The 143459-nt window shown below is 45.2% G+C and overlaps 1 protein-coding gene and 2 long non-coding RNA genes across 5 annotated transcripts; 2 read left to right on the top strand and 1 right to left on the bottom strand.

Annotated features, from left to right (window-relative positions):
* The first annotated feature begins 26420 nt into the window (after positions 1-26420).
* On the top strand, positions 26421-31361 carry LOC128805759 (uncharacterized). The gene is made up of 3 exons (XR_008436556.1): positions 26421-26685; positions 29350-29464; positions 31316-31361. It is a non-coding gene; the product is annotated as an uncharacterized LOC128805759 (long non-coding RNA).
* A 20248-nt stretch (positions 31362-51609) lies between these two features.
* BMP2 (bone morphogenetic protein 2) lies at positions 51610-86612 on the top strand. Of its 3 annotated transcripts, XR_008436553.1 has the most exons (7): positions 51610-52047; positions 52818-53176; positions 55448-55685; positions 59552-59703; positions 70610-70657; positions 70793-70862; positions 85981-86612. XR_008436553.1 is itself a non-coding variant. In XM_053974636.1 (3 exons), exons 2-3 carry the CDS (start codon positions 52825-52827, stop codon positions 56290-56292), a joined length of 1197 nt encoding a protein of 398 aa, XP_053830611.1. In that variant the 5' UTR covers positions 51610-52047; positions 52818-52824; the 3' UTR covers positions 56293-57462. The 3 variants fall into 3 exon arrangements, 1 of the variants encoding a protein (XP_053830611.1); XR_008436554.1 differs by lacking the exons at positions 70793-70862; positions 85981-86612 and adding an exon at positions 71077-71117; XM_053974636.1 differs by lacking the exons at positions 59552-59703; positions 70610-70657; positions 70793-70862; positions 85981-86612 and having other exon boundaries at positions 55448-57462.
* On the bottom strand, positions 57122-58383 carry LOC128805758 (uncharacterized). Its single transcript, XR_008436555.1, has 3 exons — positions 58271-58383; positions 58070-58181; positions 57122-57239 (listed from the first exon to the last, which is right to left on the bottom strand). It is a non-coding gene; the product is annotated as an uncharacterized LOC128805758 (long non-coding RNA).
* Positions 86613-143459: the final 56847 nt, after the last annotated feature.

The raw sequence follows: 143459 nt of genomic DNA, 5'->3' as shown, positions 1-143459 counted from the left end.
CTCTCACTGAAATGAGCAGGAGTTAAAGGCTAAATACCTTTGGGGATTTGGGCCTAAGTGGCTTACAGAAAGCCTGTGGCACAGCAGAGGCTCAGAGATTTTGATTCAGAGGCCAGTGCCTCCCATACGAAATCATTCTTCCTCTCTACATCTGGTAGCAGTTTGCATTCACATTTCCCAGCTCAGGCCATCAAAAATATGCCCATGCTTAGGACAGGAGGTGAAGAATAATTTAGGTAATTGAAACTACAGCAGGAATGTGGTTCTGTCAGAGGGCTGCCGCCTGACCTGGTATTTAACCAGACAAGTAGGTATTGGGGAAACGGCGTGTCAGCTCCCACCTTTCAGGTGCATGGAAGGCAGTCAGTTTCTCTGGAAGAAGGGCTATAAATAATTGAGCTTATGTGTCTGTTGAAAAGGAAGCCATATTGCTGGAAATGAAAGCAGGAGATGTGCCAAACACTTGCCTTGTTATCCACATGGCTGTTTATCAGTTATAACTAGAGCTGAGCCAGTAATTCTTAATGGGTAATTCATATGATGAATATCTCCCCCTTACACTACGTGTGAATGGTGTATGAACCAGCCATTACTTTCAAATATTTATTTACTAGTCACAATTATTTGTTTAATACTGTGAATAATTCATGGTTTGTGTAATGTTTTCAGGCAGTTCTCTGAAAGTAGCCAATACCCAGGCTATTTTCATTGGACAGGGAAGTAAATGTGGCCTTTTTATGATTACGCCAGTGTTAACTGAGGATAACTTGAAGTCAAAAGGCTGGATCCCTCACTGATGTAATTTGGCATAGCTCCATTTTTTTTTCCCATTGACTTCAAATGAGCAGTGTTAATTCACACCAACTTACTTAAAGGCCCTGAAAAGAAGAATTGTACGAAGGAAGAATGACTCCCATACCATATTGTCCCAGGACTGGCTAAATGTACTGCATTTTACAGTCATATCTTTTCATTAACATTCTCCTATGTATAAATTCAAAATTCACATTTAAAGATATAATTTTGTATTAATATCTCAGTTGCCTATTAGTGAGTAACTTCGCAGCGAATTATGCTTGTGTGATTGCACACACAAAGTGATGCTTTTTGCAGAAATAGTCCAAGTTCAGTTTTTATTTGCAGGGCAGTGGGGAAATTGTTTTGAGGACAAACCTGTGGCTTGTGTTGAGGTTAACCTGAAAAACTTCCTTGTTCAGTTTGCAGGAATTTTCAGTTCCAGTATTACTTTTACCATTACAAAATCTTCCCTTATATAAGTCTCACTGACGTCAGTGGAGCTTTGCCACTTGCATTTGCCTTATCAGATTTCCAATCCTTAAAGCTATTTTAGAAGACATTTTTAACCACCGCGTCTGTGGTCCCCAGCTAATGATGGCAAAAGTAGAGTGAGGGGTTGTGTTGGGTTGTGTCTCTCTGATTTTTGCACCAGTTGTCTGTGGTCTCCAAGGGGTGTCTGCCAGAACGATATGGAATACTTCGTGCCTTGTTTGTCTCCTGTATCTGTCCCTTTCTGTAACAGTTCCCTCCATTACAAAAGCAAATTATATGTAGTGATACCACAAGAGAACCAGGTTGGAATTAAAGGCTTGGTCCCTAAAAGCAGATTTGTAGGTAGTTTCTGTTTCCAAATTTCCAGAGCAGCACACCAGGCTTGCACTCAGCATTGCTGCAAATTTGCCAGCTAAATCTCTAAACACCTTTGTTTTTCTTTGACATTTCTTATCTAGCTGTACAGAAAAAATTCTAAATTTTGGCCACTCAGATTGTCACCATGATGTGGCCACAGTCTTGGCTGCAAGATCCTTGTGTTCACAGCAAAGAGATTGTTAACAGCACTTCACAGGGAAAACTCCTGTGCTTTTCTTTCTTTTTCATTCTTGCTCTTCACTATTTGCTCTCCACTGATGCTGTTGCTCCTAGAAATACAAAAGCATAAAGAAAAAAAGTCACATTTCAGAAAGATCTGTTGCTTTTCTTGCTGGAGTAGCACAACTAATTTGAGTGTTAAAGAATCTACTCAGACTAAATGTCCAGGTGCACGTCATTGCTCACTACATGTAATTTACTAATGAGTGGATCCAGACAAACAAACTGAGGATCCAGCATGCCCTCTGGCTGCCTATAAAAATGAGGAAAGATAATGAAGTGGTGTGAATCAGGGCCTTTCTGTAGCAGCGAGGCATGAAAAAACTGGAACACAATAGCTTTTGCAGTTAGGTACCAAACACAATCTCAACAGTTCTGTACCCAAGCACAAGGGCAAGTCCATTTCACAAACCTTGAAAAACATACACGGTTGGCTATTTAATATTTTTCATGTTCCAGGTTTCACGTTTCTGGATGTCTACATTGTGAAATTTGTCTGTGTTTGGGTTTTGGCCATGCAAAGGTAAGCGCAATTCTCAGAAAGGCACAGCTCTTGACCTTTCTTTAATTACAAGCAAATGCAGGGGTTGATGGATATTGCCATACTGTTGGTCTCTTCTGTTGAGTGAACATTAGTGAATGGCCTTCTGAGAAACAGTGGGGTCTTTGTAGCACAGCCTGCAGCTCACCAGGAACACACCTGACTATACCAAGCTCTTTTTAAGCAGAGCCCTGCACAGTGTCAAAGGAAAATGTTTTATTGTAAGTGTAGGGAAGAGCAGATGCATAGAAGAAAGGTCAAAGAAGAAGAGAACCAATTGACCAGCTAAAACAGAGCATCTTTGGGGATTCTTAGCAGAAAACCTTTTTGTCTTCCAGCCACTGTGATGGTGGAACCTTCAGTCAGAAAGGACTGCTGTGACCTGAAAGATATGGTACCTTTTTTGTCAAGTCCTTCCAGCCCGCTCAAAGGCAGTAGTTCTCGAGCCATGTACTGTCATTACAGCTGTGTCCTGGGCTATGATTCAGGGCTCAGCTCTGCAACCACTTGGTTTCCCATTTGTGTTTGTTCTTGTATGACTCCCTCTTCTGAGACACAGTCCTCAGAGTTGCAGGATTGTCAGATTGTCCCTGCTGGCACAGGCAGTCCAGGAGTCAGAGAACTCACCCAGGCCACACAGGGGAGCTGGCTGCCCACGTGGTGGTGCAACCACACTATGTGCCACTGGCTGGGGACACTGTCCACTCCTGTAGATCTGCAGCAGGGTCCTGGTATGTTGAGCTATTTCATCCCAACAGACATGTATGCCTGCCCCATATGGAGATGCCTCTAAGGGGGACATTGGCATTTTATTTGAGATAACATTGAGCTGCTGAAATGTCTCCCAGTGACCCCCCCTGAACTGCACATTTATGTTACAGAGCACTCATGGAGGACATCAACAGGATTCCTCTGGGATGGCTTCAGGGCTGCACCCAGCCTGGACCAGCTCTTGCTGGTTGCTTCTGCCATTAGGCTTCAGCTCTCCAAAGGAAAGCAGGGAATGGAAATGCCCTGTGTGGATGTCAGGTTCTTGGCACTGACTCTGTGTATCCATGTTCCTCTTGTTTTGCACCACTTGCTGTTACGGATCTGGTCAGACATGCTGCAAGACCCACCCAAGCACACTGGCCTTCCTTCCCTTCCCCAGGGCCGTGCTGTTCATTTCTGACATATATGTAACACTTTTGGAAAGTTTCCTTTGGTGAGACTCTCCATGCGCTTGCAGTGATTTCTTTATGCATACACCTTGGTGAATAGGGACTGTCAGGTCGGATAAGGCAGCTGTAAAGCTATGGGCTGTGTAAGGGGCAAAGGATGAATTTCCTTCTCTCCCCTTGTAGAGTATCTGATCACATCTCATGATAGTCCCCTTCCCATTAGTCGCACTCATATAATTACCAGCCCTTGCTCTTTCAGGCTGCCTCTGGAGTCTGGCACTGTTGAAGCATGTAGTGCTTCCCTATGGACCCTCTGGGGCAAAGATAGGAAGAAACACTGAAATTAAATGTAGGTGGGGTAGCAATGATAATTATGTTGGATCATAACTTCCACTGATATAATTAATGCCACCTAAGTTGTGGCTTGTGCAACTGCTCTGATTTATTGGTGATATCCACAGTTGGCAGAGTGATGTTTTTTGCAGAGAGGCCATGGCTCTGATACACAGAGTGATAGAAGGTGGATTTCATGAACATTGTGTGGTAAATCAGAAAGGTGCCTGTTCGTGATGCTCTTTAGAAGCACTGGAAACTGGGGACCCAGATAGGCTTAATCAAATAGCCTGTCTGGCCCAATTAACTCCCCTCCAGCCCAAATCCCTCACACTGCTCTTAAACCAGCGTTTTTCTACTGAATGTGACAGAACAAGCTCTAGGTGTTTCCAGCATTAAGTGACAGTAAAAGATGACTCTCACCTAAGTTCCAGTTTATGTATTTGTTTTATTGCTCAGGATGTGTCTGGATTTTACAGCTGAGTATGTAAGGAATTTAGTTACAAGTTGAAACCGCTTTATAATGCGTGGCTATAAAGATCAAAGGTTGCAAAACCAACCCTGGAGAGCCAGGTCCTGCTCTTCCAAGGCTCATCAATCATGACTTAGTTCTGGCCCATCTCACATGATCTTACATTGTGTACTGTCATTTGGACAAGAGTTTCTCTGTAGCATTGGACCAGAGACTTCAACAACTCTTAGGCTAAGTATTGTCATTGGTCCCTGACAGCATTTCCCTGCTTTTTATTTACCTGCTATCTCTTTTTCCTCCTCTGATTTTTTTCTTTCTCAAAGTTGATAATTTTAGGTATGTGTTTCTCCTAGTGGCACACTGGGAATTCTCAGTTATTCCAGCTGGAAAAAAATCAATATAAGATCAAGATAATGATCTTCCCTGGTTCCCTCTGGCTGTTTGCTGTAGACCATTACATTTGTACTTACTGAAGTTTGGTGGTGCTCTGCCAGCCCATGGAGCCAAAATAAGGCAGGAGAAACCAAAATAAAGGTTTTATCAGTGTGTCTGACCATAATCTCCTATCAGACAGGTCACTAAAGGAAGAGTGAACCAGACTTTCTGCACCACTGCTGTCAGTCTGTGCTGAGGCACTGGACAAGTCACATTAGTTTTGGTTTCCCATCTTTGCTTTTCTTTCAGTTGTGAACCCCTTAAGAAACGGCCAGTCCTTTACATATTGGGGTGCCCACAGTCTTAGGACACTCCTTTCACTGTAGTAGAAAAAATTATCTTTGTGCAATTCATCATCCCAACTTTGCCTGGGAAAACTAGAATGCTTATTGTAAGTTTTTCTATGAACGATTCCTTGGTGGGAGATATAGGAAGAACTGGTAGGCACTGGGATCACTGACAATTCTGGGTTTTAAATCTTCCTAAGTTAATTTATCCCTAAGATATGAATTCTGTCAAAAACATTTAAAAATTACTTTTGTCTCAAATAAAATGTATTGTGCTATCTGAACCAAAATATTTAATTTATTATTTTTTAAAACTGTTTAGCAGCTTCTTAGATGAAAAAAATTCAGAATTTCTCCAGTGATATCTCAATTAAATATTTCAATAAAAATGAGCATCTGTGTATTAGATCTAACAGTAAAACATAACAGCTGTTAACTTTGGGTTTTAGTTTTTCCTGCTTAGGTGATAGAGTTTGAGGAAGTCACTGGGATAAAATGTACTTTAGTATTTTTGAGACCTAAAAGTTTTCCCTACTTCTATTCCTGAATAAACTTTGTGGAACCCTAAGGAGTCAATTGAGTATATAGTCAGTTGTCATTTACAGGGTTAGAAATGAGAATCAATCTGAGTGTCTGTTCAAATAACTCCTTTGTTTCCCTTCTGAAATGGCTGTTTCTGCAGACCCAGCCCAGTTTTCTCACCCCATACTGCCCATTGCTCCCAAGGATTGCTGGGAAGAATAATGAGGAATGCAATTTGCTTGTTATTGTGGCTGTCAATGTCATGGCTGGAGGGTCAGAGTCCCATTTGACAGTGAAAAGCCAGATTTTAAGTGATTGCTGAGTCTAGGTATTTTTTTTTTTTTTTCTGTCTTGTCTTTGGATATGTGAGAAAAGCTTAAAGGATTGAACTTTAATTTTTGAAGGTGCCTGAGAAAAGAGTCTCAGGCACAACTGCTTCCTGTTCTACTTTGTGCCTTTGAGGGTGCAAGAAAGTTGCATCAAAAGGGAAAGCAGAAAAAAAACCCCAAACCAAAACAGGGAAGTTTTATTATCATTCTGAAGAAGCATTTTTATGCAAATGCATGTAACAGTTAAAATAAAGCTCATATTATGTTGCCTTTGACTTTTGTAACTGCTGGGGTGTGAGAGGATTCAAACTTTTCATGGCATGCCAAAAATATTTCTTAACATAAAGGTACTTTGCCTAGCTAATGTAATTATGTCCATTACTCACAGGGATTCTGTCTTGTCCTGGACTTTGTCTTATTCCCATATTTACTGCTAGGAGGAGATGGAGCCGGGGTTGATACCGACATTCTGGTGTTTCTTGCTGCTCCCCTCTGGAGAGCCTGCCAGAAGTTTCATGGGGAAGGAGGACAAGAATCTGGTTTGCTCGAGGGTTGAGAATGACAGGAGTTCCTGGCAGAGCTGGAGGTAGAGGAAGGATTTGGGTTGGTGGCTGCTGCAGACCTGAGGCAGAGGCTGGGTGAATCATGCTGGATGGATCACCTATGGGCCCATGAGTTGTATTTCCAGCTCAAGGATCCCTGGGGATGAACTGAGTCAACACTGACTTAGGCTGGGGGGTCTGCCTTGTGTAGGTTTGTGCAGGTCTTCAGGAATAAAGTCATGGCAGGGTCTGGAACTAGTGAGGGCATAAGCCTATGTTTGGCAGCACTGGGACCCTCTGCTTGGATTTTCACCTGAGGCCGTTTGGGATTCCAGTTTGAATTTGGCTGCTTGGCTGCTTTTGTTGAGGATTAGGTTGTGTAGCATTGGATGGAAATTTCAAAGACATGCAGCAAAAAGTCCTTTAACCTGCAAGAGGGCAAAGTTGTTTCTCCCCATTGGTGCCCATCACTTCTGTGGGAGCCATTTTTCCATCCTCTGGAGGCACAGCCTGGAAATTTGGGTCACACATCCCCCATGAGCACAGGACCACGCAGATGCACTGCTCCCTGTCTGCCTGGGCAGGGGTATAGGCAGCTGCAGAGACCCAGAGCCTTGAGTTGATTTGATCTGTACCTACCTCTGTAACTATGCCTGGCTTCCTCTGACCCAAATTACCTAACTCAGCTGGAATTTCCTTCCTCATATTCCTGCTCTTACATCTCTGCACTCACCTGCTGTATTTAACTGGCTGCAGCGGGGAGGTGGGGAAACCGTGCGCTAACGCCGAGCCCACCTTGCCCTTCTCCCCGCCTGGCTTGGAGACACACTGTGTAAATGGAATTTTTAACATCAAAAGTTTCAATTACAGCAGGAAATGTCAGGCCGACAGAGTGCGACTGTTCCAAGTTTCCCATAAGGAATACTCCCACCCCTACTATTTACCCATATGGAAAAAACAACCTCCGATGGTATTTTTTTAAGCTCTCAGGTAAACGGAGCTGAATGGTATCATCACATACATGGCAGGATTTCTGCAGGAGATGAGAAAGTGTAAATCATAGCATAGGGTCCAGAGCCTTTACAGTGCTTTTTTCATGGAAGAAAACCCTGGGATATGGGCTAAATGGGATGGGGGCTGTTCAAGAGACAGCTTAACCCCCAGCAAGTCAGCAGCCTCAGGGAAAGAGGAACAACATGGAAATGTTGCTCTTGGATCAGGAGATCCTATAGAAGGCAGCAAACATTATGCTCGAGAAGGTTGGTTATGGGAGAGCCTTCCAGGAGACACTGGGGGTCAGTGCACAGCAGAGCTGTGCACCTTCCAGAAGAGCCTGGCTCTGCATCCTTGGTGCCATCTTTTCTTTTAGAGGCTGAACAAGTCTAATTCTCTCAGCTGCTCCTTTGTCACTGTGAGCTCCAAGTCCTGATCACCTTGGTTGCTTTCTTCTTAATCCACCAAGAAAACATATCTGCAACATGTTTTGCAGGTCAGGAGACTCAGCTTTTATTGGAAGAAATGTAAGGCTTTTACTGTGGCCTCAGAGCTCTCCACTGGTGTTGATCTTGCTCCGTAGCACAGAAATACACTGCTGAGATGGGTGATACAGCCTCCTTACTCCCTGCACTCCTGCAGGGACTCCATCATTTGCCTCCAGCAGGAACAGGTCATGCTTTTAATGACAGCATTCAACCTGTGGGATCATCTTGGACATACTGGTTCCTGGAATCGCAACTGGGGCTTCCAAAAAAGCCTGGAGAGCTTCAGTGGTCAAATTAAATCAGTGAGTGTAGTAAGAAATTTGGCACTTAACTCACCTGGCTTTTCAGGATAATTCAGTATATCCCAAAAGCAGGCTCAGTCAGAGTATTGTCCAGCAGAAAAGTTATTGCTGTTGAGTGTTCAGAAGTGTTTAGGATTTCCAAATGGCTCACCAAACTGCTTCCCAATGGGAAGTGTCTGTCTTCGTGTGTGCTGAGTGCTCAGATTGCTACTCATCCAGAGGAGGGAGATTTTGTGGGAGGTGAGTTGGTAATCTCACATGAAACCACCTTGTGTTTCTCTGCAGGACAGCATAAATCAGCACAGTACAATGTGTCCTGCGGACATGGGGCTACAATGCTTCTCGTTAGGGCAAGTGGGAACACAAAAATTTAATTTTGTAGAAAATGGTGAGGTTTCAAATGTGCTTTTATTCAATAGGAAGATGAAATGTTTCTCGAAATGAAAATGAAATGGATGGAGAACATTTTAAAAAACAGCCTTTAGTTTGTTGGTTAAAGAATTCACCCAGGCAGAGGGACCTGAGCACTGAACTTGCTGCCCTTCATCAAAGAGAGCAGGAATTTTTCCCAACATCTTATGAGTGAGCCTGGGTGGTAGTGAAGAGAGCTCTGTCCTCAGGGGGACTCAGGGATTTTTGGGATGGGTTGCAACACTACTTGGGGAGATGAAAAGAGAGCAGAGTTACGTGTCAGGAAGCAGATCCATCCATGGGTTCATCCATGAGCACCATCCTTGGCAATTCAGCTCAGCTCTGGCCCACGTGACACCGGGACGACCCTCTAATGAATAGAGGAGCAGGAAGAAGGATGTGAATAGAGTGGGAGAAGGCATTCTCTAAAGTCTATCTCCAAATACAAGTTTAATAGATGTCAAGGGTGCTTGTTTGTCTTTTCTTTTTTGAAGAAGCTTATTAGCTATGGGAAAAAAATGTAGAGCTGTTCCCCATGATGTAAATCTGTAGAGGTTTAAATTGATGGGAGAAATTTTCAGCTTGTGTAAACAGACATGACTCTGTGGAGTCACAATTATTCTAGTTGAGGATACAGCCCATAATTTTTAATAGTTTTGTTCTTCCACAATGAGAAGGCAAGGAAATGGGGGATGTAATGGAGAAAATGAAGGAAAAAACACAGCATGGGATTTACAAATTCTTGGCCCTCACTTTTCTCAGCCTCTGCATGGAAAATATATGCATGTTACAGAGCACTTTGATGTGTGCCTTACAAATCTGGGCTCTTCTACCCTGGGAATGGCACATTCGTAGGGCACTGCTTTCCTGGTGGCAGCTGCCCTCGCTGGGAACAGGTGAGCCAAGTATTGCCAAGGGCAGCTGAACATACACCACCTGCTGATCACAGCGAGTTCATTCTGCTGGTCTGTAAATAAATATGCAAAGGGTCACAATTACTGTTCCTTTGGAGATATTAAAGTTTAGAAGCTGCCTCTAATGACTGATGTATAGTAGTAGAGCGTGATCTTTCCATGGAAAGTTGATGGCTCCTACGAGATACGCCTTACGTGGGTAAAATAAATAACATCTTTCTCTTAGGAGCTAGTGAAGGATGCTTGGTCATGCATTAGAACTGTGCAGCTTTCTAATTTCAGAGATCTGCTCGGTGAACCACTGAGCAGGACTGCAGGAGACCAGCAGAACTATTTGCAAAGATCCCTGTTGGGCTTGATGTCTCTCCCTGTAGGAACCTGACTGACCAGTTCTGTGCCAAGCCTTTGTGCTGGAGCAGCACCTCCTGTGCATGTGGTGGTCTTCATGCTCTTGTTGCTTTTGGAAGTGCAGGAACAGCAGCAGGTTCCCTGTCCTAGGTTCAGTCATAAAATGCAGCTCAGAACAAGGCACAACAGGAGGGCAGGAACTAAAGGATGCACACCAGGCCAACAGTGTGCAAAACAACTGCACTTTTCCTTTGTTGCAGCCACTCAGCATCTGAGCACTTACCTGGGATGGAATTTCTCGGGATGTAGGTGGACAGGGACAGCTGATGAGAAACTAAATGGCCTTTGCAGCTGCCTGGGAATGATACTGATCTCATCCTAAGGGAGGCATCTGCTGTAGGCCAGGGTGATTTTCTTCCCAGAAGTGCCTACTCACTCCATTAACTCTAGTGGGAGGTGAATGTGGCTGAGCAGGTGTAGATACCAGATTGTTGGGATTTGGGTTAGAAAAATACACCATCCTTTTCTGCAAGGCACATGGTGGTGAGGCTGGCTCCTAGGGAATAACAGCAGGTCAATGTGCGAAGGGTCAGTCAGACAAACCTGCCTGAAGGCCTCTGACTCCCCTCCAACCCAACAAGAAACAGAGGGGTGCCTTTAGAAAACTGGCCCTGAAATAATCAGTTATCTTTCACCAGCTGCCAAGCCAGGCAAGGTGTGACTTTGTTTCTAGGTTGTTTTTGGAGATAGTTGCGTTGGAAAAAACAAAGACAGCATTTTTTGTGGCAGGAAGTGGCCAGCACTGGACAACTTGTGAAAAATCCTGTTTTCTGAGCCTGGCCAAGCCCAATCTCTGCAGTGGAGGCAAACTCAGCAATGACATCAGTGATGATGTGCATTAGATGTTAGTAAAGCAACTGAGCACTTTGGATGGACTTGCCCTTGAAAAAGAATGTTCCCTTTCGATCTGATCCACAGATCCTTTGCCCTCGATGTGTGGGTCTGTGCACCTCGCTTCTTCCACACGCTGACATCAGTGGAAACTCCACACTGGGACAGGAGCAATACATGTGGTAATGAGATGCATCACAGAGATAAGGGCTCTGGACTAATTGTGGAGGAAAATTCCCCATCCTGCTCCTAGCCCACTGTTTAATTTTGTGTTACATAGCAGGAGAGGATGGTTCTGTGATTTATCCTCCTCTGAGATCACTGAGTTCTCTCTATGGCGATACTTGCCATACCAATATGAGTCATTTAGGGAGTTCAATTAGTAACTTATGAAACAAATTAGCGTGATATTAAAGGCCTGATACAGTGATGTACTTCTCAAGTGATCTGATGAAGGACTTGCAATGCAAACTATTGTATCTGATAATAATAAAGAAAACTCATTCATTCAAAAGAAAATATTCATATTCTGAGGTTACCATCCTCTGCCAGCAATGTGGCACTGGAGCAGGACTAACACTGCACAGTGCCAGTGAGCAAAGGAGAAGGGTTTTTTTATGGGAATGGCAATAGGTTGTAGGTTGCAATTAGGGATCTAGGAGTCAAGGTCAATCTTTCTGTGTACCTGTGAAATCCTGAACAAGTCTTACGGCTGTATCTGGACTGCAGCTGGGCCAGAGGATCCCAGAGCTCATCACTGCAACTGGATTGGCTTTAAATTCCAGATTTTGGGTGCCAGGTGCACTTATACCATCACACAAAGGAATGCCCATGTTGTTCAGTGGACATACCCTCTGCTCTTGGTGAACACTCCCACTAATAGCCCTCCTGAGCCTGAGTTTGGAGAGGGACAATGAATATACAGGAGGGGAGGAGAGAAGAGAGGTGCAGTTGATTCCCCAGTACATGTGGCCAAAGCTTTTCTTCCTCCAGGCTGCCTGACTTAGTTATGGGTGCAGTCTGGTGTGCATTCCAGTTGGAGACAGACCTCCAAAAAGGTCCTGTGCTCAGCTCTTCCTCAGTGCAATGTTGAGACTTAGGGCCCAAGCAGCAGCCAGGCTAGCAACCAGAAATATGGACAAAAGGCAGGTAAGTCACAGGGCTGGGCACACTTGAACTGGATCTCACTCACTACACAGTGATGTGGAAATAGCCTTGGATTATATTTTAAAACTATTTAGCCCTGACCCACATTGCAGTGAAGTCAATGTGATGTTGTCAGTGACTAAAATGGGCTCTGGAACAGGCCTGCAGTGTTGCCAGTGCCTTCAAATACTTCCTTCACCTGTAGGATGAAAGTCCTTCTCCCGAGTCAATGGGCCTCCTTACTTCTTCCTTCCCTCTCAGTTTCCATGGGCCCCTAGCATGGGAAACAGCCTTATTCATCTTTGTATTTCCATGTCTCTGAATCAGGCAGGTTCTGGGTATATTCCACATAGAAGCCTGTTATCTTTTCAAATGGCAAAAAAGAAGGGATTTTTCCATAGTCACATACTTTTTCCACAGAAATGTATTCATGAGAGTTAAACTTGCCCAAACTATGTTAATGTATGTGGTTGGCTTCTGTGCCAATTTTCATTGTGAATAAGACGCAAAATAAAAGGGCTCTTGTGTCTCTCTTTCCTCCTCCTTGAATCTCTCCTCTAATTTTTGAGTTCATAAGCCCATTTTGTATGTGAATCAGATCAGGAGAGGAAAGGCAGGGGGATTACTTTTCCTTTTAAACCGTGCCTTTGCTTTAAGCTACTGATAGACACATGGAAGTTATGACTGAAACAAGGGGTTGATACAATGGGGCTAGATCTTGTAGTCGGTGTAAATTGGGCTAACTCCATTTATCCTGAGCAAAACTTCCTGATTTACACCAAAGGGGGACACAGCTTTAGCTCTGTTCATTGCTGCCTTGTTATTCTAAGGCATTTTCATCTGGCAAGAGAAATGGTATCTCTTTTTAGTGCAGATGCTTAACTTGAGCTTGACCATCTCCTTCCAGAGTGTGCCTGGTGGGTCAGCACAGCGCATACAACACATGAGCTGAGTTCAGGCAGCTCTGTAGCCAGATGGCTATGAAACATTCATAATACAAGCTGTAGCTATTATGAGCCATTTCTCTTTGGTGCATGTCCTGACAAGCTGCTGTTATTAAGTTTCAGTGTATTTCTGTTAATGTTACCTACCTATTTTCATTCCTGTGTGCTGTCACACGGAGCTGGTTGGCGTGGTCTTGGGAACTGGGCTTCAAGGCTCCTCCCTGTGAAAGTTGCCAGCTCATTTATTTGTTTCTTTCCAGTGGTTCAAGCTGGTGTGTTATTCAGAAACTTCTGAAAGAGTGGGGTTGGGTAAACCGCTGATTCAGTTCGTTTGAAAGCACCCTTGAAGTTCTCCTCTACATCTTGCCCTCCTGTGGCACTGAAATAGGCTTGATGAGGCTAATTTGGAGCCCATTCCTGAGAAATCATCGATGCTGCTGTTGGAAAGGTCCCTCAACTTGAAGGTCCCTGTCCTCACTGGCAGAGCTGGGATACTTCTAGTTTGGGCCCTGGCTCTCCCTGGTTTCCTTTTTACATGGCAGTAGTCAAGTTGCATCCAAAAAAGTGTAATCTTGAGGTTGGCTTCAGATTTTAGTACACAGAGCTGGGTGAATGTTGCCTTCTGGTTTTTGCATTAGAGGCACTCAGCTCTTATTCACAGAGGATAAAAACTGACTTTAAGTCAGAGATGAGGTCCATAGGTATGAAAATTATTTTAGTGGAAAGTCACTGTGTGTAGTACTACTCACTATAAAATTGTAGGAGTTGGCCATTCTGGAGAAATCAGGCAACATCTGGTATTTGAAGGAATTGTTCACAATACCAGGACAGCCTGTTGCTCCGGTGCAGTGGAATATGTAGCAGGCAGATCTAAATTACAATTTGCAAATGTTTTGCTACAGTGGTGTGTGCAGGACCCTGACAGGGTGGATGAGGCAAAAATAAGGTCTCTGACAGATCTTGGTGTCTCATTTCAGCTGCTGCTTTCTGGGGAGGAAGAGAGAGGAGTGAATGCTCAGCAGTTGTTTTGTAATGGTAGCCTGAGAAATTTCCATCACAGTTCTGATATGTTTAGGTGGACCCATGTTCTCCTTTCCCAGCCTGTGAAGGGAGACAAAATGTCTGGCAGACAACAGATAAATTATTTCAGAAACTCTCTCCAAGTGCTTTTCACCATGGTGCTTGACTACCCAGTCCTGCAGACTTCCTTCCTTCCTTTGGCCTCGGCTCTAATCTCTGGTGTTCCCACCCTCCCCTGGTAGGGGGCCTTCTTTCCCATGTCTCATGGTGATACCAAGGTCAGCCAGGTGCTCATCTACAGAAATCAATGTCTTGGGCTCTGCTGCAGACCCTGAGCTGCACCAGGGAAGTGGCCTGGGAGACCTGCTCACCCATCCACCTCTGCACGTTCAGGAACTGTGGCAAGGGTTTGTTTACGGTGCGTTTCCCAGCTGCAAAGGGAGAAGGATTTCCTTTGCAGTTTTATGTAAATTATTGTGAAAATGGAGAGTAATAACACTCTCATTTTGAGAATTGTCATGAATGCTTGGTTTTGAGACCAATCATTCAGCTCCCGTTATCTCTAGGAATCAAGATGTTTATCTGTCTAAATGATTGCAGTATGTCTCAGGTATTTGAAGGTGGTTCTTCCTATTTGTGGGAAAAAAAAATTAAAATAATCAATCTTTGTTTCCCAAACTATCAAAAGCTTGTTAGCCTCCAGCAGATCTTTTTATTTGCAAGGAATAAAGCAGATATGTCCAGACCCTCAGCCAGTATGAATCAGTTTAATGCCCTTTGCCCATTATTTTTTCTCATGCAATATCTCTTAAGAGAGATTTAGGCAATGTTTAAGCATCCTCTTGTTTTCATGTGCCCAGTGTAAGGCTTAACAGAACTACAATTAGCCCTGGCTTTTGGAGGGTTTGCATCCGATGCCATCCAGGTCTCCGGGGCCTACAGATTGGAGGAGGAAGGATGTGACCCATTTGCCAAGCAAGACAATTTCTTTGAAGGGTCAGTGGAGAAATGTGAGCTCAAAAGGTGAATGAGAAGATGGTGGAGCTGACTTCAGGTGACCCCAGATGCCAACATCATGCATACATGTGCCCCTCAGGTCACTGCAAGGCTGGGGCATCTTTATCTGATGTTTAGGCAGAGCTTCATCTAAGGCAGTGGGTGCCCTGGAGGGCTGCTGAAGGTTTAAGACTTCCCAGTTTTCCAGTTGAATTGACTGGTGCTCTGGCCAAGTGGAATATGTCACCAAAAAAATCTGGTTGCCACATGAAATCAGATTTTTTTTTCCTCCCAAAATAAAGCCCACAAATTCTACTTGCAGGTGGTTAGATTGACTGGGGGACATAGAGTTGAAAATGAAAATGTTCATTGAGACAGAGACCCCTCTGCCCAGAGGGAAACCTGCCTGACTCAGTCCTGACCCTCTGGCAGCTCCCAGCCCCACAGAGTACCCCTGTGTGCCCCCCTGCCTAAAGGCCAGGGCAAATCCTCACGGACCCACAAGCAGTTTCCTTGTGGATGGAGCTATCAAATCAAAGCACGTTGACCCTTCTGGCCAAGAAGGTCAAGTTGCTGCAGTTTTCACCCACACTTCTTCCTTTTTTTATTTTAAGGGTGTGGTATATTTTGTAAGTTTTGTGTTTATCAAGAAGTTGATTGTGTAAATAAAATTGTGGCCTTGTGTGCCAAATAGCTGGGCTATGGTTTCCTGGAGGAGAGCCAAAGCAGTGTGTGGGAGCGTGCCAGTGTTGATACGTTCACTTTGCTGAGGAATACAGCATGTGTGGAGCATAGAGGGAGGACACTTCCAGCCTGGTGCTGCTTAACCCTTCCCTGGGCCCCCCTCTCCAAGCCTGCATTGGGCTTCCCCCAGCAGGGCTGCACAAACACTGGGAGCATTCACCATGGCTGAGGCTCTCCTGGAATTGCCTGGAACCTGGCCAGGTCAACAGGGACTTCGCAAGGCTCAGGATCCCACCCAGATTCCCCTCCCCTGGTGGGAGCCCGGTGTTTCCTTCAGCAAAGGCTCCAACACACAGACCTCAAAGGGGCCTCTGAGAGAGGCCAGGTCAGGCACGTGCCTGGGGATGACAGGGCAGGGAGAAGGGCCTTGGGCTAAATGAGAATCAACTCCCTGACTGTAATGACTTGATTCCCTATTTACTACTAAGTGCTATCCAGAGTTTATCCTATTTCTATCCTGCAGAGGCAGCCAGAAGTTTTCTCCAATGGCTGTTTAAATAGCAGCAGAATCACCAAACAGTTTCAGAGTATTTTCAGCAGGGGATGGTGCTTCATGACACTGAAGGCAATGGGAAGATTGCTAGGAGGCTTTGGGAACACCAGAATTATGCTCTGGTTGCTTCTTTTGTTACTTTTCCCCTACAAATCATGCAGTCCCTATCTCAGAGCAGCTCATATCTCCTTCCTCTCATCCTTAGGTCGTTACATTCTGGAAGTATTTAAAATAAATGAATGCAGAAAATGTAACTTCTTGTTTTCCTCCAAAAAGGAATTTGTGAGTCAACTCCTTCTGCAGACAAAGCAGAAGTCCCAAAGATGCAGGAAAGGACTTCATTTTGCCAAGCAGCAGGGAGTGGAGTTAGCTGTGTTACAGTGGGGAGGGGGTGGGGAGCCTCTGTGCACAGGGAATTCTTGCAACTCAGACTAAAATAGTGACTTCCATTATTTACCTACCTAAGCCGGAAACCTGCTTGCATTTCAGGCATTTATTGTAATTCCTCACATAGCTGGGGATGATAAGCCCTGCTAACTAGTCATTGCATGCTGCCTGAAAATGATAGTTAATGTACACTGGCTACCCATACAACCTTCTTCTTTAACCCTTTCAAACTTCCTTGCTTTGGGGGTTTGTGTTTTCTCAGATAATATTGCTGCTGATCAGCCTGGCCTCAACCCTCTGTCTTCATAAAATTCTTTTTAATGGAACACTTTGATCGCAGTCTAATCTATATGGGAGACTTCTCAGAGCAGTTCACACATCTAAGATACAGTGACAGTTATGTTTCAAATTTCAAAGGAATCAAAGGGAGCCATTTGGCCGACTTCCACTAAATGTCACCAAGACTTGGATGCATAACTCCTTGAGTAGGCTGGATACTGTGGCTTTAGCCTGTTAGTGATCCTGAGCTGTAGCCTGTTGCAGAAAAGGAATTCTTTTCTTTGTTCACTTTTTGGTGGCATCTAGGCCCAAATGCCAAGGTGGAAGGTGTCTCCTCTCAGGGGAGATACAGGGGAGGAAGCATCCACCCAAGGCTTGGAGTTTCAGCAGGGGAAGCTTACCTGTAATCCATCTGTGCCTGTGTAAGTTTCCATGTGTTCCTGCAGCCATCCTGCCTTACTGCTGCTCACGTCGATGTCCCAGGTGCAGGGGTGTGCTCGCTTGTCACCAGTGTCCCATGCCAGGGGTCTGTCCTGTTGGCAGTGTGCTAGGTTGTCCCCAGTGTCCCATACCAGGTGGACTGTCTCATTGGCAGTGAGCAGTGTGTGCTGCCCAGGTGCTGCACAGCACTGAGCCCTAGACCTGAGATCACCACTCAAGTGCCCAATGAAAACATCTCCTAATCTCAATTTGTGAGGGAAAGCAGAGGAAGAATTTGCAGCAGGGATCCTACCCACAGCTGTTTGTGGCAGGATGGGGCATCACATGATTCCCATCAGGACATGGTGTCAGGGATTTGGCAGCCTCAGAGATACAAAGTGCGTATTGATGTTTGGTACCAATGTTATATAAAAGCTGCTTGCACAAGCCCAGCAGCTGATTTAACAAGATGTGGGGAAAGACGCATCAATTTCCAAGGGCAGGATTTAGCCCTAACTGCAATATCTTCCCAGCCATGATACAATAACAATACTTAGCAGGCATATAGTTCTTAACATGATCAAAGTGATGTACAAGCAGCAACTAATTAATCCTCACAACACCCCTGTGAGGCAAGTATTACCATCCCATTTCACAGGTGGGGATGATGTGACTTTGGAAGGTCAAGTGACTTGTCCAGAGCTAAACAGTCTGCAATGGAGCTCATTAGCTCCTGGCTGACTGCCACTGCTCAATGTACTTGCCCAAACTATTATTGTATTTTATTATGCAAATCCCCATGGAAATTAGAAGCCCAAAGCAACCCACAGATCTAAACATGGATTTAAATGCTGGGTCCATTTTGTTTGAAATCAGTTCTGGAGGCCTTACAGTAATTTCACTGGATTTTGGATGTCAATCTCAAAAACCAGAAGAGACTGTCATGCCTGGAATTCTCCAAGGATAGCAGAGGTTGTGAAGATGTGTGTTCATGGCTGTCCAGCTTCACCATTGTTTGCAGAGGCTAGCAAATAGTGCCAACCTGGACAGGGTGTCACTAAGAGCAGTAAAACAACAAAGGAAGTCCAGCCTTGGTTCCTGCAGGTGTATTGCAAGCAGTGAATGGAGACTGCTCTGCCTAGTCCCTGCAAGATTCTTTGGTCACATGGTTAAAGCTGGCAGAAGGGACAGCCCAGGCAAGCCAGCCAGCTGTAGTCAACTGGGGTCTAATCTGAGGGATTTACACTGCTGGCAAGCTTTGCTCAAAGGCTGATGTTGTCCATGTAAACTGGCACTATTTGGATGATTCAGAACGTAAGCCAAGCCCTGTTTGGCTTGCACAACTGCAGTTCTTCCGGAAATTGCCAGGGAATTTGTGTGTGCAAGGACAGGAAAAAATATTCAGCATGTAACATTGGATCAGGACTGGTTCTTGGCTCCACATTTTATGGACCAACCAGTGTGGTGCTAGATTTCATGAGGGTGTCATCATGCCACTGAAAGTTATTTACACCAAGTCACCCTCCAGGAACTGGGCCACAACTTTTTCTTTCATGAATCTTGGCAGGGATCTCAAGGTTTACTAGAAGCTGAAGAGAGGATGTCTATGTGCAACGCCAAAACCAACTGAGATGTAAAGGTAACTGGGCCCTGTGCCACTGATCAGTGCGTGGCATGTCAGGCTTTGAAGGTGATGGGATGGGACTTTGCTGCTTTGCAGCTCCAATGGTTGCTGCTGGTTGCCTTTTGCACTCTGAACAGGTGTAAATGACTCCCCAGAGGCAAGGCACGGCAGAATCGGGGCCAGATCTTCAGCTGGTGTCAATCAGTACCTCAGCTTCAATGGGGCTGCATGAATTCGCCTTAGGAAAGGGTGTAATGTGGGAAACAGAGATAAAGGAACTTATGTTCTAGCACCCTATATCCTATATAATTGCTTCAATGAGAGCACAGCCCAGAACGGGTTTGCCAGATGCCGGGGTGGTGCAGAGTCCAACCTGTGTTTCACGGGCAGGTTCAAACACCCAAAGGGAGGCCGGCTCCAGCCAGGCCAGGCACAGCTGCCACTCGGTGGTACCAAGGCAGGGTAGGACGTGGCTATAGGACCTGGGCACAGAGCTCGTGTAGGAGGCCTTACCCCTGGCTGCTGGGCTGTGCTCGGCTGTGCCTCCATGTCTCCTCTGACCCACGGGAGCTGGAGTGAAGCCAGCGCAGGTCTGGGAGCTGGAGCAACAATCATACCTTTGTTTTGTGGGCAGATGAATAGAGAGATAATGGGGAGTAAATGGATGGCAGCCCCTTCCCCCCTCCAACATCAGTCCTATCACTCACCTCCTCCCCAGCACAACAAGGCCTCGGGACAGAGAAAGAGCACAAAGATTAAAACTAACCCGTTGCTTTGGAACTCCTCAGCGAAAGGGGTTGATAAGAGAGGGCTGAGATCAGGAATCAGATTTCAGGGGTAACAAATGAATAACCAGAAAACGGAAGGATGCCGAAAGGGTTATCAAAAGAGAGAGAGATGGTGAGCACGTCCCGACAGCTTCTCTTTCAAAAAAAAAGAAAGAGGAAAGGTGTTTCTCTTGTAGCAGCTACAGACACAAAGAGCTGTTCAGACCACTCTGCGCCTACCAAGACCTTGGAAAGACAGAAGCCTGTCCCAGAGCTCTAGTGGAGCTTTGCAAACTGTTAGTCAAGTACAGTTTCCATGCTGGCAGATTCCCGGGAGCTGTAAGCCCTCCTGTTTCGTGCTCTGGCTGGGAAGCAATCAGCACTGCAAAGATTTGGGAGTAGACAGGGCTCATGCAGCAGGCTCTGGCTCAGGCTGGACAATGTGGTTTCAATATAGGAGCTCTCCTCTCAAAGCCTCCATAAAGGCAGTCTGAATATAAAAGTCCATTTTCTTGCAGTGCAGAAGTCTTGGGCAGATTGTCCCCATCTCTGGAGAGGAGTATGATTCAGCCAAAGAGCCTTCACAGAAGCCCTACAAAAGTAAAGTTCACAGCTCTGCAGATGTCACAAAGTTGTCACAAAGTCACTGTGTGATCCAAGTCGTGTATTTCCCCTGCCAAGACATGGACTGTTCATATATTCAGAAATACAGTTGGAGAGAGGCATCAGGGAGCTTTTCCTCTTTTCTTGGGTGGTGAGGAATGGGATGTCACTTGCTGTCTTTCACCCCAGCGGAGATTGCAGAGGGACATTTAACTTGGAGGAGGAAGGCAGAGCTATGGCTGTTCCAGCAAGTGGACAATTAACAGGCTTCTGCCCATCAGCCAGAAGATCTGTGTGGAGCTCTGAAAGAGACTAAAAACAGGCAAGGAGGATCCTGGTGCCTTTTCCCTCCTACCTGGAGTGGTGTGAGCTGGGCTGATTTTGATTCTGTGTTTAAAAATAAAGGTAAGCCTAAGGAAAGGGAGGAGGAAAGAGCTGCCTTTGAGAATTTGTTTTGCCATTCCCAGCCGATGAGCCTGTCTACTCACTCACTTGGGCACATAGTAGTTAATATAAGATTCTCAATAATAATAGTTTGGGGGCCCTGAAAAGCCAGCAGGTGGGAGCCAGATAAACCAGCTGTGAAGGTAAACCTTGACAACTCCTCAGATGACCCCAGGCATCTCTGGCAGGGCTATGGCCTTGGAGTCCCGTCTACAGGTGTTCTTGGGGCCAGAGAGCTCCCTTGAGTTAGCACCAGACATCAGTGCCATCATCAGCCTCCAAGGGGGCTCTTTAGAACCCACCTGAGTGGTAGATAGGCTGTGATGGCAGGGGTTTCCTTCTTTGGAATTTCTGGATTTGAAGCCTGCATCAATCCCCTGGTTTTGCACCTTCAGTGTCTCTGGGCAGACCCCAAGGCTGGCTGGGGCCATTGCAATGTCAGGAGTTTTAAAGGCTATACTTGGGATCACAACACTTGGGGAAGAGTTGGAATATTTGACAATTTTCCTGGAACCTAGTCTGAAGAACCATTTTTAGGCCTGGTTTACAGTAAAAATTACCTTGATACAATTTTTTTTTGTTAGGAAAATGTTATTGGAGTTTTTTTTTTATCACTGGTTATACTGGGACAAGACCTCATGTGAATGAAGTTATTTTGGTGTCAAAGTGCTTTGTACCATACAGCTCTTCTTTCCAAGAAGAGCTGTAGTGTTTTACCTGTTCTAATATACTCTACAATGCTCTACCTTTTTATGTAGATGAGATGTTAATGGCAGAGACTTCATTGCAGCGTGGCGAGGGTGAGCAGAAAGGTAATTAGAGCCTTGCTTTTTATTGTCCTTATATAATGCTGCTGTGGATATTTTTCACCCCAGCTGTGGCTCCCAGCCTGCCCAGTCTTACCTTCCATTGTGGTGTGGATTTTGGATCCCACAGAATCAGGGATGTGTGGCAAGATACCACAGACTATCTGTTCTTTTTCTGCAGAGGGAGACCTCTGGCTGCAAATTTTGTCTGTGCATGAAGCCAGGGATACTCCTCAGTCTTCTAATCAGTTTTCTAGAGCCGAGACCCAAACAATGGATTCTTAGAACCATCAGATTTTCAAGGATACTTGAAATCTGAACTTTGATTTCTCCCCAAATCTTGTGAGCAGTATTTGCACTTATGGTAAATTAGATCTGTGTTATAGCATCAGAAATCACTCAATAAATTTAAACTGTCCTGTGCAAGCACCTGCCCCCTGCAGAACACAACCACAGTGAGTGTGACTCTTCTCTGGAAGAGCTGGAGGTCAGTGTGCTTCTCTTGGGCTCTGGGGTTTTGCTGGCTGGGTGGCTGTGCTTGGCTGAGCCTTGTGGGAGGGCTCAGCCATGTGGGAACCTTCCCTCAGCGTGATGGGTACTGTGTTCCTGGAAATCCCAAACTAACAGAGTCATTCCTCAACTCCTGTCAGGTGAGATTTCCAAGCAGGGAAATCAAGGGTAGAAAAAGGAACTACAACAGCATTTCTTTGGCTGTGTGTTATTCCTCCCCAGCAGTTCTTGACAAATTCTGCAAAATTACTTCATAAAACCTTTCCCTGAGGTGAGAGTATTCTTGCACCCTGGAGAAGCAGAAATCTCTGCAAGAGCTCAGTAGGCATTTCACACCTGATGGAGTACTAACAGAAATATTTAAGGAATATTAAAAAAACCCCAAACATTCTTTAGGGTTTCATCCCATGTCCAGCAAAGATACCATCAGGGGTCTTATACTTGAACAATCCTTACGATTGCACATTTAGATCTTCTGTGATTCCTCGGGGAGAAAAGAAGACATAATTGCACACATCCCATGAAGTAACTGGTAGGGCTATCAAACCGCTGTCTCACCACCTTTGGGATGCTGAGTCACAAATCCTTTTGTTGAAGGCCTGTAGAAGACCTGGCATGCTGGGACCTGTTAGCACCACAATGACAGGATTATTAGTATTACGCCTATTAACACCGCTACTGCTACTAATATGTTAATGAGTCTTATGTTAATAGATTAAGAATGAATTATGTACTGAGGTAATGTATGTTACACGTGATTTCCAGTGAAGGTCATTTGCAAATGTCATGTGTGCCTTGCTAAGGGTCTGTATTTCCCTGCTTAGGAACTCCAGAGCTAGAGAAACATTTGGCATTGCTCCTGTTTTCCTAGAAGTTTTTCACAGAGCTGCTGTTTGTAAAATGGTGCTGCTCATTTTACTCTTGTTTTTGTTAATGAAATAAGAAAGAACCCAATTCTGTATTTTTGAGGCCCACATTTTCCCATTAGTTTTGAAAGGAACTAGGAAGATAATGAGAAATACAGGGCCAGTCCTCAAATATGCTCTTTGAGATGGTGGGTGAGGGACAACAGAGCATTCCTCTTTCTGACTCTTGCAATTCCAGAGAAAATTCCCAGAGAAACTCCTTGAGCACAATAATATCCATATTGTACCCCCTGTAGCCTGGACAGTGTTCTTGCTGTGTAGAGGAATATTCCTCAGAGTAATCACAAGGATAATTGATTTATATTGCTGTTTTGAAATTTAATGCTCTGATTGGATTTTTGGAGGAACTGTGTTCCCTTCCAGGGGAAATTGGAGGGAGGGAAGGAGGGAAGGAGGGAAGGAAGGAGGGAAGGAAGGAGGGAAGGAAGGAAGGAAGGAAGGAAGGAAGGAAGGAAGGAAGGAAGGAAGGAAGGAAGGAAGGAAGGAAGGAAGGAAGGAAGGAAGGAAGGAAGGAAGGAAGGAAGGAAGGAAGGAAGGAAGGAAGGAAGGAAGGAAGGAAGGAAGGAAGGAAGGAAGGAAGGAAGGAAGGAAGGAAGGAAGGAAGGAAGGAAGGAAGGAAGGAAGGAAGGAAGGAAGGAAGAAAAAGAAAAAGAAAAAGAAAGAAGAAAGAAAGAAAGAAAGAAAGAAAGAAAGAAAGAAAGAAAGAAAGAAAGAAAGAAAGAAAGAAAGAAAGAAAGAAAGAAAGAAAGAAAGAAAGAAAGAAAGAAAGAAAGAAAGAAAGAAAGAAAGAAAGAAAGAAAGAAAGAAAGAAAGAAAGAAAGAAAGAAAGAAAGAAAGAAAGAAAGAAAGAAAGAAAGAAAGAAAGAAAGAAAGAAAGAAAGAAAGAAAGAAAGAAAGAAAGAAAGAAAGAAAGAAAGAAAGAAAGAAAGAAAGAAAGAAAGAAAGAAAGAAAGAAAGAAAAGAGAGAGAATGTCAGGTTGTGATAGTATTATGTTACCAATTGGATAAACTGACAAAACAGCCTACTGTGACTTGGGGAGTTTAATTTTGTACATTTTGGCAACTTCTTAAAGCAGAAAATGGGAGCAGTACTGTCAACAGGGCTTTTGATATTCCTCGGTGTTTATACTTGAGATGAAAGTGCATTCTGAATGAGGGTGGAAGGCAGCAGGCCAGATCCCAACTCTGGCGACAAGAGGTGATAAACACCATGGATCTGCCCCCCGTAACAGTGGAGAGGAAACACTTCTCCTGTTGCTCAGGATGCTGGGAGATTTCCATTTTTTCCCATTCTGCCTGCAAGACACAGGATCTGTAAAGGGATTTGTTTTTCCTGATTACTGCAATAACCCAGTGGACAGCCAAGTCACTGCTCTGGCACATGGAGAACCGGGTCATGTTCCTGCTCTTTCTGGGTCACTGTTCTGCAGAACTGCTCTGGCTGTTACCTGCAAATGTCCTTATATGCAGTGTGAAGTGACTCCTACGGGAAAGCAGCACTGAAGAATGGCCTCTTGCCTGGGGGTTAAGATATACCTTTTGGATTTAGGAGATCCAAGTTCAACTCCCTGATCTATATCAGGCCTTCAGAAGTGCATCTTCTGGCTGCCTGCTCTAGCCAGGTTTGTTTTGCCCAGAAGATTCCTCCTGGACCAGAGAAACCTTTTCCCAGTGGAAGTTTTGCTAAGCTAATGTGTGTAAGTAACCAGAAAAACATGTTGGAGGTGACAACAAGCTATCAAAACCAATTCTCTCAACAAATAAAGGTTCAGACATGTTTGCCAGCAAACCAAATCAGTCTGTGTGCCATTGTGTTCTTTTGCTGAGATTTCATGGAAGGAGCTATAAATTGTGGTTCTGATTAGCCAGCAAGAAAGGTATCTGTCAGGCAAGTTCTGCCACCCTTACTCATGTGCAGATTTCATTTCACTGGTTGTCTCAACAGTTGTGCTGGACCATCCCTGTCAGGCTGCTCTGCCCTGCTCCTCTCCGCCTCCAGCAGTGCTATTAAGGGAAGGAGGGAGTTGTGAATTCCCGCAGTCTTTGGTGAGGTACAACTTCCTTCCTTGCTCGCAGCTAATGAGAAAGGCTTCACCTCTTCTCCAGACCTTCTAGCCTGTTTATTTATAGAGGCCAGTATCCAGACACTATGGGGAATGCTGCAAACCAGACTTGGACCTGGGATGTAGCTGGTCCAGCTCAGCTGCACAGTAGAGTTTTTGTTGGGTGGAGGCATCTCAGTGTCCTGCTTGGGACATAATATCTCACCTCTAAATAAATGCTCTGCCCTGCAGGGAAAGGTGATTCTCAACAGAAGTGAGGCTGGTGGAACCAGGTTTATAAAAATATCTGAGCTGGGGAAGAAAATAACTGCTGTTTTCCAAGAAGATGCATTTTTCTATTTTAATTTTTTAAGGCTATGATAAAATTAATGTTGTCTATGATGTAAAGCTGAAGGGTTGACCAGAACTTCCCTTGTGGTCAAGCTCTTTTTTTGTTGATTGATTTTAAGTCCTCTAAATTTGTCAGGCTCACAAGTGCATGGTGACTTCAGTTATAAGAGAATGTTTGTGTCTTTAAGGAAAAATACAGCAATCCCTCCTCCTGCTTGCCCTTCTCAACCTTGCAAGGAAACCAGCACTTGACCAGAATATTTTTCCTCCCTTGGTGGAAAATGTTGATTAAAAAAAAAATCGCAGAAAAAAATAGCAATTAAAACCCCCAGACTCCTAAATCTCAAAAATCTTTAATGGGAAACTGCTGATTATAGAATAGCTGTATAGTTTTGGCTGAGAATACATATTGGCATTTTTTGGTAGACGTTCAAAACTCTAAGAGAAATGTCTTGAAAAAATCACTTTTCTATTGATAAAAAGAGACCTTTTATCAAACATTTCTATTCAAGTTGTTCTGCTGTTGAGCTGGTTGAGCAAACCATAGCTGTGTTACTGAAAGGCACATGGGGGGCTTTCCATACTCTTTTTTTTCATCCTGAGCCAGGAATTGTTTCAGTTGAGCTTTTTGGTCATTCTTCACACCAGAGCAGACACCAGAGTTTGGGCTGGGATCATCTGAGTGGTCAAGTTCAGTCTTGTCACACTGCACTGCTGCTGTCAGCCCCTCAGGGTCTGGCACTGAGAACTCTCTGCATTTTTGGGGCACATCTTTGCTTAGCTGGTTTTACTGGGGTTAAATTTCCTGCTCTTATTAATCCCTACTGGCATACATTGCTTTCCTGCTGACTCAAGTTTGTTCCAAAAGCAGTGTGCAAGTGTTGTGTGAGGAGGTACAAAACATGAAGTGACCAGGGCAGATGACCAGGTTATGGGAAGTTGGTGACAAGAGCAGCAGAGCTCAGCTGTACTCTGTGTAGTGAGGTCACAAAGGACTCACTCCTTGAAGAACACAGAATTACTCATCTTCCTTCAAAATCCATGCCTGCTCATGTAGCTGGCTTTTGAATGGAGAAACGTATGGACTCTGGATACATGAAGGGAATTCAGGGAGGAGAAAACAAGCAATATGAACATGGGAGAGATTTGCACGTGCATGTAAATCCTGCACTTGCTCCTGGGAATGCTGGCTGCTTTTCTAGTGCATATTCCCATGGTCCCCAGGATTTTCTGTGTTAAGAGTCTGATCCCTCTCCCCTCTGACTGGGTCTTGCTTCTGGCTGAAGATTGAGAGAATAGATGGATATTGGCAGTCTGCAAGAGAAGAGGTGGGGCCATGTTTTGATGTCATGTGAGTTCATTGACACCCTTTAGGATGTGGACTTCTCTGGTTTGTTTTCCCTCAAGGAAAACAGATACAGAGAAATTAGAGGAGCTCCGGTGTGTGATTGCACTGTCAGTCAGCAGCAGAATCAGCCATCTAGGTTGCCTGTGGGGGTATTTCCTCATGTTGGCTCAGTCTGGCTGTTGTTGAAGTCAGTTTTTCCAGTGATCTTTATTATGGGAGCTGAGGTTGGCCATTCCTCATCCACATCCAGTTGGCGAGGGGCACTCCTGTCAGGAGTGCAGCTCCAGAGTAAACTAGATGCTCACAAGGTAGTTTTCAGTGGCACTATGGAAAACAGGGAAGAGAAGGGAATGAGATTTATTTCCACAGACCTTTTTTTTAAAGGGTATTTTAGGGTATGGGTTCACCTCTCCTTGGGTCGCTTGCCAGCAGGTGGGAACTTTTTCAAGTTGTCCCTTTTCTGAGAAGAGCTGAATCGTCCGCCCTAAAGCATCCCTTCATGCAATTAAAACCAGCAGGACTGCTTCTCCAACACTGGGGCCTCCGATACTGGGAGGGGAAGCGGTGGCTCTTCTTTGAAGTCCCACCTACGTGAACATCAGTGGCAGGACTTCAAAGGGAAGCTGCTGTTTCCTGTTGGAGCTCAGCCCTGGTGCTCAGCGCTGCTAACAAAGCAGTCAGACTGGTTGCAAAGGCACTGATCCAGCAGAGAACTTAAGCACATGCTTAAGTCCCTCAGGACTTACCCGCGTGAACTGCTGGGTTGGGACTCACCTCCACTGGAGACTGGACTGATGGTCAGGGTTGTGTCTCCCAGGTTGGATTTGCAAGGGGAAGAGCGAGGTGAAGGAGCCTGTCACAAATGGGTGGATGGGTGGAACACTGGGCTCACCATTTGTTACCTTGGGGCAGCTGGGCAGTGGCAGGAGGGGGAAACACCACAGGCCATACTGTGGATCTTAGCAAACAACCCAGAGACAGACAGCAGGCCACTGTCAGCAAATGCTTGTAAATCATGGATTCAGAGCTAGCCCAAATCAGCATTGCTGAGTTCAGGTAAGAATGTGGCCCAATAATTAGAGTTGTAAAGGTGGCAGTCTGTTTGCAAGCAGGTAGGAAATGCTAAAGGCACAATCATTCATCCCCACCTTGTACTGGATAATATTTTATTTTCATGTAGTTCCTCTGCTGTCTGTGGAACTGCTTGCAGGCTAACAGATGGCAGCATGGAGATGTAATTTTATAACAAGCATTATTTAGGTAATTCATATAATTTGTACCAATTTATTCTCAGATTTTGTCCTGAGGCTACAGACATTGTGGCTGTAATCTGCAGCTGATACACAGGTACCACCCTGCTCTGGCCCTGTTCTCAGCATCACATCATCCCCTCTTTAGCAGTTCAGCATAAGAGCTTTTCCCTCATCACAACCTACATGGACCCTCATGGTTGCCTCATGTGTAGCAATTAAAAGATGTCTGGGATATATTCCATGCTGGGAGTGTGGATAGAAGCCTTTGGTGTCTGGGATATGTTCCATGCTGGAAGCGTGGATAGAAGCCTTTCACAATTGGAAAGGCTGCTCTTTTTTGCAGAACAGATGTATTGGATTTATTCCCACAGCCTACTGAACACAGTAGGCTGTGGGAATAAACAGGTCACGAAGCCTGTGAAACCTCAGTAGATTCCAGGTCCTGCTCCCTTATATTGTCCTGTTCCTAGGGTAGCACAGCCTGCCAAACCCGACTGTAGGCTGCAGTTTTCCTCCACCTTGCTCTTCTCCCTATAGGGGAACTCACTCCCTGGTTGTTAATCCCCTATCCCAACTGAGTGAATTGACAACACTGCATTTCATGGAGGTTATTCCCTGAGACAAACTAGAAGCATCTTCATTTGGATTATGAAATATCTGTGCCACCCATTTGGGATGTCATCAGCAGACATCTGCCCATTCGTCCATGTTCCCAGAAGAAACTTCCCATGTATCCTCACAGTGTGGATGTGCACTGAGTTGTTTTCAGTGCTGACTGAAGCAGCAAGGCTCAGCTCTGCTGAGCTGCTCATTGATGTGCCCACAGTCCTGTGGCACTGCCCAGATGAGGTAAGGCCCCCATGGCTCAGGTGCAGGATGCTACTACAGTACTAAGGTTACTGCATCATGATACCTCCTTGGCATGCTCCTCGTGGATCAAACACGGGTCTCCACTCTCTGGAAGTGCCCAAACACAGGGAACTGATGTGCCCTCCTTTGCGTGGGAGGTTGGATGGGGCAGTGGTTGATTCTGCTCACACCTGAGTGCTCTATGGGGGGCTTTGTTTCTGAAACTGAGTCTGGTCACTTCACCTAAGTGAAGAGCAAAGCTGGTGGCCTCAGAGACTTACAAAAGTTAAACCCCAGCATTCCTGCTTCTGGAAAATCCACAGGAAACAGCTGATATTACTTCTTGGGAAGGAAGCCTTATGTTGTGACTGAGGCATGGGACTCGAGCAAAAAACCTGTTTGCCACAGGTGTCTCAGGTGACCTTGCAAAGTTCACTTGGTCTCTTTTTCCTTTGGTCTCCCACCTGTAAATTAGGCTAATAACCCCTTTGCCCATGTGGCTGCTAGCCAGGTAAGGGTGTATCTCATTGCATGTTGTATAGGTACCAGATTTGCTCTTGAGCAGGATTCTCCTCCAAAAAGAAGAAATAATAACCAATTGAGACAGGATGGCTTTTTGGAAGGACTTCTTGCAAAGACTCCTTGGATTCAAAGAAGGTGCATTTTTTAATCTTCTTCATTTGTGTGGTTTCTACCCATGAGTTAGTACTAAAAGGGTTTTATCCGATTCAGGGTGTACATGCAAATATTTCTATTTGAATAATACTGGAGAATAAATTTAGAAATGTTTGAAGAGGGTATGAATGCCTCAATCTGCTAGGTGGAAAAATTGGTACTTCTTGTGGGTAACCCAACCTGTTTAAGTTGCTAAAAACATACCTGACTTAAAAAAAAAAAAGAGAGAAGAAGGAATCGCTGAAAAGAGAGCTTTTTTAAAAAACAACTCTCTTCAGATTTCTAGTTTAATATTTCAGTATGCAACAGTATTTTCATAACTGCAGCTTTTTTGGGTAGAGGTGGGGGAAATTAGAATATATTAAAGAACTCTGGAAACCACTTTCTATTTGTAAAACATGTTGTGTGTGTATCATAACACCTACAGTACTTGTAGCTCTGCCAGATTGTGCATCGACTGCCAGAATTATCCTTGCTAAATGACATTATACTACTTTTTGAGTATTGAAAACAAATATTTTGAGGGGCAGGAGCATTCTCATCCATAAAACCTTTGTCACACTTTCACTATTCAGTCATAGCCTTTTATTTGAAGGATGCTGCATTTTTCAGCTGCTTGCCATGAGTGGAAGGATAGGTTTGAGGAATGTTTTGCTCTCCAGTTGGTCTTTAGTGTGTATTTTTTGCAATCTAGCAGCCCCTAGGGGCTCTGGAGGAGATGAGGGCTTTGGGATAGTGGGCACCATACAGACATGTAGTGAAGGACAGTACTGGGAAAGAAAAGTTTGGTAGTGGTTTTCAGAAGCGCAGCCCCAGAGCAGCTCTTCTCACACTAGGTGGTTTTGGGAGGGATGGAAGATTGCCCAGATGAAGCAGGGAGTGAGGTCAGGCCTGGTGCAGCCATGGGGCACTGCAGGGGGCACTGCTGGCAGAGTGCCTGTGCCTGGTGCTGGAAATGACAGTGATGGGAGAGCTGCACTGCTGGCTGGCAGCTGTCACTGCTGCTGGATAGGTGATGCAGAGGCTGCAGGAGATGCAGGGATGCTGCTGATATCTGACTGGAGTTCCCAGTTAACCCAGTTACCCACACCTTGTGTGTTTTGAGGGTGGCACAGGGGTGCTTCCTTGCCAACATGAGATGAACCCTGACACATCCCTCTTGTAAAAACCTGCAGAAGAGGAGTGAGGAAGTAGAAAACCAGACTAGGGTCTCTGAGGTCTCCTTGTTCAGCCGCTGGAACAGCCTCCACTGGGCTTTTGGTGCTGCTTATGAAGCTAAGCTGCCTTAGACTGCTCTCACTCACTCCAGGGTTATGTCCCAGCCACAGCCTGGTGCATTCCTGTGCCAGAGCCCAGGAGGAGCAGGGAGCATTGCCTAATGCCCTTCTGTGCCCTGGTGGCATCAGCACATTGCAAGCTGCACTTGCCAAGCTCTAAAGTGGAGACATTTGCTGACATTTTATATTATGTTTCAGTGGCACTCCTGTGTTTGTTTGGCATAAAAGCCACGATTAAAATGCAAGCTAATTAGTAGCTACTTACTAATATCTCCTTGATTTTTAATCATAATAGACAGATGCAATCAGTTTTCAAAGTATAAAGAGGAGTAGTGTCCTGCTAAAAACTGTAGCATGCTTTAATCCACAGCTGAGCAGTTTGCTGTGACTGGATAGACCTGTTTGTTTTTAGAATTTGTTATTAGAGATGGATGATTAAAATAGAAAGGAAATGGAAAGACCTTTTAGAGCCAGTTAGGAAAAAATCTTCAGGAATGGACTTATCCATTTTTTGTTTTTTTTTTTTTTTTTTTTTTTTTTTCCCTTGTCCTTCTAGAAATGACACTATCTGAGATGGACAGAGCTACTCCAGAAGCTTCAGGGCACATTAAAGGGTAATAAGAAGGGCATGGGGTGAGAAAAAGGTTCCTGCTGGGTTAAAGAGAGACACCTGATAGCTCATCTGGGAGCAGAGAGTCAGGTTTAATAATGTCCTTGCTAAATGCAGTTAATAATTGAGGTCAGGGCCCTGGGTGAGGGCAATAAGGGGATAGTGTCCCATGTGTGGAGTGATGGGGTAAGGACAAGCTGTTCAGATCACACAAGCCATGCTGATTGCAGGCACACAGCACAGCCAGCCTGGGTCACCTGGGACCCTGATGGCAGCGGGTTGCTCACAAAGCACTGCTTTTTGTGTGCCTGCGTTTTTGTTTTGTTTTGGGGTTTTTTTGTGTGTGTTTTTGTTTTTGGTTTTTTTTTTTTTTTTTTGGTTATAGTTGTTGTTTTGTTTTGTTTTGTTTTGTTTTTTTTCCAAATGCCTGATAATTGTATTGCTTGCAGAATACGGGGGCAGCATAGAAGTGAATGTGCTGGCTTAGCAAAGCCAAAATGTTCGCTGATCAGCTTGAGAGATCTGGGTAAGACAACAGGTTTGTCTTGCTCCTTCTTGCTGCTGTGGTAATGTATAGCTGGAATTAGGAACTAAAGGGCTATAAATGTTTCCACCAGAAGGATCAAGTTTAGGTATCTGAGGGTCATTATACATGCTGTACATCAGAGTCCCTTCCAGAACCCGGGGCAGTCATCCTCAGAGTGCTCTGCTGAAGGCAGGATTACTTTTTCCTTGTTGAGGAATCAAACTATCAAATACCTGAGAGACTTGGCTACAGCTGTGCAGGGAGTCTCTGCCAAAGCAGAGTTAGTTCTCACTCCCAGCACTGGTGCTGGCCACTTCCCTTAGGGCACAACTTATTTAATGTTCTGCCCGCTTCTCATGGCCTGTATTTGTGGCCCTGATCCTGCCACAAGGTGCAGATGGAAGGATGTCCATTGGTTTTGGTGGGGCCATGGACTGTGTGCTGCAAGCCTGGGGCTTTTAGCAACAGCATTTGAGCAGCAGCTCTCTGGGATGAGGCACATGCCATTCTTGGCACAGCAGGGAAAAGCAAGCTCAACCCGTCACAGTTTCTTCCACTTCATGGCAAAGCTGGAGGGAGGATGGGAAAAAAGCCGCTCTCTGATTACAGCTCATGTATATGCTTTGGCAGAGAGAACACAGCATAATTGTGGGCCAGAATTCTGCCATTAAGTGGTAAATCCTTGAAAACTGTAATTCTGCAGACTTCAGGTGAGGGAAAAGCCTGTTTCCTAGGTTTGCTGTGGAATGTTCAGCTCCAGACACTTGCCCAGTTTCTGCTGCAGCACGGCCCCCCGTGCACTTGGTCAGCCAGCACTTTATTGCCATTCCCATTACATAGGAGGGGGAACGCTACCTCTGCCTGCTTAGAAAGGCTGGGAAAAGCCCTTTTCCTAGTCAATACATTGCCCAGCACAGCATCCAGATGTTGCTTAGCACAGGCAGGGTCCTGTGACCTGGAGGGACTGCTGTGCCAGCAATTAATAATAAATCACGAGTATCGTACAAGTTCTCTGACAGACCCTTCCTTCCTTCCACAGGCTTGTACTCCAGGCATGGGGTAATAAAAACAAAAAAGGAAAGGAACAGCTTACAAATGGCCAGATTGCATTAGTTTGGCAGTCCTTGCTTGAAAAAGGCCTGGTAGCACGTGAAAAATTAATCAGTATGTGAAGGATTGGAACATAAGCACAAGATCTAGTAGACTGATGAAGGACTGAAAATAGTGCATGAATAAGTCATTCATAGCTTATCATCCCAGTAATCATTTCCTCAGTGATAACAACTTTTTAGAAAGCATTAAACTGAACATGTCACGGACTTAAAATTTAAGATAAATCCGGGTGACATTTTGGCTGTCTGTGAGGTTGAGTGGCAGAGGGGGGATGCAGGAAACCAACCTTTTCTGTGAGCTCTTTGTGCAGGGACACATGCTGGGCAAGAGCCCAGGGGCACCAGCACCCATAGAGGCATCTTTTAAGGGATGCAGCTTCATACAATTCCTCTCATATCCAAATGCTGCACTCATCCTGTGTCACTAAAGTCCTTGATATAGGGTTGTTGCCATAGCTTGTTGGAAGCTGGACCTTCCCTGTCCTGCTCCTGAGCATGGGTCCTGATTCCAAAAAATAGTATGTGGTCTGCAGAAAAATATTATACTGTGAGGCATAAGTAAATCTTAATTGCTGTGTTTCCTCACTTTTTAGGCTTGGCTTTGTCAGTGCCATAATGTTCTTTTAATGTTGTTATTGTTTCTTACGTACATGAAGTGTTTTACAAATGATGGATGGCCAAGTCTCTCTGATGTTTGGTTGCAACAGCTCAGTTCCGTGTGCTGTGAAAACATCAGCCAAAGGAGACATTAGGAGTCTGTGTGTGCAGCTAAGATGGATTTGGGGCTTCTGGTCCTCTGTCTGGGTGTTGTCTGCCCTTACAGGCATTACTGGCCCAGATTATGCTGCTGTACCCCAGCTGTGACTCTGGCATTACTCCGTTGTTCCCAGGGGAGAATCCATCCCTGCTAGTGGTGGCGGGTGCTCCCCAAATCACAGAGTCCCAATTGTCCTCACTGTGCGATTCGTTTGCCACATGTTTAAAAATGAATGTAGCTATGTGAATAAGAGGAAAAGTTCGGGCAGAGGAATAATTTATAATTCCCAATAATATTGCTTCTAGCTACTGCTCTATAGTGCCAGTTCCTGCCCACTGTGGTTTGAGCAGCTAACAGCTATAAAAGTTTGTTGACCTGAGAGGTTTAGTATCAACCATAGGTACAGTCAAAGTCAATATGGAGTCTGAAAATCTAGTGCTAATAGAAAAATAGAAGTCAATATTTAAAATGTGAGTCAGGTACTTAAAATAGGAAAGTGAAACAGATGAGGGCTGTAGCTGCAAGAGTGCTGGAGGTGAAATGTTTAGATCCAAGGACCACTGCTGATTACTATCTTCTCCTCTAACAAGGTTGCTTATTCTGCTTACAAAATTCATTTCCAGTGGCTAGGCCACCTCCCTGACCTATATTCCTCAGACTGCCATTACGTCAGAGCCTGCCTATTTGGAGCTATAAGTGAAATCCTCTGTCTTCTAGGTGAAATCTATAGGTAATTATATGTGGGGCAAATATGGGCTGGGGCACAGGGAGGCCAGGAGAAGAGTTTGGCTTAGCTCTGTTTATACTGGAAAATCCCCTTTCTAAGGCTGTACTGTTAAGTCTTGGAGGGGAGGGGACACAGGGAACTCCCCCACTGCAAGGTGGTAGCTGCTGTGAACAGGGATTTTACAGTGCGGCTCTTCCAGCAAAGCATCAGGCGGAAAAGCAACCAGCCCTAAGTGGGGTTTTCACATTGGAGAGGGGCACAAGGAACTGAGAGCTCTTACCCACAAATGAAAATGCTGTGGCCTTATTTACACCATGAGGGACGGGGAGCAATGCCTGAGCACACCAGTGATGAATTTATGTGCCCTGCAGTGAGGTGGTGTTTTAATTTCTACTTCCTTTCCACACTTCGGTTGCAGTGGACCAGATCTCCTACAGATGTGAATCTGTCCAACCCCACTGGAGTCAGCAGAACCCCTTTATTCCAGCTAGGGACTGCATCCACATCTCCTGGTTTCTAAAGAAATTGCCACCTTCCAGGTTCTCCCATTGCACTTCCTTTTCAGAGAGAGCCTTGGTAGCCAAGAAGGTGTCCCAGGATTCACAGTGACATTATTTCGCTACTGTAAGAGGACCCCATCATGTCCTCATCTGACACATGTGATGACATTCCTTTGTTTTTGCCTTGCTGTCACAACATTGTTTTCACAGACTTGCCCTGATCTTGTTGTGACAAGGTCAAGTCCCATTCAATTCAAGAGGAAAGTATCAATACGAGGGTGGAAACCCTGGTATTAATTAAACTCTGAGCAGTAACTTCAGGCAGATGCTGCTGCCTTTATTTTTTGCATGTACAGTGCTCAGTCAACACCACTGGTTCATGGGGCAATCCCAGTTTTGGTTTCAAAAACGGTACATATTCTAAGAAATGATTGCTGGATAGCAAAGAACCAGGTTCCAATTTTGAACTGTGCTTCAGTAACACCAGAAGTTGCAGGGAGATCAGCCTGACAAATTGTGTCATGGTAGTACAGGGTAGACTGGCAAAATCTGCTATTGCAGCTATTTTCTTGTGAAAAGTAAAGTTTGTTTCTGCTAAACTATCTGAGGTATCTATATAAATTTGAGCTTTTTATTTTTACATCCAAAACGTCCAAATATTTAAGCTGAAACAGTTTGATTGTAATAGAGTTCCTGTTTCATGCTGCCCCATCTGAGTATTGTGAACCGCACCAGGTTTTAATTTAATGTAATTGCAGATGTCTATAATTTTCAAGTATTATTGTAATATCAGTAGTGTTTGTTATTTTTTCTGACTAAGTGCTCAGGCAATATGGCATGTCAGCACATCCTAAAATGTATAAACTGGGTTGTGCAATGCCTGGTAACTATTTAACTGAGTATTTCAGGTGCAGAAACTGATGCCCATTGCACAGAATGATTTGCCCATTGTTCTTAGTGCAACATGTTGAGGACTAAATATGTAACTGGATCCCAGCCTGATGGGATGATTTTGAAGTGGAAGAAGTCCAGCCACCTCATACTCTCCTTTACTGCAGTCTTACTTTTGCTAAGGAAGAAACAAGCAGATTTCTGTTCATCTCACCTCAGGGACCAATATTAAAGTGGATATGGCAGCTTTCAGCCCAGTTTTTTCAGCTGCAGAGTTCTCAGAGATAAGCTATCCATATAGATACATTATCTGGACATAAGCGTGTATGTAGGGGTTTCTCTTAAGGCTGGCAGAAATCCAGGGTTTCTGATTCTCCAGAAACCTAAAGAAACTTTCTTTCTTTTTTAACTTCAGGTAAAGCAGCAGCTCTTGCATTTGGCAGCTGCTCAGTTTCCCTTCTGTAGCAATCCCACTGAGGCTGCACTTCAGAGCCTTTCTGCCTCTGAGGGAAAGGCCGATGCAGTCCTGGTGCCCTGGCTGCCCTTGGCTCCTTGCTCCATCCCTGCACAGCAGTGGGACAACCTTTCACCAGTGCTGCCCCTGGGGATTTTGTACCTGCACTATGGGCTGGGTGATGAACTTGCTGCTGATCCCAGCATACCATGGAGCTCAAGGAACTTCCACTCTTCCCCTGCTGGGGCACAGGGCAAAGGATGCCTACCTTGGAGTCACACACATCATCTGCTGCTTCCAGGTATTGCAGCAACACAGGCAGAGCTCTTTCCAGATCTTTGCTTTGCCTTTGGTGGGGCATAAGTCAATCAGATGCAGAATATTTCAAATGAAACTTTTTCAAGGCTCCTTGAACCATTGTGTCTGATGGAACTTTGTTTCCATGGAGAGCCTTTTGACTAGGAGCAGTTTTCATCATCAAACCTCTGGGGTAGGCCCAAATTTCAGAACAGATGAGCCACAAGCCAGTTATAAACAAAACAGCAAACAAGTTTTTTTTGGCAGACCATTGTATAAAGCCCTGGGTATGGGTCAAAGGCTTTGAAGGTTTGTTTTAAATATAGTTTTGTCAAACATTCCTGTTACAGCATATAGACTTCTATCATCTGGACCTAAGTTCAGCAGAACAGATTTTAGAGGGACAAAATGTCCTAAACTGACCTAAAATTGTTTTACTCTGCATAAACATGTCATAATTTTTAAAGAACTCAGGCTCTTTTATGGACAGAAACTTGGAATGTCTTCCCTCAGACAATACTAAGATTCCCTTTGTGAGCTCTCATGAGTCAGGAAATATTACATCTTAGACTTATCACTCTTGTGAGACTGAATATTGCAACTTCTATTGCTCAGAAGGTTGTAATTTTGCAGAGGTGTTACCCATTGAGGAAGAAAACCTGAATCACTGTCACCTGGACTTATGTCTAGAGAGATGTCCCGGAGGAGGTCCCTAGGACGAATATTGACAGATGTTTCCCTACTTTGTTTGCCAGAAAGAGGATGGAAAATATCTTGACAAGTGGACATGAAGAGCTTTGCAAAACTGCTCTAAAAATGAGTTGCAAGACCAAGCAAAAATCCCTGTATTGAACCCATGACTGTTCAGAGCAGCAGAAGAAACCTTCTTCCATGTCATGCCAATATGAAAGAAGGGGTGCCTGGACAGGTTAAAACACCAGCTGTTTCCCAGACCTTCCTATAAAACTGATCCTAGAGAGAGGAGAAGAAGTTAGAAAGTAAAATAAAATATATCTAAGAAGCTATTTGGCACACAGCGTAACAGCATAAGTGAGAGGACAAGAGCCCTCACACCCTTGCAAGTCCTCTGGGAAAAGCTGGAGCAAACAAACTCTGGCTCCTGGCCCAACCTGCTGCAGGTACATTTGACCCTCTTGTCCAAGCTGTATTTCATTAGTGTATCTCAAGGAGGATGGGCTGTTAAATGATTCAAGCTGGATAAGATTTGCTGCAATGGAAAACTTGTGTGCCTCTGTGCCTCTCTAGTTGAAAAACCCTTTGCAAAAATAGATTAGCAAGCCATCATTGTGAGCTGGACTGTTAACCTAAGAGTAGAAAATACAATGGGGTTTGAAACTGCATTTTAATTTGTCATGCTGCTGAATAATTTATCCTACATCTCACCATATATTGAAATTAAAACCTGAAGTATGACATACAGTAAATAATTCAGATCGGCTCTTTCATCGAGTGTGAACCAGGTTATTGATACTTCATTTTAGTGAGATAGACATCCAAGTCAGCTCCTGCTGGGCTCTCTAATTTTGCTTGTGTTGGTACCAGTGAAAAAATTTAGGGCTACAAAGGCAGTCAGAGGGCTGGGCAGAGTTGGGGTTGTTCAGCCTGTTGCAGCCTTTCAATACTTAAAGTGGGCTTATAAGAGACATGGGGACAGATTTTTTTAGTGATAAGATAATGGTTTTAAACTAAAGGACAGTAGATTTAGATTAGATATAAGGAAGAAGTTTTTTATGATGGGGGGTGAAACACTGGCACAGATTGCCCAGAGGGGTGGCAGGTGCTCCATCTCTGGACACATTCAAGGTGAGGTTGATGAGGCTCTGAGCAACCTGATCCAATTGAAAATGTCCCTGCTCATTGCAGGGGGTCTGGACTAAACGACCTTCAAAGGTCCCTTCCAACACAAATTATGCTGTGATTCTGTGAAATCCTCCTTTAGGCAGTCCATGAACTCCCTATGTACTCTTTCATTTCTCCTAATAGAATGTCAGGAAGGAAAACTTCCTGTAGCCTGAGAAGCAAGGACAAATGAGCTGATCTGAGGATGCACCCTCACAAATACTTTAGGAGCAGCCACATGACCTTGAGGAGCAAGCTGGAGGTATTGATCTAAACCAACTCACCTCCAGCACCCATCTTAGACGTGTGCATTGCAGGGGGCAGCAGAAGCCAGGGCAGCAGCTTTGTGCGGTTGGCAGGTTGGTGGCACGTGCTTGCAAGTTGGCAAACACAAACAGATGGTTACAGCACAACTGTTTACACTATTTGAGATCGAAATCTTAACAGCTAATTAGTATCTCATTATGGTTCTATTTACATAGCTAATGAAGGTAATTTATGAGGAAAGAAAACATTTGAGACTCCCCAGCACAGTCAATTGACTTGAACTGTGGTGGAGCAGACAGCCAACTGCATTTAGAAGCTCCTTTTTTCCTGGATAAAAGGAACAACAAAAAGACATTAATCCATGGGAAAATGTGACTTAAACCTCCATGTGCCTCAATTCCCACAAAGCAGAAGCAATGAGTTCTCCATTCTGTACCCACTATTTAGGGTACTGACTTCTTCTAAGCAGGCAAAAGCAAAAGGCATGGTTTGTTTTTGTTTGTTTGTTTGTTTGTTTATTTGAATCAATCTCAGAAAAAGAAGAGGGGTCATCAGACATGCTTAATATATGGGCATTGGTCCTGTTTAGCCCGTTTCAGAGGAGGTCTCTGTTTGCTACGGAAGGTAATCAAGGGTTTAGTGCAGAGCAGTCTGAATTTGTCATTCCCAAGTTGAGGGAAATATTTGTTTCTTTAGTGAAAAATTAGTTTCTCTACTTCTTTAAAGAAGTAGAAGTATCCAGAGCAGTGCTTTGGGTGGCTGTGCTTACCTGCCTTGGCATTCCAGTTCTTTCTTTGCAGAACTTTGCAGAACTGCTTATAAAAGACAATCTTTTATAAGTAAGAGAAAGGATACGCTTGTTTCTCATCAAAAGCAAATATTGACATTTCCTGCCTGCTAAACCTTTTGTTCTTGAACCATTGTTAAGGAAAAATATTTACAAAGTTAGGAGACAGTTTAAAGCTAGAGCCTGCATGGGGATCATGGGGGACTATCTTTGAGGAAAAGATCCTGGTGTTTTGTCATGTTCAATCTGGGATGAGTCCCAGTACAGTATCCCAAGATACTGTAACAACTGATTTTAGCAAGGAGTAGGTCTTCAGCTAGGTTGAGTACTCACAGTTTCAGCCGAGCTTTACAAGTTCACTGGATTTAGGCTTCCTATTCCTCTCCAAGACTTCAAATGGGAATACTAAAAAGCTGCAAACCAAAGCTGAGCTAAAGCAAAAACTGTTCTGTGTCACACTGTTCATATTCAGACCCAAAAGAAGCTATACAAAAATGTGAACCTGTAATTATAATCTGATTGTAATTAGGAACAAATTGCACTCTAGAGATTAAATCACTGGTAGAAGCTGTAGAGAACTTTTTTTGTAGACCTTTGGGTGGGCACGGGAGATTATTTAATAATGATTTAATAATAATGAATTATCTAAATTATCTAATAATGAATTATCTAAATATTCCTCACTAATAACTCCTTGATCACTCCTGGTCTTCCTGAGAATCTATGTGGTGAGATTCTGAAATTTGTGCTTTGCTGGTTTTTCCTCCCTTTGTCACTTATGGTGTGGTGGAAGCTCTGGATTCTCATGCTGTTGCTGATCCAATTGGTGCAGATGACATGGGCAGCATTCCCAGGGAGACCGGGTCACCCAGGAAATCAGCTTGGGAAAATCACTCCTCTTTTTTCATACATCCTTTTTGCTCCTTCCCCCATTCCTGTGTGTCTATCTCTCCCACACTAAAAAGAAAAAGAGGATGAAAAAAAGGAAAAAAAGCTTTGAAGGCTTAAATATACTTGAGCTTTTGTTGCCCTTTTTTTTAATATAGAAAAGCTTATGTTCACTCAAAATGGCAATTATTTGAATCTAACTGGAATCATTTTATGTAGCTCCAAACTCATTGCTTGAGCTCAATAATAAATGAACTTAAAAATATTTTTGTTACTAAAAGAATTGTAGTTGTGCAGGCCAGATCATCAATCACGATTTCCTTTTCTGGGCCTAATGTGAACCTCATTTGATTTTGAGCAAAAAGTTAGCTGAAACATTAGCTCCTGTAACTTCAGGTATGGCAGGGAAGGGAACGTGGCTCCTATAGACTTTTAAATCCTACTTTTCAAGGTAAAGATATTAACTGAGATTTACTTGTTAAATTAATTTACATTGCATTTAAATATAAAGGAAAGAATATATTTGTAATGTAGGAGTTCCAACCTTGATCAGGACCCCACCGAGCAAAGCGCTGTGCACATGCTCCAAGAAGGTTTTACTTTTCAGACAAACCAACTCTTTGAACCTGTTTGTGGCAGCAGTTTTGGCAGAAGAGATGGAGCAGGGCTGGGAAGGAGGTATCTGCTGGGAGGGATGGTGGCAGCTCGTGCATTGATCAGCTACATTTTTTGGGACTCTGTTCATGGCAGCCAGGCTGGCTTCAGAAAGTTCCTGTGCTGAACAGAGGGCAGATGCAGCAAGGAGGGAAGGGTCCTTCATCTCTGGAATAAATTAGCCATGGGAAATGCCAAACCTGAGTCCAAACAAGGGGCTATCAAACTGCAGTATGAATGGGAGAAGTGGCTTTGCTGTGGTTGTGCAGAAACCCTGACACTTCCTGCCCAATTTATGGCTCAATAGTGAAGGAATAAAACATGATTGAGGTTTGACTGAATAATTGTTTCTAGAACAGATTGCTTTTAGGACCATATGTTCGTCTGGGTACCTGAATAAAAATATCTTCATATCCATCACTGAGCTTTTTTATAAAAGGAAAACAAAACTGCCCAAAGAGGTATTGGTCACACATCCTCATCTGGCAGCAGCACTTTCTGCCAAACATCCCTGCTCTTCTCCCTCTCCCTGGAGCTGCTTCCGCCTTTCACCTGCCAGCAGAGCAGCATGTACAATTGCTCCCTAACCCAGAGAAAATAGTTAGAGTCAGCTGAAATGTCTGGAGAAGTTTCATCCTAACTTGGAGAGACCTGAGGTAGGGAATGGTTGAGTGTGAGAAGTGGAGGAGGCCCTCAGTGGGGATGTGGGAGGAAAAGGTGATCCCTTTCCTTGCTCCCTGCAACCAAGACAGGGTTTATGGCTGTGGAGTGACACCCTGATGAAGAGAATGCCAGTCAAAGCTGGGTGCCAGTTTGGACCAGCTTGTGGATCAAACACGATGCAGAACTCTGTTGTGGTATTTGCCAGAGGTGTGCTAGTGCAGAGCTCCACTGATCCTGGCAAACCTGTGCACAGTTTGTGGCAAACACCCCTCTGTGGGAATGGCTGAGCACTGGGGGTTTGGGAGTCCTCTCACCTCATACCCCCCAGCCCCTCTGGGTCTTCAGGAACCCTCTCACCTCCCCACAGCTCTGGCTCCCTGGGATCCCACCTCAGCCTGCCCCAGAGCTGCTCTCTGGATCACCACAACTCTGCTTTCAAGTGGTTTCCCCTCTGGGCACTTTAAATGCTCCCTTATCAACAGCTCCTGTGAAGATAAAAGTGTGCTCAGCACTGGGTGAAATCCCCAGCAGCTGACCGAAGTGGTGACAGCCTTAACCCAGGTCCTGCATCCTCTGGGCAGGCAGAGGTGGGCATGGCCTTTGGAACACCTGCACAAGTCCACACTGCAGTGCCTGGGAACACATCCAAAGCCAGTGATCATGGGGCTGTCAGGACACCCCCGGTGTGCCTTTGGGCCAGGCCAGGAAGCTCTCTCCCAGGTGGTTTCTTACTGTCTAACCTCCCTGGGACCATCCCAAGCAGCACTTTGCATGCAGCCATCCTACTGAGGAAGCCAGCAGTGAAGCAGGCTTTTCTATGCCAGCTGGCCTCCATGCCCAGGAATGTTCCCAGGCACTCTGGATTTACTAGTAGAGATGTAGCCTCAGAGGAAGAGATACAAACAGAACTGTGGGTTTAGTTTGCTCCCATGGAATTTGGCCCTGAGCTTTGGTAGAAGAGGGTTTTGCTTGTCTGAAAATGCAGTGGGCTCGCAAGGAACATGGAGCTGTGGGAAGAGAAGGAAGCATGGAACAAGGTACACTTCTGTCAGGGCTCTGAGATGGAGCAGTGATATGACAGATCACTTTGGTATTGCTGCACCTGCATTTCTGTTTAATGACCTAAGGTGGGTATAATTAGTGTTTTCCACACAAGTGAAGGAAAAGTTGCAGTTTCAGTAACCTGGGAAGAAACTAGAGGCACTCTGTCCCCTGAATCCCCATTTCTGGCTGGAAATCCTTGCCTTCCTTCAGCACAGCAGGGTGGCTGCAACCCTCCAAGCTGCAGGTGCCAAGCTCCAATTGCCCACTGGCTTAGCAAGGGTGAGACAGAGATTCCCTTCAGGGGGTCATACAGTTGGCTTGGAAGGGACCTTAAAGATCATCCAGCTCCAACCCCTGCCATGGACAGGGACATGTCCCACTAAACTAGGCTGATCCAAGCCCCATCCAGCCTGGCCTTGAACACATCCCCACAGTTAACTTGGGGTTTTCTTTTCCCTCTTAAGATGGGATTTGTTGCTGCAGTTTCTTCCACTTTTAGGATGGGAAATATTAAAATAAGAGAGAAGCTCTAAAGACTCCTCATTCAGGGGAGTTATGTATCTTTTTCTGGTTTTATTACATTGTTTATATCAAAGTATTGGTATTAGAAATGCTTTTATCAGTAGCAGGACTAATTAAGAGGTTGCCAGGAGAAGTTATTCCCCTCTTGAAAAACATTGGAAAATACTATTTTTCTGAATACAATGGTGATAGTCCTGCTAACTTGCTACTCTACTTAAAAATGTTAAAAGTTCAAAAGCTTAAAAATTTAAATGATGTCCATGTGGCAGCTCAGGAGCCTCCTTTCCACATGGGGTTTTGGGAAAACCACAGAGCAAATGGCATTCAGCTGGGATAGCAGTGATTTCACTTAATCTTAACAAGAATAAATCTTTGTTTTATCATATAAGTAGATATTCCTTTGGAGAGTTCATAGAAAAGCTTTTTCATAGTTTTAGACCTGGAAAATTGAGCTTGTTTTATCTGAACATGTCCAATATTGTAAATGAATGAAGGGAAGAAAGGAAAAAATAATATTGACATGTTATTTCAGTGGTGTATTTTTTTAATCTATCACAGTTCCTTAAAATTAATGTCTGACATTTTAGAAGTTGCTTAGGGGAAAAAAAAAAGATATACAAAATAGTCTACTTTATTAAGTTTATTTTGTAAGGAAACTGTTTTCCCACCAGCTGCAGAAATGAATGTCACATTCGATTGCACAACCTGGATTTTCAATTTTCCACTGGTATGGAGAGAGCAGCCCTGATTTTCCAAGGATTTATTCACAAACTTGAGTTACAGGTCGTCAGGATTCTTCCTAGGCTGTGTTAGCATCTGAACCAGGACTTATATTTTGTTTAAAATTATTTAAGGTATTAATTTGGAGCTTGTGGTGGTCTTACTTCTTTCCTGATTCAAGTGCTGGCTGCCCTTTCTAACAGAGAGGGGCAGGAGGAACTTTGGGGTAGTTCCTTTTTTGTAACCCATTGGCTGTCAGGGCGTGTGCAGCAGTTTGGGATGTACAAAGGGAAGAAGAAAGCAAGGGAGACAGTCAAAGGTAGTCATTTCAAAAGAAATGACGTTTATTCCATGCTTCCCCAGGTCGTTTGTTTGTTTAGTATTTTGATTTATTTGAAAGGGGTTTATTCCACAGCTGACTAAAGGAATGTATACAATATTTAGTACACCCACCTGAAGTGGATGTGAATGTTTACTGAGCCTCTACACCTGAATACTGGAGAGGAAACAGAAAATGTAAAGAAGGGCAAATCTACAGTAACACAACACCAAGGCTGCCTAAGTCCAGGAAGATAAAGCAGAATTGATGGGAATAATGGAATTAGTAATTGGACAATGCTGTACCTCATGGATGTTTTATGGCACTGCTTTTCCAGACTAATCCTGAACAGACTGATGGATGTGCTTACTTTAATGAGCATATAAATTGAGAGGAGATAGGCCACTGCAAATATCAGAAAAAAGCAGGAAGCTAAGGTATTGTGAGAGAGGGCAGTTAAAGGTATTAAGGAATATAAAGGCTGGCCCAGGCTTTCCCAAAGTGCTGTGCAGATTGGCTGCACAATGCCCATCCTGCAGTGGGGCCTGGAAAAAAGCAAAGGGAAGAGATGATGGCACAGCAAATGAGGGAATTCAGTGTGTCCCTCTCCTATGGAGACTGATCCAGGTTGGGAACAAATCTGCATGTGGATACCCTGACTGGTACCTTTATTATCCTAAACAAGGCAGTAAAAACCCCTCTCTCTTCTGTGTAGACTCTTACCACATCAGAGGCTTTCCTCTGCAGTTGAATGGGATTATCATATTCCTGCTAGGATTTATGGGTTGCAGTAAGACCTGTGGACAAGGCACTGCAGGAATTTGTCAGGAAACTATTGGGTAATAGGTTTGGTATCAGGCTTTTAAAAAATATCTCCATGAGCTGAGTACTGAACATTTCACTTGAAGTTTAGGGATTTTAACCCAAAGACTGTGTCTAACCTGCTTATGCATTGTTGAAAATCTGAGAGTGACCTCCACAGGTCTTTGGGCTCCTGTGTACCTCTCAGTAAAAATAGCCTTTTTCTGGTCTCTTGCCCCTTCTTTCCTTCTGTAAAATGGAGACAGTGGATATTCCTCCCCTTGGAGAGGAATGTGGAGGCTGACTATGACTCTGGACTCTGACTATGACTCTATAACTTTAAGGTTACAGGCATTCTGAGGATAAACAGTACCTTGAAGCAGTTGAATGTGTGCTGCTAATAATTAGTCCCTGCAATCTGGAATGTGCTGGAGCAGACAAGAGCCTGGGAACAGTCAAAGGATGCTGTTCTCCTAAGGCCCCTCCCAGCCAGTAGATTCTGTAGCAAAAGCAAACAGGCTCCCAAACAGAAGTTCCATGGTGATGTCTGAATGGGCACCTGTGCCCATCGGAGCCCCTCTGGGGGCTGGGAACAAGGGATGGGATTGAAAGCAGCTCGCAAAGGGCTTTGCTGCCAGCGCAAAGCAGGTGCAGCAGCTGATCACTTGTGCCCAGCACATGCCACCGATCAGGCACAAGTCTTCACTATTGCTCTCTGGAGTTCTGCCTACTCCTAAGAGGATATTTAAAAACTGGAATGATAATGACTTGAGCAAACATGACTCTACAGCAGAAAATAAAATTGTGAGCATTCACTATCAAAGGCAAAGAAGTGTTAGAGAACAAGAATGCCCAATGATGCAATGTTTTTCGTCCTGCAACTGAGCACAGAAAACCTTTTCATATGCCCTAAATCTGCAGCTACAATAAAGCCTTCATACAGACAATCTGCTTAAACAGAACGTCACGCTTGCCTTTATTTTATTTTAATTGCAAAACATTATCCAGTTTCACTGCTAAAATATGCACTTCTTAAGGCAATATGCGTAACTTTATTTTATCCTCCATTTTGCTTGACGTCATCTCTGCAGTGATGAAATTATAAGCTCTTGAAGTGGACCATCTATGACGCAGCCATTTCCCTTTCTTGTGGGAGAACGCCCTCACTTCATTGTCTTCCTAACAAGATTTATATAATTAAAAAATCCCACTTTGCTCCAAATCTTCTGACCAGAAGAGTTGGCATCCCTGTCTCTTCATTGCTTAAACATGTAAGCCTGTACCACCAAACAAGTAGGAACTTTGCCACTGTCTTTGAGGCAAGATTGAGCACTGGGATCCCAGATATTTGAGATTATTATTGGTATTAACCTAATATTTAACCCCAAGCAATTGCAGTGATTAACTCTTAGTGTCTTTACTTTAAGGTCTTGCAGGAACTTACAAGTGAGGGTCAGCATGATCATCCCATTTCCACGGTGGGAAAACCAAGGCACTGTAGAAAGTAAAAGGACACTCCTATTGCTGGGAAGAGAACTGAGATCTTCTGAATCAGCTGAGGGCCTACTGAATTGCCCTAGTCTGTGACTATGCCCACTGCATTTAATTAAATATGCATCAGTGGTGGCAGTGCCTCAGAATCTGTCCAGTGATGGTTTGGTTGTTCTCCAGACTGTACCAAGGTGTTGTGGCATTTTCACCTCTTCGTGATAAAAGCCACAGGTCAAATGCTGGATTTTGAAATCTGGAACTTTGCAGCATCAAAGGAAAAGACATTAAAAAAAAAAAAAAAAAAAGGTTATCATATTAGCCTCCCCTTTTTCTCTTTCACCAGTAATTTTATTACAAATTGTAGAAATTTGTCTTGCAGTTTCAAAGCTGCACAGCCACGTGAACTGATTGCTGCAGCCTGTATTTGCAGATGTAACAGAGCTGGGAGCAACTGCTATTCTTCACTAGCAGCGGAGACATACTGGAAATTGAGAAAATCCTGGGTCTGCATTGTATTTCCTGATAAATTCCAATTTCCCTGCCACTATGATGGAAAGCAAGCTGAGATTTGATGAATGAAATTGAGACTCACTGTGAAACAGAGCAACAGCTTTGAAGAGCTGCCAGATTTCAGCAAAGGTGAATAAAAAAGAAATAGACATTTCTGAATAAGCTGCCTTTCCTCTCTTCAAAAACAAATCACTTTCTTGTAAATTATCTTCTCAGGTGAGAATCCATCCTTCACAGAACAGGAGACAGGCTGTGCAGCAGAGCCAGTTGATAGATGATAAAAGACAAGCCACCAAAAGGCAAACGTGTCTTTGGAAAACAGTATTAAGTAATATTTTAAAGAATGGCCACACATCATATTCACACAAATGCCAACAGGAAGCACAGCTCAGGAAAAGAAAAGCTTTCAGATAATCTCTACCCATTATGATGGCAAAACCTCAACATCACTAACACATCTTAACTCATTTTCGCCCGTCGACCTGCTCACATTTGATGCTGTACCATGTATATGTTTCATACTTCAGCACAGACTTTTATCAAGAGGTTTATTCACTGAAATGTACAAAATCCATAAAATAACTCACTACCATTAATATTTCATATCTGACATACTTATCATATCCAGGGGACAGTGGCCTAAAGTGGGAATTCTCAAAAATGCTCTGCGTAGGTCACATGGGGCTGCTGGTGCCAGTAGTAAAATGTTGAGTATCACTGTGCACGGAGTGATGGGAGTGTTTCTGCAGGCTTGTGTCTCTAACTAGACCAGAATTTAGGCCATTTTGTTAAGGATTGCAAGCTGTGGTCACAGACCCCAGGGAGCCTTTCTCATCTAGGTCTTCCAGCTGAAGTCTCCTGCCCACAGCCACCAGCAGTGCTGGTTGCAGTGTAACCAAGTTGGAAAAAAAGACACTACATTGTTGCAGTGTATAAATGTGATTTTGTACCGGACTTGTAAGAAAAAATTCTGAGGGAAGAAAATATTTTCTTCTTTCTTGTCTACCCTGAAAAAAGGACTCTCGCCTTGTTGTAAAACATGTCCTTATTTGGATACTTTTCCACCCCTTTACTAAGAAAACCCAACAACACCTGAAGTTGATAACTATCAGCTGTGTTTGGGCCTAGCAAGGAACACCTGGATCTGAAACATTAGCAGCAGGTGCCACTAGTTGAGTACTTGCTGGTTAAACACCTCCCAAAAAAAAAAGAGAAAAAGACAAAAAAAAAAAAAAAAAAAAAAAAAAAAAAAAAAAAAAAAAAAGAGTGCATGTGGTAAAGAAGAAAGAAATGAATTAGTGTAGTTTGGTGGGGGAGAAGTGAAATTTCACAAAGGAGATTAACAAATATGCACAGTCAGCTTTACTAACACAGATCTTTTCAGTGTAAATGGTAGTTTCTCTCTCTGGCAGGGCTTGGGCTGAAGAGCAGGATTGCTCTTGAAATAACTCTGTAAAATGCAATGACACTGTGGGAGCCCACCTGGATGAGGCTGGGTATTTAGCTGATGTACCATTCAACTTCTCATTTTCACAGAGCTTGTAAGGAATTTCAGCTGCAGGAAATGCAGGGGTTGAGCTTTAGTTTCTTTATCTCAAGTGCGCTGCTGCTAGGAGTGGGAAGGGGACAAGGGCTCGTTTGTGGAGCTGGGAGTCTGGGTGGGCACATCCAGGTGTGTTTGCCTCAAATTCATTATACCTAAATACACCTGTCTCTAATTCTCTCTGTAATCATGAAGATGCTTCTCAGCTGGTGAGCTCAGGTGTGCTGATGCTGGGGTGGAGCAGGCCTGAACACAAGGCAGAATTTAGTCGGTTTTTGTGCTGACTATTGTCAGGAGATGCAGACCACAACCAAACCTTCAGGGATAATGCTTTTTAACCTTTTCCTCCATATTCCAGGATACTGCCTCAATGGAGCTGGACCTGCCTTGGTGAGAAATCTTTCTGTGGGGAAGGTGGGGGACCATGGCTGAGGTTCTGGTGTGGGTGGGTGCTAGTGCACTCAGTGAACATGTTATCAGTGTTTGTGTTCTTTTTTGAGGCCTCAAGGAAACAGATGGGAAGGCAGAGTTGCTGCCCCAGCAGCTCCAGATCAAAATAGATTGAGACGTGACAAAGTATAAGGGCAAGGTGTTTTATGGCCAAGAGAAGTGTCTGAGAGCTTATTTATACTTAAAATCAGAGAGGGGCAAGCCTACAAGACCCTATTGATATCAGATCAGAGTGTGCAGGCCTTTAGAGCAACCACAAACACCTTTTCTCCCTTCTAAGGCTCATTATCCTAATATAGGGAGCTCCTGGAGATAACGCTGTGCTGGGCATACAGTAGAGCCTATGCTCCAGGTACAGGGAGAAAGTGTTGAGGCAAGAAATGACTTTTTACTGGCATGACCCACTAAGATTGAACTGGAATGACAATTAGAAGTTGAAGTGCTCATTTAATGTCAGTGATGTGTAAACTATGTTGCCATTGTTATTTTAGTGCTGATTTACATAATTGGCATACCCTGAAGTCACGCTGCATGAACTTTCAGTTCATGCTAAAGACTTGCAGGAAGTCATAAAATTAAACATTATCTGTGCTGGAATGCAAGGGAGAAGAACTCAACTTTTGAGGGATTTCACCTTGCTTGATGTCCCCTCTCCCACTGTGTGCACGGCAGTGAATGAAAATTGGGTTAGCGAGTGTTGGGAGCTGTTGGCATGAAGGAGCTTTAGCAGCTCTTTAATTACACTGGTGCAGTTCTGGGGTGGTTTGTTTTGCTGGTATGTACTTTCCTGGGTGAGCTCCTCATCCTGCAGGGATGTTTCACAGGAATGGCTAGAGTTGTTATAGGGAAGCCAAGGGAATAAGGTCCACAGGAGGAATTCCTGTCTCAAATTGGTGTTCTTCCTACACTAAGTTATAAGATGGAGGGAAAAGTCTGCTCCCAAAGGAGGAGCTGGTAGTGGAGCTGTCTCAGTTGTTATTGCTTTAAGTCCTCCTCTGCAGTAATTCAAGGTGTCACAGGCTGGCTGTGTCTTTTGCAAATGAAGTCCCTGAGAGATATTGGGAAGAGGAGGTGGAGCACAGAGCACTTGCCGGGAAGGCACCAGGACCCTGGCTAATGATGGTGTGCTGATGGCTTTGGCTTTGATGAGGACCCTAAATTGCTAGGTATCGCATACCTATGTAAGGGCCTGGCCCTACCGCAGAGCCCAACAGACAAACAAGAGATAGGGCAAAGGACACAGCCCTGCTTGCGAGTTAGTCGTTGTATCAGGAGATTTGCCAGCGTCAGGAAAGGGGATCGAGGGATGCAGCTGGGATTGGGAGCACAATCGCGCTGGGCATGGACTCGCTTTCTCCACCCGTGCCACCGCTGTCCTGGTCCATGGGCGATGCCACGAGCTGTTGAGGCTGCATCCCGGGGAGCACCGGCGTGGGCACGGGTGGGCCCCGATCCCACGGGGAGCGCGGCTCAGCCCCGGGGCAGGTGCGGGGCCGCGGGCGGGCGGTTCGCACCGGGGCTGCCGTTCCGGGCCGGGCGATCCGCCGCCGTTCCACCACTGGAGGGCAGACACATCTTAAAAAAAAACACCCAGCCCAACCCCTCCGCCGCCCGCACGGGGCTGAGCCTACATCGGATGCGCCTGGGCAACGCTGCGGGAGGAGACTTCTCCCGAGTCCGGGCGTTTCTCTTTCGGAGAAGAGAGCGAGGAAACCCCCAGATTTCCAGCTCTCGCCCCAGGCTCGGGCAGCGAGCTCCACACTCTGGTGGGGGAGGGGGGCGGGGGGAGAAAAATAAATAAGTACATATACGTATTTTTTAAGTAGTTCTAAAGCACCGGGATTCTCCTGGTACCTTACGTGACCTTCGCACCTTACGGCCCCGGCAGTCCGGGCCACGGCGTTAATCCGATTTGCGGCGGCGTAGAGCTCGGGCTGTACAATGGGTCATTGTTCGATCCGGCCCGGTCCCGCTCCGCCGCTGCCGCCCGGAGCGGGACGCGGGAGGGCCGGGGTTCTTCCCGCATTGGATCAGCCGCCGGTACCACAGTTTAACGGGATAGTCGCCCGCCCCATCCCTCGCCGTGGCGGCACTGCGACCCGGGCGCGGGCGGCAGCCGCGGCGAGGGAGGGAGCGGGCGAGGGAGGAGGGAGCGAAGGAGAGAGGGAGGCGGCGTCTCCTTTAAAAGCCGTGCGGGGCCGCAGCCCGCTCCCACAGGGCTGCTGTGATTGGCGCGGGCCCCCGAGCCTCCGGGGTCGTGACATCGCCGCGCAACAAAAAGCCCCGGCGGCGGCGGCGGGCGGCCACCCCCGGCCATGGTGCGGTGCGGGGCCGGCGGGGAGCCCGGCGCGGTGCCCTAGTGCGGGCGCTCCACGCGGGACGGCGGCGGGCGGCTCCCCACCCCTTTTTTTTTTTTTCTTTCCCCTTTTATTTACCCTCCTCCCTACTTTTTCCTTTCTTTTTTAAGGGAGCGGAGACAAGTCAAGCTTCATCTTGATGTTGCTGCGGGAGCGTCGGTAAATGTCCATCTGTCTGATGAGCGTGATGCAAAAGACATTTTTGAAAAGGAGCCTTTTAACTCCGTAGACACGTAGGGACCCATTCACGGGCAGGCACACACACGCGAGGAGGAGGAGGAAGAAGAAGAAGCAACTTCACGATCGCTGCTTGTAAAAGGGAGAAGCTTTTTCCCTGGCTGGGACTTGCCTTCTACCTCCTCAACCGGCTGCTAAAAGTATGTTTCCGAGGCGGACTGCACTTCAGGGAACTTCTATTTTCTGCTCGGCAGCTGTAGAGGAGCAGCAGCGAAGTTTGGAGTAACACCAAGTGATGCGGGAAAAACACCCCGAGAGCAGAACACCCTCCTGCAGACACAACCCCTGCCGCTGCACACAGGTATAGCTCCGGCGGTCGCAGACCCGCTGAAAACCTTCTCCGCAGGATGACTCCGTGGGCGACGGCGGAGGTGCTAGCGCACTGGAAGAGAGAGGGGGGACGGGACACTAATCATAACTATTATTACTATTATAATAATCCAGCCCAAAGTTTCACGGGGGAGAATGTCATCCTGTGGGTTTGGCTAAGGACGTAGCAGGATATGTACTTTGCTCCTTCCCCTTCTTCCACTCCGCTTAGGGAAAACAGCTCTCCTTTTCCCTCTGCTGAGGGAAGCCGCTGCCCCACTGCGGGGGAAGCGGACCCGGCCCTGAGCCCCCGGGGCTCGGCTCAGAGGGGTGTGTGGGGTGAAGCCCGGGGGGTCGGGACGGGAGCGCAGGGGGGAGCTGGCTTTGCTGGGCAGCCGCCCCTTCCCTTTGCGGTGGCGGCGGGAGGCCCGGCCCGGCGCACACCTGCGCCCCGGCCCCGGCGGTGCCCTCGGCCGCGTCCCCTCCTCCCCTTCACCTCCGCGCTCCTTTGTTGCGGAGCGCCCCGCTCCCCCGTCCCGCCTCGCTCCCTTTGATCTCCTGCCACGGGGATTTCGGTGCCGCTGCGCACCACCTGAAGCGGCCCCTCGGGGGGCTCCGCCGGCCGGTCCGCGGCGGGGGCTCCGCCGGTCATGGTCCGGCGCCGGGGTGGGTCCCACCTGTGGACCGTCCCCGCCCGTACCCCTCCCTTCCCCGGCGCGGTGTCCGCGCTGACTGGCTCCCATCGCCTCCTCCTCCGCGCAGGTTGATCATGGTTGCCGTGACCCGCTCGCTCCTGGCGCTGCTGCTCTGCCAGGCGCTGCTGGGCGGCGCGGCCGGGCTCATGCCGGAGGTGGGTCGGCGGCGCTTCAGCGAGCCGGGCCGCGCCGCCTCGGCCGCGCAGCGCCCCGAGGACCTGCTCAGCGAGTTCGAGCTGCGCCTGCTCCACATGTTCGGGCTGAAGCGTCGGCCCAGCCCCGGCAAGGACGTCGTCATCCCGCCCTACATGCTGGACCTCTACCGCCTGCACGCGGGGCAGCAGCTGGGGCAGCCGGCGGCGCTGGGCTTCCCGCTGGAGCGGGCGGCCAGCCGCGCCAACACCGTCCGCAGCTTCCACCACGAAGGTACGGGCGGGCGGGGGCTCCGCGGGCTGCGGGAGCGGACGGGAGGGCAGGGCCGGAGGAGGAGCGGGGGGCGGATTCCTCCCGCCGGTACCGCGGGGCTCGCACAGTGCATCTCCCGGCCGGGTGCGCTGCCCGACGGGTTCTGCTGCGGAGCTCTTGCTCTGCCAACTCCCTTCTCCCCACTCTCCGTCCGTCGGGGCGCTCCCGGGACTTTTCCCGCTAAACCAGCGCGACTCCGCGTTAAGTGCTCCCGCAGGTCACTACTCTCCTGCGAGGCTAGAAAGCAGGGAAGGCTCCCTAATGCGCGGCTGAGCCCGGCCGCTGCGGAGGTTTCTAATCCCTGTCTAATCCCCGTGAGAGATCAGTGAAACAGTCAGTCGCGACATCCTCGGGGGCTGCCGTCGAGGAGCGCTACAGCCAGACCCTCCCGGGCTCGTAGTGCCCAGGCTAACCAAAGCCCCGTGGCCGCGCTTGGTTCTCACCTGCGAGGCCTCCAGCAGCGCCTCTGCGGCACCTCCCCGCCTGCAGTCCCCCGAGGCAGCGATTCTCTGGGACAGACCCTCGCTCAGCAGTCGGGGGCGTTTCCCGGCTCCCGCGGCCGAAGCAGCGGCTGTGGCATTACCCGGGCCCGCGGAGTCGGTGGGGCGCGTGTCGCTCACGTGCTTTTCTGGGAAGCGTTTCCCCAGGTTGTAGTTGCTCCTGGCTGCGGCTCTCCGGTGCTGCCATGCAGTGGCTCCGCTGGAAAAGTAATGAAAACGCATTTCCCCCCTGCTTTTAGAGCGAAACTGTGTCAAGAAAAGCTATAAATTCGTTTTTAAGTTTCTAAAAGGAGGCAGCCTCTGAGAAGTGGATGTGCTGTTTAGTGGAAAGCCTTATGGTGAGGAAGATGAATGGTGAAATCTAACCTCTCCTTATCCACCTTTTCCTACATGGGAAATAAAAACCTGGCAGTTTAATGGGGAAAAGCCAGCGCGTAGGTCATTCATGTTAAACCCAAGGATTGTGGGCAAGGGGCTGAGTGAGAGAGGACTTGAAAGGGCAAAGTTGATAAGGTTTAGGCAAATGTAAAAATCTGCAGTTTGAAGTAGTCATAAGATTACAGCAAAAGCTGATTTTGTTAGAAAATTAGTGTTATAATTCTTTAAAAATTTAAAAATTTGGAAAAAAATCAGTGTGACTCCCATTTTTTTCACTGAGTTCTCACTGCTTTCATGATTTCTGGAGAGCAGGAGTTTGTCTTGTGACCATTCAAAAATATCTGCATATTAGCAAATACTGGTCTGGTCCTGAAGTACCATAAGGCTGAGATATGCCTTACGCAAAAATTTGTACTGGATTCAAAGGTGAATGGTTACAAGACTAAGAATTGCTAATAGCAGTTATGACTCCCCTTTAGAAAGTGATTTCCCCCCCCCCCCCCCTTCATTATGTTTAGCAGTGAAGTTAAAAACCATGAGAGAGTTTTATTTTGGGAAATACTTATAACTTCTTAATGTCTGTAGTAACAATGTACTTAGCAACCCTAGGTATATTGTACTCCTTCTGAAGCTCCATTCTGTTGTTCCTCAAAGGTGGGAATGGCCTGGAGATTACTGACTCCTTGAATGTTTGGTTTTGGTGGTTTTATAAACTTCTTGTTTGGAGGTGACTTTGTTTCATTATCTTTTTTCCATCCACTCTTATTTCAGCAGTTGAATCTTCCTGCTGCTCTTTATGGCCCTTTTGGGTAAATACTCTGGGGTGTGCTTCATAAAGTATCGTTATGGATGCTGAGTTTCCTGTCTCTAATTAAACACACAAAAATCCATACATTAAGGTTTTTAGGTCACCTAAATTGCAGAGTAATGTTTTTCAGAATGGAGTTTAAGGTATTCTTAGAAAAAATCAGTAATGCAACAGTTACCCAAAGTCCTCCACAAGTTTTAATAATTCCCCAGTGCTTGAGTTTTTTATTCATGTCCTTGAAGTCCATATTAATGCTGTATAGTTCTTGCTTCCAATGATTACTCCCTGGAAGGCAAAGGCCACAAGGATCCAATCCAAATGTGTAACAATGAATGAAGCATTTTTAACTTCATGCTATACGTGCTTGCACAAACAAATTAACAAGGGACACAGTATTTTCTGCCTAAAAGTCTTTCAGGTCTTGTATGTCACATGTGGTAGCCGTCATTTGAAAGCTGCAGTCTTAAGGGGTTTGATTGTTTGTCTCAGTTTCTGATTTTTTTTCCTTTCTTCTCTTTTTTTATTTTCCCTTTTTAATCGAATTAGAAGTTTTGGAAGAACTGCCAGAAACAAGTGGGAAAACAGCACGGCGTTTCTTCTTTAATTTAACTTCCATCCCTCATGAGGAGTCTATCACCTCAGCTGAACTCCAGATTTTTCGGAAACAGGTGCACGGAACCTTTGAGAACAACAGCAGCTACCATCACCGTATTAATATTTATGAAATTATAAAGCCAGCCACAGCCACCTCTAAGGACCCTGTCACAAGACTTTTGGACACCAGGTTGGTGCATCATAATGCAAGTAAATGGGAAAGTTTTGATGTAACGCCAGCTGTTTTGAGGTGGATTGCACATGGACAACCTAATCATGGGTTTGTGGTAGAGGTGGTTCACTTGGACAAAGAGAACAGTGCCTCCAAGAGGCACGTTAGGATTAGCAGGTCTTTACATCAGGATGAAGATAGCTGGTCTCAGCTCAGGCCATTGTTAGTGACGTTTGGGCATGATGGCAAGGGACACCCGCTCCATAAAAGAGAAAAGCGTCAAGCGAAACACAAACAGCGTAAACGCCACAAATACAGTTGCAAAAGGCATCCATTATATGTGGACTTCAATGATGTGGGGTGGAATGACTGGATTGTTGCCCCGCCGGGGTATAGTGCCTTTTACTGCCATGGGGAATGTCCTTTTCCACTGGCAGATCATCTAAACTCAACAAACCATGCCATTGTTCAGACTTTGGTCAATTCAGTGAATTCCAAAATCCCTAAGGCTTGCTGTGTGCCGACAGAACTGAGTGCTATTTCCATGCTCTACCTTGATGAAAATGAAAAAGTTGTATTAAAGAACTATCAAGATATGGTTGTGGAGGGTTGTGGGTGCCGCTAACACAGCAAATATATTAGACAAATGCAAAAAAAAAAAAAAAGCTGACACTTTAATATTTCCCAATGAAGACTTTATTTATGTAATGAAATGGAAAGAAAAAAAAACACAACTATTTTGAAAATATATTTATGTCTACGAAAAAGTTGGGAAAACAAATATTTTAATCAGAGAAATATTCCTTTAAAGATTTTAAATGTATTTTAGTTGTACATTTTATATGGGTTTAACCCCCAGCACATGAAGTATAATGGTCAGATTCTTATTTTGTATTTATTTACTATTATAACCACTTTTTAGAAGAATAGCTAATTTGTATTTATATGTAATCAAAAAAGAAAAAAATATAGGGTTTGTACATAATTTTCCAAATTTGTAGCTGTTTCAATTGTGTGTATTTAAATTGAAAAGAATACATGGAAGGTTACTATGGCAAAGTGCATAGCACATTTGCTTTCTGCTGTGCTACTGTTAAGGTCACAAGTTCAAGTCCAGAAAAAAGTGGATAATCCACTCTGCTGACTTTCAAGATTATATTGTACAATTCTCAGGAATGCTGCAGGGTGGGCTGTCCAATCCATGAGAACTGGCATCCTCTTTAGGTGGAACATTTGGCTAAGAACCAGACGTTGCTGATCTAGTATAAATACTGCTATTCCCAACTAATTTGCAATGTGAATATAAGGGCCAATAGAAATCCTATGGGAGTTGGGGGTGGGGGAAGACTGAATCCTTTCTAGACCTACAGAAAAGTGAATGTTTGATGTTTCCTTTAAAAGTCCTTCCTTTAAAAGTCCTGGCCAAATATAAAATAATAAAAACTAAAATGTCATTTTTTTTTTTGTGATTATCTATGCTAAAGAGGAATACTTACCTAATTTGTACTGGCCCTTGTCTTTAACAGTTGGAAAAGCCTTGCATACTTCCTCACCTCAGATGAGAGCTCACTTCTGTGGAGTGTTACAGTGAAATTAATCTGCAATTTTTGCCCTACATGCAGTAAGCTGTTGTCATATGCAGCCTCCTCACTAACCTCAGCTGATGGTTTTGCTGTTTGGCAAATTAGCCTCTCTTCCTTTCCAGGGTTTTGTGTTGAAAACTTTTTTCCCTTCCCAAATGTTTAAATCTATTTCAGATAATAAACCATAGAATTCTGATATTTCTTTCTGAGGAGTCCAGTCTGTAAGAAAAAATGGTTCACTTGTGCAGTCATCACAGCTTGTGCTTGCATCATCTCACTGGTTCTTAAACCCTTCATGTAAGGGGCAAATTGTGATTTGCAGTAGGCAAACAGAGCATTAAAGCTGATACTGATTGTGCCTGTTGTGTGTTCCACACCTGGTGTGACAGGCAGAGCCTGGGGGTGTTGTGTGAAAGTTGTGCTGAAAAAGGAGAGCAGGAAAGGAGCTTAAATGGGCTTCTTGGTCATCCCCTCAAGCTCTGTTGTGGGTCCAGTTCTGGATTTGGTGAACTGTGGCTACACTTCCTGAAACCATGTGTGCAATGGGCCCTGTCAGGACCTCTCTAAGTCAGCTGTGGGAATCTCTGATTTGGGCCTTCTGATGTTTTGTTAATGAACCCCTCTTTTTTTTGTCCTGGCCCTCCCCAAACTCCTCCTTTTTTACCAGAATCGTCTGGGTTGCAGCAATGATACTAACTAGATGGGTTGATTAGAGGCTAACTTAATGATGTCTTACAGGTTCTCTTGTAGAGCAGTCCTTTACTGCTGTTCATCACAAAGAGCAGAGGGTACAGAGGATAGGAGAGAAAAACTAATTACCTGTTGACTGCTTCCATTTTTTTTCTTGTGAGCTTAAAAATCTCTTGCGCCGTAAGGCTCTGTGGTGAGATAAAACTGATGTATTTCTTTGTACCAGCAATGTTTTTAACAGCTGTTAGAGAACAATCCACAACTCTGCAGTTAGGCTCTGCTTAATTTTGAGAGGTAGCTATGTTAATCATGCTGATACTACATAACAACCTGTGGGCTGGCTGAGTGGACAATCTCCAGGTGCTTTTTCAAAACATTGGCACTGTTTTTGTGGCTGATGTTTTTAGGGATGAAGCATCATGTGTGCAGGAGTTTGGTTTGCCTTTTGCTTCTTGCCAGCTCTCCTGGTGCTGGATGAGTTTGTGGCGGTTGCTTTGGCAAGGTTGTCAGGGCTGCAGTGGAGGTTCAGCAACGATTTAGTGTTTGTGATGTGTGGTTGTGTAGTCAAGTCAGAGCTGTGTTACTGTACTGTAAAACCTAAGCTTGAGGAAGTTGACAAGTGCTGAAAATTTAATGACGAGCATGAAAGGTGTGATCCCAACCCTGTGAAATTGTAAAGAATCCACAGCACTTCTAACCAGACTCTCAGGTCTGGTGCTGTAAAGCTGAAGTCTCACAAAACTTTCACGTGTGATGAGACTAAGGGAGGCTCTTTACAGAGTAGCGACTGCTTTACTTCTCCTGTAAGGCATGAGAACTCATTGATGCTAATTTTGTTGCCAAAAAATTGGCTACAGCACTTGTCTATGCATGAGCAGGAGCTGGCTCATGGCATAGTGCTGCATTCCTTGCACAGGCAAACCTCCTTGTACTTGACAAGGAATTGCATCCTTAGTGAAATATACTGAGGGGCCAATGTATCATTGCAAACTTATTAAGACCCACTCTTGTAAGCATTTCTGTAACTGCTTAGTGTTAGCCACAGAATCATCAGTTCCATACTGATTTTGAGGAGGAAAATATGCAGGTATCAAGCTCAGCATGTCAATAAATTTCTGCAGAACTGGTTTGGTAATGTACCTTTAAAACCTTAACCTCACTCTCTAGGTTGGAGGCATGAGAGTGCTGCACTAAAGACTTTGTTTAGGACTTAAAGTAAAATAAACAGAACAAACTTGCACAGATGAGTAGTAGGAAGTTCTCCTAGAGATCAGTTGGGTACCTGAATTCTTCTAGGTAGGGTTGATGATCAGATAGCCTTTCTGAAAGATTTGGGCTTTCTGGCATCTTTTGAAAGTCTGGTAATGACTGCTAAATAATGCTAAATACTAAAGGTATGCTGTTAACACAGCACACTAGTACTTATTACTATTATAGTGCTCTACAAGGAGAAAAGAGCATTTTTCCTCTTAATAGGAGAAAAAGCAAAATATTTCGAAGGCACAACTGCCTTTGTTACCCTATAGCTCCTAAACATTTTGCTTCTAGGCACTTATATGATCTATATAGGCAGAGATTGTGATAGATAATGTCACCCTTTGTGCATTTCAGATAAGCATCTCTCTAAACACAAATGTGATCAGCATGTCTCCTTGTCCTTTTGAGACTCAGTAGCAGCTTTGTCGAGTGGCTTGATAATTTTTGCGCAAAATTCAGTTGGACTTCTGAGGTCAGCAGCATGTAGAGGAGGATCTTCAGTTGAGGTAAGCTCTCCCGAGAGCATTGGCCATTGCCAGCGAGCAGGGGCTGCTCTGCTGGTCTCCCTTGGGCTCACCACAGCCAGGCGTGGACCCCTTCCCTGCCCATCCAGGGATTGGGTGGCCACATCCCTGCTCCCCTGCCAGGCAGGTGAGGCTCACACCCCACCCGTGGGGCTCAGTGAGGAACACGATTTGTTGTACTCTCAGCTGTGGAGGAGGAGCGCATCCACACTGTGTTTGTATGAGACCCACTTTGCTGTACTATTAGAAGAGGATAATTATTGAGCTATTTCATTGAATGGTTATTCCTCAGTTGTTGATTTCTGGGGGGGGGGGGGGGGTTTATTGATTTCAGGAGGCAGCTAATTGCCATATGGCAGCTTGATGTTAATGTTTTATGAAGATCAGGAAACAAAAGTTTATGAAACAAAAGCTTTTGTATAGTAACTGCAGAGTTTCAAGAACTGTTTTATACTTCCTGACAGTGCAGGTCTGGCTTAATGGTTTGTTTTTATTGCTTAAGAGTGTAAACCTTTCTTTAGCTGATGTGTGGAAATTATATCCTCATCCCACATTACGCATTTCTCATTGCTCATTACTCATTCCTGCTTTCATTGCTGCCATCTGTAATCAGAGCTTTGCTGTTTCAACTGCATGCAAAATGCTCCTATCCTTTGCACAGTAAGATACTTTTCCTTAGCATTTGCCCACCCTTTCAAAAAAGAAAAAGGGGAGGGGGGGTGAAGGGGGAAAAAAAGGGGGGGTGGAAAAACCTACTCCATCTATATTGTTTTTCTCTGTTTTGGGTGGAGTCTGTGTTAGACTCTGGTTGCTAGATGGTTTCTGTAGTAACAAGCAGAGTAAAATCCAAGCCTGAAAAGGCACTTTTAAAGGTGCCATATCTTGCCTGAAGTATTATTTATCTAATTATGGATATGGAATGTTTCATTTCTCCTTTATATCAAGGCAAGCCCTTTTGGGAGGGCAGACTGCGGCTATGAGAACTCGATATGTGATCTTAAAACGGGAGAACCACAAATCTTGTTCCCAGTTGACTTAAGCTGCTGAAAATAATAACAAAAAAGCCAAAGGCATTAAATGCATTTTTAAAGATTGCTACAGGCACAGAGCACTTTGTTTTTAGTTACATAGGAAGGGAACAAGAAGCTGGGTTCAGAAGGGCACTTGGATTGTACGTGTTAGTGCAGTAAGGAGGGTGTTGGATACAAGCAACAGTGGTTTGTTTTGTTAGACTACTGTGTACAAGGAGAAAAATCCCAGCTCCTTCAGAATATGACTTTGCTGTACTCCAGGGTTTTTTTATTTCTCCAAAGAGGTTTTGTAGGTGTGTGAGAAAGCAGGCACACACATAGTTACTGCTTTTGCCTTGCTTAGGTACAAGAAGAATTCTAAAAGTATTTTAAGATTACTACTTTCCTGTCTCTCTACTAGTAATCCTTCATTACTTGTATTCCTGAGACCCTTGCCTGCAACAAACAGTAATGGCTTCCTAAGGTGGACTTTTCTTTTTTTTTTTTTTTTTGGAATCTTGTAACCTGTCAGTGCCATCCATGAGCCCTGTGAAATGGTAACTTAGAAAAGCAGCTACACTGGGTTTGTCCTGGTTCTGTGTCCTTTGCAGAGAGGACTTTGTCCCAACCTTCAGCAGGAATCTTAGTTTAGGACCGGTCTGAAGGTGTGCCCCCACTGGGCACAGCAGGGACTGGGGCTGGTACTTGCCAGAAAGATGAGGGCTAGAGCTCATTTCCATCTGTGTTTCCACAGTGCTGTGAAGGCACTTAGCTGGAATACCTGCCTGGCCTTTTGTTTCCCACCCCAGAGGAACAGAGGCTGAGAGCTCTTGTGCCTCTCCAGGGGCAGGGAATTTGCAGTGGGCAGCCTTGGCTCAGGAGAGGTGGGTTTGCTCTACATGGTTCGTTCTTGCAGGGCCTTCTGCAAAATATGCCTGGCTGCCTCCACAGAAATTAGTCCAGAGCCACTGGGTGAGGTCTGCAGTGGCAGGGAGAAGATCAGTAGGGTTAGTTTGAAAAAAGGCAGGGATTTTCATCAGGGAGGTAAGGAAGTGTTAAAAGCTTTGAAGGGGACTTCAGGTAGAGAGAGCAGAGCAGCAAACTGATAATGTTATGAAAGTTCAGGTTCCCACAACAGCTGGACTGAGGAAGATTTACAATTTAATGAGGCTGATAATCCCATTAGAGATTAAATTAAGAAGGTTTTTCTGGGAGATCACCAAGAAAATTATGGGTATTGTACTGTAGCTTGGCTCATAATGCCAAGGCTGACATGTACTTCTTGAACTGCAGGACACTGTTTCATTCAGTGTGTCTCATTAAAACAAAGCCTTCAACTCCATCAGTGTTTCACTACAAACAGAAGCAAATTATTGTTATTATTTTTTATTGCCATTACTACTGCTATTATTACTATCATCATCATCTTCCTGGAAACAATATCCAGATTAAAAGATGGAAATATCAACCAGATCTGCAAATCAGCACAGCTCTACTGAGTTGGTTCTCAGACAATCCAGTTGTTTTTATTAGAGCAAATGCTCAGGAGGCAGGGTGACCACATATAAAAAATAATGTATTTAAGGTAACAATTGACATAACTCCTTTAGCTTGGAACTTGCACAAACCACTTTTTATGGCATCCTGCACACCCTAGTGATGGGAAAGTGTTGTATGGAATAATGACTCTGTAACCACAGACTTCAAAAGTATAGAATGTCTGCGGCTGATGGAAATAGCTGTTTCCACATCAATAATCTACTCCCAGGCATATTGAAGCTTAATTGCAAGGCCAGTGGTGATGGGAGGAGGAAGGGTGAACGGCTATCTGCCCATGGCTGCCTCTGCTTTACAGCCACAAACAAAGATTTAATTCATGATAAACTTGAATTTTGCATTGTTTCTCAGGATTTATTGATAACTTCATATGGGACTTCATAGATCAATGGAGTTATTGACTCCTTAGGAGTTAGGAAGAGAGACTGTTTGTATTATTTCTTATAAGCATCACTCTGGCTTATTGTGTTAAATGATTCTATTTTAAGAGTAGTTCTAACACAGCTTTTCTTCCAACTTGTATTTTCTGTCTTCCTTTGAATGAAAAATCCTTTTACTTAAAAGCAATCTCTCACTTTGAGTCCAGATTTTTTTGGTCCATTTTCATGAAGAATTCTGATTTTCTAGTTGAAAATCACAATGGTAGAATGGAGGCAGTTTTGATGTCACAGTCTGTTGCTATTGGACCAAGTCCTAATGCACATGAAATATTTTTTCCTAGCCCTGGCATTGTAAATGAAAGGTGGGCCTAATAGCTTTAAGTCAAAAAATGAGTGGTTTTGTTCTGCAAAACACTGGTATTATTGTTACTCTTTTATTCCCATTGTTCAAATCACAAATATGTTGTCATTTCAGTGTCCAGCAGGATTACTTTAAATCTTCCCTTGCTGGAATCTCATGAGGACACCATGGAGCCTGAGATTCTTAAAAAGCTAATTTCCCCACATTCTCTGGGAAGAGGCCTCAGAATGGTACCTTGAGACTCAAAGATCAGAAGGGAATGGTATTGAAATTCTCCTTTGCTTAACCACTAGTACTTTTAAAGTCTATCAACATTTTTAGCTGTTTAGGATTAGCAGTAACCCAAGTTCTCTAGATGTTATTACTGAGGGGAGGATCAAAGACTAATTGATTCAGATTTCCTGGTCTAGTGATTTTTTTTTTTCCTTTTGTGTTATTTTTTGTTTTAGAAATAGTTAATGGTTAACTGCTCCTTGACGTGTTGGGCAAAGAAGTCTTCCAGGTTTGTAGATGAAAAGATTTTCATCTTTGAAAATATAACCCAAATGTACCCTAGAGGGCAGAGTCATTTAGAGAGAGCTCCTGCACACCTGCTAGGTTACTGGTGCATGCCCACTGCCAGCTCTTTGGAGAGAGGGACCAAGCCCTGGGAAAATGGTGCTGGGTGGAGCCTTCTGCCTCTTGGGAGCAACAAAAATGGAGAAAATGGCCTGTGACTCTCCTGTGTGCAGGTTCTGAGAAAAATACCTCAACCAACAAAAATACTTTTTTTAATTGAGTATTTTGCAAAGAGCTCTCTATAACCCAGCAGGCCATGCTGCTGGCAGATGGCTGTTGCATCTTGGGCCTGCTGGAGGGTCTGAGCCTTTTTTTGAGGGTTGTATTTAATTTTCAGATAGAAGCAGCTTAATTTTTGTTTCATAGCAAATAAAATAATCACAGTGTTGCCCTTTTCAAGAGCTGTCTCTTCTTGGGCCCTGAGCCACTCAGGGGGTACTGCCTGCTTTTCCATCTAAGTGGTGAGCAAGGTTTGTTGTCAGGCCTTTCTCTGTGAGCCTGAGTGTCTGGGGAGAATCTGGGAAGGTCTTTGCAGCTCCCCTCAATGGGAGTACTTCCTTCAGGGTTTCAGGCTCCATTCCTCTCTTCTTTACCTCATGCATCTCAGGGGAAGGGGAGGGGAAAAAAAGAAGGTCAAGTACTGGGAGACTTTGAAGAGTGTGTCTTTACCAAGCTTTGGTTTTTCTCTCTTCCTGGAACTCTTATTACATGATCCTGGTTTTCTGAGCCAATTGTTAGCCCAAGGCCAAATCCTTAACCTTGGGTTAGATAACAAAAGCACAGCTGAGGTGATCTTGACTCCTTTAAAAAGGCTGTCTGCTCTTTGATGCACTCAGAATGAGACGCATAATTCATTTTAGCTCCTAAGGTTGTTCTTAGCATGGGAAATGAGCAACCTCTGTGATAAAAAGTCAGCATGTTAGGGATGTGTGTGTGTGTGTGTGTATGTTTTATGTTGATCTCTGTCTTCCACTGCATTCCACATCCTGGAGGGTGTTGGTGTGTCTAGGGAGAAGTCCAGACCAAATCCTATCTGGAAAGTTTTGCTTTGTGTCTGCATCTGTTCCTACCAAGGCTGAGGACTTTGTGCCAATGATAGAAATCAGCCTTTGGAAAATGTAGCTTTCTGACTTGCAGCTCTAAATGTAATTGGAGTGTATGCTTAGGAGAAATTGGGATCAAGGTTTTTAATGGATGTCAAAACTGGTTTGTGAAGTACAGCCCTCACCAAGGACCTCAGAGGCAAGAGTATGGTGTCATTCAGTTCAATGTCTGGCAGTGCTGTGCAGAAACTCTCCTTTACAGTGTGGAGCTCTCTCCAACAGGTCCTTCATGAGTTTTTCCTTTGGGATAAGACTCCTCTACTTACCCTGTTTTGCTGAAGTCTCTGTGCTGCTCTGTGCTTCTCTTTGGGGATTTATTTGTGCTGTACTCTGATGGCAAGAAACAGCATCACTGGTGCTGTAGTGTCAAGTGGGCTAGGTCACAAAAAGAAGTGGAATTTAGAGGCAGGCTGACAGCAATGGGGAAGGGCTTTTGTGGGTAAAACTTAACAGAAAATGCTGCTAGTCAAATACAACATCAGGAAAAAGAGGAGCAGTAGGGCCTCCAGACTAAGGATAGGAGAGACAGCAAAATACTCAGCTGTGGAGCTGGAATTGGAAAAGTCCCTTGCTGTCCCTATGTGCTAATTCTCAAATAGCTCTTCCTGCCTCCTAAGTGTTTTGTAATGATATGTACCTTGAAGAATTTGGAGATGCCTAAATGCACTGCTGTTTATCCTGTAGGGTAGAGATAGATAGCACCATTATATGGCATAATGACAGGTTTCATCCCTTGGTAACCAGTTTGCATGAGGACCAGGTCTGGCCAGTATTAAATTGGAAAGCAAAGATGGCTTTGTGATTAAGGTGCTGGAGTGGGACGCTGGAAATCTGGGTTCAAGTTGTGGGTCAGCCATAAACTGCCTGTGTGACCTTGAGCAGTATAATTATTCCGAGACTTCAAAGGTATCTATACAATTTGGACACCCATTTTCCAGTCATTTTAATTAACTGGGATGCTTTGAAATGCTCAGCTTTAATCTCTCTGTGCCTAGGATTCTCATTTGGAAAGCCAGGATAATAATATTTCCCTGCTCATGAGGAGGATGTGTGCATTAGGGACTGGGAAGTGTGCAGCTGCTCTGGAGCTTGCAGGCCTGGTGAGAGGGGAAACATGTTGAGGGGTTTAAATCCAGATGTGGATGCTTTGTGCAGGACAAACAGCCCATTCCACATGGGCCGGAACTGGGGAACAGTTCCTTACTGTGATACATTACCTTCGTTTTGGTTCATGGGAGATAAATACCACTGCAACCAAAATATTCACTGAGAGCCACAGCTCATTTCTTCAGGATTTCATTCTGCTCGATAACAACATCTTGCTGTTTCTTTAGTATCCTTTTGTTCTTTAATACTGAACATTAAACTTTTACAAGACAAAATGAGTAGTTATTAACATTTCCACTTCTGGACCCCATAACAAGCTGTGCTCCCCCTTTAACGTCACCTACGGTTCTGTCCCTTTGCCCACTGTTATGTGACTGTGTACTAAAAAGCCTGCAGTGCACACAGGCAGAGGGAAGGGTTAAAATAGCCAAGGGAGTCTTTAATTCCTTCATTTTCTGACTTTCGTGGGTTTAATACACAATCTTAACATTCCATTAGTAAGTAGTTGCATTTTTTTCTCTTTAACCAAAGAGATTAAAGGTTCCTTCAGATTTTGCATTTTTTCACTACTCTTTAGTCATGTCAGTTTTGAGTGCTAGGCAGGCAGAAGGTGAAAATCTGTCCTGTCAGTGGCCATTGCTGCTGCTCCCAGAGCTCACTGATGGATGTCTAGGAGTCCATAGGGGACTGCTGATCCCTAAAGAATGGCTACCTGGGTAGGGAAATATTTCCAAGCCCCTGGATCTTGGGTTCCTCACTGACCATTACCCACTGAGTAAAGGGCTTTGTAAACTGCTTGCAAAACCCCGAAGTGTTACGTCTCTCAGAACATCTGATCCTGCTCATTAGGAAATGAATCAATATGTCAGTGGTAAATAGATGTTGAAATAAGTTTTCATGTTTAAATATGAAGGAAAGAGATGGCTGATGCTCTAAACAGCTTCCCCCAAATCAGCTGCATGGGTGACTTTAGTATGAATCAAATCAGAGTCCTTTTCACTCCTCTGTCCATTGGCCCTTTATCACTGCTCTGTGGGCAAGAAAATCTGACACTCCCACTTTGTGTTAGAGCTGTGCTAGGCTGGCAAGGGAGCAACTTGTCATTTATCATAACTAACCCTTAAATCTGCCTGTCAGGATATGTTTTTCTCCTTGAAATTTGGGGTGCAAAGTAACCATGAACCAGAGTTTCTTTAATGTGCTTGTGGGGTAGGTGAGTAACTATTGCTCAGTTTTATTCTAAATTCTGTGTTCTGAGCATCCTGGACATTGAATGGCAAATTTTGCTCTAAAACTTCACTGAAAGAAGGTAGTGAAAATTCTGGTTGTAATTGCCATTGAAAACTGACAACCAAGAGTTGTAAAGGATTTGGGGTGGTAACTGCTATTTCCAAAGATTTTCCTGTTACTTGGATTTAGTTTTTTACTGAAAGTGAGCTGGTGAGACATATTGTCAAATTATTACTTCATATATGTGCAAGCAAATATCACCTCTAAATATTTTGCAGAATAACAACTGCTTTAGGATTTGTCAACTAAATATTTTCAGATAGCCTCACCTTCTAGAACATGGTTATTTATCTCTGTTTGGTGGATGCACAGTTTAGAAACAAAAGCAAACAAAACAGGAAAAGATTAGGCCCAGATATGTACCAAAAGTTAAAATTACCTTAGGTAAAGAAAACTGTCTTTGTATTTTCCAGGGAAAAATAATGCAATGAATTGACTGAAAAAGAGAAAGAACGAAATATGGCAATGACTTTTCTTGTAGTGGCCTGATTCAGCAAAACTTTCATGTTCTTATTCCCTATTTTGTACTCTTGGCCCATGAAAAACTTTTGGACAAAACTTAATTTAGTGCATTGTTACAAACTCTGATATCTGCCTGATTTTATCAAAGTTCATGAACCTTTGGAGTGGTGACCCCCCTCATGCCTCTAGGGTTCTGGAGAGGGATTTATGGTTTCATGTGCAAAACAGTGTGAAACTTGGCACTTTCACATGGCCTGAACTCCAGGAGCTCTAAGTGAGCTCAAACCAGCTCAGGAGGCATAGTAAAGCTTTATTGAAACTCCCTAGAACTTGGACCAAATTCCATTTTACAAAATCTGGTTCTTAATGTTCTGTCATTGCCTTATCACTGACATGGTGGAAATCCATCCTGCGTGGCTGGTGTGAAATAAATTCAGGAGCATTTTTCAGGTGCTCCAATGAGGATGGTGGCAGTGGTGGTGTTGGAGCAGGAGTGCTCAGAGCCGAAGTCACTGACCCAGAGATGTGAATGGCTCAAGAGTTGGTGTATGGATAGGCCAAGTCCTGAGCTCCTTCCTGCTGAGGAGCCAGGCCAGGCCAGTCATTAGTGCTGTCTGGCAGGGTGAGTGAGTCACAGTCAAATCACACACTCCTTTACATCACCTGCCTTTTTCAGGGCCTGTGCAAACTGCATGCTCCAGCTCATGCTGTAGGCCAGGTTTGCCTCATATTTACTCTCCTTTCACTGAGGCTGGATGATTATGAGGGGGAATTCAGCTAAAGGTCAAAAAACCTATTTGTCCCCTGATTTATAAACCACAAAGGTGCAGCCAGTATCCAGGTTCATTAAAACACAGCATCAGGCTCCTAAAGTTATGCATCTGCAGTTTGGCAGATCCTGTCATTTGTAAAAGAATTGAAGTCCCTGTCAGTCACTGGAACTGACTGAAGCTGGGGATTGAGCCCACAAGGTACAGAAATATTTTACTCATTTCCTGGCCTTGCCCTCTGGACTGTCTGGCTTTGGAGCTTTCATTACTCAGGTAGGTCATGTAATGCCTCTTCTTACCAGGTCCTGAAATGAGCCAGTGTTGCTCACCTGAATTGGCTGTCAGTGAACACTTCTGTGTTGCATTACTGGTATTTCTGCACTGTTTAAAGTACTCCAGGGATTCCCCACTGGTGGATTTGTCAAAATGGACCTTTTTCAAAGCAGCTGTGATTGTTGCATTTACATGGTGTGGATTCCAGCTGTGATCCTACAGTGTGCTCTGATGACAGGCACTTTGGCTGTGAAGTCCCAATAGGAATATTCTGCTATTAACTTATGCACAAGGCTGGTTATCAAGAAGTGGGTTTGTTTTTCTGACCCTTTCAGAACATGAAACTCCCCACACCCACTGCAAGGGGCAGTGTGGTGGGGATAAGGAATTTGGGAGATATATTGAATACATCAGGGACAACATTTTAATGCTGGTGTTGGACAAAGCTGACTGGTGGAAGCTGGACCTGCTGCTCCTGAATAAGGAAGAACTGTTTTGGTAATACTTGGCTGCAGTGTCATAAGATGGCTGGTAAAGAACCTGAGGGAAGTGAGAAAAGCAAGTAATACAATAATGACTCAAAATTTCAAGCATGTGGACTTTGGCTTGTTCAAGGAACTGGTAAGTAGTATCTCCTGGGAGTCTGCCCTGGAGGGCAGAGAGACCCATAGAAGTTGCTTGATCTTCAAGGACAGCCTCCTCAAAGCAGCAGAACAGTCCATCCTGATGTTCAGGATGCTGAGCAGGTATAGCAGGAGGCCAGCGTGACTGAATGGGGAACTCTTGACTGATTTCAAATGCAAAAAGGAACAGTATGGAGGCAAAAGCAGAGACAAGCAACCAAAGGGGAACACAGAAATATTGCCTGGACATGTAGGAACAGAGTTGGGAAAGTTGAAGCTCAGCTGGAGCTGGAACTGATGAGGCTTTTGGATTGTAAGCAAGTTATTTCTACATGCAACACAAGGGAGACCAAGGAAGATGTGGGCCCTCTGCTGAATGAGGCAGCTGATGAAAATAATGGGAAAACGCTCAAGTGTTCAATGTTTTGTCTTGGTTTTCATGAGCAAGACCTACTTTCAGTTCTCTACACATAGTGGCAGAGCTCAAGGGAGGAGGTGGTACATGCATTAAGGAATTAAAGATCTCGTAGGTAAATGAGGCACTACAAGCTCATGAGGTCAGTCAGGGTGATCAGAGGCTGCTGAGGGGCTGAGACTGTTCAACATCTTTTTTGGTGGGCCCTGATAAGACACAGAGCATCCTTAGGGAGTCTGCAGGGGACATGAGGATAGGACAAGTGATTGGTGAGCTGACCAGGGGAACCATCAGAGGAGTGAGGTGGGAAATGAATGCCAGGTCCTGCACCTGGCACAGAAACACATTATGCAGGTGTTGGGGTAACATTTCTTCACCTGGGGAGCTGGAAGACTTGCTGGACCCCACACCAATGTGTCATTGACTTGGCTCCTGCAGGAATAAAAGCCAGTTCTTGCTGTATTGCCTGGCCTGGCCTGGCCATTCCCCTCTGCTCTAGCTCATTAGGATGCCACTGGAGCACTGCATCCAGTTTGGGACTCTGCTAGAAGTACAGGCAAGCTGGGGAGATCTCAGGGAGCTGTGTTGGGTCAGCAGCTGGGCTGGTGACAGCAGGAGAGGTGGGAGAACCTGACTGATTTAGCACTCTGCCATGACCCAAGGGCTGTAGAGGAGATGAAGCCAGGCTCTTCTCAGGTGTGCACAGCAGGAGGAGAGGAGGCCACTGCCGTGGATTAGAGCAAAAAGAAATCTGACTGAATAGGAGCACTTCACAGCACTAATATTTTAGCATTTGAACCATGAGAAATTGTAAAATTTCCACTTTAGAAAGTGGGAAATTTGGAGTTTTCACTTCCTGAACTTGGCTAGTAAAGGTCCTGAACAACCTGATCGAACCTGAAGTTGGACTGGCTCTGTGAGCAGGAGGCTGAGAGAGAAGAGCTTCAGAGGCTCATTAGTATTTCTGATTTTCTGACAGAGTGAAAAAACACTGAGCAAGAGCGATAGATGAAGCAATGTGAATACGGTGAGTTCTTGTTTCTGTGTACACCATGTTACTTCTATTTTGTGCTTGATTTAACAAGCAGAGAAAGAGAAAACATTGTTTTGTTCTTTTCCTTTTTTTTCCTTGTCCCCCAAATCATCAAAAATGTATGGGCAGATGTGCTAAAGTATGCAGATCTGGGTGTCACATACTTGTTGAAGATACTGTCTAATATCAATGAAATAATGTAAGTTATAACTGATCATTTATTTTTGGCAGGTGTTTTTTCTCATAAATAGCAGTTTTGAATGAATCCTAGCAATGGGTTTAAAAGGATCTCTCTGTGTACACAAGAAACCTTAAAGCTAGATTCAACCTGAACTTTCACAACAAAAATTATTCAGTGCAAAATAGGGAATAATTTCAGTAGAAAAATAAAATATTTAATACTTTTTCCCCAGAATTGTAGCATGGACAGGAAGATAATACAAGGACATCTCTGACCAGTTAAAATCTTTTAGAAAGCAAAGTATTTGGCAGCCACTGGCACCTGCTGAAAATACAAGCCCATGCTAGAATATCAGGCTTCTGCTGAAATATGTACTGAGTGTATTTTTGTGTTTTAAATATGACTTCCCATCCTGGTATTTGCAGGTGCATTGTACTAAAGCGAACACAATCATTTTGTTAATTGCAGTTCAAGCTCATTAGGGAACTATAAAGGCAGAAGAATGAATGTAACCGTGCATTAAATGGTAAATGATTTTGGGGTGGAAAGCAGTCAGGTGTGTTGCCCTAGGCTACGATTTTCCCCAAATTAACATACATAGCAAAGAAAGAATGAGGCGGGTGGGAAGAAAGAAAGGCCACAGGTCACCAAAGCAAACCTCCCAAGCTCCAGTGGCACTGGAGGGAAGTGTCAGCTGCACAAGTGCTCAGTCTGCCTGGGACTGGCTCACACCAGTACAGGTTTGGTACTGGCTTTTGGTTCATCCCAGCCAAAACTGGTGAAATCCAAACAGCCTTGTGAATGTGAAACTGAGCTCTGGAAGGTCACAGCACAGTCTGTGAGACCTCTGGGATGGGCAGCGTTCGTGGCTTGTACTGCAAGCCCATTTTGAAGCAGTGTGTGCTTGAGCAAACAGCCAAACATTTCCCTCAGAGTTTGTGGAAGGTTTGTAAACTCGAAAATGTGTTTATTGCAAAGCTTGGTTGCTTCCATCTCCCTGCTGGACTCTCGAGCCAGCAGGGATCTGTGGAATTCCAGATGCTTGGACAAGCACGTTCCTGCTGCCTCAGAATAATAATTACTGAGTGAAATGAAAACCTTGGCCAGCACTTGAGATCTGAGTAGCAACCCTGAGTGTCTCAGGGGTTGGGTCTCCAGATAGACATGGCTCCAAGAGTAGCTCCTTTGGCTGGCCATGATTTGGATCTTCTGGAAAATCAGCTCATTTCTGTTGCCTCTTGTTTTCTGCTTTACCTTTGCTTTAAGTGGAAATAGTTGTTTTGAGCAAGGAGGAAGGTGCTGGGAGAACTGAATGCAGAACTGAGTGAGAATTTTCCCCTGGAATGATTTCAACTGATACTGATAGGGGTTGTTTTATGCAGTAACCCCTATTTTTTTTTTCTTTGCTCGTGTCTGTTTCCCAAAAAAGTTTCCATTTTATGCTGCTCTAGAGCTCTGTTTAAGCAGTCTCCCAAGGCAGAAGTTTTGTGACTTTCAGAATATATCTGTAATAGTTGAATGGCAATTGAGGTGCAAATGACCTGGGTTTTTTTCTTAAAGCTTTCAGAGTAAGAGCTGTTTTCTGTCTAGTCCTAAAAAATTCTTTGATAGAAAAGAGAGAGAGAAATACCATGATTTATTAATGCTTCTGTCTGGTAAAACAATATACTCCTTAGCCAGTGTTTAATCATATTGGGTTCAATTTCTTTGTTCTTTAGTTGTTTCCCAAAGAGAAAACAGACTTCTGTGGACAGTCTTTGCTCCAAGCTTAAACATAGCTATGAAAAGCAATTAGTCCAAATTAGCAAAAGTGCGTATAATAGTCACTAATTTTATAATTATTCACAAAAATAATTGCACTCTAAAGCCCCAAAAGTGTACATAATAGACAGGAGGATAAATATTTTTTTTTCTTCTCCCTCTCATGTAGCTGGTGCTGTGTAGGGTTAGGGGAGAGCTTCTGGAATGGACTTGGTTGAATCTTTTCCAGCAAATGCTCTGTTCTTTGAAGTCCCAGCTTTGGCAGCTGCAGCCAACTTGACTGTCCAACATGAGACCAGTAAAACCAGATTTTGCTGGTAGACTTGGTCTCCGTGAGGCTTCCTTTTGAAGAACCAAATATGAACAGTTCATTTGCTTTTGGAGGCACGTCGTATGTAACGAGATGGATATTTGTTCCTAACAACTTAAACACAGAGGTGTGTTCTCCTGTCTGCTGGGTCTATTCCCAGTTAATTCACTTGCAGCTTTTCTTAGCACATTTTTTATTTGCCTGTTATGTGTAGTAGGTCTGCAAAGACAATGTAGGCAACTTTGTGAGTGTAAAATGAAAGTTCTCAGCTTGAGATAGACAGATGATGAACTGCTCAGCCCAGTGAGGGAAAAGTAAGAATAAAAAACATTCTTGCCTGACAGCTGATCAAAAGTCATAATATTTAAAAATCAACCATGTCCATGGCTAGACTGGTACAAAAGTCACCTTTATTAGTGGCATATAGGCAAATATAGTAGAAATACTTTGTAAATACTATAGGAAGGAATTTCAGCCACAGTGGAGTTTTCTGTTATTGTGATAGGTGGATCTGAAATCTAAAACTTCCCAGGCATTTGCTGTAAATCAGGACAAACTCTTCACAATGTAGGAGTTTCCGTGGCAGAACTTCTCTGTGTGTGTGTGTGTGTGTATGGCATGTGGCTGAAGTGGGACTGACACCAGCTTTTTGGGAAAAGGAAAAAAAAAAGTTTTTCTTGCCTTGAAAACAGCAAGATATCTGCCAGTTTGAGCAGCTCTAGCACCACCGTGCTGTTGAGATTTGGCAGCAGAGTGACTTTCACTTTGCTGCCAAACCCGGCCACTTAATGAACATTTCAAACCTCTCCCCTTGCACGTGCTCGGCTGATGTTTGAGGGGAAGCCCTGGAAAGCCTGGGCTTTGCAAAGCCGGCTGGGGCTTCTCCCTGCTCTGGGGTGGCTGCTGTGCCGCAGCCCCCAGCCAGGATGGGTCTGTCCCTCGGGGAGATGGAGGGCGACACGAGGGAGGAATTGCTCTGTAATTGCAGCTGTATTTCCAGGAGCGGGGTAACCTCGGGAACGCCTGCACGGCTGGGGAGGATCTCTCTGTGCTCGCAGAGCTGCTCTGCCCCTCCATGCATAGGTACAAACGGAATAGAGCACGAGACTGCTGTGTTTTGGAGAGGTGGTATAGAAAAGCTTGGGTTCAGCATGTTTCCTTCCAGAATCCTGACGTGGAGCTGGCATTCTTCCCTTCCAAAGGCCCCAGACAAATCTTCTCAGCTCCCTCTTGGCTGCACAGCAAAAGGCACCGTGCTGTATCTTCACACAGGTCAGGTCCTATGTTTGCTCGTACTACTGGAGTCTCTTCAGCAACTCCAAAGGTCCCAGCCCTGATGGAATTTGCTTCCAGCTGTTCAGTGTATTTTTGTAGCTTTATTTTGAATTTTTTTTTTTTAAGTCAAGGACATCACACACATGTGTGCAAACTGTATTTAAAAATGTTTAGGATATACCAAAATTATCTTGCAACTTTAATTCTCGTCCCAGCTCTACTCCCATTTTCTGTGCTATGATACAGCCTTTAATTAGACTACTACAATTACAGACCTGCTTGGGGAATGAATCAGGGTTGTGTGGTAAAAGACACCATTGTCCAAGGATCTCTACCCCATTTCTGGCAGGAGTGGAAAGATGAATGGTGAGGTGGGGGTTTGTGGAAAGAGGAAAAAGTATTAAAGGCTGTTCAGATATTCACAAGGGAATTACCACTTTCAGTGCTTCTGCCAGAGTGATTCCAGGCAAGTTGCTTAAACCAAACTCTTCATGGGTGGTCACTAATTTAAGTGATCCTCCTATTCTGCATATCTGACTTGAGACTCAAGGTACTGACCTGAAAATCTGGGCAGTTGCAGGAGACGCTCAGGAGAGCTGCAGTGTAGAAAATACCATTGTAGAGCTCTGAAAAATGAAAAATCTTTGGCATGCCTCTTTGCACTGTCTCCATAGCCATGGATGCTTCAGCTCCCCTTTTCCTTCCTTGCTTCCCACCCTGTGAAACTGGGGAAAGCTCATTCTTTCTCCATGCTATGAAACAGCAAAGATAAATTCATATCTGTGCCATGTACAGAGAGCTGTGACACACCAAGGCACTGCTGCTCTGCCTCTGGGTTGAGTCCTGGGTGCCCGAGGGGGTCTGAGAGCACACGGGTGCTCTGGGGCTCATCACACCAGGACCAAATGGCTTTGGGGGGTCAGAGCAGCCTCTTTCTCTCCCCTGCCAGGAAAACGGGACTGGGCTGTGCCATCATGCACATGCATGAGGAGAGGGAAAATGGCTCCATTTACCGTAATTCTGCCTTTTCCTCACTTTTGAGTGCTTGGCTTTGCAGGAACATTAAGTCGTCTTTATCTGTCTGAGCAGCAAACATCCCCACACACCCCCCAGCAAAAAAATACTTTCCTAATGGTCCTTCCAGGCAGAAGAGCTGCCTTACTGGCTTGTTATTAGGAAGAAAACTTGCAGGCACAAATGTTGATCTTCTGCTGCACAGGAGTTTATGGCTGGTTAAAAGGTTTCTGAAAATAGGTTTGATTTAAATAAAACAAACTCTCTCCACTTGAATTTTTCATGTGCGAATGCTTCAAAGAGCGCTTCTATAGACGTCATTACAGCACATGCCATTGCGTGCCAAATTAGAAGTTTCAGGGTATTTGAAATTAGGCATCTGTTATCTCTTGCCTGGGGTTTACTTAAGGAAAACAAGAATTCAGAACATGAATGCGCGCAATCTTTACAAAAATACCAATGTTTACAGTCTGACCTTTACTTTCTAGTGTTTAACTAAGGGCTAAGTATTTGGACTTATGCTTTGGCTTATAAATGTTTATCGTCTAGTAGGGATGACACCAGAGTTCTTGCAAAAATAAGATTTCCTTGGAATAATGTGACTGAAATAAGTTCCACAGTAAGGGGAAGAAAGGGAAATGGTTGGGATTTTCTGGGCAGGTGTCCTTGCCCTGCCAGCAGCCCTCCTTTTCTGGGGGTGGCAGCACAGTTCTGCACTCCCTGGCCCCGTGCTGTTCCTGTCTCCAGGTAAAATCCAGGACCCTGGGGGAGGCCCCAAAAACCATCCTGCAAATGTGGTGGCAGCGCTGGGCAGGGGAAGAGCTGCAGTGATGTGAGCCAAGGGGCAAGTTCATCCCACAGTATGAGCCTTGTGAAAGGTGTCTTGCAATAGTGTGGCTGTTCCTGCAGCTGTGCAGGAAAACCTGCTGGGTTTTGTCCTGGTTTTCTACAGAATTATATAGAAGGCTGTAACAGGTGGAATTTCTGATTAATGTTTTTAAAAAGCTGAAAGAAGGAAAGGGAATGGGGTCAGATATGGTGTAGGAAGGGCCACAAGGAGCTATCATGTAGCTCCAAGTTTTCACTTTTTCTCCCTTACCACACAGCATCCTGCTTTTCCAGGTTCCTGAGCACCTGAAGCTGTTGCCATTCTCTGTAGGGGATGCTGGGGCTGCGCCTTGGCTAGAAGGTGGTACTTTTCACTTTGCCTTTTCCATAGATGCAGGAAGTCATTAGGAATTCATTTCAGGAAAGGTGGCTCAAGGAGCCATTCCTGTGTCTCTTTTTCTCTGCTGTTGTAAACGTGCAGGGATGATGTTTGGATTCCTCTGCTGTCTGTGTGGACAGCTCTGGCTAAGTCTTTCATAGGTTTCTTTTATCAATTCTGTTTATTGGTGAGCTTATTGCTTGATTTCTTTCCCTTCTTGTACCATTTTTTTCACTTGGCTAAAGAACAAACTCCTCTTCCTTCTCTCTTTGCATGTATTATTCATTTTCTTTTCCCCCAAATTTGCAAGTGAATCAAATGTGAAGCGGGTTGACAAGCTTTCTGACAGTGTTTCCAGCATTAGATATGACTCATTAACCCAGCCTTGAGGAGATGTAGAAGTCCAATGAAACCTATTCAAGATCTTGTTTTGGAAGGTGTGCAGGAATAGGGAACAAGAGGTCTTTTACCATATCTTACCTTCCTTTCCTCTCCAGGAACAGGGCTGCTAAGTTTTGTTTCCTGCCTGCCTTTGAAGATATTTTTTAGTCTATTAAGTAGTGGAGATATTCTGATGTTGATGGTTTTGCAGGCCTGGTGGTAAGGAAGATAGTCCCACCTCTGCCCTGTCCTCCTCCCTGTGTAACCTTGCCCTGTAGGGTAAGAGCAACGTGTGTGAAACACAAGCTTTTGAATCCACAGGCCATTTTTTACCTCTAGAATAGACAGAGGTGCAAACACAATTTGTGGGGCTGCCCATTTATCCAATTTTCTGATAGAGACAAAGCTGCTCATTAGCTCACATGAACTTGAGAGCAGCAAAAAAAAAAAAAAAAAAATCCTCTAAGTTATCACATTAGACTCTCATCTCAGTTACAAGAGCCTGAGTGACTCCAGTGGTTTTGGGAAGGCTATTCCTAATGGCTAATGGGTCACTTTGAGCAGGATGTAGCCCACCTTGATTTATAAGTATTTAATCCTGGTTCATGTATTAGCAGATAACGGCAATGCTAATTTGGTCTGAGCACTAGAGGTGACCTATGGATGTGCCAGCTGGAGTCATCTGGCCACAGGAAAAGCAGAGATTCTCAGATTTAAGACAGGCTTGCAGTCTGTTAGACTGGACATACATGTTTATTTAAATTATTTACTCTTAGTTAGCAAGGAACATTTTTCCCCCCCCCTCAGTTTGGAACAATTTGTCTCCCAGATTGGGTGGCCAGAATTTGGATTCAGATTTTGCTGAGAAAGCTGCTTGACATGATCCACCTTTCTCTGTGTCTGCTATTTCAGGGTCCTTCAGCTATTTTCCCTCTGCTTTCAGCATTGTGGTTTCTAAATACCTCTTCCTTTCAATGGCCAGTGGCAGATGAATTCCTTTTTCTCTCCTATGAACTAAGAGATGGAGCAAAGGGAAAGTGCAGCCACTGGAATACCAGTGTTTCCATCAAAGTTATGTATCCTCTGTTAGGACAGCTTCCAAGTCCAATGAGCGTTTATGTGGAGCAGTTGAATTTAATAGCTCAGCATCTGAATAGTGCCATTATATTTTTTTCATGCAACTTTCCGATACTTTTTTCCACTTTACCCACTTTTCCAACCAGGCCATTGTGCAGTGTTATCTCTGAAACCACTGTTAGATAACACTGGACAATCAGTGGTACAGAACAGACATATCCACTCCTCTATCAGTATAGTTGTGACAAGGGAGCTTGTCCTAATGGGGTGACTGGTAGGAAGCTGGCTGCTTTCCTCTATCTGCAAATGCTGGTTTGATGTTGTCAGCTGCATGTTTTGGTTCAGATTTTGGTACGTGCATGCCGATTTCACTGCTGTTCTCATGTGCCTCCTGTGTGTCTCTCAGGTTTGTAGGGATTGCCTGGTGACCTGGACGGCAGCCTCTCACCATGCTGTAGTAAAACAAAAAGAAATAAAAGGAAGGAGAAAATCCTCCTTACCCACTAAAACACTGTGAAACGCACACACAAACCCCCCAGCTCCATTAGAACATTTGGGTTGATTGCCAGTGGAGGGTGCAATGCAGAGCAAACATTTCCTCTCAGCTTTCTAAGCTGTGTGCTGGGCAAAGCAAACATCACAAAGGCAGACAGCAGGCCCTGCCAGGCAAGGTCAGGGCTGTGTGACTGGTGACAAGCTGTGGTTTGAAAATCCCACCAGTGACAGGAACAGCACACAATTTTACTGAAAAGTGGCTTTTCTGGGCTTTTATCATACTTGCATTGTATTGGCATCTCTGCAGTGAGAGAGGATCAGATCTCTTAAAGGAGGGACCTGCCCTGTGTTTTTTGTCCTTTTATGACCTTTTCTTATGTTTTGGGTGAAAGACAACCTGTGTGATACCTATTTCCAGATGTGATTGGGGAACAAGCTTCATCAAACACACGAATATCCCCAAGCTTTCAGTTTTCAACCTGAGCTTTAAACCGAATTATGAGCAATTTTAAATGTCACTACCAACACAGGCAAAATCACATTTAAACCTGAGGGTCTGCTGTTAAGTTTTACCTTCAAAACTTTTGTAAAGAGTCCATGCCTAACATCACTTTGGTCACCTGGCCCCGGCATCCACCACGCCCCTCTTTTTTCACATTTCTGGTTTGTTGTTGAACTCTCCTTGTTTTGTAACAGGACTGTAAGAGTGTGAAGCCCGTAGCTCCACTGGCAGGTGAGTGCTGCTATCTCCGCTGCTCTGCCGGGGTGCCAGACTTTTCCTGGAAGCAGGGAAATGCTGTCTCAGCCGGTGGAGAGGCTGCACTGTCTCTCAGCACCTTTCCTGTTGCTGGGGATTGGAAAAGCTGCTTGCTCTGGGAGCAGATGGCCATCTCTCCACCCATCCTCTCAGGCATGGGGAGGCAGCCAAAACCCAGCTTAAAAGAGCAAAGCGTAACCTGTTCAAAGGAGAAAAGAAAGGAACGTTTTTTCAAACAGCTTAATGAAGCACTTGTTAAGGACTGCCAGGGACAGATTTCCATTTTACACAGGATATTCATTAGGAAAGTAAACACCCTCCAGCACCATTTGTAGGAACAAAGCAGCTTGCATTTTCTAACGAGGTGTTAATTTAATGGAGGGGACTGGTAGAGGAGCAGGAGGCAGCTACGAGCGACGGACACCTTTTCCTGGGAGGAGGGGGCAGCTGTGCCGTTCTGCTTTGTGGGGTGGTGGAGGAAGGTGGGGGCCGAGCCCCACAGCCGGGCAGGGCCGGCCCTGGGCGGGGAGCTGGGAGCGTGCGGAGCTCAAAGTGGGGCCCTCCAGACCCACGAGTCTCAGCTGAACAAGCCGCTCCCCTCCAGGCGATGGTTTCAGGGTAACCTTGTGGGCACTTTTTTCCCAGGCACAAAGATTGATGGGATGGATCTGTAGGGGCAACTCCCCTTTGCTGCCCCCGGGCAGGAGCCCAGAAACCCATTTGAGTGGTGGCCATGCTCCTGCTCTGGACCCTGCTCCAGGGCCTGGAGTCTTCAGACTTTTCAAGTCTGCTCTCAGGGTCCCTGATGCTTACTGTGACGCCAGGGCAGGGTAAAGTAGCAGGTCCTCAGGTGTCAAAAGAGCCAGATATTTGTTTCACAAGGAAAAAAATCCCGTGGAAGGGTTTCACATTTTTTTTTCCCTTCAAATGAAATGAAAAAAATTCTAACTAATTTCCTTTCTGTGGGAAATTGTCCTTCTGAAGCTGATCCCACACACAGACACTCGTGAAATGTCACAGCTTATTGCAAAATAGAAGCATGGCAGATTAGCCACCTCTGCTCTGGTTATGATATCCATGGATTTGTGACTCACTGGCCAGACAGAGCTGGTGCAGGGCTACGGTGTGTTCAGCAGTGGGTCACCCTGAGTGAGGCACATCCCTGGGGTCACTCAGAGGAAAGGGAAGGAGGTGGAGTGTCCCAGCTGGCTTTTCTGGAGAGGTGGGAAGCACCTGGAACACTTCGCCCTGCTGCACTGGGGGATGGAGGTAATATGTGTGCTCCCAGCATGAGCCAGGTGTCACCGAGGGAGGGCTGGGAGGTGAGGGCGAGTTTTTCTGCATCTCATGCCAGGACTTTAGCCTCAAGCTTATCCCTTATTTTCATACGTGTGTGTAATTCTCACCGGGGAATTTCTGCCAGAGCATCCAACCAGCAGAGTCACTCCCTGTGGGGACAGGGCCAAGGCAACCTGCCCTCCCAGCTCTGGGAGAATGGGAATGCCTGTGGAGCTTGGTTGGGGACGAGGTTTAGGAGTTGGAGGTGAAAGCACATGACATGAGGCTAAATCTCATTTAAGACCCTATCCTGTTTTTTTGAGCAGAGCACACAGCACATGGGAGAGGAGAACAGAAATAAGGCCACAGGAGAAATTCTGCCTGTGAACCCATACAGTCATTGAGAACACTAGCACAAATGAGGTCATTTCTCATGTTTATATTTCTGCATGCATTGTACAATTCCTGTTCGTTCCTTCTCCTCATGTCACTGAGATGTGAGGAGAATTTCCTGCGCACGCACGGCATTGTTGTTGTAGGGCTTTTGTGAGCATAAACCACTTCAAGTGGTGAGGAGGAACAATACTCTGTTCTGGCAACAAAAGCACAAAGTTAGGGGAACTCCCACTCCCTCAAATAATTTTCCTTCTGGCTGCTTGATTAATATTTTATTTGAGGATTAGGAGAAGTGGCTGCATTTAGCAGCGGCTGACTCGCTCTGGCTCTCTCAGGATGCTGAGGTTGCTCCCAGCCTGGCAGAGCTGGGGCAGCTGGGGAGGGGCTTGGGGAGAGCCCACGTGGAGCCCCCCTTTCCCAATGCATTGTAGGTTTTCTGTCAGACCTAAAAGCAAAAAGCACATTGGGAGGGGGAGTGTTCGCTTTGCAGTCTCTCACCTTGAGGTGTGCTTTACTCGCCACAGTGGGACAAGTTGGAAATAAGTGGAAATAAGTGTCTCCTTAGGCTTTGGGATGCTGTGAAATAGGAATATGGGTATTCCTTTGCCTACTGAATAAAAAATGCTGGTTTACACTGGGAGTGAAGGCTGGTGGGACATGTTCAATCCCAGGGTCCTTGTCAGTGGGCCAGGTTTGGAGTGATGCAAAATGAGTCAATATTCCACCAGAGTCCAATTAAAAGCAGGCATGCAAATGAAGATCATCTGCCCACCCCTTCATCCTGCCCCCCACCTCTGCCTCAGCTCTGATATGGTGGCTTAGGGCAGCAGAGCTTTCCTGAAGTCGGCCAACAAAGCCATTCCAGAGCTGTCTCCTAAGCCCTAGGCTTGAGGGGAGCTGTGGAAATGCAGGGCTGAGGCTCGGGGAGAGAGAACCATCCCTGAGAGCAGCCCCGAGGCTGCTGCAATGAGCACAGCTTTCCTTGCCCTCCACTCCCTTGCAGCACATCTAGAACCCAACTTTGCTGTTGTCCCACCTGAGCCAGGGGACAGGCATGGGGCAGTGCCATAGTCCAGCAGCCAGACCTGAGAGAAATTGTGGTGCCCCAGACACTGCAGTAACATCCCTCTTCCAAAATCACACTAGGAAGAGGCTTCAGAGTGCAAAAAACAACAGAGAAAGGAAAAAAAAACCTGAATAAAAAGCCAAGCCTCATGTAAACCCCAGGGCTGGAGGAATAAAAGTGCCAGAAAACATTTATATTGGGCTCCCTTGATATCAACACAGATTAAATGGATCCCCATACTTCCCTCCAAACCGCAGCCTCTAAAGTTGATTCCAAATCCCATCCCCACTTTAATTTAAGGGCCTCCCAATTAGACCATTGGATGCCTTTCAAAGCTTTGTATAAACTGGAGAGGATGCATCCAGCAGCAAAGGCTTGTCTCCTCTGGGGCAGCCACCAGCCGGAGCGTGCTGCCCAGGCTGCCCCGGCTCTGGCAGGGAAATCCGGGGGCCAAACGTGGTGTCCTTGTGGCCCATGGAGGGCAGCTCCACCCTGCTGCCTCAGGACAGGTTTCTGCTCCACTCATTTGGTGTTAGAAATTCCTCAGTGCTGCTGCCAGGGGCTGGAAGTGGCAGGGCTGGGGAAGCGAGATGTTCTCTGGTGCACTGACTGAAGTGGGAAAATCTCAGGAGATGGAAAAAAAAAATCCTTTTGGGTTGATTTGAAATGTTTTTGCTGTTCTTCCTCTTTCCTCATCCCCCAAACCAGCAAAAAAAAAAAAAAAAACAACCAAAAAAAAAACAACTCAAAAAAACCCCAAAAAAACAAAACCAAAAAAAAAAAAAAACCAACCAAAACCCAAAAAACCACACACACAAAAAAAAAAAAAAAAAAAAAAAAAAAAAACAAAAAACCAAAAAAACCCCAAAAAACCCCAAAAAAACCAAACAAACCAACCAAAAAAAAAAACCAACCAAACCAAAAAACTCATTACAGAACATGGCACAAATTCAAATAGTTTTGGTCATGCTGTATTTTTCACAATTGATTTTAAAGACTTGTTGTTGTTGCCCAGAACAAGGATCCTCCTATATTTTCATAAGAAATAATACAGTCCTAGGTGGTGGAATCTTTCAGTGGGAGAAGGGAGAACCAGAGTTTTTTTCATTCCTGTATGAACCCCAAATGTTTCCTACCACCCCACTTGCATCCCTTCTCCCACCTGCCTCTGCTCCAGAGGCTGCTCCCTCTCCTGGAGTTTGTGGGTGATGGCTGTCTCCAGGACTGAGCTGTCCCATGTGTGGAGGGGAGACAGGGAGATGTCCCAGGGAGTGTAGGGGAAGAGAGCTGTGGGCACAGCCACCTTCCTGCAAGTGCTGGACAGGGACCAGTGAATGACTTCTTGTTCTAGGGGTCCCACAGGATGGCTGGAAAAGGCCTCCTTAAGGTGGCAAGTGACATTGGGTGGCTGCCATGCTCTTGCATTTCTTCTGTTGCTCCCCAGTTCTGTCATTTCCCACCTGCATTCTCCATCCTGTGCAGCTGCTGGATGTCAGATCTGAACAGATTCTGGGTCCTGTCCCAGTCTGCTTGGAGATCAGGAGCTTCCACTCAGAGTACCCTGGATTTCCAAAGAAATGAACCAAGCCCTCCAGAGCTAGATAATTTTATTAAGCTGCATATTGATGGAAATGTGATTGTTGTCCTAACTTTAAATATCTGCCACCAGGCTGTTGAGCTCAAACTCAATCTTACTGGGCCAGCTCATTGCACTGGCACTAACTGGCTTCAATGAGTGGATTAATTTAATAATCAATGATTAAATGAGCAAAGGGTAGGGAAGTCATTCACTTGGGCTTTTCCACATCAGTTTAGGTCTGGACTTCCTGAGGAGCTGGAGCTGCAGGGAGTCATGAACCTTGGTCTGTCACTCAGCAGGTTCTTCACTTTTTGGACCAGCCTATGGGTGCCAAATAAAGGATTTGATATTTTTTTCATCTCTTTAAAGTCAGTTTTCATCAAATGCCCTATTTGGCATAGTTCAAATTAGAGGCATAGTTCAAATTAGTTCAGATTTGGCAGAGGAGTGGAGCACTTACAGGATGGCCAATTTGCTGCTGCCACTAATGCCAACTGCTTCAAACTACTGAGCCTTGAGTGAGGCATGTAGGGCCCGACGGAACTTTAAGTTCTTTTTTTCATATGCACAAGAATGTCCCATTTTTATCAGTCTTCCCTTGAAACATGAGAATTCTTCTTAAAAAAAAAAAAACCCAACAGGCAGGGAAAAAATAATTGCAAAACCAAAGGATAAGTTTGTGTCTCTTTTAATGTAAAAACCACAACGTCACCATTAAACTGTCAAATTATCCTCTGTTTAATTTCTATATAAAATTTAAAACTTTCTGCAGACAGACAATAAACCTGAAGGTGATAGGACCTGTTTCTGTTTCCATTGAAGTTGGTGGCAAACCTCCCATTTATTTTGGTATGTAGGATCAAACTCCCAGCACATAAATAATCCGGCACTGAAGGTGCTCTGTGATTCTTCTGTCCATGTCTCTCCCTTCCTCTCTGAAAACTTCTGAGGCTGGGCTCAACACTGATCTCATGCACAGGCTGGGAGCATCTTTATTTCTTTATTTCCTTTTTTTTTTTTTTTTTCCTCCCCCTTCTCTTCTTTGTGGGTTTTGATCTCTCCCTTTGAAATGGAAGCAGATTCCCTGCAGGGTGCTTTGTGATCATTTGCTGGGTGTAGTCGCATGCTTTCACTTCTTGCTGTAGGTGAAATGGCTCATGTGCAAGGATATTAACTCTCTGCTAGGCAGGAGCAATGTGCTGCATTCCTTCTGTTTTCTTGGATGCTTAACAGAGGAGGCAGCTTCCCCCCAGCCTCATAAAGCCTCGGTGTGTGCCTGGAGTCGTGCAAGATGTGTGAGAGGAGATGTTTTAGGGAAAGCCAGGTCTTGGACAGACCCATGTGTACAGTTAGCCTGGGATAGCTGTGCTAAATAGAAGATGTCACCTCTTCCTGTAAATTCATGCCCAATCTGATGCTTGTTGTCATCTATGATCTACTGCTGTAGGAGAAAATGTCATTTCCTGTTAGTTTCACTGGAATGAAGCCCTTGGAGCGGGAAGGTGAGGAGGGAAATTACAGTGATGGGATAAGTGTTGGGAGAAAAAAAAAAAAAAAAAAAAAAAGGTCTGTTTTAACAGGAGAGGTCTGGTTAGGCCCAGCCCAGAGAAGTATGTAAGAATGTGCTTGTGATATGCTTCCAACTGAATTTTTAAGCCTATACTTAACTATAAGCATGAGTATCTCATTGCTTAAGGTTAAGCATGTGCTGAAATACTCATCTGGAGGTAAGCCCTGGCTGGCAAGGCTGGAAGAAACAGAGATCACATAATCAACCTCCAAAGCAAGAGCCTAATCCTACCCAGTTAGCTATTCTGGGGGAGTTTCCAGGAAGGCAAAGAGGTTGCAGGAGGTGGATCTGCATCTCTGATCTTACAAATTTCCTGGCAGGTGCAAAAGTGACTGCTCTGAACAATACTGGAGGTGTTTGCAGGATTGGCCTAAGGCTTTGTCTGCAGTAGCAGATGAGGTTAGCAGGCTATTTAAAACAAACAGCCCCACCTTCCTCCAAAAATTTCATGAAGATTTCAGCCCCTGTGGTTGTGGTGTGATTTTAAAAAAGATTTAAGCTCTGAAACTGTTCCTATACCTCTAGAAAAAATCAGTCTTTCCTCTTTTGCTTCAATCAGTTTTGTAAACTCATATCCTGAAGTCACATCTGTATTACAGAGTTAGGCTGGGCATCTCTTCTTACACTCTTGCGTCTTGGATTTTCTTATTATTTTTTAAGAAAACCCTGGGTGATGCTAAGCAATTCTTCTTTAAATGATGTTTACTTATTAAGTGGGAATTTTAACAGGAAATTTTCCAAATCACTGTGCTTAAAGAATGTGTGTGTGTTTGTGTAATGGGGTAAGCTATGCTCTTTACTCCTGACAAAATATATGTGCACACACATGCACGAAATAACAAGGAAGAAAGGGAAAGGAAAAGCATTTGCTTCGGGATACAGAATGCAAAACTGGTTTTATTTTACGCCCTTGGAGAACGTTACAACATCAATTAATGTTGTGCCATCTCTTACCCTCTGTGAAATACAGGATGGTGTTTATAGCAAGCAGAGAGAGAGGCAAACACCAAAGGAGAGAACACAAGACCAGGGTGGGTGCACTGCTGCAGGGGCTAAGGTGGCCACGCTCTGCTGGGGGCTCAGGGCGGGGCTTTGGGCACTCCAGGCTCCAACAAACTGGGCTGAAGGTCCTGTTTTCATTGCTTCTGGCAAAGACACTGTTGATAAAGCCCCTGGATTTCTTCTATCTAGTGGAGACGTGAAGGAGGTGATTGAAGTGTTTCCAGGTGTTCCTGGCTCCAGAGAACTCTCAGGAGGGTTTCTGGTGTGCTGGTGGTTTGTGCTCTGCACTCGGGGTCTGTCAGCAGCCCCTGGTCTGTCCTGCAGCACCACAACCCTGGGACAGCTGGGACAGCCTGGCCACCCCTCAGGGACAGCAGGACCACTCCCATCATCTGAGTCTTTGCTGCCAAAGTGCCTGGTGGCTCTAGGAACGCCCTCTGCAGTCACTGCTTCAGCCTCTGGTTTAGCTGGCTTGCACTGCAGAAAAGGTCTGGTTCTCAAATCCCAGCAACGTGTTTGGAGGCCAGGCTGGGTTTGCTCCAGGATGAAACAATCAGGTGGAATAACATGGATGATCATCATATGGCATGGGTACACTGGTAAGGCACTGGGTGGTGGGTGGCTCCTAGACAGGGTTCCAGCAAAGACCTCGCCCTTGGATTTTCACGGAGCTGATGATCCACAGAAAAAGGTAACAACGCGCTGGAAACAATAGAAGTTGTCTGCAAGTATGTTCAGGAAGGCCTGGGGCTTTCAGATGCAAATACAGAAATATATTTAACATCTTGACTTCTATTCTTTTGTCATAATACAAAGTGGAAAGACAATGTTTAGTAAATGTTTACGTCTTACAAAGGGGAGTTTTGCAAATTGCATTGTAGCTCTTTGGGAGGAACCAGGAAAGAGGGCAGGATGTTAACAACATAAAAAAGAATGGCAATAAAACCCACCCCTAATATTAATTGTCTAAGAGGAAATGCATCTATCTCTCATCAGGACATTGCAGACTCTGCTTTGCATTGCTGGAAGCCCGAGAACACTAATCGTTTTTTGGCATGGAGAAGCAAGTTCTTGCATACTTGAAACATAACTCATTTAAAGTTGTTTTGATGGATGCTTCAAGCAGCATGGAGAGCCCCCAGGTCCCTTCGGCTCGCGAGCAGCAGAGCTCAGATGTAGATCTGGCTCAGCTCCCTGGCATGGGAACTGGAGGGGACTGCTCTGATTAAACACCTCCATTCTGTTTTGGTCCTGAGGTTGGCTGTGTTATGCAATGACAATCTCCCAACAGTTTTCCCTGTGAATTAGTAACACACCTGAAAGGATTCTGGAAGGATTGTTTGCAGCAGCAGGATGGCACGGAGCCACACAGCCATTCTGCAACGAGGTGCCAAGGGCTCACATGCCCCGAGGGCCTGGGCCCCGGGTGGGGCAGAGGTCGACCCAGAGCTGGCAGGTTAAATGAGCAGGGATGCCTGAATGCTGCAAGGCAAGCTTGGGAGGGAGGACGAGCCCAGGGAGCTGCAGCCTCATTCTCTTCCTCCTGGAAGGAGCAGCTGAGGGTCACCAAGCACTGGGGTCAGTGCAGCAATGCCACAGGACACGGGTGATGGGGGAAAGCAAGGGCTGACCTGTAAGTATGGGCCCCCAAACTCTGTGTGTGTATTTGTGCACAGGTCTGGGTATGGAGAGAGGTGGAACAACAGGTTGGTGGCTGCAGTGAAATCCTTCATCACTGGCCAATGCCAGACAGGGTGTAAAAACCTCAGCTGTTGATGTTGTTTACTCAGATGTGAGTCTTTGCCCCATGTTTCAGTTCCTCCCACACTGCTGTCCAAAGATGAGTTGGAAGATGAAGATTAGCACCATCACACAAATTCCTATGGAAAGTGAATTGTGCCCAGTCCCCAGCCCATTTCTCATGGTGCCCAGAATGCAAAACCCTGAAGCAAAGTGGTCGCCATGGGCAGTTTCTCCAAGTGCTGAAAACTGTTGTACTTATGTTGAATTATATTCATTCCATTCTGAATCAAGTCCTATGAAGCTGCAGTGAATGACATTTCGTTTGTTGGCAGGAAAAGGAATAGGGTTATGAAATGTGACTGTCAAGGATTTCTGCATGTAACTCAGGTGTAGCTTTGTATGGGAAGGATGCAAAGATTTCTGCATGAAGACTGGAAATCCACTTGTGGAGATACAGAGGAGCTGATGCCAAACACTTCAGGTGTGTTTCTTTCATACAGGCTATGTAAATGCCTATGCACCTCCCTCCTTCCAGGTGAACCAGAGACCTGCTCCTCTGTACTGTTATTTTCACAGCATATTCACTTCTGTTCCACATGTACCATCCCTAGGAAACTGGACAGAAGCACATTCCAGTAGTTTAATAACACTTAATATTTTTTAGCCCAGTTTTCCTGCATCTTTTTCCTTTCCTTTCCTTTCCTTTCCTTTCCTTTCCTTTCCTTTCCTTTCCTTTCCTTTCCTTTCCTTTCCTTTCCTTTCCTTTCCTTTCCTTTCCTTTCCTTTCCTTTCCTTTCCTTTCCTTTCCTTTCCTTTCCTTTCCTTTCCTTTCCTTTCCTTTCCTTTCCTTTCCTTTCCTTTCCTTTCCTTTCCTTTCCTTTCCTTTCCTTTCCTTTCCTTTCCTTTCCCCTTCCCCTTCCCCTTCCCCTTCCCCTTCCCCTTCCCCTTCCCCTTCCCCTTCCCCTTCCCCTTCCCCTTCCCCTTCCCCTTCCCCTTCCCCTTCCCCTTCCCCTTCCCCTTCCCCTTCCCCTTCCCCTTCCCCTTCCCCTTCCCCTTCCCCTTCCCCTTCCTTTCCTCCCCTATCGGTTCATGGCTGCCCGACTCTGCCATTCCTGGGGCTGCACATCCCTCCTGACAGCCGGCAGGGCAACTGCGGGAGCCTCTTCCTGCTCCACCCTCGCAGGAGGTTTTGGAGTCGTGCAGGGAGCTGCAGACTCTCTGCTGGCTGACTTGTAAGGGCAAGAGAACTGCTCCAAACTCCACCTGGTAGTGAGGAAGGTGCAGGGTCTGCTTGACCAAGAGGCTTTGCAGAAGATAGTTCTGGAGGGAAGGAAAACCTCAGAGCAGTCAGGGCTGTGCAGAGGGCTTGGGCTGAAAGCCCCAGACCCTGCCAGTAATTAATGTAATTAATAAAAGAAAAAAAAAAAATCTAATTGTCTGGGGTGAATATTGGCTAAGATGCTCATAATCATATAAAACCTCCTCTAGGATCTTCTGTGAACACAAATGAGCTCAGAGAGAATCTCCCATAGCAATGCTGTGTCCTAACAAAGTGGGAATGATCTGCAGGACCTTTAGCTTTTTACATCCAGGAGATTTTGTTTTCTTAAGGATCCTTTTCACTGATATTGACCACGAGTGGTCTTAGACTCGCTGTTGGGCTGTGATGATGCAGCAGCTGGGATAAATAAAAGAAAGAGGACATTTAGGGTATCTGACTTCCAGTGTGATTCCAGTACTGGGAATTTTTTATTTGTTTTTATTGCATCAGGACAAAATTTGCACAATCTCCCAAACTGGCTTAAAGGCTTAAAGTAGCATTTTTAAAAGCAAATGAATGTTTAGGCTTTGGCCTCCATCTCATTTTCTGTAGGAGAATATCAAGTCAAACGTTCAGAAGCATCACAGTCCTTTAGCCAAACTCCTTGTGGGTACTTGGTAGGTTTCCCTTCCCTGTTTCTAATTTGGTTTATACCCCAAAGCCAACTGGTTTTTGCTTTTCGTTCTGTGGGTGGGAAAGCTTGTGAGGAGGTATTAACAGCTATGCATCCCAGGCAAGCAATTTCTTCTCTGAACTTTCCTGGATGCATGGAGGAAATTCTTCTCCAAATCAACAGCATGTTTTCAGGCCTTTGTTGTTGTTTTGTCAGGCAGATCTGCATCAGGAAACCTGAGCACCTGGAGAAGGTTCAAGTGCAGACTGAGCTTCAGGTCTCAGCTTGGACTCTACAGATATTAATAACAACTACAAATCTTTCATCAGCAGAGCTCTCCCGTGTGTTCGTAATGCCTGAAATATTGTTTATTGCTTAGGGTCGGGTGTTCTGGCTGTTCCTTTCTGTGGCACACGTACAGAATAAGTGATTCCTGCCACTTCAGCAGCTTCCCCCTCTGGCTTGTCTCTGGTTCCCAGCTGGGGTTGGTGCCCTGGACGCTGCAGCCACCAGCCTGGGTCAGCTCTGTCTGTCAGGTGTGGCCTCCAAACCCCTTGTGGGGTGGCATCAGCTGGGAGCTGCTCCTGCCAGCAACAGGCACGTGAGACACAAAATGAGGTGGTCACTGGCAAGCTGCAGGGTCCTGGGGGAAGCCACGCTCTGCTGAGGGCTCCTGACCTCCTCCAAGTCATCCCACTTTCCTGCCCATAATAACTGGCTGCTCACAGGCCCTTGGTGTGAGCCACCTCTTCACACTGGATCCAAGAGGGAGAGCAACACTTCAAAGCCCTTCTGTCTCCTTCTTTGCTGTTGACTGTGTTTTGGAAAAGGTTTTTGTTTCTCCTGCAGCTGTTAGAGGGGAGCCAGTCCCTAGGCTCTGAGCCTCTCTTCTTACTCCTTTACTTACCAGGAGTGACAGCCACCTCCCAAGGAACATCTCCTTTCCAGAAACAGAGAACAGCGGAGTCTCTGTGTGACCTTGGAGGAAAGGCTGACTGTCAAAAAGAGAGGCAAGAAGTGTGAGGATTTCATTTTCTCTTGAGGTGGAAAGGCACTGAGGAATTTCCTGTGTCAAGGTTTACCCAACCTTCCTTTCCCTAAGCCAGCTGGTTTCTGTCACCCTCAGAAGCCCCCCAGAGATGTCCCCTGAGAGCTTAATGGGCTTCACTGGCCACAGGTTTGGGGCAGTGTAGTAATTCTTGGAGCAATTCCCTGGCTGGGGGGAAATGTGTGCTCCGAACACAGCAGAGACCACATAAAATAGATCATTGTTTTTTAATCAAATTGTACTTTGTGCTAATACCACAGTTTCTTCCTCCAAGAAAAGATTGGTGATCAAAACTTTAACTACATTTCCAAAATAAGTTTGTTAAAATGCTGCCTCCAGTGTGTATGGGGGAAAGCCCACACCAATATTCATTTAAAGTTCAATTCAGTGCTGAGGGTTTAGGTCTAATAATGAATTTACCAAGGTACTAGTTAGGCTTTGATGCTAATTATTTTAAGTATCACAGGTTCTGATTCATAAGACAGTAATCACAGGTTGTTATTACTAACATTATTAGGTTAAGTTAAAAATTAGCTTCTAGGCTTTGAGCCTCATGTACTAATGCACTCTGAAATGAAACACCTGTGTGATGCCTTAACAAACAATTGAGGGAAATTAGGCTCCTTAATTAAATGAGCTGCAGCCATGTCTGTTGTTACACTGATGAAAAATGGTATTTGCACCTTTAGACAGTGATTTTCCATTGCTGAAATGGGACATTGGTTGGAAAAAATGATCACAGGTTTTGTAGAAGAGCTGTGACTTTGCTTTGAGGTACTGGGGTCAGTGCCCCACATGCTTCCAGGAATACGTTGAACCAAAAGTAATTTTGTTGGCTGGACTCCGCAGCATGTAGAGGCTTTGTGTCTTTAGGAAAACACACGTACAGAAATCCAGTTTTCTGACATAGCTTTGATGGCAGGAGATGGTACAGAAGATTCTTTTCTTTCTGAGACTTTCCTGTTTGGGTGCCTCTGCCACATCCAGCAGCAACCTGGCGTTCAGTGAGGGATGAAGCAGTTCCAGCAGGATTGGCTTTTACCTCTGACAGAGTTGTGGCAGCTGGGATGGATCCCCTCACCCCTGGTACTCGGGACCCCCCATCTCCTCTGCCAGCTCAGGGCAGGTGATGGCCCTGCTGTTGTCTCTCCAGGGCTCCCAAGACCCGGAGACAGTACAGAAAGATGGCTCCAAGAGGTACTTCCCTCTGGCTTTCTGCTCCACCGGTGTTTTGCCATCAACAATCCCTTTCCAGGTGCATTTTAATAATGTTTTAAATGGGAAGGTTATTTCCATATGGACTATTCTACTTCCTTTAGCTTAGGTTATCTATGGTACAGAAACTTGTTTCATTGGGAAGGGCCCAATATTTGCATTTCAATGGGACCCTCTAGGTATAAAATCCATTGAAAAGTATCTGCAGGCCTGTTTGTGTGGGATTTTGGTCCCTTTGCATCTCACAAGGAATTGACAGATATTTAATTCACAGAGGGAAGGAAGAAGGATAATGTCCTCATCTCCAAGCATAAAGTTTCTTTACAAGGAACTAAGGAAAGCATAGATAATTCAATTTGCCTGAGAGCATAGCCCAAAATAGGGCACAGATTCCCGCCTCTAATCCTTCCCTGCAGCCATAGGATCATCTTCCTCCTCTTGATCCTGCAGAAAACCCAGGAGCTGCTTGTGCTGTTGTGCAGGAAGGCAGGACAGGGCACTGCACCACAGGGATGGATTAGGATTATGAGGGGCAGCACCTGGAGTGTGGGGGTCCAGGGAAAAGCAAATGCAGCAGTCACCAAACCAGTCTAGCTGCCACAGCCCAAGGGAACATGCTCCTCCCAGGCAGCATCAGCCCGCGGGGACTTCAACACAGAGCAAGACAGGCCAGCAGGGCTCCAATTCACCTCTTGCCCTTCACGCTGAGGTTTGGGTTTTCCTGCTTGTTCTTGCTGGGGCTGGGGGTCTTTTCTTCTGCTTTTTAGACACATTAGGCCCTCCTGCCAGACAAAACTGAGCCTGGTTCTGCAGCATGTGTTTTGGTACATGTCTATTACATCCATTTTTCTCCTTCACCTGTCCAAAATAGGGCAGGGGTTGGCTTTCTTTTTTTTTTTTGAATGAGCCTAAGAAAAATACATGAAAATGGAATCTCCTCCTTCCAAAAATTGTGTCCAACTGAAAAGCTATCTGCATCTCCAGTATGCACTCAAATTTACAAAACCAGTCTGGATTGTTCCGAGAAATCTCTCAAAGAGGACTAGGACAAAAAAGGGGTACTATTCCAATGAAATTGTCACGGGGAAATGCCCAAGAACACCTAGAGAATATGGAAACTCAGGAGCTAAAGACTCCCTGTTGCATTTTCTGTCTTGAAATACTGGCAGATCCCGGTTTATTGAGTTCTGAAAAGAAAGACAATGAGTGGATGACTCAGTTGAGTCTCAAAGCACTTCAATGTGCTGAGCATGCCACCTCTTTTTGGTTTTCTTTTTCTGGAGATGGAGGGAGGGAGATGGAGGAAGAGTTGGGGAACTTGGCACTGGGAAATGGCTCTTGGAGTCTCATTACAATGTTGTTTGTTTTTTTTTTTTTTGCTGCCGGGTGATTAGTTGGTTGCCAGCGGTGTATCTGGCTATAAACAGAATTCACTGCATCACCCAGGAATTGTGGGTGGTGGGAAGTTCTGCCCATGGGGCTCTGGATTGTGTTGGTGCTGGAGGATAGGGTGTTCCTGTGAAGAGAGCCCTCGACTTAGGAATGTGCTCCTCACAAAGGTATGCCAAAGCCCTGGGGCTCCCTGCATCAAGGGTGTGATGTAAGATACAGCTCTTTGTTGAGAGCTTTTCTCCTGACATCCTTGGAAGCCAGGCAGATGTGTGGATATCTCCCAGCAGTTACTCCTGGAAGGAGACATTACTGGATATCCTAAGGGGTAAACAGTGCTCAGAGCTGAGCTGAGTTCAGAAGTGTTGTCTCTGTTCTCTCCATCTCTGAATGTGCTGCTAACTATTTTTAGGGCAAAGCACTCATGTCCTATAAGCAGTGGCCAGTTTCCCGTATGGATCCCAGACCTGCAGAGGTGTCCTTTCTGAAATCCAGAGGCATGAAGAATCTGCCAAGACTTAGAGTTTCACTCCAGACCCAAAGCTCAGATCACACTCGATGAAGGAGCTGCCACAGAGAGATGGGAATGGATGGCTTGGAAGAGCACGAGGCAAGCAATGGGGCTGATGCTGGGCTCTGTGCACAGCCCTGCTCCAAAGGCCAGCTCCTGGCCCTTCAGCTCCTTGTAGCCAGAAGAGAAGACAGCGAATCAAGGGGATGGCCTCTCCTGAGGATGGCAAGCAGCTGTGACCTGCCAGGACAAGGTGAGCACACCCTGCAGCTCCCTGTGCTCAACTTGCCTTTCCTGGTGTCCCTCACCTTGCTCTGCACAGGTATCTTCTGTTACTTGGCAATCAGGCATGGAGGTGCTTTCTTCTGTAGCTTCTTTGGGCTGTCTGTGAGCTCCCTGTCTGTGATGAGGGAGATACCAAAGCCACCAGCCAAAGTTGTGCACAACTCCATGATTCCCTGTCCTCCCTCCTTTGGCTCATTTGCATTGCAGGGCAACTGCTGCTTATCCATCTGTGAATTGTATTTTCCATCCTGCAATTTTCATTCAAGCTTAGGATGAAAGCAGCTGCTGTTGTGTAGGTAATAATAAGGGTCTTCAAATATTTATTCCTAGCCTTTTTAAGAGTCTTTCTCATCATTCAGGCTGAAATTTTTACTCTGAAGTAGTCTAATTTCTGACAGGTTGTTTCAAGGATAAGGTCTTTAGTCCTAGATGGAACTGAGGGAGGTGAAGAGAAGGGATAGAGACAGATAGACAGACAGATGGATTCTTCCTTATCCCTATATTTCAGTGCACCAGCCTAGTGTCTGACATTCCTGCTAATGTGGGAATCCAAGGTCCAAGCAATGACTGTGCTTGGCTGAGATCAGTTGGTTGCCCTTGGGTTTCCACCTCTTCCAGGCAAATGCCCTGTTTTGAGGGAACAGAAGCTCCTTGCAGCCTCCAAAATTCACAGCACAACTAACGTTGAATGCTCAGAAATCCTCCTAGCTGTAGTTTCCTAGCTAATGCTATTTATTTCAACTTTCCCCTTCTGCTTTAATTGAGAGAGGATCAAAGCACTGGGAGGAGAGAGCTGTCATTACACAGGCTAGGAATTCTGTATTCCCACCTCAGATTTCGATTCAATTTGGGGATCGTGTGGAATTCCTCTGAGGCCACGTGGGTTTGGATGTCAAATCCAGAAAATAATTTCCTTGTTTCATGTGATGTGGGTGTGTCACAATCCCTTTGGCCTTGCCCCTCCATTACCTGACCAGGCTGTGCTGCACCTCAGCTGCACTTCCACTGGACTTGAGCTCAACCTCAGTTCTTGTAAGGAACACAAAGTCCAGCCAATGCTTCTGCCTTTCAGGTTCCACCAAGAGCACTTCCAGTAGCTCTGCTAGCAAATATTAAAACCTACTCACTGCCAATAAAGCACTAAGGGTCTGTGCTTCAAGGGTACCTTTGATGTAATGGTCTCAAAGCAAATGGAAACATTGAATGCATGGAGTAATAAATCCTAACTTCACTGTGCCATAATGGATGATGCCCTATCCTGAGGGCCCACAGCCTGGCAGTGATGGAGGTGTAAGAGATCCAAACTAAAACTGGTGTTATGGCATCTTCAGCAAACCACCTTTGTTGCTCTGGTGAGTCCAAGTCAAACACTTCATTTGAGAGTTCCTATACAGAAAAGAGACCCCAAGCAAACTTTTCCTGAAATTTGTCCCAGAACAAAGTCAGCTCCCCTTGCAGGCTGTGAGCAGTAGGCTCCATGCACAGTGCTGCAAACCTGACATAAATCAGAAGGTGTTTGCAGCACTCAGCTGGAATAGGGATGAAGAAAAGGGCTTTACTCACTTTATTTTGGCAGGAGCTCATGGTTTATCAGGCCATATACAGCTCCTGCACAGACGTCCCTCTATGGGAAGCTGTGGCTGCTCCCACCAGCAGGCAGAGGTGGAAATCCAGCTTGGAGGCACCCTAGTGCTGGGGGGCTTTGCCCACAGGTCTCTGGGAGAAGAAAGGTTACAGACAACTTCAGTTCTGGGGTCTCCACAGTGCAATGGGTTTTGGCTGTGGGGGCACTTCAGCCATTTCTGATTAGGTTGAGTGCTCTTGTTCTGTCCTGTGTCCCTGAGTGTTTGCATGCACAGGGACAGATAGCTGGAGAAGAAGGGTGAGAGGCAGGCCGTAGACATGTAAGGTCAGCACCTGATTTTTGGTGCACTACATGTAAACTCAGCAGGATTATGCAAGAAAAGCCTTCCCTCCCATGTCATGCTTTGTCCTGAGCACTGGTGGCAGTGGGACTTACACCTTGGAGCATATTTGGAAGTATTTAAATGCACAGGAAGGGGAAAATGGCTTCTCTCCAACCACCCCAGGTGAGGGATATTTTCTGCAAATTGCCATAAGATGTGATACTTCCTTAAGACTCACAGCTCCTTGAACATTTGTCTCTTTCTAAGGGATGGATTTCCCTCCATGTTGACAGAGTTTCTTGCAGTGCAAGTGATGGAAAATGTAGGCAGTTCAATGGGAACCGTCCCTAAAACTGAGCAGATTCTCCCATTTGTCCAGTTGGGCAAACATCTGCACATGACCAGAGGCTTCTGAGTTAATCTCTCTCTCTTGCAGTTCTGGGTTATCCTTTCATGTGAGTCATAGTTTGTATCTATACAAAGAGAAGCTTTAAACTGCCCCAAGTGAAGTATTTTTCCAGTACTTTAGCACTAATTAATCATTAAAGTGCCAAGATCAAAGGGTGGGGAACTACAATGTTGGTATGTTCTTATGATCACATTGTGGCCAGTTCCTCATAAATCCTGGTATTTTGTGAGTTTTAAATCAAATCTCCCATGGAGAATGATTTGGCAACAAGATGGTGGGCTGCTTTTCTTTGCACCTTTCAGAAGCAAGAGAAGCTTTGACTCCATGAGGAATGCAGGGTCAGTCCCACAACAAAAATACCAACCATTATTTTGGACATCTTGGCACCCAAACAAGCCAGTGATTTAGGCACAGATATTAAAACCCAATCTTACAGAGTGAGAGTCCCTGTCCTGAAGATCTGGTAGCTCAGTCAGAGAAACAGTGAAATGGTGGGAGCCTGGAGCCTATCCCGGGGCTAACTTAAGGCAGTTAAGGGTGTAAACCTCACTGTGAGCCAGCAAGACTTACTATTGAAGTGCTTAAGTTACTTCTGAAAGTGAAGCTTTTAAAATAATGCTGCTGCTTTTGAAAAAAGCTTAGCCTAAGGCCATGACTTCAGCGAAGCATGAACCGCAGTGCTCAGTGGCTGTGGCTGCTGTCTCCTCACCGGGACAGGCAGCCCTGGCACCTGGGCATGCTCTAACTGCAGGCAGAGGTGTGAGCATGGCAGAGGCTGTGCCTCGTCTTGCTCTGATCTCTGCACCTTGCGAGGGTGGGCATGGGGTCCTGCCTCCTGCAGTAGCCACAGGGCTCACTTTCTCTCTTTGGTGGGGTTAACTGCTGTGAAATCTGCAGCACCCAAATGCTTGGGATCTGGGGAAAAGCAGCTTTCGTGCCCATGCCTTATTAAAGATTGAGAGAGGAGCACAGGGAGTGCAGACAGGTCCTGCTCCCATGCCCACCCGTGCATGGGAGCGCCCGAGTCCAGCTCCTCTGGAGGAGAGGCCTGGGGTTGTTTTGCTTCTGTGGGGACTGAGCAGACCAAAGGGCTTGGTGTTTTGTGTCTGGAGCAGGAGAGACTGGGGAACAGTAAAGCAGAGGTGAGGCTGGGATTGAAGGAGGGGCAGGGAAAGATAAGCAAAAGCCAGCAGCACAAGTAACAAAGCATCTGTAATATTAACGGCCACTAATGGCTGTCCTAGAAGGAGACAATGGAATGGAGCAATACCATTTCCGAAATGTCTTTTTTTTCCATAATATGGGATGTTTACAAAGGCCACTATTCCTCCTGCAAAAGAAAAATAATTCCTTTTTGCTCCCTTTCATTCTTTCTCTTGTGGGATGCCTGGGACTTGACAGCGTGGGCTCTTGTCCAAAATTTGTTCTGACCTAGATTTAAATCTCTGCTTTTTTCCCCTTACCTTCTGCTTAGCTGGCTACTACCTCTAGAAGACACACATATAATCTATAAAACATTTGTGTTTCCCAATCATTTCTATTTTCAGGAGATACTCAAGACTGCAACTAAAAGTTTTAAATTTCAGGGACCATAAATGTTTTGAGCTGCCAGGGCCACCTTAATAAGTATAGTTGTCAAGGGATGTGCAGAGCTTTATTTTGTAACCCCCTGGTTGTGACAGATCAAAAGCAAAGGCAAAAGGAGGGAACAAACTTACACCCTGAGAACACTGGTACTTATCAGTGATGCAGGGCAGGTTGCTGGAAGAACAAAGGTGCAAAGTCAGACGTGGAGGGTCCTGATAACCTGAGCAGTTTATTGAAAATAAAATTTTGGTGGGACGAGTGTTTGTCTGGTGGGAAGCTGGAAACACTGCTTTTCATAGGGAAAGGCAGTGCAGGCCATTCCCTGCTGAAAGTTAGAACCACCTGGTTGTCACATCTTGGTGCTGCCAAGGAGCACAGCCTTCCCCAGCAAGGAGAGGAAGGCTGAAGGAGAGCTGAGCTTTCCCAAGGGATGGAGCTCTGCCCTGCTTGCTCACCTGGCCCTTCTGCAGCCAGGCAGGCCCACAGGGACAGGTGTTGGGGAGGATTTCCCAGTGTGCTGCTCATGGCAGCACTGGTCAAGCACAGAGCAACCCCAGCACTTGGGCAGGCCTCAGCAGCAGCACTCGGGGAGTTTGTCCCTCTGCCTCTCCTCCAAACCCAGGTGTGTGCACATCCTGCATTCTGTGGTGACTCCTTGAAGAGGGGGAGGTGATGGTGCAGCCCCACCGCCTCTCTCCTTTAGGTGTGCACCACCCAGTGCAATTCATCCGCTAATCCTGGTTGATGAGCCAGAAAGAATGTTTCAAGAATGTTTCATCCCTCGGTAATTTTGTTAACTTCTCCTGGCAACAAAAACAAGGGCAGGTAATGAAGTTGTTTGAAAGAGTGTGAAACCTAGAAAGCCTTTGGGAAGAGTTTGGAAGCAGATGCAGGACCTCTCCACATGGCTCCTCACTTCATCTGGGATGTGGAAAAAAACCCAAACAACCTTGTGGGATACTAATTCAGTCCTTGGTTTCTTTCTTGTATCAATTCTGCTAACTGTGCCTTAAATTTGGGCCAGATGCATGCTGGTTTTATGATGTGGTACTGTGGGGAAGTCTGGGCTGGATCTAACAGAGGCTTTGCTAACGGGGCTGTTCCTTCAGGGTGCTTGGGATGTTCCAGCTATTCCCAGTGGAATGCCTTCAGCAGGAATGAATGGTTGGGGGTACCAGGTGGGTGAGGTGACTGGGGCTCTGTCAGCATGGTGAGAGGAGCAGAACACTTTCTGACACCCTGGGTTTTGCACGGTGCCTTCCCTTGTTTGGGCAGAAAGTGCCAGGTTTTGTTCAAGCTCATTCCTGAGTCAGCTGTGTGCTGCTGCAGGACCACATTCATTCATACACTGCCAGGGCACATGCTGCTCCTTGTCCAAATGGACAAAACAGGCCAAGAGGGATCATGCTCATCCCGGGGTCTCATCCCCCTGCAGCAGGGCTCGGAAGCAGCACAGCTCACGAGTCCAGTTTAGCACTCAGCACCATCTCAAATTCAAAACCTAATCACAAGACTGTCCTGCTCCTTTCTGATCATGTCACATCCCAAAAGCTTTATGGAGGATCAACCAAATCTCCTGTGTTTTCATTTGCTAAGCTCAGTCAAGTGATACAAAGCCCAGAGTGCTTTTTCTGCCAATGTGAATTTGCAGTTATTAAATTGCATTCTTGTGAGGGTTAATTTTCATGGACAGATATGAATAATTATCTGTTAATATGCTTAAGAATCATAAGGAATATTTGGTAGTCTCTACAGCTACTTAGCTAACTGAAATTGACATAATTCTTTTGAATTTAGGCTCTATAATTCAGTGTTGTCTCTTTTTTTGTTCTCTCCTAATAATCTGATCCCTATCTTCACATCTTTTCTCCTCTTTACCCACCTTTTTTTTTCTCAGCTCAAATTGTTTTGTCATCACCTGTTCTTAAATCTGCCAGATGATACAGAGATTGAGAATATTGAGATGACTAAAAACAAGGACCCTGTGCAAGTGTTTGTAGTTATAATTTAAATACAAAATTCAAAAATACCCTCCTAAGGCAGTGAGTTCCTCACAGTATAAAACTTCCTACCCTTGTTGCTACTGTGCAAGAATTTGGGGCTGTGAGTGAGCAAAGCCACCTCAACACCAGCCTGTTGCACCACATGTGCTTTGTGTAATAAATAAATGCATCTTATTATATATTTATTATATTTATTATATATTTAAAAGGCAAATTATTGGGGTTTGTACAGGACTAAATGACTGAATTCTACAGCTAGTGCACTGCAGGGTTGCAAATTGGGATGCAACAGTTTATATACTGTGGACAAACCATTCCAGTGGAACACAGGGTTTGCCCATTTTTTCAGTGCTTTTGATAAATGCAAATAACTTGAAAAGTTCTCAATACAACATAGAACCACAGCAACTTCACTAAATTTACTAAAAATTAAGGGAAACACAGTCAAATATCCTTGAAGAGTAGCATAAACCCAGTAACTTGTGACTCAGGACTGAATTAAATTCCCAGTGAGACACAAGATCTCTTTAGTAGACAAATCTATTTCTAGCAAGGATTCATCCAGGGAAAAAGTTCTTTTACAGCAGAAACACTTTAAAATACAATTTACTGCCTATTTATATCTGTCTTGAGGCCCTGTTAGCTGAGCAGCTGTGGTGCTGATGAACTCAAATTTATGCTCTCACAGGGGCATCAGCCATCACTGTGTTCATGTGCCTGAGGTGGTACCAGGCAAGACCATCACCCACAGCTCATTTCTTCTTCCCAATTGCTTGGTCCTTGAATCCCTCAAGGAGGCCACCAGTAACTCGCCCTCAAGAGGCTGACACCCCTACTTCCCTTTGGGATGTGATCATTCCAGCAGGGTCTCACTTGAAGCACTGCCCACACAGACCTCTGTGCTGTGGTAGATGGGAGATGCTTCCCAGCTGCTTTCCAAAGGCTGGCACAGGAAAACATGGAGAGGGTGTATTATCATTTCCCTGGTCATTGCAGGTGCAAAGAATCCAGTAACAATATTTGTTCTGGAGCCAAATTGCTCTCAAACTGCCTCTGATGTTTATTCAGTTGAGGAGAATTAGCCAGCTCTTGGGCTGTGCAAGTCACTGGGTAAGAATTCCCAGACAGGGTATTTTTCTTTCTTTTATTTTATTCCCTTTTGAAACATGTGTCTAGACAAGTGATAGGCAAATGTCAATGGTTTGGTTTCACAGTTGAATCATACCTGAATATTTCCTCCCTCTGGAGGAAAATCCATCCCCCTGAATGCACTCGACCTGCCCCAGTTCCTGGAAATTGGGCTGAGAGCCTCAGGAGAACAGCCTGTCTTGGGAGCTTTTCATCTCCTGATGTTGGGGAGTTCAAAGACCTTGAAGCCAGAGAGCCTTTGCAAATACTTTGCTCTTTGGATTCCAGATTCTGTTGCAAACCAAGAAACAGCCAGTAAGTACAAAATGGTAAAAAACTTTAAATACATATGTATATTACTGGCTAACCTTCCAAACCTTAACAAAACAGAAAGCTGTTCTTAGTTCCAATTAAAAATGCAGCTTGATAACAGAAGAAGTGTTTGAATCCCCTTTTAAGCTCATTTAGACCTGGAGCTTACTGCCAGTAGCAGGCTGCCCTGGTGCCTGTGGCACAGAGCACTGCAGATATTGCATATTCCCATGGAATGGGCTATGCAGGACATTTTACTGGAAAAGCTCATGGTCATGGTCAGAGGCTCTTTGCTGAGCTGGACAGATGCAGTTTGACAAATCCATTTGATTCCAGTAGGATTTCACATGGGTTACATCTGTGGCTGGGCTGATAGCAGCATTTACAGTACTGGATCAATAAAATCCTGCTCTTTTTGTAAAACCTGCTCTTTTGGTAAAGTCTGTCTCATTTATACTACGTCATAATTTCAAAAATTATTTTGGATGTGGGTTTTACTTTAGTAAGTCCTCCTAGGAACATGCTCCACCTCAGCTGGGGCACTTCTCTCAGGTTTTGTTCTGCTGTGGAGGTAGGAAGGGGGTGGGAGAGGTCTGGTTCCATAGGCAGGGCTTTGGTGTGGCTCTGGTCTCTCCACCACACACTGGCTCAGTGCTGACACACAGCAAATACCTAAGCTGAGCCAAAGCACCTAACTCAGTGTGGGAGCAGAGGCTCACTGCCATAAATCAGGTAGGAAAAGGGAAAACCACTGATTTCTGCCAGCCAGCACTTCATTCTTGTTCTTATTCTCCCGTTAGCAATCTATAAAAAAAATATTGCAAGACTTGACTCTTCTTTCCAGAGCCAGCAACATCCTCTGTGCCAGGTGGAACAATAATTCAAAATAGGGCAGACCTAGGAGAGAGTTAGATGGGGATAGGAAGCAAATTCCAGAATTCCAGCTCCACTGCACCTGGTTCCTTACTGCTAAAGGCTGAGTAAGGAGAAACTGAATATTGCTGCTCTGCAGCAACACTGGAAGATTGTAATTTCCATTCCATTCAAATTTTAACATGAAAAAAAGTATTTATGTGGCTTGATAAGTTCCACGCATCCTTCCCACCTGTTTCCATTTTAATGCAAAAATAGAAACCTTTTAGTTCATATCTTGTTTCCAAGTTGGCAGATGTCCCTGAGTCGCTCAGCAGTGCTATAACTTAGAGTGTGATGTAGCTCTGTGTCTCTGTCTAAAGAATGAAAGAAGACCTCTTTAGGCAGAGGGGTGCAGTGGTGCAAGACTAGTAATAGATGCCATAGATGGGCTTAGGCTGGAACGAGAGTCAGGTTCCCAGCTACTGTTTGGAAAGGACACTTTCCAAACACTTTCCAAATCTGTTTTTCAGGGAAAAAAGGATTATATAATTTTTATATAATTTTATATAATTTTATGCCTAAGAAATGAATGCTTAGCCCAAAAGAATGCAGGTAACCACAAAGACCCTCCCAAAAAACCTGTCCTTAGTTAAGCTTTACTGATCCAAGGGAAGCCACTGAGCCGCTCCAGCCTGAGGAGCTGCTTCATGTACAGCTTGTCAACATGGAGAAAAGTTCTTTTTTAAACTGTGGGGGATGTCAAGAATAAAAGACTTTAGTGAATAATCTTGAATAAGGAGTAAGCATTTAAACAAAGAGGCACTGTGGAATTTACAGACAAATGCATGAATTGGTCTGTTGTAAAATGGATGGCATTTTACTCAACGGTGCAGTAGACACTTCCAGCCTTTCAAATTTCCACCAGGTGTTAGAGGCTAAGTGCTAAAGAAGATAAAACAGAGAGATGCTAATCAGTGATGGGATTAGATCTGTCCTGAGAGTTTTGATAGGTTCAGGCTGGACATCAGGAGGAATTTCTTCCATGGCAAGGTTGGTAAACATTGCAGTGGGCTGCTCAGGGAGGTGGTGGAGTCAGAGTCCTTGGAATTGTTCAAGAAATGACTGAATGTGGCACTCGGTGCCACTGTCTGGTTGACAGGGTGGTGATCAAGGTTGACTCAATGATCTAAGAGGTCTTTTTGAACCTCAGTGATTCTGTGATAGGATGTGTGATAATTGATGCATTATCCCATATCCAGCATACCTGGACTGGCTTCAGTGCTTAGATCACTGTCCTGCAGCTGGTGAAAGGCACAGTAGGAGAATGGGGAAATTCAGCTTGACAGTCTGGAAGTCCCTGCACCTCCATCACTTCCCACCCAGCCATGTTAGACCTCCCTTTCTGTGCCCAGAAATAACAGCTCCAGCATGGCAGGGTGCTGATGTCACATGTGCAGTTCCTACTGCACTGCAGGAACACTGATTGCTTTTATGCTTTGGAGTCAATGAGAAGAAAAAACAAAAGTAAAAAAGAACTCATTCTGCCTCACCTCTTTGGCAGAAGAGCAATAATTTCAGTTCACACCCCCCACCAGTGCTCTGCTGGGTTACAGCAGTGGTGTTGCCTGCAATGAAACACCACAGCTGTGCTCTGCTCCGCCTGAGACAGGAATGAAATGTTCTCTCCTCCTCTTCTGTTTGCAATACGGGCAACAGGATTTTGGATTACATAAACTGAGTGGTTAACATCCAAATTATTTGTCCAGACGTAGTGCAGCAGGGCAAAGAATCCCACCCAAAAACCTGTGGTGTTACTTCAAATATGTATCTGAGTATTTCCATGCTTGCAGCTCTCCTGTGTAGGTGATTCCCACTGATTACATAACCATATGTTTTATTTTGCTCTTAAAAAAAATCCAAGAGATTCAACACATTTTTGTGACATGTTAGATCAGTTAAAATAACACATATAATAACACTGCCCTGATTGAATTTAATGCCACCATTCTGTGATTCAGGATTAGGTCCCAGTGAGGAAAAGTGGAAGTGTATGGAAGTGGTTGGGACTGTAAATGCAGTCCCTCTACACTGGGGACACACTGATCTCATTTAGTACAGAAATAATATTTTTCCATGACCTGGATGTACACAGATGGTCCAGTCCTGCACAGTACAGGAAAAGCTCCCGCTGAACTAAGAAGAGGAAAATCAGGTTGAGGATTTGGGATTGCAATTAAGGTCACTACAACAGGATCAGTGTGGTTGGAAATATGCAGATATTGCATTTTTTCTTTGGAAAAAGTTGTGGTCCAAACATGGTGCTCAACTCTGAAGAGTCACAGCAAGAACTGTACAATTCCTGCAGTAAATCTTGGCTCCCCTTTCACTGAGGCTCTCTGCAAGCACCAGGGTGATGTTTGTGATATAATTCTGCAGTGGATTATCTGCATGTCCAGCAAACAGGTTTTCCTGGTGCAAAGTGGTGCATGGAGCAACACCCAGAGAGGTAACACTCAGAAACTCCTGATAACTCCATGTGGCACCACAACAGAGCTAGGGCAGAGTCACAGCACTCAGGGATGCTTTCCAGACACAGGTCTTTCAAGGATGAGGCACAAGATTAGTCTCAGGTGAAGTTTATCACAAGTTTGGCCCTTCCTGCCAAACCCTGGGGCAGCAGACTGACGGGGAAGTGAAAATGACACGGGCTAACAGAGCAGAGGTGACATTTAGTGACACAAGGAAATGGCTTGGCAATGCTAACTGCCCTGTGGGGCTTCACACTGCCATGAGGGCTAAGCCCCAGGAGAACTGGATCTGTACCATGGTACGGCAAAGGGAAAAATCTCTTCAGCCAGAGTGTGTAAGCATGGCAGTTTCAGGAGAATTCGCTTCCAGTGTAGCTGAGAATTCCATGACAGGAGGGCAGCTGAGAGCAGCAATGGGCATCTTCCAGGCACACCAAGGCAAGCCCACCTCTCAGCTCTCCTGCAATAGGGAATTCAGGACAGATTCTGTGGGTTTGACTGGTGAACTTCAGGAATTCAGTACCAAAGGTGTGCATTTCACCTGTAAACAGAAGTGGTTCTGTATCTGGCAACAAAAAGCACTGTTGTAGCTAGTCTTTCTTACCAGCCTGTGTTCCATGGTCTACACAAGCTACAGGGACAGACTGTGAGTTATTAAAAACAATAAGCCGACAAATTACATATCCCTGCCTGGAGAATGAAATACTTGACACACCAGATGGGCCTTCTTATCACTGATTTCTCCTGCTTACCCACTCAATATTGATAACATGCTCAGAGGAGTTCAGAGAGATGTGCCAATAAACACAAATGCCTAAAAACTGTCTGCAACAAGGCTTCATGATAGGAGATGACAAAAGAAAGTTCTTTCCTGCAGCTATAAGGAGTTAAAAACTTTATTTTGGAGGATGGGTATAAATCTCTGAACCTTCACAGTCACTGAAGGTCACTGGTGGGTCCCCTCAAGGCCTTGGCTGGTGTTTGCCACACATCTCTGTGTGAGAGAGGCTTCATGCATTACTTAGAACTGAGTTGTTGCTGAAATACTAATTTGATAGTGTTCATACATATTCATAAATAATAAATAGTCTGGTAAAAAGGATAAACAGAGAGAAGAGAAATTTTGCAGATGATGCAAATGTGGCCACAAAGCACAACTGAAAGGGTTCATGATGTCAAGTGGCTGGGCAGTGAAATGGCTGATGCAGGGCAGTGTCAACAAAGGCAGAGCATGTGCAGAACACTCACCCTCACTGTACTTCCACACAGATGAGCCCTAAAAAGAACATTGAGCAAAGAGAGCTGGGAGGCCTTTGCAAATATAATTTAAAGTCCATCAGAAGAGACAACAATCATGTTAGGAATGAGCTGGCAAAGAGGCAGGAACAAATCAGAAAACATCATTACAGCACTTCTCAGTGAAACTGCACTTCCATGGTAGAATTTTCTGGCCATGAAACTCCAGAAGAGTTGGGCTGAATTGGAAAGCACAGGAAGGAAAGCATTCAGGATGAGGAGAGATGGGCACAGTTTCCACAAAGATGTAAAAATAAGCAGATGAAGAGCCTTCAGGGTGGAAAGGGGTGACAGAAGCAGGAGGTTCAGTAAAGCTCTGTCAGATCATGACTGATACAGAAAAAAGCAAATAGGAACTGGCTGTTCACTAGTTCTCCTAAGAATTAGAGGGACTTGGTGGTGCTGTCACACAAGAAGGTTTAAACCAACAGAAGGAAGTACTTTTTCATACAAGCATAGTTAAATTGTGGAAGTCATTGCCACAGGATGTTGCGGAGGCCAAAAGTTATAAATGGCTTGAGAAAGGGATCAAAAACATTTGAGGAGGCTAGATCCATGGGTGGCTGTTAAAACACACTGGTCTGGAGGCAGCCTCTACCTCGGGAAGTCCATAAACCATGGATTGCCTGAAGCGAGGAGGGTACAGCAGGGGAGGGATTGACTCTGCATTGCCTATATCACCTCCTGGCTATGCTGGGAGGTGGGATGCTAGGAGACGGGATACTGGCCCATGTGGCCTTTCACTGTGACACTGGTCAGGTTCCAGCTCTCCTTACTTTAACTTAAAAAAAAAAACAAACCAAAAAACAACCAAAACACAACAAGAGGGGCAAGAGGCAGCCCCAGCCCTCCACACACTGTTAGTAGGCAGCCTGGTAGTTGTTTTATTTTCTTTAGAGTGGACTTTGTGTTGCAAGTGGCAGGAAGCCATGAACCACAAAAATAAAATAATTCTAACCCGAGTGCTAAGTAAGGAAAACAAAGATGGCTCAGCAATTAGCAGCATTATATATGTTAGTACTAAGTAACAACAGATGTCAGGACTTGAGCCCTCTGCATTCCTCGCAATCCTTCGTAAACCAAAGCCTTTTGACGTCGCTATACATTATTGCAGCTATTTTGGGGCTGGGAGAACAGCAAAGGCTCTTTGAATGCTCAGATATATAGGTTGCTAGGACTGGTTGGGTCTTACCTGCATGTCCCTCCCCATCCTGTGTCCCTCTGCTGCTTTCCCAGGCTGGTGTGTGCTGTAAACCCTGCTCTGTAAAGACATGCGCTGGCCATGAGTCATTAGCAAGCATGCGAAGCTAATTGGCAAAATACTCATAAAAGATTTTGAAGGTGGGTTAATTACAATTCATTACACTGTAAACTGTCCCCAGGCTATTGTTAAAAAATGCAGGAGTTTCAAGGTCCAGTATTTTATGATTCATTTTGCCATGAAGTGAAAAACAGACTCTATATCAAACTACATTCATTATAGTTAAGACCACAAAATCTTTATTGGTTTTCCCAACATTCCCTCCTTATTATATGCATTCATATGGACTGCACATTTCTAGCAATTGGCAAGAAGGAATGAAATAAAATTTATTATATTTTCTTACCTTTTACTTGGTGCAACCTTAAAAACTGCCTGTTCTCCTTGCTTTACCTCTTCTCAACTCAATTTGAGCTGATAGGATGGGACACTGAAAATAAACAGAGCAATGACTGGGAACAGCTTTGCCACACTGATGATTTAGTGTGACAAACCTGAATGCTGCATGTGCACACAGGAACCTCAGCTCCAACAGGATACTGGTAATGAAATGGAAATAGTTTCTCCTTCTAATATAATAGATAATTTTTTAAAAATTCAGAATAGACACATTTTTACCAGTCACTGGTATTTCCAGATGGAGGCTCTTGTAGCTAAACCCAGGATGCGCTTTCAGAAAGACAAAGGTACCTCTTTACTTACATGAGTGGTACTCCCCACATGCTCTGCTGGACCTTTGTCTCCTCAGAGCCAAATTCTCCAGCTTATAAAATAAGATAACAGAGCCTTTGATGGTCTTTGCTGATGCCAGGACTGTCAAATACTAGTGAGTAACTTGGTATAATTCTCAATACTGCTGTGTTGAGAAAAATATAATAGAGGACCCAGCTGTGATCCCTGTGGGAGCAAAGCCAAGTGCTGCTCATCAGTGCCACCTTTGTGCTCTTCTCCAGGGTGCTTCTTATCTCCTTGTGCTGGCTGGCACTTGGGCTCTCCTTTGAGGCTTAAATGGTGACATTCAGCCAGGCTTTGCTGAGCTCTGCTTCTGCAAATCCAGGGGACTCTCTCTTTTGGGCTGGCCCTGCCTGTGTGTGACCTGCTCTGCAGGTACAAATATGTCCCTCAGAGAGTCGTTGCGGGCATTCCTGGCTTGGCTGAGCTAATTTTGGGATTAACACATAAACATATCATTATTGCAAAGTAAATGATGGAGGTAGCCAGGGACTATGGCTCTCCCCCATGAAAAACGTTGATGACATGGATAGATTTGGTTCTTTCAGTTAATATTTTACTTTTCGACTTTTTTGAGGTGATGGGGAGAGGGAGAACACTGAAGAAATCTCTCACTCAGGCAATCATCGAATTGCTGGTCTTCGTTTTTTCTTGTTGAAACCTCTAAATCTTTCAATGAAACTGGACATTTTTGGAGGCAAAGTTTCTCATTCAATTGAAAAATGCCTTCCCCATTATGAAAGAATATTAATAGCAAAAACCAACCCAAACCGTTCCAGCTTGAAATTGGCCTCATGGGAATATCAGTTTGTTCTGATAAGACTCTGTAATGGATTTATTGCAGCGTGCAATGTTTTTGTTTGCATTAATGTAGTGTGAAGTGATAAATATCTTGGGTTGGTTCTTTTGTCTGAGGTTTCTCTAGGAAACTGAATTTTCTTAAATGACAGTCAGAACTGCCATACTTATTAGGACCGGGACTCTGGTTCCCAGCAGAGACATGCAGAGAAGAGAGAAAACTGACCTGAGCACTTATGATACTTGGCCTGGGTGTTTTGCCAGGCTCCACATCTGCTCTGTCACCCTGGGGCTGATCTCTTCTGAATGATGCCACTGGAAGCTATGACATCAGGAATAGAGCTCGAGGGGTCACCTGCAGGATTTACAATGGGGGTACTGTCCTACTGGGAGATGCACCACATGGATGTGCCTCTTGCTTCCCCTCCTGAAATGGTCTGGTGGGGACCAAGAACTGGGCAAATCCCAGAAGGTTTTCCCAGTGCAGCAGCCAGAGCTCAGCTGGGTTTTCAAAGCCGGCGAGCGTTGGGAGCAAAGAACTTGGAAATCAGAGTTTCAGTGACAGTGATATTTATGGGTACTCTGACTAATCTCTGTGCCTGGGACCTAACAACTATATCCAAAAACATTAGCAAATATTCTTTTGCTTTGTTTTGTTTTGGTAAGAATTATAGCTGTTCCTGTTGCCTTCTCACCTGGGAGCAGCACATGGAGCAACTCTGGCAGCTTTACTTCGTGACATTGAGCAATGTCAGTGCTGTCATTGGACAGGTGGACCAGTGATTGAAATGGAAACAAAGGAGGAACAAATGAGTGACCAAACTTTTCCAAACTCTCCCAGATATTTGTTTCTAGTGGTGAAGATATTTTGTAAGTGGCAGGTGTCAGTATTAAGTACTGAATTCTTCATTCTCCCTTTGGCCTCATTATAAACGTGGTATTTGTTTTTAAACTAGGCTGACCTTTTTCATCACTTCTTTTTAGGGTCATACTTCTGTAAGGCTCACAGATGCTGAATTTGGGCAGGACCTTTTAGCCACAATATAATCTATAGTATATAATATATAATATATAATACGTGAAGCTCCAAAATTTCAGAGGCTCCATTAAAAATACTGTGCAGAAATTGGGATTTTTGCCATTGGGTTGACTGGCTCCAAAATTATACCCTTGCTCCTCCTTGGAAGTCATCTTTGATTTGGAAACGATATTGACAAGTGCTGTGATCCATTGCTCTCCAAGGAGATTCCTGCTACTTCATTGTTTTGACAAGGCTGTAAATAAGAGAAGAGCTTTACTCATCCAGTGCTCCTCCAGTCCCAGCTCAACTCAGAGTACTCAGCAATGGGCAACAGCAAAATGTTAATCAAATTCCTTTAAATCTCAAAACAAATGTTGAGTAGAGCTTCTTCAAGGCTGCAGAAAACTCTCCATGGGAAACTGTCAACATTTCTATTTAATATATTGTCTCACCATTTGGAATCTGTGTATCAACTGGTGAAGTGTTCAGGAAAAGAAAATTTTTTTAGATATTAGGAATATATATATATCTATGTGAGTTTATACACATAAAATGTAAACATCCTTCTATCGCAAACAGACATACCACCTAGATAAGGTTTTTCCTTGCCAACTATGTGTATATGTGGTATTTATATATGACAAGAGGAAAGTTTTCAGCCAGCTCCAGCTGAAGGCAGAGCTGGTTTTCACTTGTTTTTTTAACAAAGTGCATTTTGGCAAATGGGCTCTCCTCACCAGGAGCTGGACACCCCAAAATCTGCTCTGGGATGTTCTGGCCTTGGGATTGGCCATCCCTGTTGATGCTTCCAGTCACTGGCATCACTCAAGGTCTCTGGACTTTTCCATGCACGTGTTTAGGGAGAGAGCGGGGCCCACCTGGCCATCTGTGGCAAAAATCCCGCTGACCTCGCAAACCTGGGTTTCACTCCCAGTCCCTGGAAGATTTTATCACAAGTTTATGCAAATTAACACTGTCCATCTCCCTTAATTAAAGCCTTCCCCTTTTGCACTGTCCATGGTATTAACCTCCAGTTCTTTCAATCCCTGCTCTCAATCCAGGCCCAGTGGAAGGACCCCCTTCCTTTGCTTCCACTGAAATTCATCCAGGTTGGTGGAAGTTCCTCACTGAAGGCCCCTCATGTAAAGTGCTTCCTCCAGTAAATTCAAAGGGATAAGACATCTCACAATTGGCTTTTATAACCTTACAAAGAGAAAAGTCTGGCTCAAAGCTGCTGACTTTTTCTCTAGCAGAGAGAGCTGCTCAGGGATGTGCAGCACTTCCCCTCAGCAAGCCAAACCCTGCAACTCAGAGCAGGGAAAAGTGTCAGAAATGGTTGCACACACAAGGCACCATGTCCAGCTGTGTGTGACAGCACAGCCACCATGTTTGGAGCCAAGAGCTTGCCAGCAGACATGCCATCTTTTTCATCCTTGACAACCTTGATGGGATCACTGCCATGAAGGCACCTGGAGCCCTTCAGTGAATTCAGGTGCTTTTTGTGATCCTTCCCACTGAGATGGAGCAGCAACACTGAATTTGCTCACCATATTTATGTCATGAAGAGCACCTCCATGGAGGGCACTCTTACAGCATTCCTGTACAATATCTGATAGAAGGCCTTTGCCTCAGCTCAGCCAGTGCTACATGAAGGCAAATAGCAGTGCTTGGCAGGCTGCAGATTTCCAGCTAGAAATCTAACACCAAATAGTTCTCATTCTCTTCTGCTCTTGACACTTGGCCTTATTCAGGACTGTTTTGTTTTGGTTTGTTTTTTTAAAAGAAGGTACAAGACCAGATCCTGAGGGGCCTCTATCTCCGATTCCCATTACGGTTTACATTTCACTCACTGGCAGACTGTCTCAGAAGTGCCCCAGGGTTTCCCCTTCAGATTTTAAACCAGCAGAAAGCAAGACAGCATGACCTCTATCTCTGGTCCTGAAGCTGCAGCTGTAATCAGAAGCTTTATGATGAAGTTCAGCTGGAAGAGAAAAAAAAAATAAAAACAAAATGCAAACCAAAACAGGGGAACGCCATCAAAGTCTTTCAAAGTCAGAAATTCATTTTACCTTTGTCAATGGCTGTGGTTTTCAAGGATAAAGATCAAAGTGCTGACCATGGGCAGAGCTCTGACGAATGCCAACCTCAGCCTGTGGAAGCCTGGCATTAGTGCCACAGTTAGACCGTGTCTAGACGGGCACAGGGTGCTTGTGCCAGCTTTGGCAAACTCGGCACCCAAGTGCTTGCATCAGAGCTGGAGCACGAAGAGTGAGGCATCCAAATTGCAGAGGGGAGAGAGCAATCAGACTCCAGCAGAATGGAACTGGACAAAGGAAGCCTAGGGAAAAAAAAGGGACAATCAACCAAAAAGAAAACCTCAAAAACCCCACCCCCAGAAAGACAGCTGAGATGCACCCCATCTTCCAGGTTCTTGCATTGTGATTAATGTATACAGAAAGCTTAGGCAACTGGGAAAGTAATGCCAAATTTTTATCAATACAGATGAGCTGGCTTCATATTTCTCCAGCCCTTTCATGTGGAAATGAGACTGCATTTGATGGGGCCAAGCCCATGTTTAAAATAGCTCAGCTGGGATGTGCTTGTGGTGAGGGTTCAGGTGCTTGTGCAGAGAATCCTACAGCTGGACCCTTCCTGGGGCACAGAGTGCCTCCAGCTTCCTGCCTTTTCCTCCTGGGGAGCACAGAAAGCTCTTGCTCTATGGGATAAACACAGACCAAGCCTGAGCTGATGGACTGTGCAAGGGACAAGGTGGGTTTGGCTGCTGAGTTCCTCCACATTCCCTTGCACAGACCCTTACAGACACCCCACTCCGATGTGCCAAAGGAGGAGGTGGGTGAATGGGGCAGGACATACACAGAAGCTCAGCTTATTACACCTGGGGCCCTGCACATGGCACCCCGTGCCTGGCTGAGCCCGAGGCTGTGCTGGTGCGAGGATGGCACACAGGCTGGCACAGGGATGAGCTCTAGAAGCACTGCGTGCTGTTGGGCACCCCCACCACCATCTCAGAGCTCCCCAGGGCCTTTAAACCAAACATTGTTCCTCATGGTTACTCTGGCTTCCACCAGCCACAACAAGTTCAAAAGAAACTGCAGATTGATGTGGGCAAACATGATCTCCGATGGATGGAGACAGACCAGAGGAGATATTTTCATAAAGCAGCTAGTTTCAACTGTGCTTCACACCAGGGAATGTGCTGCCCATTGTCAGGAATACGGGGTAGGACTTGCTGGAAACAATGAGCTCAGAGATCGCTCATTGCTATTCTCAGTCCTGCTCCTGACTCACCTGCATGGCCTCGGGTGAGTTACTCGCAGATTTGTGCCTTAGTTTACCCAGTGGTAGTGGCAGAGATAGTAACAGTCTCACAGAGTGCTGAGAGAATTAATATTTGGAAAACAGTTTGTGCCTTGACGTCTTTGTGCCTTTGCTTACCCATCAGTAACATCAGAGATAATAACTGTCTCATGGAGAGGTATGAGGATTAATTAATTATTTGAAAAGCAGGGTGAGATTCTTGGATGAAAGGTCCTATGTGAGTAAAACATATCATTAAAAACATCTCCTAGTCCTCTGTGAAGTAAAAATAAAGCTGTAGTTTCTTAGTCATTCAAATAATTAAACCATAAATACTGTTTATTTTAATCTTCTCTTTTAAAAAAATCTAATCTAGGCAGTGATACCAGTCAAATAATGAAAAATGTTTCAAATTCAGGAGACCTATCAATTTGAAGAGCTTGATTCTTGATTGCTTTTTGATGTCTATCAATGGAAAGTGAGAGCAATTGTATTTACTGATGCTGGAGCAGCTGGAAGGATGCCCACAGCTCCTCTGCCTGCACTCTCTCCTGGGCACAGCAGCTGTAGCTATGCAGGGTTTCTCACACTCTTCTATTTGACTTGCTAATCAACAGGGAGGTGCAGAACAGCCCATCTTACAGGCATATGCCAAAGGCAGCTTCCCCCAAAAACAGGGGTACACTGAAGCAGGGCTGCAGGAACAACTTCGCCTCCCAGGAATGGTGGCAAGAGGACAACTGGACCAGGGAAAGGCACCATCAGTCCTCGATCCAGTCAGCCCTTTGCACCCTGGGCAGCTCACACTGCTTGTCTCTCCTAAAACTCAGCACTGAGTGGGTCCTGCACAGGTCCACAGGGAGAAAGACCCCCTGCAGTACTGACCAACACTGCACAGGAACTGTAGGACAAGGGATGGGGGTCTATATTTAAAATCATCTTTTAATTAGAGAGGTACATGATAAATGTGGAAACCCCTCTGGGGACTTTCTGGAAATTGGGGCATAAAATACATGCATTTGGCCCATGTATCTCTCTTTGTCTCTAGTTTTTGTGCCTGTTTTTGTTTTACAAAATACATAAGTGAAGCAGAGGCTTGCAGGATCAAGTTTTTGGTTGAAAGGAGCCTCTTTTAAGGTGTAACCACTGCTGGGAACCTGCTGTGCTGGTCACCTTAACCACCATGCCACAGAGCCTCCCCCAAGCTCAGACGGCCTTGTCTCACCCTTTCCATGGCCTCCCACTCCTCTCTGCCCGTAGAAGATTTTGCAGCAATCACCAGTAGCCTGTGTGGGAATGTCAGGAGGAAGAAAGGATGTAATTGCCTTCCTGAGCCCCAGTGCCTTCATTAGTTAAATGTCTGCCCATCTTTCCACTTAGTCCAGCTTCTACTGAATTTTCATCAGGCCAGAAGAGGCCTTTAGGGCCATTTGAAAGCAAGCATCAGATAAAAGTGATTGCCATCCTCCTTATAGGGCAGGCAGGGAAGCAGACACGGGCAGACTGGTCCCACAGGAAGGAGAGAGAGGAGGGACCCGGTGACTCAGAGCTTTTGACTCCCAGCTGTCAGCTTGAGACGCCACTCCAGCCAAGCATAAAAGCACATGGTTATCTCTCAGCTCGTGAATAATCCCATTGATTTAAGCCATAAACTCCAGCATCCAGGCCTTCACTGTCTGACTATGCTCACCAAGAGTGGATAAACAGGAGTACCAGTCTGGATATTCCTCTTTATGTAGAGGAATGGCAGCAAATAGTAGTTTCCCTGATTCAGGTTTCTAAGAGAACAAGCAATGGGGATGAAGAAGTGGCTTGGTCCCAAGGATGAGGAGTCCCTCAGGGGTGATGGAGGTCTCTTCACGCTGGACCTGAGTAAGTTTAGCACCTCCCCCACAATCATGTTGGATGTGCGTGTGTGTAGTGCTGTTTGGTGACATTGACCTCAGTGGTGATTCCCCAGGCATGATGCCCAGGTGATGTGATCCCAGTCCCCAGGCTTTGCTGGAGGTGAAAGTGGCATTTGCACATAGGATGATACCCAGTGTCTTCTCCCAACTGGGGTTATTGAGTTCTTCATCCCCGTGCTCACACAGAATTGGGAAATGTCCTAGTTGTGAAGGAATCTCACTCACAATCAGAGGTGTCCCTCAAAACTCAAAAACCCAGTTCAGGGTGCAGTTCACTCCCCCACAGCTCCTTCTGGCTTTGTCTTTCTCGCACAGGGCTGAGAGATCAAGGGAAACAAGAAGGAAGTTCTGTTCCTGTTGCTGATGGAAGAGTGAGTCAAGCAACCTAAGTTATGATGGTGTCACTACCAGATGGTCAAGCATTGTTCCCTTCTATTAGGCCAAGTAATAGTTTCCCAGACAAAGTAGAGAGGACCAGAGATACTAGAGCTTTTGGGAAACACACCCCATAGCTGACTGAAAAGTGTCTTTTACCTTTATCTGTTGACACAGTATTTTAGCTGGATGTCTGCTGTTCAGCCCTTCCCCAGCGGGGAAAGGTGGAAACTCTGAGAAAGACTCTGAATCCAATGAAAATGGGGTCACTCTGTTAGCAATTTAAAGGGCAGCATGAGGGGTTATGCAGATTGGGACAGGAGCTGGTGGTTTAAATAAAATGTTCAATAAACCTGAGCAAAGCCCATTTTGCTTCTGTTTATGAGAAGCTTTCAGTTTGGACCTTTGCAGCCTTGTGATCTCTCAGCTGGAGATGTGTGACCTGAATGGACCAATCCCCATTGCCTAATATGTCTAAATATTCTTCCTGGTCTGCATCCATCTGCTGCCTCATGTCATTATGGCATGCTGACATGAAAACAGAAGGTGTGAATGGAAAGCTACTTCTGCTGGCTTTAGCTCTCGACAGCTCAGATATGGGTGCAATGCTCCCCCGGACACTGTGTGAGGTTCAGCATGTGCTGGAACACATTTCTGGGGCTGAGGCTTCCGGGGGGCTCCAAGATATAAAAATAGGCCAGGCTTCCCTTATGGCTTCCCACTAACTGAAATTCAACTGATCAAACCTCAGTTAGGAAGGGTGGTCCTTGTCCTCACTACCAGCTCTGGGATCTCAGCTCCTGGCTGGTTTCTGAACCAGTTCCCTCTGAGAAAAGAAGTTCCTTAAGAATCAGTGACCAATACTGGATCAAATTCATCCACTTGCATTTGGTTGCAGATTCCCCTAGCACAGATGCTGGAGTTTATAATCTGCATTTAATTCCCCCCTCTTTCATTTTCCCCCCTAGGAATACAAAGGGAAACAAAACCAGGAAAGGACAGAAGGGATGGAGGAGCCCCACTTGTGCCTGGCAGCTGGGGTCTTGGCAGTCTGACTCCTGTTCCAAGCCCTTCCTTCAGAGTTCTGCCTGACCTCAGGTAAACTGCACTACAGCTTCCCCATTGCTCAGAAATAGTTAAATACACCACTAATTCCATAGCATTTACAAACCAACAGGTGGGAAGCATCACCTTAGAGCCAAGCACCTGTAAAATTGCTTGCTAAGGTATGTGCTTCCAAATTCAAGGCATGAAAAACCCAAGGGTTTCATAACAAAATGTGGAAACCCCCCTACAAATATTTCAACACTCCCTTTCAGGCCACACCCCACAAGCAAGTGAGACTATAATGGACAAATCCTTCTCTTGGAGGGGGCCAGAGCCATAGCATCCTTTGTCCAGTCTCAGCCTACCTGAGCCCACGCAAAATCCCTGTGGCAAGAGGCTGGCACGGCCCAGGCACTCCATGGCATTGTCCCTTTGCTCATGGCAGCAATGCCAGCTCATGGTTAGCGTCTTGGTGTCTGGCCAAAGCGCATGGCAGACGACTGTCTGAACCTGGGACCTGGGAAAATGGGGATAACATCAGGAAAAAACAAAAACACCTTACGTAGCTGCTGCTCCATCTCATCCCACTCTGGGAGATGCCTCCTTGCCATGGACTGAGTCAGTGCCTGCTCTTGTGGTCCCTCAGCTCCCCATGGAGCTGCTGCTGCTCCAGGCTTGGGACTCTTGGCATGTGGAATCCCATGTGCTGTGTCCCATCTGCTGCTCCAGGCAGCCTGGGAGCAGTGGATATTTGCACCCTGTTTGGGCTGGTTTGGCCCCCTGTGTGGGTGTGAATGCAGCTCCCAAAGAGGTCAGTGGGTCAGGAGGGAGCAACAGCCCTTACCCAGGAGCATTTGCTGGCTCCTTTGAAAAACCTCCCCAGATGTTCATGGCATCTTAGGTTACCACGAAGTATCTGCTTGGATCTGGGCTTTGATTCTCCGCTCTGTAGCTTTATTCCAGGCTAGCTGGGGCAGTGCCTTTCCCTCAGAGACCACAACTGACAGTTCTCCTCTCAGGGAGAGGGAGGAATTAGGCAGCGGTTGCATTTTGGGGGTGGGGAGAGGGAAAGGCTGTTTGAGGCCATGGGACAGCTGGAGGGCTGGTGAGGATGATCAGGAATCACCTTTTTCCTTCTCTGGGTGGGATGGTGATGTGGATGTCTCACCTCTGCCAGCTGTAACAAACATGGGGGCTGAGCTTCAGCAGTAGATGTGTCACCTCCCCCATCTGCTCTGCTGGTGAGAGTGGCTTCATCCTGCAAAATAAGCACAGAGAGAGAAGCTAAAATTGCCAAGTGGGAATTTAGTTTGTATTAACTCTGAGAGCTGACCAAAGAAGGAGAAAACATCCATCTCAGGAGGGTTTTCAAGATTTGGACACTTGGCTTCTTGTTTTGGTATGTTCAAACATGATCTGTCAACTCTCATCAGGGGAAACAAGAGGAAGAACAAACAACTCAGTCTGCTAAAGTCAGGGCTGCCATGGTTAGAAAGTTCATGAAGCACATAGCTAAAAATAGGTTAGTCTGAACCCTCTTGTTGTGTTAAATCCTGGAATATTAGGAAGTGAAATGCAAAACCAGCTCTTAAAAGTAAAAATAACCATCCTACCAAAATTAAAGCTCAGCTGTGCAACTTCCACATTCCTCAGCCATGTATTTGTGTTTGAGAAAATTCATGGTAAAGATTTTACTTACCTGAGCTTTGGGTGTCTCCATTATTAGTAGGCCACAAATGAATTGAGTGGATGATGCAAAAATGAGTGCCAATAAAATATTTACACCAATTCTTCATCCTGTGTGAAACTTCTTTTATATATGTGTATATATGTAATGTTATAAATAATAGGAATTATGCTCATATTTTGTACTAGGGATGTAAACACTGGTCCCAACAGCAGTGGCAAATGAACTACTCACATTTTCTGATTGCATAATTTGCCTAGAGGATGGATACATAATTACACTATAATTAAGTATAATAAACAGAGAAAATGATTTGAGAAGGAAAAATTATCACAGCCTCAACCACATCAGCCAGAAGCTCTCTTCTAATTAAGTTATTTTATTAAACAAAATGTTTTTAAGGTGGGTCTGCTTTGAAATTGTACATTATAGCCCATGTAATGCAATTTACTTTATAAGTAAAGCACAGCTTGTGTATGGACAGATGACACCTGATAGGACTCATAAAGCACAGAGCCATTGGGTCCAGCCCAGCCAGGTGCTGAGTCCCTCACAGCCCTGGTCCAGGGAGCAGACCCTGGGTGCTGCTTTGGGAAATTGCAGCCTTTCATGTGCACTCACAGGCTCTTGGTATGTCATTTGTTTGTTTGGATTTCTTTCTGATTTAAGGGAGAGATGAGAGCACCAGGTAATTCTGATGCTGTCATCCTGTAATGACACAGTGGAGGCAAAGGAAAAGAGGCAGCTCAAGCTGGCCCAGATAACTGATGGCGTTTGGAGTTGAGTCTTGAAGCACTATTCCCTCTCAAAAGCTTCACCCTCACTGGTGGGGCTCAGCGCTTGATGAGACGAGAAGATGAAGTTGGCTTTAATGTTGCTGTGGCAGAAGAAATCCAAATCACTGGATCCTGAACTACAGGACTCGGGAGGATCCCCTAATCTGCTCCTGTACATGGCAAAGGTCACCACACACCTCCAGCTCATTCTTCTTACAACTACAGCTTATTTTTTCAAACACTTGCCCCTAGGCACTCAGGGACTACAGGAGCCTTGGGGCATTACTCTGCAGGAAGCTACTGCTCCTGTTCCCCACTACCACAAAAAGTAAAAACTGGTCATCTTCAAGTTTCAGCCAGAAGATGTTTGGATACATCTGCCTCATTTCCCTTCCTCTTGTAAGTACTTGGAGATTGTGATCAAGCCTCTGTTCCAGCGTCTCTCCTGTAAGCTCATTGCCACCTGATTCCTATCTCTGCTGGTTTCCTGGCTCTTCAAGGCTCCTCCAGACTTGCAATGTTCTTTGAGAAGATCTCTGTATATCAACAATCTGATTTCCTAGCCCTTCTTCAAGGTTTACTTGCAATCATTTAGGTTTTCTTTCATGCCATTGCAAGAAACAGCATAACTTCAGTTGCACATTCTGTTGGTACCTGCTTGGGATGAGATTTAAGAATGGATTTGCATCCCAACACAGGAGAAAATTCCTGGACAAGGTCAGGTTGGATGGGGCCCTGAGCAACCTGATCTAGTGGGTGACATCCCTGCTCATGGCAGGGGTGGTTTCGGAACCAGATGATCCAACCCAACCCATTCTATTCTATGATTCCAAGGACAATCAGGGAAAGAAGTAACTGTGTCCTAAAATATCAGTAGTGAACAACAGCACAAGGTCTTTGAATTCCAACTGTTGAACATCATGTTATGAGAACATCTCCACATGCCCAATGAAGATCTTTCTCCAGCTCTGCCTACTGCTCACCAGGGTAACAGAACAGTGGTGGTCAAGAGGAATCTTCTCTTGTTTGGAGTTTTCCACTCTTAAGTATTTGCAGAGCCTTGAACCACAAAGTGCTGTGGGTTATTGATGGATTGCTGATGTGCGTGGCTACAGGATGCCCCAGGTCTGTATCCTCCTCGTGCCCACTTCAGCTCCTCTCCCCATCTCAAGCACTCTGACCTGGTTTCAACGAGGAGCTTCCATGACAAGTCACGTGGCACTCACAGACGTTGCAAACTCAAGCCAAAGAGTCACTCTCAGATGCTTGGCAAATGCCAGACCACAGAAACTCAATGTGTCGTAAGATTCCACTTGGTCCCATAATGATGGGTGGGAAAAAGGAGGAGGATTAGCCGTAGACCTCAAAGTGTTTTACAAAGGGAGACAAATGCTGCTATTCCCATTTATTGGATAGGGCAATGGCAAGCTGAGACTTGCACAAAGTCACCCAATTAATCAGCCAGAAAACTGCCACTGAAACCCATGTTCTGGTCTAAACAGGTTCTCAGACTGCCCTCATCACTGGAACATCTGAGTACCCTCCTGTAGCACATGAGCAGAATTTGGGCATGTCCATGCTGGCTGAGGCAAACAGCTGCCTGTCCATCCAGCCCCCTTCCCAGCCAGCTGGACAGCAGCCATCTCCAGGTGGAATGTAGCCATATTCCCACCATCCTGAGCCCGGATGTACGAACCCCACCACAAGGCACCCCTACCCTAACTCATATCTGTGGCTTCCAGGGTGCAGCTTCGCTGTGGGGCACAGACAAAGCAGATGCGAGACTATCTCTGAGAGCAGACAGACATTTCCTTATTCTAAATCCAGTTTCATCATCTGTAGTGCCCTTCAGAATATTTCCTCGTGCTTTAGTTCCCACTGAGACATGGAGACAGAGTACAAATGTGTTGGTAATCTGGTCATGGCTCATTGGAGGAGAGATTTGGAAGATGACACTTAAACAGGGATATTTGGATCCCTCACCATAAAAAAACAAAGAAAATATCCCAAATATATTTAGCAAGTCAGGAAAGAGAAGGAGGGCATCTCTAAACTCAAGATCTATTTGTCATGAGCAAGAGTACTAAAAAATAGGTAACTTAATGACCTGAAGGAAGACTAGCTGTTATTACAGGGCATTATACTGGCAAAGTTCCTGTACACCACAACAATAACTCTCTCCAGACTTCTTTTCCCTTCCAAAGCATGAGGAAACACCAGTACATTTAGCCTCAATTCCCTGGCAGGCAGCATCACTTCCTTGTGAGAGCTGACACAGCCATGGGAAGGCTGTTCTTTGCAGCAGCTACAAAAGCCCTGTGTGACCCAGCAGGTCTGACGTAGAGCTGCAGAAATGAGTCCTGCTCCAAGGAAGCTAAAAATCCCAAGGTGCCCTCAGAGCTCATCCTGGCTACTCATGCTCCCAGGTTTAGAAATCCTTTGAGGGTTGCTGAGTTCACATGAACCACTCCCAACTCTGGAAGTCCAGCTCTGCTCACCTTGACTTTGTTTTCTTCCTTGGGCACTGTCTGCCAGCAATGGGCCACTGGGCAAGGTTGGCTTTGCTCTGACACTCTCCCCTGTTTCTGGATCCAATTCCTGCTGTCAGGGACCCAGTGACTTCACTAACTCATCCCATTCTCCTGGGTAAAGCAGGGCAGCATGTGGCTCTCTGCAGCTCTGCATTTGCTGGACTTTTGTGCAAAGCCCTGAGTGAACACACAACTTGTGCCTGTGCAGAGAGGGCACAGGGGCTGCTGGAACAACAGACCTGGTTCACTTGGCCACAATCATCCAGGAAGTTGGTGGCAGAGCTGCAAAAAAAATCCAGACATTTTGCCTTTTGGGGCTGTGTCTTCACAGCAACACCGCTCTTCCTCTGGGCATCTGGGCTTGCTGTCTTGTTGGCTCAGCAAGTCTCCTTAAAGGGAAAAAGCTACACTTTCATTCTTTAGACCTACATAGGAAAACTCCATAGATTCTTACAATTATTGCCATGCATGGACAGATTTCCCTCCCTTTGTGATCTTTACCACTTCCTCACCATATGGAAAAGGTCTGATCCTGATGAAAATAGTCATGGTTCCAGAAACGCCACCCAGACAATGTTGATTTACCTCCACAAAGGATGTGGCCCAGTGCTTTTGGCCAGACTTTCCTGCAGGCAGCCAGTCTTATCCCTGCCTCCTCTACCCAGAAGGCTGGGGAAGTCAAAGGACAATAACTCTGCTGAGCTTCACCTGGCCCACCCAGGGAACAGCTATTTCTGTACAGACACAGAAAATCCAAGCCTTGTCCCTTTAATCTAACATCTCATGCATGTTGCTAAACCTAATTAAAAAAAAAAAAAATCAAACCCCAAAAAAAACCCAACAAAAAAACAACCAAAAAAAAAAAAAAAAAAAAAAACAAAAAACCAACCTGAAAATAGCATTAAAGGAAGCAAAGGATTTGAATTGCACTATATTTTTTAAGGTAGTCTTTCTGGAAAACACTGTATTTAAAAAATTCCCCTTTTACCATGAAGTTTCTGAAACTATAGAGCCATCCCAAGCTCCTGTGAAATAAGGCTTGTAATTGGAAACTGAGTAATGGAATAAACACAGTTAGCTTTGCGTTAAGAGGCAACATGTCTGTCTCATATTGCCCCCACTCCAGAGGGTTTTGGGGCTATTTGTGCTGGAAATTAAAGCTAAGAGCAATGATGATTCTGGCAGCTCATTGTCCATGCCTGACAGAGGGATGGTATCTCAGGATACAAATCTCCCTGGGGCTTTGGAGGAAAATCTGCTTTGCAGGAAGAAAAACCACTGCTTTTGAGAACTGAAGGTCCCCTGTCTCCCACACCTGCAGGACTGTTGATTTAAGGTGTGACCCTGCAGCCTGATGGGTTTGGGAGGGCAGCTGTTGAGCTGCAGTGGGCAGAGCTGAACACTGCACCCTCCTCTTAAGGGAAGTTACACCAACTCAAGACTATTCTAACAATAAGATCTCATTCCTTCATATTCACTCGACATATTCCTATTAAAGGCATGGCAAAACAAGTGAAACACAGAAGTTTCTGTGGTAGTTTTATCCCAGGCACAAATATCTATGTAGGAGCCTTTCAGGCCTCTTTGCATTCCCAGAGCAAGGACCAGATCTCACTTTCGATTTTTTAATTTTCTTCCAATTTGCTGGTGTGAAATCTGACAGCAGGCAGAGGTATCTCTCTTGTCTTTGGTGTGGATCTCCTGTTGCACTCCCCTCTGTGTGCCCTCAATAGTGGAAAGTAAAATTGCTGTCCATTATCACAGCATCTCAGGTCTGTAAATTCTCAGGAGCTTCCTCCTGGAGCTCTAGAATACTTTGACTCAATTTCAAAACAGGGTATAAAGCATATATCCATCAGGGGAGCACACACACTTGGAACATCTGCAGAAACATATGGCAGCTTCACATCCCACTCAGCAGTTTCCTGGGCTGAGCACACAGAAGTGCAGGCTTTGTGAGAACCAGCAGTTGCTGAGCCCTCGGTTTTTGCCTCTCTTGCCTGAACCACAGTCTTTCCTTGGTTCTCGGAGAGATACTACTGCCCCACCAATCTGGCACTTCTTGCACAGAGTCTTTCTCAATCCTTACTCTTCCATGGACTTTTTCACAGGTGAAGCTCCTCTCTGGCTGCCCTGAAAATCTCTTTCCTCACCTTCCCATTGCAAACAGAGGTGTTGTGTTATCTCTGCTTAATCCCAAATGGTGAAAAGAACCATTTGTAGGATCAGTAACTACACTTCAGATATCCTGGGATTGTGCTGGGCTGCTAATCTGCAGAGCTCATTGCAAATTTTTCCAGCTGAATCTTTTGTTTAATGAAAGATGTTTTGCCACAGGAGCCATTTTCCTTAAATATATTTCTTTGAAGCAGAACTTCTAAAACTTTTGGCTGTTTTCTCCTGCCTTATCAACATTTTCTGTGCAAAGATATGCACCTATCAGCATGTTTTCCATGTCAGCAACAAAACTTGAATCCAGCATTCCTTCTACTACTGCCAAGAAAGCAACAAATCCCACAAAATGCATTTAAACAAGGTGTGGGGAGACCCTTCTGTGTCATTCTCTGCCTGTGCCTATGCCACTCATGGGACCATCAGTTTATACTCTTAGAAATTCCCAGAGATGGAGATCTCTGCATCACCAGTTCCAGCACCTCCCACTCTTTATGGAAACAGGTTTCCTACACTCTCACCTTCTCTTGTCCTTCCACATGCAAATAGACCACTGCACTCTTTTACCAGACCCCTTTCAGCTACTGTCTTCTCAAGTGAAGCCTCTCACAGCTGTCCTCAGTCTTTTCTAGACTAAACAAATCTACTTTAAAGAATAATTCCTTACAGGTGGTGTTTTGTGAAACCTCTTATCAGTCCTGTTGCCTTCCTCTGGAGTTTACATCTTTATTTGAAGTCTGGAGTGTGGGTCTGAGGCCTGGGCCTCTTCAGCACCATGAGGACCTCCCTAGAGAGGGTGCTCTTAATATCCCTTCCAACACCGAGTATCTTTCTGGCCACAACATCACATGGTAGACTTAGACTGGAGATTGTCCTCTACCAGCTCCCCTGGCATAGTGCCAGGACCTTGACCTGATTCCTTATGTGTATTTTTATTATGCACTTCATTTTTTTCACCTAAGATTATTTCTGAAGTGTATTCATGAATATTTAAGAACATTCAAGATCAATCCTCCTCCCAAAGTCAGGGTCTTTCAGCCTATTTTGTTGGTTTAACCTACTACTCCACCATCCAGACAGTTAACAGAGGTTTAAATGAACCATGAGCAGCACAGACTTCTGTGGATGGTCTCTCATTTTGATAGTGAATCATGCTTGCCTAATCTTCAAGGTTGTTATTCCAACTGATGGCTGAAAAATAGCAATTATGCTGATAGGTATCATTTCTGATACCAAGAGCAGTCCAAAGAAGACTGAAGCCAAGAGTGATACCAGTGAATAACAGGTGAATCCCTGTTCATCCCCTGTACCAAGAAACAGGCGTGAGCACCAAGCCCTGAAACTACACTCTCTCTTTTTTTTTTTTTTTTTCACAAGAGGACAGCAGCAAAGCTGGATTATTCATGGCTCTGAAAGTAGGATGGGCACATCAGTATGCACCTAAAGCCAAGATGATGAGCTAACCAACTTTGTATTGTTAGAAGAGTCCCCACCTACACTTTCACACAAAGGGCCGATTAGCTCATGCAAAACTCTGGGAGGATGCCATCTTTCATCGCTACCAGAAGATGTTTAATATATGTTAAGTTGCCAACAATTAAGTGCTTGTGTGTGTGTACACACAGTCCAGGAGCTGTACACTATGCCAGGGTAGAGCCATGTGCTGGGCACAGAGTCCACAGTGCCTGGGGTACCTCCACCACTCCTGCAGTGTCTTGCTGCAAGGGAGCCATGAACACTCCATGGTCCAAGACACTGATGGAAATACTGAGTGTCTGAGTGCACTAAAAGACACAGGAACAAGGATGTGAAGCATCACTGCCCCATGGCACAGAACTTTTCTCAAACCACTGGGTTTACATTGCCGCCAGCATCACCTCTATGAGAAGTGCTGCACAGACCAAAAGGAAAGTGAACAGGTGGGAGGAATGGGAAAAAAATCCTTCGAGGTAACACATTCCCCTGTTCCTGCAGTGGTGAACCATGCTGTTCAGAGGAACAGGTTAAGTGAGGCTGCACACAGCTCATTGTTTGTGAACCACCAAAAATGTATTGTCCACTTTCAATGGCCACCAGGAGTTCTCAGCTGCCAGTTCTCAGTCCAACCAGCTAGAACGATCTCTTTACGTCATGGATTTTATGTCACAGATGAACACAAATGAGAATCAAAGAAATCCTCTCCAGCATGAGAAAACAAGAAAGTCAGTGATACATTTGCCATGTTCCAATGACATACCTTATCCTCAGCTAACATAGGAAGTAATGTCTTCTCACTGTCTTTTTCTTCACTCTTCTTCCATGGTCCTTGCTGAAGATTTGCAGGATGTCAGGAATGCCCTATGCTTCCCATTAGCTTAACAGTTACCTGGAAAACAAAGTGACCAAAAAGTCATGCATAGAAATATGCTTTTGACAAACATATAACAATGGATGTCTCCCTGACATATTTTCTGATTACAGCCTGAAAGCAGTACCAGACACAGGAGTGCATCACAAAAATGTTTACTTGCATATAGGAGAGCTTTCTTACCTCTTTTTTATACAGTGACACAGCAGTTATTGTATACAGAGGATCTTTCCACCTGGACCACCTGTATTCTAAGCAGTAGATGCTGAGGGTGTGTCACCTGCATCTCCTCTTCCCAGGGATGTGGGGCAAATCAAGCCCTCAGGGAACTGCCTGTGAACTCATGCCCTACAGCTTGTGGGGAGGAATTATCCCAGAGTAACTTTGGTCTGTTTCTGACAAGGAGTAACTGGCTGGAACCCAAATGGTTACATCCCTATAGAACCTTGCAGTAGTTATGGTTCTGGAAGCTGGACTCCAGTGCAGCCCATTCACCCAGGGGGATCTCCCAGCTCCGAGCCCAACATGATTCCCCTTTCAGACTGACCAGGACCTCTCCATCACTGTGTGCTCACAGCAAGTGAGGCAAAGAGGGAATTTGTGGAAGCTGGCAGCTCCCTCTACTTCCTCAGGTCAGAGTTTGCACTTAACACAGAGTGGTTTTACTCTGTGGAAGTTTTTGCACAAATGACTTCTTCCTAATCACTGCACTGGCTCCGTTATCACCCGCACAAACATTCCCTTTGGCTCAACATACCGGCTAGGCCAGGAATCACACAACTGATGTTTTGCTTTCCACTGCCTTATCTAAATCCAGTTACTGCTCAAAATGAGACTAAGTCAACAGACTTAATTGAATGAAAAGGCTGTGAGACAAGCTGGAGATTTGTGGCTGTCTGTGTCCGTGCAGGAGTTAATCACTGCACAAACACTTTGCCACAAACGGAGCCGGGCTGAGCAGGGTCGGTTTCTCCTCAGCCTGGAAGCTCCCGACACACCAGGGTTGTGTGAGGTATTGTTGGGGCTGGCAGGAGGATTTAGACAGCACTACAAACAATGTACCACCATGGAGAAAAGCTGGGGATGGACAATGGAGCAGCCCATCAGCAAACATTTCTGCTTGCTGCCTAGATTAGGAGATAGCAGAGATCCCAGAGTAATGGCCAAAAACAATTGCTCCCCTGTAATCGCTGCCGTCCAGATATCTGAAATAGCCCTGGGAAGCCCACTGGGAGCAGCTGGTTGCCTGATGTCCGTAGCTCTTTCTGGGGAGGTAGCTGCCAGACCTCAGATGTCCCCAGTGGTCAGCTCTTGCAGGCATCACAGGATTTTCCCAGCTGTACAGCTATGACATTCCTTCTGCAGATCAGGAGAGAAAGGTCTAAACGAAACATATGGGAACAGCCACCCTGGGTCATATCCTTGCTCCACCCCACCTCTCCTCCTGTCTTTAATAGAGACTGTGAAGAGACTCTATGGAAAGACCATTAAACCTGAACAGGGCCACAGCCAGGATCTAGTCCCCACTGTGACAGTGCTACATGAAGCTTCTCCAGGGCTGCAGCAGTTACAGCCTGCCTGGCAAAATCTGTGCCTCTCCTTTTCCTACCACCTGCTTGGCTCAGAGGCCCTGTGTTGGCATCCAGTGCCACTGCTGTTCAGGGAGGCTGCAGTGGGAATGTTCATGTTCACAGCAATGGTTCATCTTGGCCACTGCCTGAAGGGAGGCTGAGGCTGCAAACCTCCTAAAATAGACATTAAATATCTTCTAATACAACATGACTCACTACTTTCCTGGCTGGGAGGACTCTCTCGGGTGATGGAGAACCTGAATCAGGTTCTTCAGTAGGCAGTGACAGCCTGAGGTGACGACAGGACGAGGTGATGACGATGATGACATCTCAAGGTGACTTTGCCATGAGCCATGTAGAGACAGAGCCATTTTATCTGGGAAGCTGAACATGGATTTTGGCTGGAAAAGCTCATCTCCTGCTACAGAGAGACACTATGCCTTGCTCAGGCCACCCACTTGTCACCACACACTGGCTTGGGGCCAGGACATTTGGCTGTAAAACTGCAGCTATGTTGGTGCTCCTTAAAAAAAAAGAGGGCACTGACTCAGCCAGATCCTTCTTCCAACAGGAGTTCTTGCCCTTTGGCGTGCTACACGAGCAGACAGCACAACTTTTCCAGCAAAGTCAGGAAGGATGGGAAAGCTGATGAGCTTTGTGTTCAGGTGCATGTGGCCAGAGAGCTATGCAACGTCAAAAGAAACTGCTGCTGAATGCCCAGGATTTGGGATACAACAATAACATACAGCACTATATTTCATTCTTTTAACAAGTGCTGAATATGCAAAGGCTCCTTTCCCAGCTGCTGTCTTCATCTTGGAAGCTGGGGAAGAGCTGTGTGTATAATTATTTTCAGATGCCATCCACTTTTATTGATTATCTGAGTAGGATGCACAAATAATGGCAGCTAATGCCAGAGCAGAGGTCAAGTGAAGCTCACTCTCTTTTGGGAAAATCTGAAAGAAACCCATCACATGAATGGGTCATTGAAAACAGCCTGGAAAATATTCCCTACAGTCATTCTGAAAGTTCAAGGGCAGGGGAAAAAAGAGGAAAAAAAAGAAGAAGCTGTCTCTGCATTCACTAAACTTCTAATATCTGAAAGTTCTTACGAAAACACTCACACTTTTTTCATACATTCATGGAAAAACACACTAAGCTTTTGACTCGATGGTTTTGTTTTTTCCAGCGAGTCCCTTCCAGGCTCCACGCGCCTTCTCACAGTCACGTCTGCTGGGTGAACTGGGAGCTGACAACCTCGAGTGGAGCTCTCTGTGATTTTGCCACATAGGGTTTCAAGTATCAGCTTGCTGGAAGTGCAGTGGAGAGGGAGGAGGGAGGGATGGAAGTGGTGAGAGCTTTGCCAGCACACCTGCACAAGCTTTGGGCTCTCCTGGACACACTGTGTGCTAATGATGTATAACCTGCAGAGCCTGGCAACTCACTTGCTGAAGACTCTACCAGACAGGCTGTGCATGCCTCTGATTCCTAATTTCTTAAAACAAGTAAGAAACTGCCCTCCACTCCCAGCCCTGTGCTGTAGGGTAAATGCCCAGGATGGAAACTGAGATGTGCTCAGCTGGGCAGACCTTCTACCAAGGCAAGGAACAAATGACAATTTAATTATGGTGCTTTAGGTATATGTAATTCCTCTTACAAAGCAAAAGGGAGAAAAAAAGCTGAAAGAGAGACAGAGTTCATTTCAGCTCCAATGTTTTGCTAATTTTTCTTTTCACTATTAGAGATGCATCTGGATCCTATTTCTAATCCACTCTCAAATTTGCTTGAATTAAAATCCCAGATCACTGCTGTGTTTTCAAGTTGAAGTGTGCATAGTAGCCAAGGTTTATATTGCAATTTCTGGAGTTATGGAATGATGAGCTCCAAAAGTGGAAAGTGTGTTGTATGCCTGAATCCTGGGGAGAAAAAACCTGGTTGGCATCAGTGTTATTTGGAATTGGAGCCCATTTGTAGAATAAATAGCCCTGAAGTTCAAACAGGGCTACATTTTACATGTGGTTCTGCCCACTGGAGCTGGTCAGTGTGCAAGAGCAAAGGCTGCCACGCTGGAGATGTAGGAATGGGAAGTGCTATTTAATTAGAAAGCCTGGATATTTTTCAACTTTCCCCTGACATTTAAAAGTTCCCCCATTAGTTTGGGGCTTATTTTAATGAGAAATTCACTTTCTGACTAAACCAGCACTTGCTTTGAAATACCTGCACTTTCTCTATTGCTCCCTGAATCCCAGTCTAGCATCCTGCTTATGTCTAAACCCAACAGTCTTGTTAGACTGGAAAACACCACAGCTCTTGTGGCATTATGAATCCCCATATTCTCTGGGCTTTCATCTCTGCCATGACAATTCCCAGCCTCTGCCAGGTGAAGCCAGCCAGCCAATATTTATGGAAAATGAACAGACTAATCATTTCCAATAGTGGGCCAGGATTATTAATTGCATCAGTTCACACTGACATCCAAATGAACAGACACAAGCCAAAAAATTAGAGTAATGGCTCCACACATCTACCACCCAAATGTAAACAAACCAGCATGGTTAAAATGAGGACTGGAAGTCAGGGCTGGTGAGTTCTCCTTCTGCTGTGTTATGGTGGGATAGCCAAACTTCCATACAACCTTCCTGCCAGGCAGTTCATCCAGCCCTAAACTGACCTTACCACATTCAGGAAGTTCAGTAGCTTCCTTCGGTATCAGCTTCTTTTTAAACAGGGCTAGAAATGCACTACTGTCAATAAGAGCAAGAGATTCTGTTTTGGAGATTGGGTGTTGCAGGGTCATGATTTAAACCTCTTAAGTACCTAAAATACAGCTCAGCCCAAGCCATGGTTGGTCCTGGTGTTGTGCGTACATGTGTGGGCAGGGAAATAGCTGCAGAGGGGAAGGGAGTCCTCAGAAGAGCCCTGAACTTACCCTTAAAACTTTCTCCCTTACCCCTCTCCAAGCTGGCCTAAATTCAACTAAATTAAAGTAGTCCCCAAATTACATTTCCAGTAAATTCACAACACTGAACAAAACAGCACCTGCTGTTTGTTGAGACATCTTTGCATGCCATGGTTGATCCATTTCTCCTGGTACCATCACCTGAAGAAAAAGGATTCTACTCAGCTTCCAGGTCCCACTCCTAACCATGAGAGCAGCTTGGCCTCAGCATGGGCTGTGCCTGCATCTCTGGATATCAGAAGCCTGCTCAGATGGGCTGGCTCAGAAGAGGGAGCTCTTGTGGAGCCCGGGGCAATTCATACCAGTGAGGGTCTGGCCTGCGAACACTCACACCTGCAGAGTGAGGACAAACAAAGGCCCATGCTCCAAAGTGCGGTGAGCTCCAGCCTCCTAAGCCCTATGAAATCCCACTTCCTCTCCACTCATGCTAAATGTAAAAACAGAAACAAAGACACACACCTAAATAAACAGAAAAGCAGAAAGCAGAAGGGGAGGGAGGCCCTGGTGCACGCCAACTAGTACAGAGAGATGTTTTCTATTTGCGGTCCTCTGTGTCAGACCTTGCCATGTCACGTGGACCAGAATGTGAGTGGGAGACTTGTTGGACACATTGGCTTTACAAATGTCTCACAATTGCAGAAACACCTGCTTTACATTATTTTTTTTGCTGGTCCACAACAAAATTCCTCCCTGGTTAACAGTTTTCAGCAGACCTCCTTTCCTCCTTCTCTGTGGATGGCTCAAATCACTGGTTTCTAAATCCTGGGCCACCACGAGATCACACAGGAACCTCCTTCAGTAGGAGGGTGCATCAGAAGGCAGAAAGGCCAGTTCTGCTCAGAATTATGCCAAAATGTTGGCCAGAGGACCAAACCCACATGAGGCTGGACCAACCCCACTCATGGCTGGGTGGGGGGAGCAGCAGAGGGGTTACCCAGCCCCAAGGGCCTGGTCTGTCAGACCCATCTGTTTTCAGCATGAACCCCCCTGGCCACACCTCTGCAACTCACACCACTCCAGCCACCACGAGTTATTGCTCTTGGTCTCCACTGCTTCCTGTGAAGCTGGAATGGGTCTGAGGCAGCATCCAATGAAACCAAAGGGAGCCTTTCCATTAATTCAATGGGCTCTGGATCAGGCCCAACATCTGTTTGGCCCTCCCTGTACACAGCACAGCCAATTTATTCTTTGTCCATTCCTGGGCCTCTTTCTCCAATAGCATCCATATTTTTCCTACTTATGGTTGTCATTAGCCCCACAAAGCACCACCCCAAGAAGGAGACTGCCTGTGCCCCTTTGGCAGCCAATCCCCTGGTGTGGCACAGCAGTGAGTGTTGCCCCAACCCCTTACCATTTCAGCAAGGCTCTCCTCTCCTTGTTCAGGTTTCCAACACATCCCTTTGAGCTGCCAAACTCTTTCTACCCTTCTCTTCCCATCAAGTAATGGGCTGGTTGTGCCTTCTCTTCTATTGAAAACCTGATCAAGAATCAGTGCTGAAACCAAACAACAAGGTCCAAAAGCCTGTAAGACCCCTGAAGAGCATTGCCAGAGCAGAGACAGGCTCTCTGAACAGACATTTCCACCTTGGTTGATGACAGCCCAGGCAATGGGTTCCCTAGAGATCTGAAGTCTGAGGGAGAACAGCCAACACTCAGGTCCTTTGTCTTGTATTGGAGATCAGGGCTACAGCAAGAGACCAAGCAACAATTACTCAAACTGGCTGTATCAGACCACAGAATATCTTATGTTGGGCAGGGCCTATAAAGTTCATTGAGTCCAACTCCCCACCTCCTCACAGGACTACTTAAAATCAAACCATACAACTACAAGCATCATCCAGACACTCCTTGAACTCTGACAGGCTTGGTGTGGTTACAACTTCCCTGGGGCTCTTTCCTCACCATCCCCATATCTCCTCAAGTGTGAATTTATATGTTGTGCCAGTTCACAGCACTTCAGTTTCCATCTGTTCCCACCAAATTTGTGACTTGCATTGCAAAGACAATTATGGGACTGGGCACAAGTCTTCTCTTGGTTCCACAGTGGTAGCAAGGGTCCACGAGACACCATCCATTCACTGAGCAATATACAGGACTAATATTTATGACTTTGCCGAGCCCTTGGATCCCAGGATCTTGTTTTCAACCAGCACACATGGATTCCCATGCTGTGACATGCATGTCATTGCTAAGCAGAGCAACAGCCTTTGCTCACAAGCCAAGCTGCTTCTTAAAGCGGGAAAACAAGTCTCCAGTGCTAAGCCTAGACAATCTTCCAGGCATGGAGCTGTGGATTAATTTTGGGCACTGCCATTGCCTAAGTGAGAACCCCACATAAAAAAACCTCCCCAGCATACCCCCAAAATCACATGGGTTTGGAAATGGGAGCACGTTGCCTGAGGCCAGATGTGGGGACTAGCAGGCTGCTGGCACTGTGCAGAGGCACATCTGCATGTCAAGCAGTTACTCATTCCTGCATACTTCCCTGATAAAATCTGGATTGCCTAAAGCTGGCATTTTCACTCTAGTTTCCTTATCAAGGTATTTACCACCTCCTGTCTGTGTCTTGCAGACTGAGGGTGTTAAATGCTCCCTTATTCTCTCCCTGTGCAGAGGGAGCTGGAGCATGTAGGAGCTGGAGCTGCCATCCAGTATAGGATTTCTAACCCCACCAGAGCAGGTAGTGTGTGGCTGCTGGCCTGGGCTCCTTGGGATCTCATCCTCTTTGTACCTGCTCTTTTGATCCTCACGCTGCCTTCCTGCAGCTGGTGGGCTCCTTCCTGTGTTTTGGGGCATTTGTTGTGGTGTTTCCTGGTAGTCCCCGATCACATTTTAGAAGCTGTTTTGTCCTGTGCAGGGTTCTCTCCTGGTGTAGCTATTGTACAGCTGTAGGAAGAGAAGGAGAGTTTGGGATAAAGTTGTCTCAGGAACAGCTGAAGTGTATATGGCACCTCAATAATGCACATAACATCTTTTTGTCTCTAAAGCAAAAAGCAGGTCTCTGTCTCTTAAATATCAGTACTGAGATAGGCCCGTGATCACAAAGGTAAAGTGTACTTGGAATCTTGAGCAGTCCCTTTCCAAGAGCACCCCACTCCTCTTTCCCACCCACTGCTGATATCAATCACCTGTTTTAGCCAATGGCTCACACAACCCCCTCTTCCTTTGGGAGACCATCACCCTGAACCTGTCACAGGGGGTCCTTGAGGGCTCTGCTGTTCCCCTCTGAGCTTCATAAAAGGGGAAAAAGAGAGACATGTTCTGAAACAAAGTATCCTGAAAAAAATATTCTTTTCCTTGAGGAAAAACACTACTGGATTACTCACTGGGGAAACCTAAGCAACAGATCTGTTTCAGTTTGGTTTCACAAACATGGGAAATATTTCACCAGTTTAAGAACAACATTTGTGGAGATTGATCAGCTGGGTTCACACTGCCTTGAGGGAGGATGTAGTTTATTTTGGGATGTTGATTCTACAGACAAGGCTGTCCTCAGCCCCTCCCATGAGCATTATGCTATAGGCATATAGCTTGTGCCAATCAGACTTAAAAGAATGCTTTTCAGCTAAATTCAAAAAGAATGAAACTTTATTTCAGAAATGCCACCAAGTAATTTTAGCTCAAGAAAAACCTCAATGTAGAGCTTTGCAGACTTCGTAAAGAAAGATTTTCTTCTGGCATTTTTGCTCCATTTTTGAATTGGTGTTTGGGATACAGAAAAACAATCAGAACTATCACATAGGGTAGATTTCTAATTTGAAACTTATGTCCTGACATAGGCTGGTTGAAGAATGTGTGATCTCTTCAGGTGTTACTGCACAGCTGTTGTCAACTTCAGCAAACTTGTTTAAATCCCACCACTACACCTGCCCACACATCAAGGGCTCTTGGGATGCTGGACAATGCTTAATGGGAGCCAGAGAACAGACCTCTGCTTTAGTGTAGAACCTCTCTGCTGGCAGATGCCAGACTTGGATCTGAGGTTGTTGTCTCACTTGGCAGTGCCCACCCTGGTGAGAGCCCTCTGAACCAGATGGGCAAAGCAAACCTTGTCACTGGCAGCAGTCCAGAGGAGCCAGGCAGGGTTCACAAATTGGTTTTCCCCCTCCCTCCACTGTTTGGACAAGCCAACATTGAAATCAGAGACTTCGCTGCTATCAGTGGTGGCGTTAATTGGGTGCCAATTGCAATGAAGACAGGATGACATGGACACTGCTTGGGACTGTATCCTGCATCCAAGCTCTAACTTCCTTTGCATTCTCCCTCTCGCTGGCTAAAACCAGCTTGGGACATGGCCACTCTTGCTGCAATTTCTCCTCAGACTCTCTCAGGAGCTGCAATATTTTGGAGGTGTCATGCACCTGCTGCAACCCCTGCCCAGGTGCCCAGAGCATGGGGAGGAGCAGCCTGGAGACCCCTGGAGCCAGAAGTACAGGAAACCAGAGGTTTTTGCTCTGCCCTGCAACCTCCAGAGATAGTGCATGAGAATAAAACATAGGGAACCATGTAGTGTGAGAGAGTAACTCAAAAATTACGCCTGTATTGAAGAAACCACATAATATAGTCAAGATGTCAGAGGTTAGACATGGTGCATGTGAATCATGCTGCAAATACCTCACCTTTAACTCTGCTGTCGTAATTAGATTACAAAGTTTTTATTACGGTTTTAAATTCTGCCTTTATAGGTTGCTGTCCAGCTGTGCACTTAAATCTGGTTTTATCACACTTTCTGAGCTCATCACATTTAATTCTACCCCTACAATGCTAGATTAACTTTAGGGGTCGCTGAAGTCAGAAGTCACTCACCCTTGCCCTACTAATGGATTCACAGCAGCCCTGCATGGCCTGAGCAGTGACGTGTACAGTAACCCAAATTTATCATCGGGGCAGAGGGGAAGGAAAAGGGAGAGTGTTTATTTATTTACTCCTCTGCTGGGTTCGCTGTCGGGACATTTGCAGAGATTCCTGCATCGAGTAGGTGTTGTTTACCTCCTCCTGCAGGAGCCTGTTGCAATGCAGCCTGCCCAGCACTGCTCTGAGAGCTGAAAGGGAGGATATTTAGGTCTACCTGGGAGAAGGGGATGGCTGATTCACGAGGCTCATAGACCTGCATCACCCGAGGAAATGGTCAGCTCTCTCCATCCAGAAATCACACCCTGCTGCCCCACTCACTCCTGCCAGAACTCCCAGTCCTGGTATTTTGTGGGTCCCATCTCTGATGCTTGAGGCAGTCCCAGAGGACTGAAAAAAACCCATTACTTTTTTATTCTAAGGATGACTTCTTTGTTGTTACCTATCATTAAGAAAGCAGGACAGGGGACAAATGAAACTCTTCATCTAAACAATGTTCACCCCCAGGTTTTTACCTCTATCTGTTTTTATTCTCTGATGAGCTAAGATCAGAGAAGTTAGTGTTAGATACCACCAAAATAAGATGATTCATTGCCTTGAAAAAAATCATCCTGCAAACAAGCAAATAAAGGGGAAATCATATTCTATTAAAAGCAACCCCCAAATAATCAAGAAATAAAGTGCTGAAGGTCCAAGTGATTTACATGAAGTCACAGGGCGTCTGAAGGATCTAAGAAATCATACTTGCTCCAGTGGAAAGGACATTTCTCTTTTTCTTGCTGAGGAATACTTTATTAGGGCAGACCTGAGCCAGAGATGGACAGCATGGAATTTAGTGGAAAGTGGAGGGCAAACTGTCACTGAATAATGCCATGGCAATTTTTGACCTTTGCCTTTCAATGACTAGACACATTTTTGGAATCAAGGTTAATAATCTTTAGCAATATACAACCTTCTGTCTAGGAATGTGTAGTGATTAGGGCAAAGAATTTCACATGGTCACAAAATATCTATCTCAGAGTCCTGGGCTTATAAAATACTCTATTTCCTCCATTAATTGTGTCCATGTGGAGCTGTAACTAAGTAGCTGAAACAAATAAAACCAAAGTAATATTATTTCCTTTTAAAATATTTCACTTAATTTGTGGAAGAGGTTTGGGCTCATTAAAAATAGACCATCTCCCATGAGGGCTTTTTCCTTTTCTCCTCCGAGCCCCTGGCCCAAGGCTCAGTAACATGTAGAGCAGCACGTTGCTCCTTGGCACAGCCCTGGCTGAAGCCGCTCTCCCGTTTGGCTCGGCAGCTCCTGGGCAGGCAGAGCTCACTTGGCCAAGCAGCTCCTGATGTGCCATTGCCCTGAAAGGAACAGTCCCTGACTGAAATTTCCTCCTTCCCTCTCCAGCTCATTAGGAAACTCTGCTCCTTGCTCCCATGGTAAGATGTGACTGTCACAATCCCCCTGTTTCTTCTGGGGAAATGACAATATGTTGACCACATGCAGAGGTGCAAGCAAAGCCCAGTCCTGAGCTAGAGTCTATCTGAAGGCACCGTGCAGGCACCTGGTTGCTTCTGGTGATCAGCTGCATCAGGGTGACACCAGGAACCGCTGTCTCGTCACCAGACTGTGACGGCTCCTTTCCCTGAACTGATGTCAGTCACGAAAAGGGCACAAAGCCCACAAGGCAGAAGTAAAGAGCAACCTGGAGCAAGGGTGCCAGGCTGCCAGCAAAACCTCCAGAAGACAACAAATGATTCCACATTCCTTCCCTGGGGAACGTCATTTTTCCTCCTTCACTGGGGTACCTTTTCCAAGTGCACTCCTCCAAAAGGTTGCACCCTCAACTACTACTCTCTCTAAGCAAAACCAGAAGATCTGGTGATTCCACAGTACCTTGTGACCTCTCCTGCTGCTGTGTGCTCTGACCTGGAATGTGCTTGTGCTGCAGTGGGACTGGGGCAATGCTCCAAGGCTAGGAGAGGGAAGGATCTGACCAAAGGGGCCAAACAAGCACATGTTTGCTGAAATTAGAGAAAGCTTAGGGCAGAAGCTGAGATCATGATCTCTGCACTGGCACCTTTCACAAGGTGCACTGTTGGCACCAAAAACCACTCCCTCCCTCCCCCCCTACTACTGATGTGGCTCCGAATGCTCATCAGGTATCTGGGACAGACATTACGGTATGCACGCTTGAGCTCTGTTTTATGAGGACATTTCCATAAAATTAGAACCTATGATCCCTCTCCCAGTTTCTCCTCTCTTGTGGGCTCCATCACACTGGAGAAGAATTTATGCCACTGTTACCAGGCAACGACCAAACTATTCATGAGAGCATCCCAGTCAAAAGGAGTTCAGAGGCTCCCCCAGTGCTGGGTCACTCCAGTTCTTCTCACTGGTTTTGTTGTCCTTCTAGGGGGGAAGCCACATCTGGAAAATTACTGATGTCCTGCTGTTCACTATGGACACCACTGGGAACTGGCATATGGTCTTGTAAAGTGTGTTTAGATCTACAAAGTAAACTCTCATTAGAACCTCTCTCAAGGTCTTTAAAAACATGTTTCCCTAACTGCTATGATTATATCCAAATTCTTTCATTTTGGTAATAACAACATCATCCACATTTTCCTCTCTCCCTCCTCTTTTTTCTGATCATAATTTTGTTACTCACAACAGAAAAATCATTTCACAACTCTCTCCCTGCAGACTTGATCTCTGGGTATGAACACTCTCCTCCCACCAGAAATCAGTATAAACATAAGCATTTCCTCTGCTCTGGATGAGCTGAACCTGAGGCATGGAGCTTTTCTGGACCATATGAAAAAGTCACTGTTAGCAGACTCTCATTTGCATCGTCATTCATCATTAGTGTTATTATTACCTATGTTAGAGCCCCCCTTAGAGATGAGAGTCAAGACCAAGGTCTGATGAGTGTTCAGATGCTGTACAAACACAACATGAGGGCAGGCTGTGCCCTCCACACTCTCAGGACCCAGCTCAATTAACCCCCTGTCACTGCCATTCCTCTGCTGCCTCTCTGTACGATTTGAATTCTTCCTTTTGCAGCCCCTGTGATCACCAGCACAGCTGTACCAAATTTTTCTTCTCAACACACAGCAAAAGCCCAGAACTGCCGTCACTCAGCTCCACCAAACACTCCCAGCAAATGACTGGGATGGCAGTGAGGTTTTGCCCAAAATCTTATCCCTGCCATAAAAACCATGGGAGAACTGGAGTGGGAAGGAGATTTCTGCCCCAAGTATGTTTATTCCAGAATATAATGTTCTGCTCCAGGCAGGAAGGCACCAGTCCCAGGTGACTTCAAAAGAACTAATTCAGGATCACCTCTGAGCCCAGGGGGAGAGCTGGACCTGCCAATTCTGCAAGGACCAGTTTAGGAACTAAAGCACCTGGGAAAAGGCATCTGACTACAGCAGGAGAACTCAGCCTAAGTCATTCTGGCATTCGCTGAGGGACAATGTGCAAAACTCACATACCTGGCTGGGAACTGTGCTTTGCTTCTATCAGATCTCTAAAGAATCATGTGATGGTATTAAATATTTAAAACCTTGTGATTGCAACAGAATATCCCACTTGGATGAATCATGGGAACCAAAGAGGTAAAAATATCCAGCAGCAGTTCCCTGTGCAGTGGGACTGTGTATGCAGCTCACTTTTGTCTATACAGGCATTTTCTGGATCGTGTTCTCGGGGTGTGTTAAATGGAGACATGAATGAACACTTGGTTTGAAGGCCTGAACCATTTGACTTTGATAATATTTTATCTTGATGAACACAAAATTGATTGACATCTCATATTTCTTGGGTTTAATGAGCTCATAACTGCACTTTAATTAGTTTAATTACCAGAGCATAATATTGCAGGTATGTAATGCAGACCTGTAATATTGAGTTATACAATATATTATATTTGCTGTACATCACAAATTACAACATGCAATGTAACACAGCTTTTCATGAGAATTATTACCAGGATTATCAGTAGTGAGTATTCAGCGACATGAATAGAAATTTCCTTTAAGTAATGTCTTCAGGATTCGCCCTCCTTGTATAAGCTTCTAAGAACAACGTTCATCTGAGGAAAATGTGAAGGCTGTGAAATATGAAATTATTTCTAGGCTAGGGTGGGATTTGGCTTCAGAAAGCTTAGGGTATAAGTTTCTCCAAGATGTTTAGACACCTCACTCCCATTTCAAATTTCCACGTTTGCGTCAGAAATACAGTTTTTCCTCTAGCTTTTTCCAAGGCTGGATCAACACTCACAGCATTTTCTCAATCTATTTATTGTCCACATTTTGGAAATTACTGTTAACAGTCCCCCAGTGTTTTCCTGCTATAATTGTTTGGATCTCTCCGGTGACACAATTAGCAGCTGGGAGAAGCACCGGAGTGTGGAACTGCGTCTTTAATTATCTTTCTATTGTGAGAAAGGATGCCATGTGCCCAGGCAGTTATTACACCTGACAAAGACAATGTATTTACAATGGGTTTTACACAGGCTAATTCCTTACAAAAATACCTTGACAGAAAGTGCTCCACCTGCCTTATGTTCCCTATCGCAATTGCTAATTAATATTATTGTGCTGAAAACGATCCTATCAGCTAAAGCCTCTTCTGTCATAACTGCTGCTCCCTGCCCATCTATGCCTAATTAAACTGCTGCTGACTCACTCAGCAGGAAGGATGTTCATCACACCTGGTCTCACTGCTGTTACAGAGTCTCTGCTCAGCTCAGCCTTCCTGAAGCTGCCCTGGCTGCCTCTACTTGACCCCTGCTGCTGACTCAGGGTCTAAAGCCATAATCAGGTTCCTGGTAAAGTTCTGGGTTTAACTGCTCAGCAGAGCTGGCCATACACTTACATTCAAAGCCAAGCACCACCTGATTCCCTTTTCTAGTCACACTGGTTAAAATCTATCTATGAGGGCAAGATTATTCTGCAGGACACTGCACACAACAACTGCAGCTGTTGTGGATTTTCTGTGTATTTGTCAGATTAAAATGATGTTTACACAGGTAGTATAAATAAGACCTGAGCCTTCAAAGTGCATCAGAGTGGAACTGCTCTGCAGTTCTCTGGGAGTTGTGCTGGGGGCTGAGGTGAAAGGCTGTCATCAGTCCCAGGAGAGTCAGGTTCAGTGATTTGGGCTTGTCTCTAGGTGTGTGAGAATACAACCAGAAGTCTAATGGGATTGACAAAAGGACATTACTCACCCCTTGGGAGGCCACCTCCTCTGCCAAAGAACTCCTGCGTGGCCTGGCTCAAATTGCAAACCTGCATGTTTTTCTGTTTCTCATCTGTTACAGACAGATAATTACAGAGGTGCTAAGAGGATAAACATAGTAAAGTCTGGAAGGAGAAAAGAGCAGTAGGAGAGATGGGGCATGACCAGCTGCTCTTGTCTTGGGCACGCCTGGGCTCTGCAGTGACACAGACAGGGCTTCTGGCCAGCAGGAACAGCAGTTGTGACACCCTGTGGCCAAGGGGGCTAGGTAAGGGCTCTGGGGATACGGGGTTGTCCCCACCAGCTTGGCTTTAGCTCAGCTACTGATGTAGGACTCAGCCTTTTCTCCTGGGGAGCAGCTCTGCAGTGCATGTTACAGATGAATTCTAGGGGAATGTAACAAAATCCTGGGGAGGGATGGCAAAGTTAGAAGCCCACATGCCTGTGCCTTTGGGCAGATAAAACATCCAGGCTGCGCCTTCTGGAGCTAACCAATAACAACCAAAAGAAACAGAAAAAGGGAAACAAATTAAGCTTAAAAATTGAATGCAACATTCAGCGTATGAAATGAATAAATTAATCAAACAGGCTAAAGGAATAAGAAAGATAAAGAAAAATCAAGGCTTTTTTACCCCATGAAATCAAGGGGTTTCTGTGAAGAGCAGAAGAGGAAATATTTATTCCCCAAGAAATGCAACAGTGCTGTTGTGAAATGAAGCAGGTGGTCAGCACACTGTGCCTGGGCATCTTCAGCACTAACCAGGATTAGGGCACTGCAGAAAATGTTCCCAAAGCACTCTGGGACATCCTGCCCATGAGGAGCACCTTAACCCCAGAATTCTCCCTCTGTGACAATGCCCTTCTTCCTCCTGCATTTGGAGAAAGGCTGGAAGGTGGCCAGGACTGACCACAGTGCCTGTACATCCCAGACATGGGGATGTACAGTCAGGGACTCCTCCCATGGGAGTTGAAGATGTGCAGCACCACACTGGACAGCACTTGCTACTGCCACTAATAATGATGATAATAACAAAAGGCAGGGAAAAAATAATACTGAAGCTTCGTTCCAACCTTGAGCTCTGAGTGTGTTAGGATAGCTAGGATCCCAAAAGGCACTTGGATCCTGCTTTGTCTGAAGCAGTAGTAAATAGAAATGGTTGGTGAAGCTTCAGAATAACCATATATGTATGTGGTTTACAGGCTAAATAAAAGGAATACACATCTCTTTCTTTGAAATATGCCAGAAGGGAATCACTTAGCAAAAAAAAAAGATTGCTTTTTTTGACTGCACTTTGCTTTGAAAGGAAAACATCCAGAAGAAAAACAAAAATGCCAAGAGCGCTGTAATTGTGCCATTTCAAAATTTAAAGCATGAAGCTTTTGGCTTTTTCACCTTCAAGTTTTCATGCAGATTGTTTTATGCAAGACCATGGAAAGCAGGAATGAAGACAACTGACCTCGGCTCACTTTTCTGGAGGTAAGGTAGAAGAAAAATTTTTCTTCTGGGGTTATTCTTGAACTCAAGTCAGGCTTCAAAATTCCTTCTTGTCAGGGATTCCATTTGGAGTGCTGCTCATATGTCTGTCTCTGTGTCACCACAGTAGCCACTCAAAAAATCTCCTGATGTGCCAATTCTCACAGAGCCCATGGCCACAGCTGTGGAAAGGGAGGCAAGGAGGTGAGTTTTATAACTTAGCAGAGAGCATCACTGGCAGCAGTAGGTGATGAGCTGTGTATTGTGACTGCAATCTGCAGCTCTGCCAAAAAAAAACCCTTTTCTAGTACACTTTGAGCCAGGCTGGATAATGACATGGAGTCTTTTGTTGCCATTTGAGGAGCTGGCTATTGGTCCAAGCTCTCACACTCTCATTAAGGAGGCAGCGAGGGGGGAGCAGAGTGCCCATCTCAGCAGGAACACATGTCCTAGGCTGACCCATCTGCAAAATAATTCTGAGTGTCAGCCAGGCCAAAAGCTGGGTCTGGGATCAGATATGAATAAGTTCCCTCACCATGGTGGCCAGAGCAAGCGTGGTGCCAGTTACAGGGAAGGAAATGTTCTGGGGAGTTGTGGCACAGTGAGTGGCATCTGTGGCAATGGGCTCATCAGCTGAAGGATTTGGTGTAATACACATTGCAACAAGATTGTATTCTCAGAAATCCATGGCTTGCCAGAAAAACAAATGAAATCAGACAGGCTTATGATTTGGTTTGATTGCTTCCAAACTCATCTTTAATCTAAGTTATTTTCATGGTCATCACAACAGGGCTTGCTTAAATCTCAAGGCCTAATCCTCCTGGTGCAAGCTGGAGTGAATCCATTTAACTAAGGGAACTTTGCCAGTTTACATCAGATTGTGGCTATATTTAAGTGTAAGTCATTTAGAAATATGCAAGTACTTAGTTTCAGCTATACTTTATGAATAAAGCAAATAAATCTGAAACCTACCAGAATACAGAGCATCCCAGTTAATATTTTCTTCTTGAAGGTACAAATACAATTAATAAATCACACTGTGATGCAGGAACCCCATCAAATGGCATCTAGGTCTCCCCAGTCCATCTTTTGCCAAGAAGGTATATCCAGAAGATTGGTCACTGTGCTTAGAATGGTGGCAGTCCAATGTGCCACCTGGAGAGAAAGTGTAGGAGAGCAAAGGAGACACTGCTCACTTGTAGCCTCTAGAACCTTCCACATCCCAGCCCTG

This window comes from Vidua macroura, chromosome 3 (genome assembly GCF_024509145.1).
Source record: "Vidua macroura isolate BioBank_ID:100142 chromosome 3, ASM2450914v1, whole genome shotgun sequence".
NCBI classification, from domain to species: domain Eukaryota; kingdom Metazoa; phylum Chordata; class Aves; order Passeriformes; family Viduidae; genus Vidua; species Vidua macroura.
The sequence above is the reverse complement of the archived record's forward strand: the minus strand, read 5'-3'. Positions and strand labels throughout refer to the sequence as shown.

What these genes read in the sequence shown, in the direction of transcription:
- BMP2 (XM_053974636.1), top strand. Translation starts at nt 52,825, where the DNA reads ATGGTTGCCGTGACCCGCTCGCTCCTGGCGCTGCTGCTCTGCCAGGCG. An exon ending in CCGCAGCTTCCACCACGAAG is followed by an intron (nt 53,177 to 55,447) that starts GTACGGGCGGGC and finishes TAATCGAATTAG; the next exon opens with AAGTTTTGGAAGAACTGCCA.